General features: G+C 43.4%; 1 protein-coding gene across 5 annotated transcripts; it reads left to right on the top strand.

Moving 5' to 3' along the window:
* The first annotated feature begins 341 nt into the window (after positions 1–341).
* CENPC (centromere protein C) lies at positions 342–69,176 on the top strand. 5 transcript variants are annotated; one of them, XR_012668006.1, is made up of 20 exons: positions 345–639; positions 1,939–2,018; positions 7,340–7,386; positions 9,579–9,643; positions 9,975–10,072; positions 13,742–13,832; positions 13,942–14,224; positions 14,656–14,859; positions 22,570–22,979; positions 24,735–25,623; positions 27,114–27,152; positions 29,326–29,408; positions 29,778–29,846; positions 31,927–32,031; positions 40,897–40,983; positions 45,026–45,121; positions 45,504–45,658; positions 46,314–46,404; positions 47,264–47,368; positions 53,486–53,558. XR_012668006.1 is itself a non-coding variant. In XM_075127426.1 (20 exons), the coding sequence occupies exons 1-20, from the start codon at positions 459–461 to the stop codon at positions 68,952–68,954; spliced, it is 3,186 nt and encodes a 1,061-aa protein (XP_074983527.1). In that variant the 5' UTR covers positions 345–458; the 3' UTR covers positions 68,955–69,176. The 5 variants fall into 5 exon arrangements, 4 of the variants coding, with proteins under 4 accessions (XP_074983528.1, XP_074983527.1, XP_048703026.2 ...); XM_075127426.1 differs by lacking the exon at positions 47,264–47,368 and adding an exon at positions 68,912–69,176 and having other exon boundaries at positions 24,738–25,623; XM_048847069.2 differs by lacking the exon at positions 47,264–47,368 and adding an exon at positions 68,912–69,176 and having other exon boundaries at positions 346–639.
* The last annotated feature ends 52,720 nt before the right edge of the window (positions 69,177–121,896 follow it).

The following is a 121,896-nucleotide window of genomic DNA, read 5'->3' as shown; positions in this document are numbered from 1 at the left end:
CGGGTGTACGGGCGCGTGTGCCTGGGGGGCGGGTCCGGGGGTACGGGCGCGTGTGCCTGGGGGGCGGGGCGGGGGTACGGGCGCGTGTGCCGGGGGGGCGGGGCGGGGGTACGGGCGCGTGTGCCTGGGGGGGCGGGGCCGGGTGTACGGGCGCGTGTGCCTGGGGGGCGGGTCCGGGGGTACGGCCGCGTGTGCCTGGGGGGCGGGGCGGGGGTACGGGCGCGTGTGCCTGGGGGGCGGGGCGGGAGTACGGGCGCGTGTGCCTGGGGGGCGGGGCCGGGGTACAGGCGCGTGTGCCTGGGGGGCGGGTGTGCGAAGTAGCTCCCTGTCTCGACTCTGACCCCTCCCGCCTCGGGCCGCCGACTCTGTGGGAAAGAGAGGCTCGTGCGCAGGCGCAGCACCCACCGGCAGGCGGCGAAGAGGGAACGGCTGTCTCTGACGCACGCCCCCGTTAACCAATGAGCGTTTCTCACCCCCTCCCTCAGCGGGAGCGCCTGCGCAGTGGAGGCGCCCCCGAGTTTTCAAATCGCCGGAGCGGCGACGGGCGGCGCGCGCGGGCGCGCACGGGCGCGGTCTGGTCCGGGAACGGCCGCGGCGCAGGCCTGGGGGAGCGCTGGAGCCGCCATGGCGGAGCCGCTGGTGAGAGAGCCGGGTCCTGCCCCCGCGCCCGCATCGTGGCTGCTCGCGCCGCCGCTCCCGCCTTGGCTGCGGGCTGAGGCTGCTGCGGGGTGGTGGTTCCCAGGGCAGGGTGCTGGGCGGGGCTCGGGAGGGTGAATGTGGGGCTCCTACCGGGGCCTGGTGACTTCTTGGGTGTGTTACGGTGGCGCCCAGGAACCCCCCCCCCCCCCGGGGGTAGTCCGCGGTGGCAGGTGACGGAGCGAGGAGCGATGGTCGCAGTGGGGGAGGGTGTAGGTTGCCTGTCAGGAAACACGGTTTCACCGGGAGGGCGCGGAAGCCCTGGAATGGGTTCCCCGGGGCGGTGGCGGAATCTCCCTCCTTCGGGGTGTTTCAGGTCCGGCTTGACAGAGCCCTGGCTGGGGTGATTTAGTGGGGGGTCGGTCCTGCTTTGAGCGGGGGGTGGGACTAGATGCCCTCCTGAGGGCCCTTCCAACCCGGATCTTCTGTGATTAGGTGTATTATGGTAGCGCATAGGAGCCCCACAGGGGGTAGTTATTTCTTAGCTGTGTTATGGTAGCGCCCAGGAGCCTCCTGGGGGGGGGGTAGTTATTGCTTAGGTGTGTTATGGTAGTGACCTGGAGTCCCACTGGGGGTAATTATTCATTAGTTATTTTATAGTAGCGTCCAGGAGCCCCCCCCCCCCGGGGGTGGTTAGTTCTTAGATGTGTTGCGCTAGTGACCAGGAACCCCACCGGGGGGTAGCTATTTATTAGGTGTGTTACGGTAGTGCCCAGGAGCCCCCTCCTCTGGGGGTAGTTATTTCTTAGGTGTAGCCCCACAGAGGGTAATCATTTATTAGGTGTATTACGGTAGCACCCAGGAGCCCCTCAGGGGGTAGTTATTTCTCAGGTGTGTTATAGTAGTGCCCAGGAGCCCTCTCTGCATGCAGGTATTTACGTGTATTACAGCAGTGCCCAAGAGCCCTGGTCATAGGCCAGGGCCCCATTGTGCTCTGCATTGCACATCCTTCCCTGTGGAGCTGGCTGACTGCCTAAGCGTACAACAGTGGGTAGAGCCAGTCATATATGGGTCGGCTGTCCACTCTACCTGTGACACAGGCCAGCCCATCTCCCCTGGAGTCTCCTTCTTGTTGCAAGTGGGGTGATGCTGCCCTGTGTGATGGCAGCTGCCTGTTGCAAGCCAGGTGGATTTTCCTGGCTTCTTAGGGCTTGTCTACGCTACCTGCCAGTTTGGCAGGCAGCGGGTAGTCGATTTATAGACACGATAAATAGACCGCTGAGCGCTCTCCTGTCAGCTCAGGTACTCCACCAGAACAAGAAGCACAAGTGGAGTCGATGGGAGAGTGTCAGCTGTCGACTTACTGTCGTGAAGACACCATGGTAAGTAGATCTAAGTATGTCGACTTCAGCTATGTTATTCACGTAGCTAAAGTTGCGTATCTTAGACCTTCCCCAAGTGGTAGTGTAGACAAGCCCTCAGTCTCCTGTGCTGGGGCTCTTTGTCTCACCCAAGAGGATGTTTAGGAAGTGCCTATCATCCAGACATTTAATGTGCTCGATAATCTGTTTTCTAGTACTCCCTGCTCCAGCAGGGTCCTCATTAAACTCAACAATTCCCAGCAGTTACTGCACACTGGGGTTGTTGGAGAAGTTTCTCTATGTGGTTAGAATAGGAAATAACTATGGTAACTGGTATATAATGGCAAACATTGACTTGTTAATGGTGACCTGCAAAGGGTGGAAGGAAGTCTGTGTTCTTTATGATGCTTCTTTATGATGTACTTAGTTCCAGACCTGAATTTCTAATATTTAAAATATGTAGAAGAACCATGGGATTATGACATCACAAAAGACTGGAACCTCAGCAGTTTAAATTGAATGGATTTTTAATGGTGACTTAAAAAAAAAAGAAATTGTTCAAAACATTTATGAGAAAGAAAGTCTTTGTTGAAGTTCCAGAATTCCCAATTCTTTAGTTAAGGTGTGAGAGGTTTTCATACACATTTGAGATTACCAACGAGTTCTCCAGCAATTTCAGGGCAGGTCAGGCTTGACATTCTTAATATTTCTTGGGCTAAATAAAGAAAACATAAGCAGACTTTTTTTGCTAAACTAATTTTTAGTCCTTTTTTAAGCAATTGATTCATGAAGAAGCAAAAAAGGGCTCAATTAAAAAAAATTTAATTAAAAAATCATTTGCAGTTCATTTTTTATGGTGACTTCTGTAGGTCAGTCTAAGTAATCATTCTGAGATGCAGACAAATGCTTTTTACTGGAAGAGTTTGTAGATTAATTACCAATAGCTTGTTCTACCATGTGTATTACATATGTGTTTTAAACTTGATCTCTCATCACAACACTGTTGTTAAGCAGGCTTCCACAATGTAATACATGATTTCCTATCAAACTTAGTTTTACAGTAGTTGGATTTTGTGTGAACTTTGTGCTATTGTGTTTAAAGTTCCTCAGGTTGTTTTCCTCAGCTGTTAGAGAGTCTCATAAATGTTAAATATTCCTGTCTCCATTTTCTGGTAGCAGGTCCTGGACATGGCCTTCTAAGGACTATGAGAAACAGAATTAGCAACAAGTAAAATTTTCTCAAGCAATACCATATCCATAGGATTCTAACTCTTCAGTCTTCTGCTTCTCATGTGATACAGGTGGGATCTGCTCCATATCTTAATGATGGCTTTGAGTTACAAGTAGCTGTACACTCAGATTCACAGGTCACATTTTGACCATTGTATCTCGGCTCCCTCTACATCCTTCCCGACTGGTATCTTTCTAACCACGTTCAAGCAATGGAACTCCCTGTTGGATCTGCACCTCTGCTGCTGGTTCTTGCTCTCTGATTTTTCCAGACTTTGTTCCATGCATTAGACTAATAGCATTCTAGTCACTCATTCTTATTTAAGAAATAACTTGTAACTTGTTCTTGATCCATCTGTATATTGGATTACATGATCTGGACCTCCATGACTTCTCTGCTACTGCTTTTCTTGACAGTATAGTCTTGGGGGTTCATTGTTGCCTGGTGTCATAGTCAACGAATAGGTTTGTGGTCAAGGCTCTGGTCCTGCAGATGTTTCTCCATTAACATGATCACTGTTTGCTTTGAATCAGCTCTTGTACTGTCATTGGGTTTTGATGCTTGAGGAAGATTGCTTCATGTTAAGTGGCTTTGATGTATATGGGATACTGCTTTGTTCTATTCTTCACCTCAGAGCCCTTTGGATTTATCTTGATGCGCGGCTGCTCTGGTTATTTCTTCACAGGATGTCATCCTTGTCCCTGTCTAGCTGGTGGAAGAATGGAAGTTCAGAGGCATTAAAGTGTCCACTGAGTGCAGTTTTGCATTCAGTCATCCCTAGGCCTGAGAGCTGTATTCATTGCCTGGGAGTCTAGTACAGTGTGATGCTGAGTGTTGGATGTGCCAGAAGATGTTATCAAGGACCCCATTAGGTTGAGACAGAAATTCCTGAAATTCTGTCTTAGGTCCCCCGAGAGACACTCTGCTAAAAGCTGTCCTAAGGCTGATCTAAACTGTTTTCAAAGTTGTCTACCTCAAAGCACAAGCCTGTAATTTCTCTGCTGAGTGCTTGGATACTCTGCAGTAGCATTACTCAGGTTGGCATAATCCCAGCAGTGCCATTTTGAAGCTTGTCTTGAAACAGTTTGTATCTTCATACAAGCTAAAAATCTCTCGTTTGAATAGTTTTTTGTGCATTATTATTGGGGCTTTGTTCCTGTGACAGTTTGCGGGAGCAGTATGTGCAATCTATTCATTCTTTTTGATATTGGGGTCTTTTTATATGTATCTATGTCAGTCTGCAGACTCCATTTGTAATGTGTTTTTTTACCTTGTCTGTTGTCCTGTTACCTCCATGCTGGACTTAAATTCCAAAGGTTGATGGCAAAGGGCTAACAGGTTCTTGATTTAAGTGCTCTCCCATTGACATGAATCATTCTAAACAATTGGCTGACTACTGTCCAGGAGAACTGGCTTGTCAGAGGAGAGAGCGCCTATCAGTAAAGTGACCTGGTAAGTGTGTTGGATCACCTGAAGAGGCTGATCCAGGGGAAGGGACTTGTGTTAATTTAGATGGAATCAAGGTGTTAACATGACTCTGTAACTGTTGAACATTAAACATTGAGGGGCCCTCCTGGTTCTAGGGAACGGGCAATGGGTAACATTGTTGCAGCTCTTAGAAGGGGGGGGCTAGATACAAGATTTATCGACAGTCTGGTGTGTGACCAAGAAGAGGCGCTCTCCTGAAGCTGTGACAGCTCCAACCTAAGTGCTCTGAGGTAGTGAAATATCCAGTCGCTCTCTTAATATACCATTGTTGCTACCTTTGATGAAGTAGCTTGTCATCTCAACCAGCCTCTGACTACTCTGCCTTAAAATCTAATGGCAATGACTGAATACAAATAGTGCCGAAGACAACGCAGAAGAACTGCAGGACCAGAGTCATGACAATATACCTATGTGGTGTTAATTATAGGAATATTCTGGCAATTTTCTTCAGTCGCCTGCATGCCCATCCTAGCAATGTTACAAGCTCAAGGTTAAAAACCCCAAGGACTTATTAGTGGAACAAAGCCATCAGCCCCCTTTTTTGGGGGGTGGGTTACCTCTCTGACAGGAAGAACCATATTGAAATACTGTTTGTAGCCATTGATTCTTGCTTAAAAAGGATCTAGGTAGGAAGGTTCCAGAGCAGGGTGCCAGATTCACTTGGAGGAGAGGGCTGAATTCTGTTTAATTATGGTATAAATTCAGGACTCTCCAGTCTCCACAGTAGAATTCACAGTGGAATACACAGTAGAATTCACTGATGCCAGCAGGAGATTTATACAGCTTGAGAAAAGAATAATTGTATTTGTTCAGTGCTTTATTGTTGCATTAATCGTCAGTGAGAAAATAAGCTCCCCTTTAAACCCACTGCTATTTCTGCCTTTTGTTTCTGTTTCTGTTCCCCATCCTCATTTCCCTGTTTCTCTCTTCCTTCCCAGTTTGTGAGTCTTAGTTCCCAGCCTAATGAGCATCCTCTCCCCTTCTCCATTCCATCCACTAAATACTGCTGGGGGAATTCTGCACCAAAAAATTAAAACTTCTCCACACACTATTTTAAAATTCTGCAAAATTCTGCTTATTTTATTTGTCAAAATAATACAATATAATCACACCAATTTCAATTATTTTGGTAATTTATTTCAAAATACTTGTCAGCAAGAATGTAACAATACAGACAAAAAAAAGATTCAGGAAATGTTTTTTGACAAATAGATTCCTCACTGGGCATATTAATACAGAACTCTGAGTAATAATTCATTTAAACTACAGTATAAAACTGTATTTCCTGCACCCCTCAGAAGAAGTGCAAAGGCTTGGAGGAGTCAGGGGTAACGGAGGAGCGGAGGGAGGGAGAAATAATTGCTGGGAAGGAGCCTGGGTATGAACTTGAAGTGTTGTTGGGTATGGGTGGGAAAAGTATGGAACAGGTTTTTGAGGAGGGCAGGGAGGGATTATTGGGGAGTATCCCAGGCAGATCCTGGCTGACTCCTAGTCTCTCCCTTCAGTCAGGCACATCTGCCCCTGTCCCCATGTGTCTCTGCCATCCTCCTTCCCCCCGTATCTCTGTACCCCCTCTGCCCATGTGTCCCTGCACCCCCTCAGCCAGTCCCCTCCCCATATCTCCATGTGTCCCTGCATCCCCTGTCCTCATGTGTATCTGTGCCCCCGCAAAGCCATCCCCCTGTAGCACTGAACCCCCTACCACTCTGCCCATGTGGCCCTGCACCTCCCCCCCCATGGCCCTGCGCCTCCACTCCCATTCATCCCCCTTCCCCAGTCTGCTCTCCCCCACTAGCCCTTATGAGCCCCTGTTTGTGACTCCCCCTAGTAGTCCCATGTTGTCTGTTTCCCTATTTCCCCTGTCTCCTGACCTGGCCCGATAGGCGTTGTGAAGAAGCCAGGCTCTTTCTCTTCCCTATCCTGGCTGGGAATGCAGCTGTGGCCCGAGGTGGGGAGCAGGACTGGGTGCAGGGCCGGGAGCTGGGGCTGGCCTGCTGCGCTCCTCCGAATGTTCTTTTTGCCTCCCTAGGGAGATGCACCCCACACTTTTGGGACCTTCTGGATTAAACTATTTAAATGACACTTCAGTGCCAACATTAAGGTGATGCTCCAGTCAGATCGATAGAAGACATGGGAGTTCATCCATTTATCATTGTTTCATGTGGTCTACAGACTCAGGGAGACATTGTTCATTTAGAAAACATTCATTGTTCATTTAGAAAAATTATCTCTGCAGTCATGATGACTAGAAAGTTTTTTTTAAAATGAAAGCTTAGATTCTGGAGAACCTGAATGTCATGTGTGCCATGTAATTAAATCATGCTGTCTGGATGCTTTACCCTCCTATTTTAGAGGTAAGCTGAGTTACTGGCTGTTGGTATACATGTATCCCCATGTGTGGGTACAGCTACATGTGTTGGTACAGCTACCAGTACTGTAGAGGGCCAAAAAGCATCAGCTAAGGGAGTTCCTACTTGTTTCACACCAGCACAAAATCAAAGCCTGGGAATCCTCTGGACTGATGTACTCAGGGAACAAGAATTAGTTAAATAATTTCAGTTTCTTTTCTTTTTCGAGCAGTATCATGTTTGATAATAAGAAATTGACTTTTGTTTTTTAACAGAATCATTTAAAAAATGACTACAGAGCAAGATTCTGCAACGGAGAAGGGTAATTAATTTGTGCTTGCATTTTAAATTTTAATTCTTAGATACTGACCACTTGTGAAAGTTATGTTGGTTTATATCAGTAGGTTAATATCATAACTGCAGTCTATCAGCTATATCCCTCTAAATTGGTTTTCAAATTTGCTTTGTGTTTTGCTTTTATTTTTGTGATGTGGCTATGTGGAAGTTAAGATTTTAAATACTAAAGTAGTGATACTGAAAGCATCTAATTTTTCCCCCCTCTTGGATGTCATGGACAGTTGAGCAATCCTCAGTTAAACAGAGTATTCGAAGGTGGACATGGACAAGTGAGTGCATGGTTGGTCACTCAGAAGTCAGTTAATGCCAGTGTTTAGGTTGTGTACGTAACCTTAATCTTGCTTTTTGCTTCTTAGCTACTACGTTACCCCATCCAGAAACCTTTTGATTTGCCTCTGGGTAAGACGGTGAGTGAAGGTAGGGCCTGTTGATACTCCCTTCTCTGGCCCCAGGATCTTTTCAGAGCATTGATTTCAGCCACCCCAGGTTGGATAGAGGTCTTGGTGGTGAGGGTGGAGGACTTGCAGGCCTCTCTTACCAAGCTATTTGTCAAAGTGCTATTGGAAGGGGGTGGATGCTGGCAGTTCTGGAGCCGGAAGCTCAGTGCTCACTTCAGGGACAAACCTGCTGTGCTTTCACTGATTTTTACTTGATGGGGGGAAATTTCTGTTTCCGTTCCCCTGTCTATCCTAGCTTCCAATGCGGATGGGGTTACAATTGTGCAGTCTCATCTGCGCCCCCACCAACTGACCCTCCAATTTTTTTCTGAAAGTTGCATGTTTTTCTCCTAATTCCCTCATCTGACTCCTACTTCCTATGGTTCAGGGGGAAAAATCCTTCTGTTAATCCCTGCTGTTTTCCCTCTGAGGGAAAAGGCAATGTTCCATCCTGAAGTTAAATTAGACTTATGTGTGTATGAGGAAGAAGTGGGAGGTAGCTGGAAGTGCTCCTTTTTTCCTTTCCTTCCCACACCTTAGGGCTGCTACCCCGGGTTCAGTTAGTTGTTGTGCGATCCCTGATGACTCCTTCCTAGCTGATGCAGGACTCATGGGGTGGGCAGGTTGGCTTTTGCCTGCAGAAAGGAAAAAGACAATAGGGGATGCCTAAAAATTAATTAAAGTTATTTTAATTTAGTTTTTAACAGTGACAAATGTCAGTGAGTAGAACTGCACTATGAGGTTGTTCTTGCGATCTTAACTTTGGCTTTTCCAACTTCTGAGTGTTTACACCAAGCAACTAGAGTGTTTCCAACCTAGCTTTTTCAGTTTCACAACTGGAAATATTTGGCTAGGCACCACAGAAATGACCTGTCTAATGCACTGTAGGCAGTAGGAACCCCTCTCTTGCTCTCACCATAGCTAGTCTACTGGGTAAAGCCCCTTTCAGAATTTTCAGGTATGCTTCATTGGCCTTTGTGCACCTTAACAGTCTTCAGGAGTTGTTCCTCAATCTATTCCTCCACTGCAAGTTCCACTGGGGACCTTATTCAGCCCCTTCACACTTTAGTTTCAGCAGGAGCCATTTCCCTCTTTGTAGTTGTCCCTGCCAATTCTCAGTAATACATTTTGTTATTGTACTATGCATTTAAGTCCCACATGCATATGCTGGGAGTCCGCTTTTAGGTGCACACTTTATTAGCTTAGTGAAAAAATCTACCCTACTTGCCTAATATCTGATTTTTAAAAACTTGTGACATATTCATTTGAAAAAAACAGTTTGTTCCTATCCTCTAGGTAGTGATACCCAATGAGGGCTGCTCTCATGCCAGATTTCACCTCTCATTTTCAAACTGTTTTACCTGTATGGCAGTTTAGGAAAAAAGTTGTAAATTTTGTTCTATGGGCAGAAGACATTCCTTCACTCCCCTCGCACTCAACATTGGTTGAGCTGTTTTCCATTGAATTTAAAAAAAAAACAACCCAAGACAAAAAGCCAACCAAAACACTCCATACAGAAGGTTAAGCATGGTAAATGAAAAGTTTATAGGAAGTTATGAACTAATGGAAATAGCAATGACACTGTCAACCATTATGTAATGTTGAGCATAGTGCTTGCTGCTGCATATGCTGAGATAAACAGGCTACGTGCAAATTTTAAGTGGGTAACTTTTTACTGCAAATGATTCTTTCAATGTATTTTTTTCCTTCTTCCCTCTAGAAAACAACAGATTAATGTACAGCCAGGCCAAAATGTACTGAAAATTATACGAGATTGTTTTGAAAGTAAGCTTCTAACTTTTGTCTGTAATTTTTATCTTTGATTTATCTTTTTATGAGCGAGTTGTAACACTCTCCTTAATCTCACGTAGTGGAAAAGGAGTAGTTGTATAAGCGGTTTGATTTTTCATGTAGCATGTTTATAGCGTAATGCAAAAAAATGCAATGATCTTTCTAAAAATACATGGAAACTGCACTATAACCTGTTACATAAACTATATCTTTCCTTGTTGACTGGATTTTTTTCCTCTCAAATTCTGAGTAAATCATATTTTTTAAAACATGCAAGCTATGTACTATTCCATTCATCTTGTTACATTTAGTTTTTTCTTTTTAGATTGTGTTAGTGATTCTTCAATAAATTCTCCAAGCATAACACATTGCTCAACCCCTGTCATTTCTAAGCAAAAGGAGGATTTATTACTGAGCAAAGAGGTAAGTTAGTTATATTAACAATGTAACTGTTTGGTGTGGGGAACAGTTTCCCTTCAGTGTGTATTTGTTCCACATTGGACAGTTTTATACATGCACCTCTTGATGTATACAGTCTGTACATTTTCTTTACATTTGTGGCATATTTTAGCTCTCTATTGCAGGGGTTCTCAAACTTCATTGCACCGTGACCCTCTTCTGACAACAAAAATTACTACATGACTCCAGGAGGGGGGACCGAAGCCTAAGCCAGCCCAAGCTCTACTGCCCTGGGTGTGTGTGTGGGGTGGGGGACGGCAAAGCCCGAGGGCTTTGGCTTTGCCCCTGGGCAGTAGGGCTCGGGATTCAACCCCGGGCCCCAGCAAGTCTAAGCTAGCCCTGGCGACCACATTCAAAGGGGGTCCCAACCCACAGTTTGAGAACCGCTGCTCTGCTGTAATGGTTGATAACATTATTTCCCTCAGTTGTCATCGTAAAACAATTTGGGCATATTCTCTATCTCCCTGCTCCATCCTTTTTCTCATAATAGTTTACCCAGCTTTCATTCCTGATAACTTTCTCTAGTAGTCTCTCAGGTTCAGACTTCCCTTGAACTTCTGCTTCTCTTGTCACCCTTCCAGCTTCAGCCGTTGGTCCCACTAAACTTTTTACAATTAAACTCCCACTGCTGGAAAAAGCAATGAATGATTCCTTGGTTACCCACTGCTGGTTGGTAGGGCTAGCTTGCACCCTAATGCAAAAGAATACAATTGTGTTTATTAGATCTTTCTTTGTGTTCTTCCCAGCAACCAAATGGAAGTAGTATAATTGAGCCATTGAAGGATGATGCTTGTATAAAAGGCGCTTGTTAGCTCATAATCTTCAGTTGTTTGTAAGAGGTAGAGTAGTTCACTTTCTAGCTGGCTTCGTAGAAACAAAGTCTTGGCCCTGTGATTGCACCTGTCTGAGTAGTCTCTGCTACCAAAGAGGTCAAGCTGCAGTCTCTTGGGGTACGTCTATACTGCAATAAAAGTCCCTCAGCTAGCTCGCATCAGGTGACACGGGCTCATGGAGCTTGGTCTGTAGGCAATAAAATTGCAGTCTAGATGTTCAGGCTCAAGTCTAGGCTCTGAAACCCTGCGAGGAGGGTGGGTCTCGGAGCCTGGGCTCTAGCCTGAGCCTGAATGTCTACACTGCAGATTTTAGCCCTGCAGCCCAAGCATCGCAAGCCTAAGTCAATTGACCTGACTGTGAGACTCAGTGCCCTGGGTTTTTTTATTCCAGTGTAGGCATACCCATCGTTTTACCAATATTGTGCGTATTTCAGGTTTTCAACGGAGACAGCTCATTGTAGGGGTCCTATATTTATCAGAACAAGTGCTTCTGTATGTGTGTGGTCTGCTAAGATGTTTATATGGCCCCTATCAGCATCCTATCCAGTTGCTTTATTTATCAGTTTATCCTCACAACACCACTGATTAAGGAGGTGTCATAAATATAAAGAGAAGGGTAGCCACCTTTCTGTGTACAGTGCTATAAAATCCCTCCTGGCCAGAGGCAAAATCCTTTCACCTGTAAAGGGTTAAGAAGCTAAGGTAACCTTGCTGGCACCTGACCCAAAATGACCAATGAGGGGACAAGATACTTTCAAATCTGGAGGGGAGGAAAGGCTTTTGTCTGTGTGATAGCTTTGCCGGGAACAGATCAAGGATGCAAGCCCTCCAACTCCTGTAAAGTTAGTAAGTAATCTAGCTAGAAAATGCATTAGGTTTTCTTGGGTTTGGCTTGTAAATTTGCTGTGCTGTAGGGAATGTGTATTCCTGTTTTTGTGTCTTTTTGTAATTTAAGATTTTGCTTAGAGGGATTCTCTATGTTTTGAATCTGACTGTCTGTGAGATTATCTTCCATTCTAATCTTAGAGTGTTTCTTTTATCTTCGTTTTGGTCTTCTAATAAAGTTCTGTTTTTTTAAGAATCTGATTGGGTTTTTAGGGTCCTAAGAAACCCAAGCTGGTCTGTGCTCAACTTGTTGATTCTCAAGCCTCCCCAGGAAAGGGGGTGTAAGGGCTGGGGGGGGGGGGGGGGGGATAGCTGGGGGAACAGGAACTCCAAGTGGTCCTTTTCCCTGGTTCTTTGTTAAAGCGCTTGGTGGTGGCAGCATACCCTAGTCCAAGGGCAAAGATTTTGTGCCTTGGGGAAGTTTTTAACCTAAGCTGGTAGAAATAAGCTTAGGGGGTCTTTCATGCGGGTCCCCACATCTGTACCCCAGAGTTCAGAGTGGGGAAGAAACTGTGACAGGAGGTATCCCTTATTTTACTCCTGAAGACCTGGGGTGCATAGCAGGGTTGGTGGTAATCATGACTTTAAAAAAACTCAGTGATAAAATTTTGTTTAAATCATGATCTTTAATTACATTTTTTCAAATTTAAGACATTTTATTTATATGTTAGCACTTCCCTTTTTATAGACTTACTAAATTACTAAAGTAGATGTTACACTTTAATTAGCTTCTTGCTCCTTAGGGGAGTTTCAAATTTTATACGGGTTTTTTTTTGTACTAAGAAATTTCATACTTAACAAGCTTATCTATGCTGAAAAAGACAAGTCAGTTCCACTTAACATTTTGACTGTGAGAATAATACAAACTCAAGAAAAAAATTGATAAGCGAATGGCCCGTGCTATATTTGCACCCAATAACACCTTCTGATACATTTAACTTCCACAAATCAATAAAACTGAAATGCTTTGACCAGGCAGTAACAGTCCATCATGATTTGTATTTTGAAGTCATTGGGACTTTTGCTTTTAAGGTACCCAGGTGCTTTTGAAAAATCCCACCCTTAGGAACTTAACTTTAGACTCCAATTTTTAAAAATTTTGGCCTGTATTTTAAAAAGTTCACAATAACTTTGTTAATGTATTGAAATTTATTTAATGTATTGTATTTTCATTGTGAAGCAGTTTTGTTTTAAACCAACAAAGATTTTATGGCACTTAATTTTTTTATTAAAAACAATCTAATTTTAATTTCTGATTTTGCAATCATTTATGCATATTGTCTAATTTTGCACACCTGATTAGTTCCACTGAAGTCAATGGAATGATTCAAGTAAAGTTACAAACCTGCTTAAGAATTTGCAGGGTCAGGGCCTTAATTTTCAGTATTTTGAATTGGTTATAGCAGTTTTGTAAAAATCAAAAGATTCTCCATCCGCAGTGGTATTAACACCTCTCTTCCTCAGCATTTATAATTTAGTTTATTATTAATATTATTATAATATTAAACTAAAGTTTCAATAGCACAGATTTTCAAATTAGTTTTTACAAAGCCTCAATGTGATTCATGTGAGTGATTTTTTTAAAAAAGTGATTTAAATCCATTACTTACATCGGCCTACATGCATGCAGAGGATAAATAACTTGCTCAGCATCTTATAGAACTAAGAATTGAACCGTGGTGAGAGGCTTGAAGTGGTTTAATTACTTGAATGTTTTATCATTTTACTGGCATTTTTAAAGGACTGGAAATGTAAGTATTAAATTGTGATGAGAATCTGCTTTTAAATAAGATTATGATCAGAAAATAGGTATGTAATGTGAGGATTTATATTTGTTAATATTTTTACTATTGCTGTATCATAACAAACTTTTTTCTTTTCTACCTCTCCTGCTGTTCACTGTCAAACATTACAGTTAAATTCAGGTTTATTTAACTCTGTGAAGAAGACGTTTAAGTCTACATCCTCTGTAGATGCATCACCAGTAAAATCAATCAGCTGTTCAGGTTGGTGCTGCTATCATTTAATTGTTAAATTTTGGGGGTAATTATTTCTTGGAATTTTTATACTGTTTTTTGAGGTGAAAACACTAATGCTGTTTAATATCTATAACAGGACAATCAGCTGAAGAACATCAGAAAGCTATAGCACTTGAGAACATAGTTGGCTCTAACAAAAAAGAGGGGTGTGTTTTAAAAGAAGGTACAAGCTCAAGTGAAGATGATCTTTTTGATGCCGGTAATCCTGTTGGTTCTAACAAGAAAGCAAGTAGTATATTAAAAGATGTTGAAAGATCAAGCCAAAGCCCTGCTGGCATCTTTGATACTGATGAGGATAATTATGAGGTCATTGGATCACCTGTTCTCCTTGTTGAGGAAGCAGAAACATCTGTACACCTGTAAGTTGCTTCGTTTGCTAAATCTACAGAAGAAATGTTTGAAAATTCTACTGTATAGCAATCTTCAGTGCTCACAGTAAAATTTAAGTCAAGAGGTAGTGATTCAAATGAGACTTGTGTGCGTATTGGATAGCCCTGGTTCCTTCCAAATTTGTTTTTGCAAACCCACTTCAAGTTATCAGACATGGTAGAAGAAGTTAATGTTAGACTCTACATCACAGTGTCACAGAAATAGAAATGTAGAGCTGCTAAAATAGTCACCTGCAAAACTATATTTTAAGTTGCTTGACAGAATGTTTGCTCTTAGCACAATATATTTTCATAACTTTTTAAAGAAACATCATGTAAACTGAGGAGGATCCAGGAAGAAACTTAAAGTACATTTAGAGATTAACAGTATCAGATCTAAATACTATTTTTTTTACATATAGATTAAGTCTTGATGAAAAAGCAACTCTAGCAGTGATGAGGAGACAGACAGAAGTTCGAAGGTCAGAAGGTCCTCAGGCAAGGACAGAAGAGCAGATAGTTCCAGTGGAAAGAGCAAAATGTGTTACTGGACCTTCTGAACAGGAAAAGAAGTCGCTTTCTTCAGCATTCTTAGGGGCTGTGACAACAGGAACTGTTGAAAAAAGGTGCATTGAAGTAAAACTTAATTGTTAGCAAGTAATCAACACAATCTCAAATATTGTAGCAACAAATTTATCTAATACTGAATGATGTATTAGAGCAGTCCATCTGATTACTAAAAATAATCAGAAAAATGATCATTGGAAATAATGGCAGTTAGTGTTTTTAAAGTGCCCCAAAAGCCACAATTGAGGAAAAAGGCCATAGTGGTTTAAAAATGGACAACATTTAGAGGGGAAGTGAAGGCAGCTATAAAAAGTGTGATATATAACAAATGGAAGGAAGGGGAAGTTGATAGTAGTGAATATAAATCAGAAGGTAGGAATGGTATAAAATTGATAAGGGGAGCAAAGGGGCACAAAGCAGAAATCTATGGCCAGTGGAGTTAGGGACAATAAGAAGGAGTTTAAGTATATTGGGAACAAAGAGTCCAAACAATGGTATTGGTCCATTACTAGATGGAAATGGTAGAATTATCAACAGTAATGCAAAAAAGGCAGAAGTGTTAAATATTTCTGTGCTGTATTTGGGAAAAAGCAGTTGCTCTCCATAAATAACACTCTTTCCATTCCATTAGTATCTCAGAAGAGTGTTAAACAGCAGCTACTAAAGTTAGACGCATTTTTAAATCAGCAGGTCCAGATAACTTTCATCCAAGAGTTTTAAAAGCTGACTGAGGGGATTACTGGACCATTAATGCTGATTTTTCAGTAATTCTTGGAGCACTGGCAAGTTCCAGAAGACTGGAAGAAAGCTATTGTGCCAACATTTAAAAAAGGGCAAATAGGATGACCTGGGTTATGATAGATCTGTCAGTCTGCCATTGATCCTGGGAAAGATAATGGAGCAGCTGATACGGGACTTGATTAATAAAGAGTAAAAGGAGGGTAATGTAATTAATTCCAATCAACATGTGCTTATGGAAAATAGATCTCATCAAACTAACTTGATATCTTTTTTCATGAGATTACAAGTTTCGTTGATAAAGGTAACTGTGTTGATGTAATATACTTGGACTTCAGTGAAGTGTTTGATTTAGTACCGCATGGCACTTTGATTAAAAAACTAGGACAATATAAAATTAACATGGCACCCATTAAATGTATTAAAAGGTATCTAGCTGATAGGTCACAAAATGTATTTGTAAATAGGGAATCATCACTGAACAGGTGTGTTTCCATCTTTAGTCCTATGTTGTTTTACATCTTTATTAATGACCTGGAGAAAACATAAAATCATTACTGATAAAGTTTGAGATGACACAGATTGGGGGAGTGATAAATAATGAAGAGGACAGGTCTTTGAGAGAGAGCGATCCAGATCTGTTCGTAAGCAGGGTGCAAGCAAACAATATGTGTTTTGATGTGGCTAAATGTAAATATGTACATTTAGGAACAAAGAACTTATGTAGGCCATACTTACAGGATGTAGGACTCTGTTCATCATTCATCAGTGATTCTGGAAAAGATTTGGGGGTAATGATAGCTAATCAGCTGAACATGACCTCCCAAACTAAATCAAAGTTGTCCTTTTTGGCCTCCGAAGCTATGAATCTAAGTCGTAATTCTGACATTACACATAGACTCCTCCTGAGGGTTAAAATGACATAGAATGCTTCCGCCGACGTGCACAGGCAGAAATTGTGGAAAAACAACCTCACTTGCCTCATAACCTAAGTCGTGCAGAACGCAATGCCATCCACAGCCTCAGAAACAACCCTGACTTTATAATCAAAGAGGCTGATAAAGGAGGTGCTGTTGTCATCATGAAGAGGTCTGACTACCAAAAGGAGGCTGTCAGACAACTCTCCAATACCAAATTCTACAGACCACTTTCCTCAGATCCCACTGAGGAATACACTAAGAAACTGCACCATCTACTCAGGACACTCCCTACACTAACACAGGAACAAACCAACATACCCTTAGAGCCCCGACCGGGGTTATTCTGTCTACTACCCAAGATCCACAAACCTGGAAATCCTGGATGCTCCGTCATCTCGCGCATTGGCACTCTCACTGAAGGACTGTCCGGATATGTGGACTCTCTACTCAGACCCTACACCACCAGCACTTCTAGCTATCTCCGTGACACCACTGATTTCCTGAGAAAACTACAATGCATTGGTGATCTTCCAGAAAACACCATCCTAGCCACTATGGATGTAGAGGCTCTGTACACAAACATCCCACACACAGATGGAATACAAGCTGTCGGGAACAGTATCCCTGATGCCACAGCACAACTGGTTACTGAGCTCTGTGACTTTATCCTCACACAATTATTTCAAATTTGGTGACAATATATACTTCCAGACCAGTGGCACCGCTATGGGCACCCGCATGACCCCACAATATGTCAACATTTTTATGGCTGACCTGGAACAATGCTTCCACAGCTCTTGTCCACTTTACACCCCTTCTCTACCTATGCTACATTGATGACATCTTCATCAGCTGGACCCATGGGAAGGAAACCTGGGCAACGATCCATCACTTTCACAGGCCTTGGGAGGCAGGCCAGTCTTAGCCCACAGACAGCCCGCCAACCCGAATTATATTCTCACCAGCAACTACACACCGCACCATAGTAACTCTAGCTCAGGAACCAATCCATGCAACAAACCTCGATGCCAACTCTGTGCACATATCTACACCAGCAACACCATCACAGGACCTAACCAGATCAACCACTCCATCACTGGTTCATTCACCTGCACGTCCACCAATGTAATCTACGCCATCATGTGCCAGCGATGCCCGTCTGCTATGTACATCGGCCAAACTGGACAGTCCCTACGTAAAAGGATAAATGGACACAAATCAGATATTAGGAATGGCAATATACAAAAACCTGTAGGAGAAGACTTCACCCTCCCTGGACACACAATAGCAGATTTAAAGGTAGCCATCCTGCAGCAAAATAACTTCAGGACCAGACTTCAACAAGAAACTGCTGACAAGGACAAAAGGAGTTTCTCCTTCCTTGGTGTTCACACCTCAACTGCTAGAAGAGGGCCTCATTCTCCCTGATTGAACTAACCTCGTTATCCCTAGCCTGATTCTTGCTTGCATATTTATACCTGCCTCTGGAAATTTCCACTACATGCATGCGACGAAGTGGGTATTCACCCACGAAAGCTTATGCTCCAATACCTCTGTTAGTCTATAAGGTGCCACAGGACTTTGTTGCTTTTACCGATCCAGACTAACATGGCTACCCCTCTGATACTTGATTTTAGTAATTGTTTTGTACATTTATTTCCATCTATGATTCTTGGGTTACCAAAATTTGAGTTATCTAACATAAAAATCGGTAGCATTTGAAACTGCTGTGCAGTTGAAATCTTGAACAGGTTTGAGACTGTGGCAGAGAATACTGATGCTGAATTGATGTCACTGTGACTGTCATTGGTCTCAGAAAAAGAGCCAGCAAGCCCTAGGTCTGTTATACTTTAACCATCTGTAACGATGCTGGTTCTGGTGGGACCCTACTGAGTGTGCCAATTCAGGACAAATTGCTTAAAGCAGGGCAGTTACAGCCCAAGGATGGGGTTTCTGTGCACACCAAGGCAAACCAAACCAGCCAGACAGAGAAGACTTTGGTTTTACCCCTCTGGCTAACCACAAGTCACACAAGCAATTCCCCTAGATACTCCAGTTTCCCAGTATCACCACCAGTGCCACTCATTATGGGGACAAATGGTTATGAAAACCAATATCCCAGTAAAAGAAAAAGTTTCTTTTGATCCCGAAGGACCAAGCCCCCAGACCCAGGTCAATCAGATTTTACCCACAAATCACGCTGTTGCCAATCCTTTAGAATCAAAATCTGAAGGTTTATTCATAAAAGGAAAAAGATATAGATGAGAGCTAGAATTGGTTAAATGGAATCAATTACTTACAGTAATGGCAAAGTTCTTGGTTCAGGCTTGTAGCAGTGATGGAATAAACTGCAGGTTCAAATCAAGTCTCTGGAGTACATCCACTGCTGGGATGGGTCATCAGTCCTTTATTTAGAGTTTCCAGTTGTAGCAAAGTCCTTCCACAGGCAAGAAGCAGGATTGAAGACAAGATGGAGATGAGGCATCAGCCTTTTATAGTTTTTTCCAGGTGTAAGAACACCTCTTTGTTCTTACTGTGGAAAATTACAGCAAAATGAAGTTTGGAGTCACATGGGGAAGTCCCTGCATACTTTGCTGAGTCGCAAGGTGTATCTGCCTTCTCTGAATGGGTCCGTTGTATAGCTGATGGTCCTTAATGGCCATCACGCAGGCTAGGCAGAGCTGACACCAACTTGTTTGGGGTGTCACCCAGAAGCACAGCATAAGTTTGAAATACAGACAGTATAGAGCCAATATTCATAACTTTAAAGACAAAAATGATACACACATATAGACAGCATAATCATAACCAGCAAACCGTAATCTTGTCTTAGACACCTTATTTGACCCACTTTATAGAAGATTTGGTGCTGCTACAGGACCTTGGTTGCAACAATGATCTGTATGGTCCCAGATTATGTCAATAACGTCACACCATCATTGACCAGTGTCACACGGGTCATTTGAGAGATGATATGGTTATGTATTGTAAGCGAAGTGGCACTTTTAAAAAAAAAAAAAAAAAAAAAGGCAGCAATACATGCTAACTGCAAAACTTTTATGGAAGCCAAAGCCATCGCACTGGAGAAAGCTACCAGGAGCAACATTGTCTCTGTGTTTAAATGCTTGAGTGACCTCGCTGACAAAAAGGGTCATTCACTTAGTGAGGTCAACTCCAGTTCTTGTCAGCTAATCAGTACAGAGGCAGAGTGTGTGACATTTCAGCTAGCTGCTAAATGCACCCACAATTTCTTTGGACCCTGACAGAAGAACATAAGAACGGCCATACTGGGTCAGACCAATGGTCCATCCAGCCCCGAATCCTGTCTTCCGACAGTAGCCAATGCCAGGTGCTTCAGAGGGAATGAACAGAACAGGTAATCATCAAGTGATTCATCCTCTGTTGCCCATTCCCAGCTTCTGGCAAACAGAGATTAGGGACACTTCAGAGCATGGTTTTGGATTTGTGCCATCCTTGCTCATAGCCATTGATGGACCTATCCTCCATGAACTTACCTAGTTCTTTTTTGAACCATATTATAATCTTGGCCTTCACAACATCCTCTGGCAAGGAGTTCCACAAGTTGACTGTGTGTTATGTGAAGAAATACTTTATTTTAAAAAACCTGCTGCCTATTAAAATGACACGAAGGCTGCTGCTCAGTTGACGCATTCTGCACAATTTGATCCTAGCAAATTCACTAATAATGAAATCCAAAGAGATGTAAAGAAGGTTAAGGAGAAATAAGGTGGCAGAGACCTGGAATTCCTGCAGAACTGTTAAAAATGTCCTGGCTTCAAACGCTGTTCAGTATCATCTGGAGAACAGAATCTGTCCTATCCGACAGGCAAAAAGGCATTATTTTACTGCTTTGGAAATGTAAAAGCAGCAAATGAGACTATTGTAACTATTGTGGCATTACTCTTCTGTCTGTCCTGGGGAAAAATTTTGTTTCTGTTTTGTTTCTTTAGTCCTGGCAGTTTCATGATGGAGCAAATCTTCATGCTGTGCCATCTTATTGTGAAGATATGAGAATCCAGGTGCCTCATTCACACTGTTTGTGGATATTAAAGTCACCTTGGACTCTGTTGACAAAGTATTGCTTTGGCTGAACTTGAAAACTTGCAGTCCTTTCTTAAAAGCTCTGTAGAATGTTCCATCTGCTAGATGACTCCTCAAGCTGCATTCTTGTAAATGAGGAAAAAAAACACCTTTTGCATTAGGTCAGGTATTTGATAGGGATACATTGCTGCCCAGAACTCTCCAGTGCCGTTACAGGCTCTGTGCTTGACCAGAAACTAAGTAAATGCATTTTAGGCATATGCCTTGATGACAAGAACCTCACTGACCTTGATTTTGTCAACGACATAGCACTAGTCATCAAATCAACGGACAAGCTAGTTGAGGCACTTAAAGCCTTGGAAAGCTCAGTGGCAAATGTCAGCCTGAAAATTAGTTGGCGGTAAAACCAAGATTCTAGTAGTCAGCAGTTTCAAACACACTGCGGGCTCCAGCATCTTGGTGGGTGAACACCCAGTTGATATAGTCTGTGATTTCACCTACCTCAGCTCTGTTGCTGATAACATGAGTGGTATCAAGAAAACTTGAAACCTGCACTGCAAAAGTATTGTTAGTAAGGGGCACCTTATCAAGAATGTCTTTTGCAAACTGAATAGTGTTTTTAAGTAGAGAGGCGAAGCTGGTGGTCCGTATTCTGACCTGTCTTACTGAAATATGGTCCTTCCCTGTCAAGATTGAAAAGAAGTTGGACACAGTTCAGATAAGCATCTCCGAACGATCGAAAACATCAAAGGGTATGAATTCAAGTCGAATGAAGAGATCCATTTTCTAACTAAACAGGTTCCGCTCACTCAAACGGTTGCCCAGTGCTCTTTAAGGTAGTATTGTTATCTGCTCTGAATCTGTTGAATTGTTATCTGCCTACTGACTTCCCTGAGAATAATCTTCAACTTTGTCCCAATGAAAGCTGGGACAAAAAGACCCCTGGGAAAACCTAGAACGTGATGGCTGGTGGGTGTCAACAGACATCTGTTCCTCATTGGCATCTTACATGGTAACATGCCAGATTTGGCTCAGGTTAGGATATCATAGAGGTGCACAACGCATTCAGTGGCCTCTGTGCTGTCCAAGTGATAGCATTAGAACTAACCAACCAACCTAACCAATTTTGTAGCTTTATGATTTGACATTTATTGTTCTTGCTTGTATGTGCCAAAGTAGTGTATCACTCCTAGTTTTTTGTGGATTCAATACAAAAACAGTAGTGTCTGAGTGGGGTGGAGGTGGATTTATGCTGGGTCAAGGCTGTGTGGGAGTGACTTTTAAGAGCAATGGTGGAGCTGAGCTCTCTGGAAGTTGGGTGTATGGTACTTAGCCTGAGGTAGAATATTGCTTTCTAGGGAGTTTAACTTAATGGGAGAGGAAGTTAGCTGGGATGGGGGTCAGGTGGGAGCAGTGTTATGGCTCTCCAAAATGTCTGAGTTAATGATGAGGTACAAACCGGTGGCCACAGATAGGAAAAAAGTGGCTGTGTCCCCCTTTGGTCAAGTGGCAGGGAGAAAACAGGATAGAATGATGAATGAAAGTCGTTTGAGCAGTACCTTGTAACGTGCTCAGATGTTGTGAAGTCACTGTTAGATTTGCAGGATTAAACTCTGAGGGTTTTTAAATTGAAGCATTTGAATGCTGCTCAGAGATGAAAGCTCAAATTGAATTAAATCATCTTCCTTTCAGTTGGAATGAAAAACAGAAGCCTATTAGTCCCAGTTGGTATAAGACAATTTCCGAAAATGTTTACTGATGCTTAAAATCTTGTACATACAAGTGTAAAATATGGAAGAATGTTCCAGGAAAAACAAGTTACATTTTTAATTATTTTGCTATATGGATTGTTATTCTGTCCATAGTAGTACAATGCTCAAATTACTGGTGATTTTTTTCCCCCAGATATTATATAGTTGGTAAATAACCCAAAACATTCTAAGCATTTCTCCTTTAATATTTTATCTCATTTGTTTACAAAACTGTTTCTAAATTTGCTGAACCAAATTACATGAAAAAACAACCCTTTTTTTGTATTTTTATCCTTAGGTATTCAGCCTCAATACCACCACCACCTTCTCCCATAAAAGATTTAGGAACGGAAAATGAGTGTGAGTTTTTAATTGACGAATCGGATGGTTTTTCTTTTACATCCTGGTTTTCAATTCCCCAAAAGAACAAAAAAATAGAGAAACAGGCCTTATCAAAGCCTGTGCCAAAATCTCAGCCTTCCAAAAGGAAAAAGGCAGTTGTACGAGAAAGCAAGAAACGTAAGGATAGGAAGGCACAGAATGAAGTACCTGTTAAAGTGACTCGTATGGAACAGTCGAAAATGAAAACATGTGACGTTGCTGAAGGGATACAAGACGAGTTACAAAATGCTTCGGATACAAATCTAGGTTTATCTGACAAAAAGAAAGATGCTCTTAAATCTGTAAGGCAAAGCAGCCCTCACATGGGTAAGTCATGTTTAGAAAAACAGATCAAGATGTAAAGACTCTTTGGATTTTTATACTTGCAAATGTTGAAAATTGAATTGTTACGATAAAAGAAAACTAGTAGTCTTTCACATTCCTTATTAATGGGAGATCCTTCTGCCCTTGATTTGCCTGTTCTTAATTGAATCCGTCAACAACCAAAGACGTTTTCCTTTGGTTTAGAATGGTGGTACTCCTCCTGGGAGCTGATCTCCTTGGGGATGTTTTGATTGATTACAGGGGATGTTAAATCAGGGAATGGGGAATATAAGAAAATATTTTGTTGGTCCCCTTATTCCTGAGTGTGTCTGGTTATTCAGCAGTTGATAAGCAGGTTGGGAGAGTCCTGAATGGGATGGAAGGATCAACTGAGAAAGTATGGGTGGGTGTGTGTGTGTGTGTGTGTGTGTGTATATGGCAGTAAGGGAGGCAACAGTAACTCATTTCCCCCTTGCCCACATGTGGAGATATCAGGGAAGGTAGCAGTGATTACTTGCTTTGCTGTTGTCGTGGGGACCAAGGAAGGTGGTACCACCTGTGTTCCACTCCCATCTTTGTGGAAAGGAGCTAGAGATATGTGGTGTGTCTGCAGGGAATCAGCATTTGAGGAATAATGCGGGGGAGAGCTATTTAACAGGAAGAGTATAAAATTGACTTGGAAGCAGCTGTGTGAGAACAAAAGGTGCTTCAAATCTTTCTAGATTAGGGATTAACACCCAGTAGATGAACGGAATGTGGTACAGTAACTCCTCACTTAACATAGTTATGTTCCTGAAAAATGCAACTTTAAGTGAAATGCTGTTTAACGAATCCAATTTTCCCATAAGATTTAATGTAAATGTGGGGGCTCAGGTTCCAAGGAAATTTTTTGGGGGCAGACAAAAGTCTGTACAGTAGTGTACTGTACTGTGGTTGGGAGGTGCCCCTGGAGTACCCCACAAAGGCACAGCCCGCTGCAGACAATGAGGCAGGCAAGGACGCTAAGAAGCACCTTGTGCAGCAGCAGCTTCCCACCAGAAGAACAGGCGCCGACTTTGCCGGGGGATGCTCCAGGCCTGCCTCTTCCCATCCCCGCTCTGCTCCAGGCCCACCTCTTTCTGTCCCCACTCCACCTCCTCCCCCGGAGCACACCACGTTCCCGCTCCTCCCCCTTCCTCCCAGTGCTTCCCTGCCGCCAAACAGCTGTTTGGCAGCGCTTAGGACTTTCTGGAAGGGAGAGGGAGGAGCGAAGACATGGCCCTTCCCCACTTCCTCCCTCCCTCCCTCCCAGAAAGTCCTAAGCACCGCCATACAACTGTTTGGTGGCGGGGGAAGCGCTGGGAGGGAGGGGGAGGTGGTGGAGAAGAGGAACTTGTGTAATGCTCCCTTGTAAAGTTACTGCTCTTCCACAGAATCCTACAAGCAGTGGACAGAGCAAGCAGCTAAACGACGTTATAGGGGAGCATTGCACAACTTTAAATGAGCATGTTCCCTAATGGAGCAGCGACATAACTTCGAAACAACGTTAAGCGGGAGAACATTAAGTGAGGAGTTACTGTACACTGAATATTTACCACTGTACACAGAGTATTCACTAGATAGTGCTGCTTTGAGAACTTTAAGTGAAAATCACCCACCAGAGAAAAATTTATGTTCATGATATTTCAGTTAATAATCATATAATATTGTTTTATGTATAAAGGTATTCCTGTGGTGTTAAAAAAGGAAATTAATGTGTGCATTTTTGTATGTTGGCAGAAGAAAGTAAAAAACATACAGATAGACAAAGATCCACAAGAACCCCAAACAAGGAAAAGTCCACGGCCCTGAAACAGATACAGCCCAAAAAATTCACTTTTTCAATTTCCAGATCAGACCCAGATACTTCTGATACAGAACAACCTAAACCAACAGAAATACCTAATGAAGATTCCTTTGGATCTTGTAGTATGACTGAGGAGCCTCAAGAGAAGGTTGTGTCTTCAAAAGAGGATCATAATTTTCCAAAACCTCCCCAGTCCATTTTAAAAACTGCTCTACATTCATCCCACAAGAAACAAACTGCTAAACAGAAACTTTCAAAAGTTGCATCATCTAAAAAACTGGTAGAAAACCGAAGAAACAAACTTAGAAAATCTGCCCTTAAATCCAGTAGTAGAAAATCCAGGGTACAAATCTCAGAGGAGAGTTCTGAAAGTGAGCCCATAGAGGAGGTGGATGAAAGAGAGATATTAAAGTCAAACAAAGTGTTTGCTCCTTCATTGCAACAGGAATCACCGACTTCTGCATTACAGAAGTCCCGTAAATCTCCCAAACCTAAAAACGTCATACATTCACTAGAATCATCTGGTAATGTACATATCAAAACTCCTGCAAAATCTAAAAAACCTTCACAGATTTTCATAGGCAATACAGAAGACTCTGATGAGGGGAAAAGAGCATCAGCGAAATCTCTACGGAGGACAGCTGCTCAGATTAATCAAAGAACAAATATGATTGGTTATTCAAACCCTGAAAATGCTGAACCTGGGAATGCAACAGATCGCAAGGGTTCCTCTGGCCAGGACATGGCAAAACAGAACCACAAGATGTCAAATGCGTCTATGAAAACAAAATATAAAAAAAAGAGTAATGTCCACCAATCACAGTAAGTGGTTTTGTGTACTTTTTTAAATGATTGAGTGCAACTTAATTGTTCATAAAACATTTTCTGCCAAGTTTGAGGCATTATTAAGCAATTAAAATATACAATAGAGTTTATAACTCCATAAGTCAGTAATAAGCAGGTAAATTAAGTGACATTATTAAAAAGCTGTTACTAAACATGGGCTGACAAATCCAGGGTTTTCTTGCAATAGGGACCTAATGCTCTGTCTTGTGAAGAGTCCTCTTATGATGTTACAGTACCAGATTCAGTATAAAGGTTCACATGGGGGAATTTTATATCGAGTCGTTTCTGTGAAATCAATTTTGAAGGGATATATATTTAGAATATTTACTATTACAAGGTATAGAATAATTCAGTAAAATTTCTGAAAAGCCTTAAGAGGAAACTCGGACTTGAATTTATATTCATGGCTGTTAATTTAAAAAAGTAATCAGTTGCAATTTAAAGGATGCAATCAGCTTGAGTTGGGACCTCACTTTTTTTTTGTAAAATTCTTTTGTAAAACATAGGAATCTAGGAATCCTTATACCAAATAGGACCAGTGGGCCTATCTAACCCGGTATCCTGTCTCACAGTGCCCAGTGCTAAGATGAAAGAAACCCTATAGTGAACAAATATGGAACAACCTGTTCATAAAGGGGTGCTTCCTCCTAACCCTATTAGTTAGTGTTTGACTTATGCCCTGATCCAAGAGAGTTTTTCCTCTTTCTTGATTTCTAAATGTTTTATTCTGTCTAATGTAACTGTTCTTATCATATAAATGTCTAGACCTGTAAAATACCAAATTCTCCAAACCCAAGACTGATAGAAATAGTTCTTTGGAAACTGCTTATGCATAGGGTTTTTTGTTGAATAATATAGTTAAGCCAACCAGAATTGTAGCATTCTACGAGTCTGACATCCAGATAATGGGGGAGGGAAATGTTAGAAATACATAGACACAAATTAAACTGTGTGGAAACTGTTCGTAAACAAATCAAATTGGTTAGTCTGATATTTTTCAAGGTGAGTGAATTTATATAGTAAACAGAAGAGACCATGAAAAGTAAATTCCATTAATAGTCATTTTTACAGTCCAAAAATTACCACTCACCTTAGTCCTAAGTACCAAGAATAATGTCTAAAATATGAGTGACAAGCATCAAGAGAAGTGACCAAACTATTCCCCTTAGCCTTGGGCTTGAAAAAGCAATCTTATGACTTCCTGATATTATTTTAAAAAAGAAACTTGTTACTTTGATCAATTACTTTTAACAAACATTTACTTTTGCACAATATTTACTTGTAGTGAAGTTAGTACTCGATTTATGATTGGTCATTACAGCTGACGAAGCCTGTCTCTGCTTCTGCCAAACTAACTTCTGTACTCTTATTTTGTATCAGTACTTTTCTAAAACTCCTTCCATATGCCCCTCTTTACTATAAAGAATTACTTTCAGTAAGATTACTAACAATTGCATCTCTTCTAGAGTCTCTCCTGCGCCTGAGAAAAACAAGAATCATAGCAGGTAATCTCCTCTGTTGTGTGTCGAATTTTCATTTTAATATTTCTCAGCACTAAGAGACGGTAGCAGCGCTGCAAAGCCTTCTCTATAGGATAAATGAGCCATCACCAGGATTTTGCTTTTTTTCCTGAGACTTGTTGCCTTGATCCCAAATCAGATTGGGATTTTTAAATCTTGCTTGGTAAATAGCTGTTAACAGTAGTATCAGTAATACTAATTGTAGTATCAGTAGCATTACTATTGATGTAGGAGTATATTATTATTAGTAATAGGAGTCCCACTGAGACTGGGATTGTGCTAGGCATCGTATATATGCATACATCCCCAGTCAGGGAATTTAATATAAAAATAAATAATACAGGAACTCATCTGCTGATGGGATTATTAATTTTAATATCTTAATTCAATGATACTCAATATTTTAATTTAAATGAAGCTGCTGCAGAATTTCTGGTTTGCCACACCAGTGTCTCAGAGTTCAGTGGGTGGAGTTGCAGATTTTATGTTCAGCTTGCTGTGGAGTGTTTTGGTTATAATTCAGCACAGACTGTTGAGTCCTAACTGCCCTAATGCAGGTAGTGTAACCAACAATATGCAGGAAGGGAGGACGAGTGTATCAATGATGACTGCTCCCTGAAGCACTGTTGTTGGAATTTGATCTGTGGAGAACTCCTCCGACTTCACTGGGACTTTGGGTAGGCAGGCTATTGGGCCAATGAGGATCAAGTTTCAGGACTGGGCTTAACTTAGTCCAAGTTCTAAACCATTGTCTCTATTTTCTGTCCCCTCCCTACTCCTTTTAAAACATTTTTTAAAGCACTTATAGATACCTGTGGAACATTATGGAGAAGGGAGGGAAAGTTGAGGAGGCATAATGATGAGGAGCAAAGAGTGTTGGCATAGAGAAGGGAGTGGGGAGAGGTTCTTCGTATCTGTCAGGAGGAGGAGAAGAGGAAGTATGGTGATGGAGATGGAGTAAATGCCACTGAAAGTCTGTCTGCAGGAAGTGAAGGAGTCAAAGAATGAAGTGCTGATTTGAAGAAATGCAGCTCTGACATCGGGAGAAGCTGACTGCTTTAAGGCTTCCAGAAGAGCTGGGGGATTTCCAGATTCAACTCCTGTCCGCTGGCAGCCATGTGGTGGTGGGACTTGGATGGGTCTCCCTGTTTCTGGTATAAATGGGGGCAATGAGAGGTCATGGAAGCTTGGCTATCCCACCCTTTCCCAGCTGCTGCTGACCTTAAACACAGCACTTAACCTTTGTACCTCCATTTCCTTGCAATAAAATGGGGGCAATACTTACACACCTTTGTAATGTGCTTTGAAATCTACCAATAGAAAGGGCATATAAATGCTAAGTATAGAACTGTTTACTAGAGTAAACTGGTTCCTCACTATAATTGTCTACATGGATCCACACGCTTGAATGATGTGCTCCCTGGCTCACAAGCTCACGCATTCTGCTGGTAGCTAGCATGTCTGATGGGCAGTTTGCGCTTGCTCTCTAGTTTTGTACCCATATCTGAGGGAGCATGGACCCAACTGCCCTTCAATTTCTTCCCCTAAATCAAGGATCTATCTGTAAGACTCCAGAGTAGTGTCTCAGTGGTTTCAATGGGCTATGCATCTGTTTAACTAGAAAGGGTTGTGTGGAGACTATTGTTTCTAGGTTAGGAGTCTCCTGTGGGCAAGTGCAAAACTTTCTCTTTACAGCTGCTCTGGGCTTCTAATCTGTCCCAGCTGTCTGTCAGTCAAGCATTTCTGTTGTTTGGGCAAAACAGTCTACCAAGTTCATTGCATTACTTACAGTGTTCCAGGGCGCATATAGATACCATGTCCTCTATCTTCCAAGCCCCTTAAGTACAGATGTTCTGCCACTCCAATTCTACAAATATTGTCACAAATTTAATTTTTAAATACCAGATGTGGTTTTGTTCCCATTTCCCCATACTAGGCTGCAAATGTACAATGGAATGTCTACATCCATTTCCACAGCCTTTTTTCCTCTTCCCTCAGTTATGTTTTTTTATTATATTGAAAAATATTTGGCATATTCAGAAGGAGAAATTGTTAATGCATTATGGAAAAAAAACTTTGAAATTTGATACTATTGGTTTTGTAATGTTTTTATTGTTCATAATTAACATTTTCACACAGATGCTATTTTTTTTTTAAGTGGGCCTGTACTGAAACGTTATGTAAAATTTACTTCAAAAAATGATGAGCCTATTGCATGTGAGTGGGAGGATTCATCTTCAGGTAAGGTTTAAAGGTGGCATTTTCTTTGAGTTCCTTTTTTATGTACATGAGAATATTGCAAATTTAATTTAAAGTATTTAAAACACTACTCATCGTAATTTAAAATTGCATGCAGAATCATGAAAGGTTTCAGAAGAACCAAGAGGTTCTTTAGTCTACTGGGATCATCCATGAATGCGCTAACCTATGTATATATTGCTTTTTCCTTCAGAAATTGGGTTTTACCTACATTTTGGAAATATCTTTGGGTTTTAATTATATGTAAATGTAATGAGGTTGAATGAGGCCGAATGAGGCCAGAGTCCGTGGAAAAACATAGCATGTGATCATGGTAATCCCTGTTGTGGTGATTTATATTGCATTTTTCAGATAAATCTATAGCCTTGAAGGGCGATGCAAGTGAATTTTTTTCAAACACACCACTAAAGCATAAACTAGGTAAGGTTATTTTTAAGTTCCTTTATGTAAGTGCATGAAATACAACTAGGCTTTCAATTTTGCAATAAATTATTAAGTGCAATAAAGACTCACAAAACTTGTGGGGGAAAAAATGTTAATTTTCTCTTTTATATTATGGTAGTGTGATAATCCCAATCAGATTATGGTCCCATTGTGCAAACATAGAAAGGTGCAATCCCCAAGAGCATATCATTAAGATGAAAAACATGCCAAGGGTGGTAGAATAGAATACAATAAGCAGAAGTGGTCATGATGGTGATTGGCAGGACTTGTTAGTTCCATCTTTTAAAAACAGAATTAACCCGTGTCTAATTTTAAAATGAATTTAAACTCTGGCCTTAAATATAAAAATATGTTGAATAAATTCTGAGCTTTCTCTTTTTTGGTTATAGTCAACAATTTTCTTTTTAGCCTCACCATGCTAATATTACTGATTGTTTAATTATCAGTATTTTTCTCTTATTTTGCCCCTCTCATTTTTATTTCATTGTTTAAAACTCTGTTTGTCTTAAAAATTATTTTAAACATGTGGATTTTGGTATTTAACATTTGCCACTTTGTTATAAATATTATAAATTGTGTTGTCTAACTCTAACTTCTCTGTATATTTTAAAGATCTTACCCTCTTTTCTTTAAATTAAGCCTTGGCCATTTATTCTTTTCTTTTAACCAATACCTTATGTTTCCGCTCCGTGAGGTGCTTTCGGATGCAGCGAGAGCTCTTATTCCTCTTGTATAGTTCAAGGTTTATAGTAGTCCACGCTGACTGTTACTTATCTCCTTAGTTTCTTCTAGATGCTTACAAACTCATTTATTTGTTCCATTATCTTTCTGGGTACCAAAATTAAGCTGACTGGTCTATAATTCCCTTAGTTGTCCTTATTCCTCTTTTTATAGGTAGGTACTATATTTGCCCTTTTCCAGTTCTGTAGGATCTCTCCTGTCTGAGTTTTCAAAGATAATTGCTAATGGCTCAGAGATCTCTTCAGCCCGTTTCTTAAGTATTCTAGGATGTTTTTTGTCAGGCCCTGCTGATTTGAAGACACTAACTTGTCTAAGTCAGTCTTAACTTGTTCTTTCCCTATTTTAGCCTCAGGTCCTACAAATTTACGCTGATGTTCACTGTGTTAGTCATCTGATCATTGTTACCTTTTTGCAACAAAAAAGGCATTTAACACTTTGGCGATTGGTGCATTTTCTGTCGTCTTTCCTTCCTCATTGAATAATGGACCTACTCTGTCTTTGGTCTTCCTTTTGCTTCTAATGTATTATAGCCTCTTCATTGCTCTTACTATTTGAACCCATTTTGTGACATGCCTCAGGAGGTTGCTGAGATAAATGGAATGAAATGTAATGGAAACCCAGTATGGGGGCTATTGTTGGACAGATAGGGCAAAATATCTGTGTATTACAGTGCTACGTGCTCATGTGAAATATGATTGACAACGCTTGTTTTCTCGCGCAGTCATAAAAGCAATGTGTTATAGCCTAAGTGTTAAGGATGTGATGAATATTCTGTATTAGCCTAATACATAGTGCTATTGGTTTTATACAGGTATTCTGTTAAACACTATTCTGATAAAAACGTGACTAATAAATAGTTGCATGTTAATTAATGTCATAATCTCTGAGCTCCTGATGGTGAGAGCAGTAGTTGAACACTATTCAAATGTTGCCAGTCCTGGTGTGCTTGTCACTAGACCGCATTTTGAATATTACCCGGAAAGCTGGCTGTATTTTTTTTAAAAAAGGCCTGGTTGAAAGCTAAACAATGCAATAATTTTGCAAAAGAGTGCACATTTTGTAAAGCAACAGTCTCTCATGCTAGTGAAATTTCAGACTATGCTACAGTCACCAGATTGAAATATGCACAATTGAAAACAAATCCCTACAAAATTAGTAAGGTATCTTATGCTGTGGGAAGTGACAGCTTACTTTAGGACCTTCAATAGGGGTAATGATTCAGAGTAACTAATTAGAGCATGTTGGACTTCTACTGATAACATCTGGGTTTATTTTATCCAATATGAACTATTTTTTCTTTTAATCTGTTCATTAGTAATGCCATCCCAAACACCCAATGTTCGTCGGACAAAAAGAATACGACTAAAGCCTTTGGAGTATTGGCGAGGGGAGCGTGTGAACTATATGATGAGACCTTCAGGTATTGTTTCTAAATATATTTCTGCTTGTCTTTAATTTTAATTCACTGCACTATCAGAGTATATATCGGGACTTATTTTTTGTAATAAATTCTTTTGAGTCATATTCATTAGACCATACTTATGTACTAAAAACCAAAACAATAATCAGTGACATCTGTGGCCTCAAACTGTCTCAGTTGTTTTTCCCTCAGTTTCTTTCTCATTTGCTCCCCATAGCCATTAAGTATTCTCCTTAAAACATATATAACTAGAAATAATGTCATAAGAGATTGCTACACACCCTCAGAAAGTGAAGCTACTCATTCTGTACTTCAGTATGTTAATGTTATATTCCTAAAGGGCGGAATAAAGTGATTTTGCCAAATCTGTATTCTCCTACAATACAGAATCATGAAGGTAAGAGAAGGAAACCACCTGTTAGGCTGAGTCTGGTCCTTCTTCCAGTGCAGAATTATTTTTCTGTGTCTATTGTTCTAATTCATCCAGTCTGATTTTAAATGTCACAAGTAATGGAATACATCTCACTGTCAAGGATTTTTGCCTTGCATGTCAGCCTACATTTTTTCTTAGTTTAATTGCATTGTCTGTGATTGCATTAAATTTTCTCCATCCTTGTTTTTTAAATAGTTGACGCACCTTCCTTAAGTATTGCATACCTAGAAGTAGGGCCAGATTTTTGAAAGAACTCAGCTGCATTTGCTCTCAATGGGAGCTGCTCGATCCTGAGGTTTTTTTTTTGAATCTGGCTACTTGCTTTCGGTGTCCTGCATGAGTTCTAAGGAATTTTGAAAAACTGTGCTAAGCTCTTCTGAATGTCTGGCCCGTATATCTTAGTTTTTAGTCTTTCTAGATAGATCAGTCATCCATGCTGCTTGATTATTTTTCTTGCTTTTCGAATCATAGAAATGTAGGACTGTAAGGGACCTTGAGAAGTCATCTGGTTCAGTCATAGAATCATAGAATATCAGGTTTGGAAGGGACCTCAGGAGATCGTCTAGTCCAACCTCCTGCTCAAAGCAGGACCGATCCCTAAATGGCCCCCTCAAGGATTGAGCTCACAACCCTGGGTTTAGCAGGCCAATGCTCAAACTACTGAGCTGTCCCTCCCCCTGGCTGAGGCAGGACCTACCCGGACAGTCCCTGGTAGGTGTTTGTCTAACCTGTTCTTAAAACCTCCAGTGATGGGAATTCCAAACCTCTCTTGGAAGCCTGTTAGTGTACTTAATTATGCTTATATTGGGAAAACCTTTCTAAATAGCTAACCTATATCTCCCTTGCTACTGATTAAGCTGATTACTACTTGTCCTACCTTCAGTGGACTTGGAGAACAATTGATCACTCTCCCCTTTATAAAAGCCCATAACGTATTTGAACACTGTTATCAAGGTCACCCCTCAGTCTTCTTTTCTCAAGACTAAATGTACCCAATTTTTTAACGTTTCCTCATAGGTCAGGCTTTCTAAAACTTTTATCATTTTTATTGCTTTGCTCTGGAGTCTGTCAGGTTTGTCCATATCTTTCTGAGGGTGTCCAGAACTGGACACAGTACTCCAGCTGAGGTCTCACCAATGCTGAGTAGAGTGAGACAGTTACTTCTAGTGTGCTCCATATGACAATCCTGTTAAAACACCCAAAAGATATTTGCTTTTTTTACAGTTGCATCACAATGTTGGCTTATATTCAATTTGTGATCCACTGTACTCCCAGAGCCTTTTCAGCAGTGCCTTATTCCCCATTTTGTAGTTGTAGATTTGATTTTTTCCTTCCGAAGTGTAGTGTTTGGCATGTGTCTTTGTTGAATTTCATCCTCTTTATTTCAGATCCTTTCTCCTGTTTGTCAAGATCATTTTGAATTCTAATGCTGTCCTTCAAAGTACTTGCAACCTGTCCTAGCTTGATGGCATTTGCAAATTTAATAAGCATAGTCTCCACTTTATTATCCAAGTAATTCATAAAAATGATGGATAGTACCAGACCCAAAACAGACCACTGTGGGACCTCTACTAGATACATCCTCCCAGTTAGACAGAGAACCGTTGATAACTACTCTTTGACTATGGTCTTTCAATCAGTTGTGCACCACCTTATAGTAAATCATCTGACCACATTTCCCTAGTTTGCTTATGAGAATGTCATGAGGGACTGTGTCAAAAGCCTTACTTCGGTAGGCATCCTTCAGTCTCAAGAGACCATGGATATGCACCCCTGCGAGGTAAAGCCTTAGTAAAATCAAGATATATCAAATCTGCTGCTTCTCCCCCATCTGGTTGGCCAGTAACAATGTCCAAGAAGGAAACTAGTTTGGTTTGGCATGATTTTTTCTTGATAAATCCATGTTGTGTATTACTTACGACCCTATTATTCTTTAGGTGCTTACAAATTGATTAATAATTTTTTCCATTATTTTTCCAGGTATCAAAGTTAGGCTGACTGGTCTATAATTCCCCAGGTCCTCTTTGTTTCTCTTTTTAAAGATAGGTACTATGTTTTCCCTTCTCCAATCCAATGGGACCTCACCCATTCTCCATAAGTTGTCAAAGATAATTGTTAAATGTTCCAAGATTGCGTAAGCTAGTTACTTAAGTATCCTAGGGTGAACTTCATCAGGCCCTGCTGATGTGAATACATCTAACTTATCTAAATATTCTTTCACCTGTCTTTTTCCTATTTTGACTTTCTTCCTTCTCCCTAGATAATATTAATTGTGTTAAACATCTGGTCACAATGAGCTGTGGCTCACGAAAGCTCATGCTCAAATAAATTGGTTAGTCTCTAAGGTGCCACAAGTACTCCTTTTCTTTTTACAAACTTTTAAGTGAATACTGAAGCAAAATCAGCACTAAACACTTCAGCCTTCTTGGTGTCATCCATCATTAGCTCTCCTTCCCTGCTAAGTAGACGACCTATGCTTTCCTTCATCTTTCTCTTGCACCTAATGTATTTATAGAACCTCTTAATATTGCCGTTTGTGTCTCTTATTAGGTGTAACTTGTTTTGTGCTTTAGTCTTTCTGATTTTATCCCTGCATGGGACCTTGCCTACCAGTTCTGAGTTTGTAAAAGTCTGCCTTTTTGAAGTCCATTGTCCTTATTCTGCTGCTCTCTCTCCTTTCTTTCCTTAGAATCATGAAATCTGTCTATCATTTTATGATTGCTTTCACCCAGGTTGCTTTCTATCATCAGATCAGAACCAATTAATCCCTGTTAGAATTAACTCTAAAATGATTGTTTCCTGATTAACTCCTTCACCTTCTGAAACAAGTTGTCCCCGAGTACATTCCAAGAACTTATCAGAGAGTTTTTTTGGTTTTTTTTTGGTCCAAACTACCTTCAGTTTGTCTATCTTTCTGGTAATGTGATGTGATGCTCAGATCTGTAGGTGAGGTTCCTGATAGAAAAAGGTAGAAAATATTTGTTAGCAGTGTATGATAAAATACCTTTGTACGTGCTGGCCAAAATTGCACTGACCTTTTTGTATGAAGTTGCAAACTCATGTCAAAAGAGAGTCTCTTTCACCATCGGTACTGGCCAGATTTCTTTTATGCATTGGATGTGTGTGATTTTGCCCTCTATTATGTTTTGTTTACCAGCTTTTAGCCTTTTTTTAATATGTGTGAATTAATTAGAATGAAGTATATTTTAAGCGAGAATTAGAAAAATGGATACTAACATCTAAATATTACATCTCTTTAGTTCCTCTTGTCCAGTAATTTTGTAATTATTTTTTTACATTATATATATTAATTAAAGCAATCTTTACAATTACTAATTGCAAGAAAATTAACATCAACACAGTATTTATGGTGTTCCCTACGTTAAGTACGGGAAATACTCTGAATGCTGCAGTAACATTAATTAGACAAAAGTTAAATTAAAAGCTTTAAGTTTTTTAACTTTTACCTAATTAATGCCTAGAGCTCCTGGCTTTCTTTTTCTTGTAAAGTATTGTGAACCTTCCAGTTTGCCTTGAATGCAAAAAGATCCATTTCAGAACCCCAAAATTTTTGATGATCAGTTGGAAGGACTTGTAGTGAAGACTATTCTGCCTGATCAATTTTTCTTCTCTTCAGACAGCTGACCTTCATATTGGTGGTGCCCTTGATATGCAAGGCCCTGTTAGACAATAGATGGGTTTCCACCCACTGCATTAGTGATGCAACTTCCTTTTGTAAATCCCTTGACCTCGTACTTCCCTCTTGGTTGTGTCGTTACCAGAATATGACTGTTTGGCAACACTGGGGCCAGTTGTCAAAGAGCATACTTAATGCTCTAAGCTGTAGAAAATTTGTTGTTTTTTTGTTTCAAGGAAAGTGTCTTTTGAGCCACTGACTTAGAGGACATGCCACATCCTTCAAGACTGGTGTGTCTCTTGTTATGACAGACCTCTCTGGCTCTGCCATGACCAACCCTCCCTGGAACATCTCTGGACTCATCCACCAATGCAGGAATTTCAACACAAGTGATGGAATGTTTACTTTTTGAGATGGGAAAATCAGAAAATTTCAGGGAAGGGACAGCAGAAAATTCTACAGGGTCCTCATGCATTTTTTGCCTAGGGCATTATCCCTGTGCAGGATACAGTCATCCCTAGAAAGTTCAGGAGGGTGCCTACTCACATTCTCAGGAGGGTAATTGCTGATCTGATCTTGTTCCTCTTTCAGCTGACTGAAAGATTTTGTGTGTACCTCTTTCTTCAGCTACACTCCAAGATACGACTCTTTTTTGAAATTTACTATAAATATGTGCCGTTGCAACATTTGGGTTGTTGACTCAGTTGCTTGAGTGGACCCCTCCTTGGACGGGCTCTGATGAATGTTGTCCAGGAAACAGTTTACCTGTATCCCTTTCTGTCTGAGAAAAGCCACAGAACAACAAGGACTTTTGTGAACACTGAAGGCGTGGATGACCGTCTGAAAGGCAGTGGTTTGTATTGAAAGTGATGGGTCCCTTGAGTGAATTGCAGAAATCTCCTCTGCATTTGATGAATTGGAACATGAAAATAGGTTTATTTCAATTTGATTGGCACAAGATAGTCCCCTCGGCAGATTGCACCACTATGGACTTCAAGGTCTGCATCTTTTATTTGATTCTCCTTATGAACTTGTTCAGGTGGTTTAAGTCCAAGACAAGTCAGTCCTCCCTGGATCTTTTGGGTACCAGAAACAAGATTAAGTAGTGGCTGGAACAATCTCTGATTTGCAAAAGATGATCTATGGTCTTCAACATATTTGTCTTTTTTTGTGAATTTGAGGATACTGGAGAAGGAAGGAAATAGATCATTCAGGATCTTTGAGAATTCTATGATGTACTCTTCTCAAACCACATCCAGGACCCGTCTGTCTGATGCGCAGAGAGGCCATTGGTTCTTGAATTTTAATAGTCTCCCCCCAAGATGTTACTTGTCCAAATTCTCCTGACCATATTCAGGCATTGTTTCTGGTGTCTTCAGTTTCATTGCGGGAAGACTGGTCTCTCCACTGTCTGGGCTTAGACTTGTTCCATTTGCTTTGCTGTAGACCTAGGGGACAATCTCACGGACTTTGCCAGTGTTTCCCATTTGGCCTTAATTATTTTTTCCAAATAGAGATGAAGAGGAATGTGCGGTTCAGGGTTTAAACTGGTTGGAAAATACTTTTTTGTAATTTCTGTACCAATCCGCTCTTCTTCTCCTTGGAATCTTTTCTGATGGGCTCATCTGATGGAATACCCAAGCATCTAATCACCTTTTGTAACATTGTCTCAAATGATTCAGGTGGAAAAAAGATCGTTGTGCTTTTGTCAGCCTGTGATTCAGACTGAGAATTCACCTTCCTTCTGTGACGATCCTGACTTTCCTCTCTTGGACTTAGATTGAACAGATTTCCTAACCTTCTTTTTCTTTTGTGATGACCATGAAGAAGAGGCTGAAAGTGAATTAAATGATGATAAAGCTGAAGAACCACCAGAGAGAGACAATTCTATTCCTTTTATTATGCTTTTTCTTTGTATATGTGAAAATGTTCTGAACAGAGCCTTTAGCTCTGGTACCCGCTGGTGATGAGTCAGAGGAATTGCTGCTATCCCAGGAGAACAGGTCAGTTTTCTCCAAGGATAGGTCTACACATAAATATACATCCAGGCTTGAGCCCAGGCTCAAACCAAACCTCCTTTGTGTCCACACGCCAATTGTGTTAAGCTAGGGTTTGGACCCAGCATTCCAGGACCCTGCAGGGCTGGAAGGTCCAAGCCTGTGTTAAGCTGGGATCTCGGGTCCGAGCCCTATTGCTTTCCTGTGGGCACAAAGCTCTGGCTTGGCTTAGGTCCCAGAAGACCTCCGGATGTATCCCAGAGTTCCTGGCAGCAGCTGCCTGGTCAAGTGTGCTCCCCATTCCGGCTCATCTTCACTGCTGCATGGAGCTTGCCCAGAGCAGGGAGCAAAGCTGACAGCTGGGAGGCAGCTCCGGGATGTTGGGAATTATCCCTCCCCTGGTTGTGCTGACCTTGGAGCCTTGCCACTCCCCCTCCCTGCAGGGCAGCTGTTTGGTTCTTGCTCCACTCTCTGGCCCTTGCTCGTTGCCACTCCTGTCCTCCCTGGGGCTGCATGTGCAGGGGCACTCAGGCTGCATGCACTGTCGGGGCAGCGAGTGGGAGCCAGCCTCAAAACTTCCCTGCAGTCTCCAGGGAATCCTTTTATCCCTGCCTCCTGGAGTTTGGAGGCAGGGATAAAGGAATTTTCCTGCCAGTGCGACCCAGCCTAGAGATGGAGAGCCCAGTTCTCAGGTTAGATGGTACTTCAGTATAAGGCCTTCTCAAACTGCAGTCATTCTGCTGAGACAGCCACAAAAGGAGCTGCATATGCAATTTATGTACTCGTGTATTCCTTATGGGCACCTGAGTCCCACCAATAACACTATGACAGTTCGGAAACAGGGTGGGCAGTAGTTCTCCCACAGTGCACCACATTCTTAGGGCTGGAGTGTTGACGGGGTGGAGGTGCTAAGCACTTCGGGATATGTTTACTTTGACTCGGGTCTGTGCACTGCAGTGTGGACGCTAGAGCCCTTGGTTCAAGCGCAGGTTAGAAAATCCTCAACCTAGGATTAAAATGCAATGTAGATGCTCAAGCCCAAGGTTCCCTGACACGGGTCAGCTGACTTGAGTCCAACTAACCCTAGACATACCCTAAGTGTCTGAGGTAATTTCTTGAATCCTTTTAAAAAGTTTACTCCTTTGGGGAGGTGGGATTCGGAACCCGAGTCAGATGAGGAGTACTGTGAACCTGTTCTGCCAACAGGCATCTCTTTATGTTTGCCCCTTTAAGAGTGGATAAAAGATCTGTAAGGGGACAGTGCAGCTGCTGATTGAGGCTAACAAGATGGCAGGCATGTTTCATGCCAAATCTAAGAGCTCCCTAGCCAAAGAGGGTGTTTATTTCTTGCGGGGAGCGGGGAAGATTCTTTTCTTCTCCATGCAGAATTCCTGACTTCCCTTGGGGTTGCAGGAAGGAGACCAAATTGTCCAATGATGGAAGTGATGGGGGATGATGAAACCTGCGCTGTGAGGGGGGGCATGTCTGAACCAGTCTGCTCCTGGCTCTGTCTTTGGCAGATTCAACTGGTCCTGCTTATGGTTTCCCTGGGCCACTGTCCTTTGATGAAACCCACTTTGGTGGCTGAAGGGCTCTCATCGTTTTCTTGCCGTTTTTCAATACATTTGCTGCCTGGCTGTCTGACTCCCCACTGAGGGGGGTGTGCCTGGGGACTGGCTCCTGGGTCGGAGTAAGGTGGCCAAAGCAAAGCCTTTCCAACCCAGCGGATGAGGAAGCTGGAGTGCACATGAGACCTAAACCTCTCCACCTGCTCCGTGTTGCCGGAATACAGAGCAGGAGGAATGCAGCGTTGGGCTTCTGTTTGGACCTTTCTTTGCCATCCACTGAGCCTGTTACCTGGGCAGGCAGGGGGCTGGGTGGGTGGGTGAGCACTGTGGAAATTCCAGGTAGGAGACTGTTTCTTCAGGATTTTTGATTCTCTCACAGCAGGTGCTGAATTCCACTGCCCTGCAAGTACTTACAGGAGGCAGAACAAAACTCAGTGGGTCTCTGGAAGGTGGGAGCTAGTTCCCATCAGTAATCCAATCAGCTTTGATTCTGCCCACAGCTATAGACCCGATCTGTGGATCTAGCCTTGAGAGAGAATCTGAGTTTTTGGATTGGATTCCTGTCTGGGTCGCTTCACAAAAGGTGGTGATTAAAAAAACAAGTTAACCGAAAAATCAGTAACAAGGAGTCCGGTGGCACCTTAAAGACTAGTAGATTTATTTGGGCATAAGCTTTCGTGGGTAAAAAAATACTACTTCAGATCCATGGATGAAAATTACAGATGCAGGCGTTATATACTGACACATGAAGAGTGGGGAGTTACCTTACAAGTGGAGAACCAGTGTGGGCAGGGCCAATTCAATCAGGGTGAATGTAGTCCACTCCCAATACTTGATGAGGAGGTGTCAATTCCAGGAGAGGCAAAGCTGCTTTTGTAGTGAGCCAGTCACTCCCAGTCCCTATTCAAGCCCAAATTAATGGTGTTAAATTTGCAAACGAATTTTAGTTTTGCGGTTTGAAGTCTGTTTCTGAAGGTTTTTTGTTCAAGTATGGCTACTTTTAAATCTGTTATAGAATGTCCATGAAGGTCGAAGTGTTCTCCTACTGGCTTTTGCATGTTACCATTCCTGATGTCCGATTTGTGGCCAAAAAAAAGCAATGTGTCCAAACAGAGTAAATTCTGAACTGCACTGTTTTTTTAAAGAAAAAAAATGAATATTCTTTTTCATAAAAATAACTTTTAAAATGTCTACTATGCAGTAATGTTTGTTACTTTTCTTCTGTTTCAGGAGGGTTTGTGGTAGGTGGAATAGTGTCTCCTGAAAAGGATCCATGCAAGAAGGCTAGAGTAAAGAGAAAATATACACCAAAAACAAGTATAAACTTCCTTGAAACTTATTTTTGTTTTTTATTTCAATAGCAGTATAGAGCAATGGTTCAGATTATGCACAGTGCTAGCTCTTCACACCCCTTAGTACTCCTTTGGGGGAAGATTTCGTAAGAAGTGTAATTAATGTTAAAACATATTAGTATGAATTAAAACTAACATGTTAGTGTGGACAAGGACATTGGGCTTTAAAACACTGGTCATGGCTAACCCTTGATTAAGAAGAACTTCATGTGGCGAGAAAGGGGGAGCTACTTGAGGGAATCGGAGGTTGGTGGTAAACTCAGAGCAATGGGTAAAGAAGGTGAACTGCAGTTCTGTCATTGATCAGCCTATTGGTTAAATAGTGTAAGTTAATGCACGTACTCCTATTATGTGTGGGCAAGCTGCTGTAACTACCAAACGTTTCATGAACGCAAGCAACACCAATATCATCCCAAAAGACAATACACAAAGGTCTTACGTATATTGGGAAAACACATTGTGTTAGACAACATGTTGATGTTGAATGATTTTACCTTCAGTGTGGACGAGGACAGTTGTTTTAAAAATGTTAGCTGACTGTGCTGATGAGATAAGTACAGTTCTTGTTCATACTGCAGATGGTGGTGACTGATCTCATTTCCTATGATTGAGTTGTTCTGCAGATGATCACTTCGAACCAAAACACCATATTCCATCCCAGTAAAGAAGCTGGCTCCTTGTCAGTCTGTTATCTGGAAATGGGTATAATTCCAGAAGCCTGATATTTCTGAGCAGAGGTATTGAGACTTCCTACTTTCTAGAATGGAGTCTGAGAAAAAAATATAATTTTAACTTGGAAAAGATTTGTGGTGTAGGGCAGGTACGCCTCCCACTAAAACTGCTTTAACTACTTTAAAATGCACAAAACAAAAACTCTGAAGACTTTCGCTTGTGAATTTGGATTAGGGCTCTCAAGCAATTAAAAAAATTAATCACGATTAATTGCATTGTTGTTAATAGAATACCATTTATTTAAGTATTTTTGGATGTTTTCTACATTTTCAAATATATTGATTTCCATTACAACACAGAATACAAAAGGTACAATGCTCCCTTTATATTGATTTTTATTACAAATATTTGTACTGTAAAAAAACAAAAGAAATAGTATTTTTCAATTCACCTAATACAAGTACTGTAGTGCAGTCTCTTTATCATGAAAGTTGAACTTACAAATGTAGACTTATGTACAAAAAAAAACCTGCATTCAAAAATAGAACAATGTAAAATTTTAGACCCTGCAAATCCACTCAGTCCTACTTCTTGTTCAGCCAATTTCTCAGACAAACAAGTTTGGTTACAATTTTTAGAAGATAAAGCTGCCCGCTTCTTGTTTACAATGCCACCTGAAAGTGAGAACAGGCGTTCTCATGGAGCCATTGTAGCCGGCGTTGCAAGATATTTATGTGCCAGGTCCGCTAAAGATTCATATGTCCCTTCATGCTTCAACCACCATTCCAGGGGACAACAATCCCAAAGCAGTGCGGACCATCACATGTTCATTTTCATTTTCTGAGTCAGATGCCACCAGCAGAAGGTTGATTTTCTTTTTTGGTGGTTCGGGTTCTGTAGTTTCCACGTCGGAGTGTTGTTCTTTTAAGACTTCTGAAAGCATGCTCCACACCTCGGCTCTTTCAGATTTTGGAAGGCACTTAAATTTTGGAAGGATTCTTAAACCTTGGGTTGAGTGCTGCAGCTATTTTTACAAATCTCACATTGATATCTTCTTTGCATTTTGTGAAATCTGCTTTGAAAGTGTTCTTAAAATGAACAACATGTTCTGGATCATCATCTGAGACTGCTATAACATGAAATATATGGGAGAATGTGGGTAAAACAGAATAGGGGACATACAATTCTTCCTCAGGAATTCAGTCACAAATTTAACGCATTATTTTTTTAACGAGCGTCATCAGCATGGAAGCATGTCCTCTGGAATGGTGGCTGAAGCATGAAGGGGCACACGAATTTTTAGCATATCTGGCAAGTAAATATCTTGCAATGCCAGCTACAAAAGTGCCATGCAAATGCCTGTTCTAACTTTCTGGTGACGTAAAAAAGAAGAGGGCAATATTATGTCCTGTAAATGTAAACAAACTTGTTTGTCTTAGCAATTGGGTGAACAAGAAGTAGGACTGAGTGGACTTGTAGACTCTGAAGTTTTACATTGTTTTATTTTTGAGTGCAGTTATGTAACAAAAAAAATTCTACATTTGTAAGTTGCACTTTCATGACAGAGATTGCACTACAGTACTTGTATGAGGTGAATTGAAAAATACAATTTCTTTTATTATTTTTATAGTGCAGATATTTGTAATCAAAAATAATATACACTTTGATTTCAGTTACAACACAGAATACAATATATATGAAAATGTAGAAAAACATCCAAATACTTAATAGATTTCAGTTGATATTCTATTGTTTAAAGGTGCGATTAAAACTGTGATTAATCGTGATTACATTTTTTAATCACGATTAATTTGAGTTAATCATGTGAGTTAACTGCACTTAATCGACCACCCTAATTTGGATTGAAGACCCATTTACTAAATGTCCTTTTGGCAGCAGGTTTGACCTATCGTGAAATCACTGAAAGAAGATGAGTTTCTGCCATCATTTATCAGGTTCACTTTGAAACCCCCAGTAAAGAGCCCTCTGTCATGGGATATTAATATGTTCCTAATTATGCTAAATATTGCCTTTGAGGCACTTGGTACTTTTGGGGTCACGTTTCCTACCTGGTAAGTCATTTCTGACTTCAGCTGGTAGCAAAATAACTTTAGGTTCTAGTGACTAAACCTTTATACTTTATTTCTTAAAACTAGCTGGTACTTCAGACATCTCTGAATTTCCCCCTGAAGGGGGTGGTAATTTTCCAGTTTAATAAGCCAGTCATCCTCAGAGGCACTCCTTCATCAACACTTCACGAACATCACTGGGTTTTTAGCTGATGCAGACTAAAACCCTTAAATGAAAAAAGCTGAGTAAATTTTCTAACATAAATCCCCAAGTTCTACTGAAACCAAGAGAACTGTTGAAATGTCTGATTGCATCTGTCACTGCTACAGCACATGGAGGCCTGCAGTTGGGAGAGGGTTCATGTGAAAACGTATCTATCTGAGGCAGAGTGGCTTTGTTTCCAACCTTAGATTTGTCCCTGTGTAGGATATCTGCAAAGCTGCCATGTGGTATTCTCCATGTATTTATGAAGTGATATAGGTTGCATTTGACATTGAGAAAGAAATCGAGGTTCAGACTGCTTGTAGGAATTACTCCCCAGTTATAGGGTGCCCAAACCGTCCTGCCCCTTAGTTTGTGTGAGATGTAGGATATCTTACTTTGGTTTGATTACCTTCACTCGTCCTGAAGATTTTTCCTCAGAGGAGTCTTAATTTTCTGTACTTTGCAAGAAGTTACACTGTCTTCCTGACATTTGGCTGGAAGATTTACTTTTATTTTAGAAATATCCCTTGAGATTTTAATCTCCAAGTGAAGATCCTGTAAGCTTGTAAAGAAAAGGAAAACCTTCACTTCTAATAACTTTTCTTTGAAGGTTTCATCTTTCAGTATTCCCACTGTCACCTCCATCAGAATTTAGTAGGGGGAAGGCTTTTTTTGGATTTCATAAAATGTTTAAAATTCTAAGTGGCTTCAGGAACTCCAGTGTCTTTAAAGCAGCAAATGAACAACTTGGATATGTATTGTTGTTACTGTTGTGACAGGAGCAGTTACCACTGTTCTCAGGAGTCCCTGTTTGTCTTGCATAAGAGAGTGACTCCACTGAGAAATTATAGCTTCCAAAATTTAGTATTACAAGTAATTCCCATTTATTAAGGGAGTAGTCTTTCAACCTATTTGAATATTTAAAATTTGGGGAATTATTTAAATCCTTAACTATGCATTTGAATTCTAAAATATTTGGAAAATGGTGGTGGCATAACATCATCTCAGGTTGGTTTAAAAATGTACAGTGATTAGTTTTTTTTTACATTGTTCTTTTGCAGGGAGTCATGTTGCTGAACATTTGAATGTCTCCCTAGCAGATACTTCTAAGCCAACTGCTGTATGGGATCCAACCATTAATGAAGAGGTTTTGCTAGGTAAGTTGCTGAAGTGACTTGACCGGGTTCTGAGGAATTCTGTGACAATACGGCAGAATTTGGTCCTCCTTTGGGGTCATTCAGGGAAGTATGCTGATCAGGGCTTCCTCTGCACACCTAAACTCCTGAGGTGCTGAGATACCCCTCTTCCTTCCTCATGCAGAAAGTCAGGGGAGCCAGAGAAGGGGAAAAAGGGAGATAGCACACTACTCTAGAATTTTTCAGTCTGCTGCTGAACCTGGTACTTTGGAATCTTACAACAAAGTACTATGCTGAGTACTCAATATGATTAAGAAATTGGAGGATGTACTGTGCTAATGACAAAAATGTTTAATATACATATGGATATTATTCAGCTTCTGTCAATTTTGTTTTTCTGTAGAGTGTGTTAACACTGGAAGTAATCATTCTTGTTTCTTTAATGATGAGTCAGTGGAAATATATAAAAACCTGAACACATCTGTTTTTGCTGCTGGTAAATTGATCTTGAAACCACTTAAGGAAAAGGGGCACCAATTTGTTTACACAGATAATATAGTGAGTACATCGGTTTCCTTATATATTCTTGTATAGCAAAATACCATGTACTGAAAGGCTTTGATACTTTAAAGACCTATTTAGTATTGTTAGAAGTACTCTACTACTTGAAGTTAATGCTGTATTTGTAACTTTTATTACATGTTTTCTTAAAAAGGAATACGTGCAGAAAACATGTTAATGAAACATTTAAATTGTAGAATCAAACACTGAAAAATAAGGGAAATTCACCAAGTTAAATTTTGCTCTACAAAAGTAACTGAGACACCTGGTACACATTAGCCTTCCTGTGTTCTTCATTATATGGAAAAAATATCCATATATTGTTAATAAATACCATAAAATGTAGGTAGCAATGTAAAGTTTTCTTCTCTATTAAGACTTTTACATTTCAAATACCTGTCTTTATTAAATGCTTGATTTCACAACCATAAATTGTAGTGGGTTGGGGGGAGTGATGAGAGGAGTTGAGGGCTTATTGTTTTTTGAGAGTTTTTTGGAAGTTTTTAATTTGTATTTATACAAAAAACTTCGGTGTATATGAGTGGGGAAGTTTTAGCATAAAGGATTTTTTTCTTTGTTAGTACTACAATCATTTTGCAAAGAAAATATCTCACTAATGCTAGAATATTTGCTTTTGATTTAATTTCTGAAGGCTTTCCATGTTATCCGTGGCAAGATTATTGTTACCCTTCATAAGACGTCCTATTATCTGACTACAGGAGATTTTTTCTATGTTCCAGAAGGTAAGTACATTTTAAAAACAACTTGTTGCAAAGGGACCAGCTGAAGGGAAAGTATAAGTGGTGGAAACTAAGCTGAGGGGGTGCTAGGAGAAAGGGAATAATTGGATAACATTTGCTGAATTTGGGGATAAGAACCTCATTAAGAGATGAATAAGTCCCAAAGGCAGAGAGAAGTTAATGGTCAATCCTGTGTAAGCAGTAACACAAAACACTGTATGTTTATGTTGGTTATCTTCATGCTTCAAATGCACTATGAAGCCAAAAGCTATGCCCTTGTCTTCAATCACTCAATAAGGGCTAGTACAAAGTGTAGCAGTACTAGTTGAAGTGTTAACAGTTTCATAAAAGGTTTTGGAAAATCCCTACTATTTTAGCCCAAATAACAGCTATTATATCTTGCTACCAGCAGAAGGCAGGAAGAAGGAAATGGTGTTCATCTCCAGCCTGTGAAAGTTACTAGACTGCCAAACACTGTTCAGTTCTTTGATCTTTTCTAGTCCGCTAAACCAGCTTGCTTATTTTGGGATTGGTCTTCGGTTGTGTTTTACCAGTGTAACTTTATGGTTGGTTAGGGATATGATATATATTTTACTGAAAGCTATACCAGTGAAGCCTTATTGTGGATGCAGTTATACCAGCATAAAGGTGATTTAAACCTGTATAATTATTCCCCTACCTGTACAGGAATGGTTATACCAGTATAAAACACATTTATGCCGACATAACTGCATCCCAGCTAGGTGGCTTGTACGGGTATAATGAAAGTGGTGCAGCTCCACTGTAGGCAAGGTGTAAGTTATCTGGCTTTCAGTGTAATTAGTTTGCAGCTCCGTGTTTTAGCAGAATTTTCTGTCTTTAGGTTAGTAGTCCCAAGCAAAGGGTCAAAGACTTTTCAGGGGCTGGAGATGACATGGTTAGGATGGCTCCTGTCCTCTCTATTGCTCTGGATAATGCATCTTTAAAGGTATGTACTGAAACCCTGCAGGATTTAGTCTAGATTGCACCTGCCAGAACACCCTGTCGCTACAAATACTATTAGGTGCAGGTTTAATAAATGCAAGCATCAAAAGCCCCTGGTGAATTTCACTATATAATCTTACTACTGGCCCTCTATTGGCTACAGGTATCATGGATGATAATTTCTCATGCAGCTGTCTATCCACCCAATAACTACAGACATCTGACTTTCAAGGACTTACATGTTCTGTGTGAAAAATATGGTAAAACTACCGAAGCCAATTCCCCTTTGACTATTCTTTCCATGGTTCAGACAGGCACAATTATTTTTACCACCATGTTTAAATATGAGCCTTGTCTAAATTTAGAGCTTCCACCATTATTCCCATCAAGAGTTTGCCCCCTTTGGGAATGATAGGTTTGAAAAGTCCTGACGTGTGGACAGGGTTATTGAGTTAAACATACTAAATGCCTTGGAGCTCTATTCATCTGCAGAAGACTTTTAGTTCTAGCATTTGGATGTGGCCACTTTCAGCAGATGACTGGATCAAGAGTACTAAAATTGCCAGAGAATCCAATGTCCTGTGCCTGTAGAGATAGAAAAGGATTTGGTTGCTCTGGGATCCTGAAATCTGGTAGGAAAGACAAAACATTGACAGAGGAGTTGAGCTGAAAATCAGTTGTACTCAGGTAATGGTGAGTTTTGTGAGAGTTCTCTGTAATTTAAAAAACTGAGAAAAAAAAAATCATAATGAGAGAGTAAAAAAGATCTCTCACTCCAGAAGTAAAGAAACTTTGTGAATAAACTTGATACAAGAAAATAGGTGTGACTGAGCTATAAGGAATGACGGTAGCCGAAGCTGAAGAAAGCATTTGAAGTGTTGGATGTTAGAGGCACTGGAAAAAAGCAGTTTTTACTGACTGACTTTTCTCACAAATTTCACAATATTCCACTAGGATATTCCTATTGGTTTGCTGTAATGTTGGAGGGGATTAGAACATCCTTTGTTAGTTTCTAATCATATCTTTTGGGACTTTTTTTACAATGCATCACAATTTTGGGGGTGAAAATAGTTTTCTTTGTCACGATTGCTTTTACTATTTTTACTGCTCAGGAAGTTTTCTAAAGGAAGTTTTTTAAAGGAACATGTTAAGCTGGTAAATCTTCCTTTATTTGGGGTCTGACATCGCAAAAGTTGTTTCCTGTTTTCATCTGCTGGTAGGAGATTATAATTAAGGCTAAGATTTAGTCACAGATATTTTTAGTAAAAGTCATGGAGAAGTCACGGGCAATAAACAAAAATTCACTGCCCCTGACCTGTCTGACTTCTACTATAAATACCCATGACTAAACCTTAGCTACTCCTAGGGCACCGCTGCTCTGTGGGGTCCCTGGTGGCTGACGGCTGGCCCCTGCTCAGGTTGCGGCGGTTGACTGCCTATGTCCGCCCACTGTTCTGAGGCTCCTGGGGACAGCTCTCCGTCAGTCCCTGGGGCCACTGCTGCTCCAGCAGTCCCTGGGGCCAGCCACACCGGCCGCTACTCGGGCAGTCCCTGGGGCCAGCCACACCGGCCACTGCAGCTGTGGAAGTCAAACATGTTGTGGAATGTCACGGAATCTGTGACTTCCGTGAGAGATACACAGCCTTAGTTATAATATGGTCTGAGTTGGTGTATTATGGGACTGAAGGAAACCCAATTAGCTGCATGTTAAAAATGGTCTTTTCTATTATTTTCCTCTTTGTAATTATTCCTTGCTGTAATAATTTGAGGGAGGGATAATTGTTTCATTAGTTATGACCTGTTCAGTTAATCAGATACAGGAACAGTCTGAACTTTTTCCAGGCAATCATGTTCCTGTATAAAAAGTAAATGTTGGATTTTTTTCCCCAGTCCCTTTTGGGGGAAGAGATTTATTATTTTACTATTCTGTGATCAATTCCATTATACACAGTTTTTGGGAAATCTTTTGATCAGTTCATCTCTGTTCTGGTTCCAATTTAATACAGGTTCAGGAGGTTGTCGTTTCTCTAGTTGCTATCTTTCTCATTAGCCCAAAAGTGAAATCTTGTGATGAAGCAGGTTTACAAACTGTATTAACATAAAACAGGTTCTTCTTAAACCTCTTCACAGTAAAGGGCCGAAACTTTAAGTCCCTGACTTAGGAGGGTGACATGGATGCAAAGTTCATCTCAATAGTAATGAATTAATTCCAATCTGTGGTGGAAATAAGTAGTTCAGAATATTAGGATTGGAGGCAGAAAAAGGGATCAAGTTGTTGCCAGAAGCCCACATTAAGAACCTCTTTCACTGAAAGGAATAAGTCTTGGTGAAAGACTTTGGGCATTGTATGAACATCTATTTGATCTCCCTTGAGCATTCAGTTCCCTTAGATCCTTGACATCTCTCTGAAAGCAGGGCCTCAGACCCAAAATTGAAGGGTAAGAGGTCCACACGGGCTATCCGGAGCTTAGGGAAGACCTACCACTTACTGTAGAGAGTTCAGCAATGGAGGCTGCTTCTCAAGAACAGATTCTGGAACCAAAAATAGCAGTTTTCAGAGTAGCAGCCATGTTAGTCTGTATTCGCAAAAAGAAAAGGAGTACTTGTGGCACCTTAGAGACTAACCAATTTATCTGAGCATGAGTTTTCGTGAGCTACAGCTCACTTCATCCGATGAAGTGAGCTGTAGCTCACGAAAGCTTACGCTCAAATAAATTGGTTAGTCTCTAAGGTGCCAAAAATAGCAGTGAGATCCACAACCACGCCAGAGCCAAAATTATAGGTAGAGCGAGGGGAATTACTGTAGTTACTGTCAGATTTGAGGCACTTGAAACTGATTGGACCCACCTGAAGATAGCCTCTGTTACAATGCACTGACATCTGGTAAGAGTTTTGGATATTTTTGGGGTGGCTGAGTTTTTTACTCTGGTCTCAGAATCCCCATCTGGTTGTAAGATCACTAGATGGAGCTAGAACCAACCATTACTACGGTTGTGAGTGTTAGCCAGCAACTGAGCAAATCTGGATCTAGTGACTGGGGCTCTTCAGGTACCCAGAGTTTACTTTCAAAGCCTTCTTTAGAAAAGAAAAGCAGCAGGCACTGCTCCACCTCATTACAGGCATAAAGGGTAAAGCCTACTTAGCCACTCCCTTAGGGGCATCTTTTCCCTTATACCTTTCAGGCTGCAGTTGCGCTGATCCATTGGACGTTTGAGCATCACACAACACACATTATTTACAATCTAACTTCTTTTTACATTCAGCCACAGCCCTACTGCAGTGATGCATCCTGGCAAATGCCTGTCTGCAGTCTCCCAGGAGTAGAGTGATAGTTACACCCTGAGTCCTTGAAGTATTCCATTTATCTGAACCTGAATACTGTTCCTAGCTATAACATCTGCAAGGAAGACAGCAAGTTACCAACTTTGGCTGATTATTTATTGCATTAAGTTGGTCTTGCATCTGCACACTAATGTTCTGTTTAAAATTGTCATAAAATTCCACTTGAATCAGTTTGACACGTCTGGTTTGGTTTCTGAAACTACATAATGTACCTGTCAAGGCGAGGTTACACAAGTTGGATGTTAAGAGGGACAAACTTTTTGTTAATTACCCAGTTTTTTCCCTTCCAAGATAAATTTAAAATGGAATCTATTCCATATTAGTTTGCTGTAAATGGATCAGACAGTATTCAAGCTTGTTATGACTTTAATTAGTGATGATTCTGAAGTAGACAGTCAATTTCACTAGGCTGAAGGCAACTTTGATGGAACTTCATGTAATATTGTGATGGAATCCCTGGGTACAGCCTGGAACTGGGCTATCACTGGGTCCCCTTAATTCTCCAGCCTGCGTGGTCTCTCACAATGCTTTGCTAGTGACCAGCAGCAAACCCCTCCATGTGCTGTTATCTCTCAGTACAACAGCATGTGACGCCCTACGCCCAGCTAGATTGCATGTATGCTCCCTGAACCACTCACAAATCACACAGAGATAGGCACCAGCAAATCTCCCAACCCCCAATCTTGCATCCAAGGAATATACCGTCTTGCCCTGATCAGAAACCTGACTAGTGTACGTTTTTTACTGAGTCCACCCCTCCCTTGATGTGGAGAGTGGACACATTAGCCTTTGTAAACTGAACTGAGATTTCCCAGCCACTTCAAGCAAAACACACTGTTTTAGGTAACATATAAAACAGATTTATTACCTACAGAAAGATAGATTTTAAGTGATTATAAGTGGTAGGCACAAAAGGTCAGATATAGTTACCAAAGAAAATAAAGGGTAAGTGCACAGTCTAAATCTTAAACCTTATTAGACTAGGCAATATTTAGATCAAGCGGTTTTTCTCACCCCACTGGATGTTGCAGGTAGGATACAGTTCTTAATACACAGGCTTCCGCTTTATGCCTGGGACCAGTCTTCTCAGTTCAAGTCTTTGTCTTCCCAGGGTTCTTCTTGCTTCCAGTGTAGGTGAGGGAGGAGAAAGTTAAAAGCACAATGCCCCTGTCCCTTATACTCGTAATTCTTGTGTATGGACAGAATCTAGCCCAGGCATACCTGATGGGACTTGCTGAGTCACAGGGTTGAGCAGTCCCCATTGTGTGGTGCTTCTCTTACAGAATTGTCAATCCTTTACAACTCCACTACTGAACTCAAAATCGCTTAACTTCATACACATTAATGATATACGTATTTTGATAGAACAGTGAGTTTCAGCAGATCGTGACCTTTCATATGATATCTTACATGACATACTTTGAATGAAATATAATTATATGACAGATGAATATGGGGGTTCAGGGTGCTGCTTTGAGGTACAGAGTGCCACAAATATCTATCAGAGAAGTGCAAAGTTGCCACTGGATCTCTGTTTATAATTTCTTGTAGCAATAATTCAGGGGTGGCCAACCTGTGGCTCTGGAGCCACATGTGGCTCTTCAGAAGTTAATGTGTGGTATAGGCACCGACTCTGGGGCTGGAGCTACAGGTGCCAACTTTTCAGGGTGCCGAGGGGTGCTCACGGCTCAACCCCTGGCTCTGCCACAGACCCTGCCCCCCCTCCCCTGAGCCTGCCATGCCCTCGCTTCTCCCACTTTCTCCCTTCTCCCCGCCCCCCCCCCCACCTCTTGCATGCCACAAAACAGCTGATGGGTAGGGAGGGAAAGGGAGGCAGTGATCGGCAGGGCCGCTGGTGGGCAGGAGGCTCTGGGAGTGGGGGTGGTGGGACTGATGGGGGGCTGCTGACATATTACGGTGGCTCTTTGGCAATGTACATTGGTAAATTCTGGTTCCTTCTCAGGCTCAGGTTGGCCACCCCTGCAATAATTTCTCAACCTGACATCCTATTCTGGCTGTCACTGTTCAATTAGTGCTCAGCCCTCCTTCAGGAGGTTGATCTGCAGTGGCAATTTCTGAAGGGAAAAAATTGACTAATTACCTGTGACTGGTAAGATCTCTGTGTATGGCCTCTACAGCTCTATGCTTAACTTCCATCCTTCTCCACTTCCCTAGGGTCCATCTCTTGGTATTCGGAATAAGTGGAGAGGCATTGAAGGTGGTAGGGACTGTAGACCTCATATCAAAAGCCTTACTCTACAGGAAGTATGTACTCTTTTAAATGGCTCTAAGTTTGTGGTGCTGTAAGCATACAAATTGCTAGTGACGATCTGCAGACATTACTCTTGAGAACTCTGATTACAAGTTTGAACCTCTTGATGGGATAGCCCTGTTTTTTTTTCTTGGTGTGAAAATCACGGCTTTTATTAAAGTTCTCATAACTGTTGATGGCCCAATCTTACACATTCCCTTCAAGACACTCCTCAATACACATCTTCTTAAAATTAGTCTAACTCTATATCAAAATAAGCAATTCTAGATGTAATTTTTTTCTTCCCGACTATTCATACATTTTAAATTAAATTCAGACTTTGGTGGCTTGCCCATTATCTTGCTTCGGAATTATGGATGAAATCCTGTTTAAGTTGCCGACCTATCCTAACTGCCAAAGAGTTCAAAATGCCTATAGGACAAGTGTTCAAAGTTAAGTAATGCTACAGCAATGTGTGGTCATAATGCAATAAAACGTTCTGATGACTTTTTATTCTTTTACTCTTAGGAAATGGATACAATATACGCAATCTCCTGAATGAGGAAAGTATTCTTCTCTTCACACAGCTGAAAGGAGAAAGGTGGGGAAAATAACTTTGTACATAAAGGTTTTAACTAAAATATATTTCAGGTTTGTGTGCAGTGTGGTTTTCTATTATCCAATTACTCTTGAATATAAAAGGGCCTTTTATGTCCATCTGAACATTCTATTTCTTAAAAATTTGCATTTTTAAATGTTATAGCTGTGCGTATACAAAGTAATTTTTCCACTACCAAAAATAGGACACCTGAGCTCCTATGGAATTAAGAATCTTTTTTTTTTGTCAAAAGGAAGGTGATATGATTGAGCAGCTCATAAAAATGTTTTTTAAAACTTTTATTTCTAATTAGCAGTAAGTATTATGAAACCTATAACTTTTGAGCTGAGTAAAATGTCATCCCAAAATGGTTTTGTTAAAAATATATTACTCTAAATATACACTGATCTTTACAAATATAGATATTTGAAGAGCTTGAACTGTATGCAGTTTTTAGAGTAGGTACCTTAAGTTTCACTCTTAAGTAACTTGATTTTCAAAACTCCTGGGCACCCAACACCTCCCAGAGAGTTGTCATGCCCAAATTTAGAACTCAAAAATAAAACAGAGTGGTCCTGAAATTATACAGGTTATTGAGAAATGGTCTATGACTTCCATAGTCTAAGTAAGTACATGTACTGAGACTGAGCTTCAAATCCTAAAGCCAAAAAATTAAGACACTTAAAGAGTCCCTTGTACCAATTTACTCTGATCTCTTGTGTGTATACAGTATAAAGACTTGATTCTGTAACAGAGAGGTAGAGGTATTTAATTTTTTTAAAAATCATATCTTAATAAATGAATTGTTAAGTTTTGAACTATAGTGTATGGTTGAAAATTTATACCAGCTTGTCCTGTGCCCTCTCCTCAAGTCATCTATGGTGGATATTGTTAGAGGTTGCAGACAATTGTGAGATTTTTCACATGCCCTTTTCAAATGCAAAATGCCTCCCTTTTCGAAACTAGACCAATGGAAAGTTGGTATTTGGGTAAGTTTTGGACAGTATTTTTTTTATGGTAGATTTTCTATTTTGCTTGTCACAGCACATACCTCAGGCCTCTTTTTATCCTTGTGTCATTCATAATAGCAATTACAATTGTCCAGTTTGATGTCACTGCACTGTAATGTATCTCAGGGGACAAGACGTTAACCAGAGCTGACAACTTTTCTCTCTGCTATCTCTGAATGTCTCTTTGTAACAACTGTATTTTCTCCTGGCAGTTCAGTGCTTTCATCTTTCTTCCTTTTTTTTGAAAAAGAAAGATGAGATCTAAGTAATCTCTCTTGACACGTCCTATGTTGCTTGACAAATTACCTCTCATTGAAATTAATGAACCTTCATCTCATTGGTAACCCATTCCCCCCATTCAATAACAATCTGACTGAATGCTGGACTATTTCCAAGCTGTCTCTTGTATACATTGGAATACAGATTTTCATTTTAATCATTTAGAAGTCTTATCACGCTGCATGCTGAGTCTTCTTGTCCTTATCAATTTATTGTTTAATGCCTAACAAATATAGTTTCATTTGTCAAGTTTTAACAGAATAGATGGTCATAAATGAAAATAAAATACAGCTTTTATATTTAAATTTTTACTGATGAAAATATGAATGTTTAAGTCGAACATCCAGAAGGTTTATTATAATGCTTGAGGACCTGTTAGAATCCCTTCTCTGCAATCCCACCTAACATTGAAAGTTGAAATGGTCAGAGAGAGAGTACTATTCTCCTCAGGTTTTCATGGCCAGTGATCCCAGGAGGCTTCCGCAAACTTGTTGATTTTCAAGCCAAGAATGTTATTTAATTTTATTGGCCTGGGGTTAACATTCTAGACTAGGAAAATGCTGAGATCGAAGATCTCAAATGTGTGTATCAACATTAGGGACAGTTGTTTTTTGACAAAACAGAGAGATGTAAATGGGATCAAAGGGAGTCACTGAATTACTAGGCACACTCCTGCTTTGTATATTTATCAGATTGCCATGGTTTAAATAAGACATTTTAATTGTCTAGGCACATATTTAGAGTACTTCTGTATGAATTTGATCCATTTAGCGTTAAGACTGCTTCACTATCAATAAGCAGTTTAATTATCTTCACAAAATGTTTGTTCGTGCATTGTTAAAATATTACCAGAAGAGCTAGTGTTAATGCCAATAGTTGTTCTTCGAGTGTTTGCAGGTGTATGTTGGACTCAGGTGTGCACATGCTCAGTGTGTCATAGTTGGAGAACTTTGTGTAGTAGTACCTGTCGGGGTGGTGCATGTGCCCTGTGCCACCTCAGGCCCCCTCCTGAGGCTACGTAAAAGGGTTGCACTGCCCTTGTGCCCCCAGTTCCTTCTTACTACTTGCAGCCTGAGTCGGAGATCCCTGTGCAGTTTACTTTATAGGCACTGCATTACAGTGAGTTTTCTCTGTTGTTTTTGAAGATTGTTAGTATTAGTTTAGTACCCACTACTTAGTTTGTATTCATTTTAAGTAGTTAGTCTGAAATCTAGTGATATGACCTCACCAGGTTGAAGATCCCCCCCCCCCACACACACACACACTGATCGCACAGTGCTTGCTGTGTCTGGATGAGTGACACAACAGAAACGTGCAGTATCTGCTGGTCATTCAAGAGAATGCAAATTCCTGGAGAACTGTATCTCAAACAGCACCTCATGGAAAAGCCAGGAGGCCTGATTAAACACCAGGGCCTTTGACAGATCTGGCCCCTTACACTGCCTCAAAGGGGGTAGTGGTCTCATATAAACCTCTAGACCAGCTATATATGAAGACTACAGAATGAGTGGTTCGTTCTGAATATGTGGGTATTTTATTTTACCTTGCATCTTTTACCTTGATAGTATGGCAACTGCCAACCACATTAGAATTCTTAACGTTTACCTCTACTATGCTCCATGACTTCCTCGATAGTAATGAGGACCTCTGGGAAAATCATGAACGTACAGTGTACTCCTGAAGCCAAGTGTCTAGACAGCAGATGGTGTGGATAACGTTAGCCTCCCAGGCTAGTCAAGTTTCATTACGGCCTAAGATAAGGATAAACCACAGCTATTCAAATATTCTCCCTTTTCTGAATTACCTCTGCCATTGCACAGGAAAAGGAGGAAGTAGAAAAAGCTGAATAGGAGTTGAAAGCTGTTTGAGGACCCACTACCTGTGAATCACTTTGTTGAAAGTCTTGGTAGTGATTGTTATGCTAAACTTCTGGCACACATGAAAATAGTGAAGATGAATTGGCTTCACAGTACCTTGTATTTGGTTTGTCAGCTGCTAACTAACTTCAAAGCTATCTGCAAAAGTGCTTGGACATTCCAAGAACATTCCTTTGAAAGAGGGGGTTTGGAGTGGAGAAGTTGGTAGCTGCCTTCCAGTAGCTTCCTTAACAAGAAAGCCCAATGTGTTGTAAAGAACAAAGTCTGAGCTAAGTGAGGTCTCAGAAGGTCTGTTTTTTATTTATTTAAGTAGCAGTGCTCGCTTATGATCCTGGTGCTAGCTATTCTATTAAAATGCAGCCCCAGCCAAAGCTGCTATGTCTAGTGTGTAGAGTTTGGAGAAGGTGTGCAGATATCTCCAAATTAGGTGCCTTGACTCTTCAGTGGATATCTGTACCTTCTTGTTCTGCCCACAGACTTAGTTTAATCTTCCTTGGACAGACTTCATTTTGAGATAAATAATGGAATACATTATTAAACCAACTAGTGATAGTGGAGGAGTAGATGTTTCCTTGGTTCCACAGTATGCCATGAAAAGGGAGTCTGAGTTCCTAAAACAGGAATTGCAATGCAAATAAAACTGGCTTTAAGGACGTATAGTTTATGGAAAATTTTCTCTTTAGGGGAGAAGGAAAAGCAGAATTGGAAAACATACTGGTAGTTGTGAAAATCAAGCACTTTTTGAAAAATGTAGTCCTACATTTATAAATCTTGTCTAGTCTATTACTAGAAATAGTTGCACTGTATGTAAGGGAGCAGTATGACTGCTCAGAGCTCAAGTATGAAACTGCAGAAAAAACTGAGAGTCTCTGGATTAAGTTTAGAAGCCTGAGCAACAAGGGTGATGTCGTGATGGGAGTCTGCTATAGACCACCGGACCAGAGGGATGAGGTGGACGAGGTTTTCTTCCGGCAAGTTGCAGAAGCTACTAGATCGCACGCCCTGGTTCTCATGGGCGACTTCAATCATCCTGATATCTGCTGGGAGAGCAATACAGCGGTGCACAGACAATCCAGGAAGTTTTTGGAAAGTGGAGGGGACAATTTCCTGGTGCAAGTGCTGAAGGAACCAATTAGGGAAGAATTAGTAGGGGAAGCAAAAGTGGATGGGAACCTGGGAGGCAGTGACCATGAGATGGTCGAGTTCAGGATCCTGACACAAGGAAGAAAGGAAAGCAGCAGAATACGGACCCTGGACTTCAGAAAAGCAGACTTTGACAACCTCAGGGAACTGATGGGCAGGATCCCCTGGGAGAATAACATGAGGGGGAAAGGAGTCCAGGAGAGCTGGCTGTATTTTAAAGAATCCTTATTGAAGTTATGGGGACAAACCATCCAGATGTGTAGAAAGAATAGTAAATATGGCAGGCGACCAGCTTGGCTTAACAGTGAAATCCTTGCTGATCTTGAACATAAAAAAGAAGCTTACAAGAAGTGGAAGATTGGACAAATGACCAGGGATGAGTATATAAATATTGCTCGGGCATGTAGGAATGGAATCAGGAAGGCTAAATCACACCTGGAGTTGCAGCTAGCGAGGGATGTTAAGAGTAACAAGAAGGGTTTCTTCAGGTATGTTGGCAATAAGAAGAAATCAAAGGAAAGTGTGGGCCCCTTACTAAATGAGGGAGGCAACCTAGTGACAGAGGTTGTGGAAAAAGCTAACATACTCAATGCTTTTTTTGCCTCTGCCTTCATGAACAAGGTCAGCTCCCAGACTACTGCACTGGGCAGCACAGCATGGGGAGGAGGTGACCAGCCCCCTGTGAAGGAAGAAGTGGTTTGGGACTATTTAGAAAAACTGGACGTGCACAAGTCCATGGGGCTGGATGTGTTGCATCCGAGAGTGCTAAAGGAATTGGCGGATGTGATTGCAGAGCCATTGGCCATTATCTTTGAAAACTCATGGCGATTGGGGGAAGTCCCAGAAGATTGGAAAAAGGCTAATGTAGTGCCCATCTTTAAAAAAGGGAAGAAGGATGATCCTGGGAACTACAGGCCAGTCAGCCTCACCTCAGTCCCCGGAAAAATCATGGAGCATGTCCTCAAGGAATCAATTCTGAAGCACTTAGATGAGAGAAAGTGATCAGGAACAGTCAGCATGGATTCACCAAGGGCAAGTCATACCTGACTAATCTAATTGCCTTCTATGATGAGATAACTGGCTCTGAGGATGAGGGGAAAGCAGTGGACGTGTTATTCCTCGACTTTAGCAAAGTTTTTGACACGGTCTCCCACAGTATTCTTGCCAGCAAGTTAAAGTAGTATGGGCTGGATGGATGCACTACAAGGTGGGTAGAAAGTTGGCTAGATTGTCAGGCTCACCGGGTAGTGATCAATGGCTCCATGTCGAGTTGGCAGCTGGTATCTAGCGGAGTGCCCCAAAGGTCGGTCCTGGGGCCGGTTTTGTTCAATATCTTCATTAATGATCTGGAGGATGGTGTGGATTGCACCCTCAGCAAGTTTGCAGATGACACTAAACTGGGAGGAGAGGTAGATACGCTGGAGGGCAGGGATAGGATACAGAGGGACCTAGACAAATTGGAGGATTGGGCCAAAAGAAATCTGATGAGGTTCAACAAGGACAAGTGCAGAGTCCTGCACTTAGGGCGGAAGAATCCAAGGCACCGCTACAGACTAGGGACCGAATGGCTCGGCAGCAGTCCTGCAGAGAAGGACCTAGGGGTTACAGTGGACGAGAAGCTGGATATGAGTCAACAGTGTGCCCTTGTTGCCAAGAAGGCCAATGGCATTTTGGGATGTATAAGTAGGGGCATTGCCAACAGATCGAGGGACGTGATCGTTCCCCTCTATTCGACATTGGTGAGGCCTCATCTGGAGTACTGTGTCCGGTTTTGGGCCCCACACTACAAGGATATGGAGAAATTGGAGAGTCCAGCAAAGGGCAACAAAAATGATTAGGGGACTGGAACACATGACTTATGAGGAGAGGCTGAGGGAACTGGGATTGTTTAGTCTACGGAAGAAAAGAATGAGGGGGGATTTGATAGCTGCTTTTAACTACCTGAAAGGTGGATCCAAAGAGGATGGATCTAGACTATTCTTAGTGATAGCAGATGACAGGACAAGGAGTAATGGTCTAAAGTTGCAGTGGGGGAAGTTTAGGTTGGATATTAGGAAAAACTTTTTCACTAGGAGGGTGGTGAAACACTGGAATGCGTTACCTAGGGAGGTGGTGGAATCCCCTTCCTTAGAAGTTTTTAAGGTCAGGCTTGAGAAAGCCCTGGCTGGGATGATTTAGTTGGGGATTGGTCCTGCTCTGGGCAGGGGGTTGGACTAGATGGCCTCCAGAGGTCCCTTCCAACTCTGTTATTCTATGATTCTATGAAATGTTTCCGATATACTCCAGTAGGTGGACCTCTAAGCACAGTTATTTTTTAGTTCAGCATCTGTATTCGGCTATTTTGGGGGGTTTGTATAATGCACATCATTTACATGGTACAATAACTTTATCCAAGGAAATAGGACAACCTATCATTTTATTTACTTGATAGACCATAATGATGTCTATTGTATAATGCTATATAAAAGTGAGGTTGGATGACTCTAGTTAGGTAATAGAATACAGAGCATTTTATCTAGTAAGTTACTTGTTCAGATATGAGCCAGGTTATTATTGAACAAGATTGGTGTTCTCTGTTAGCTGTACTTTTTGAGGTATGAGATGAAATGGTGACATCAGTTTACTTTTTCTTGGGCACATCCATATCATAGTTTTGGTAGGCTTAGCAGAGAGATCAAGGATCGAAGGTACTGAACTTCTCTGTTATTGCGGGACGTGGTACATCCATATCATGGGCATGAAAAAGACACAATGGCATTACAGTGTGTTATTCCATTGATGCCTCCAGAGATGTGCCTGGTCTGCTGACAAACTGACAGCCCTGAAGCCTTAAATTTTTAACACATTTTACGAAAACTAATCAAGAGCTAAAGCCAAAAACATGTTATGCCCAAGTGTAGTTTCTAACATGATTGATTTATTTGCTTTGTGCTGAGTCTGGGTTCACATCAGCTGACTTGGACTTGCAAGATTCGGGCTGCGGGGCTAAAAGTAGCAGTGTAGACCTTCCCACTTGGACTGGAGCTCAGGCTCAGAGACCAGGCTCCAGCTATTTTTAGCTCTGCAGTTCAATTCCTGTGAACCCAAGTCACTTGACCTGGGCTCTGAGTCTCTATGCCACTGTAAAGACATACCCTTAGTCCCAGGTGGTACAAAACTGATTCAAGTGCATCATATAAACCTCTGGAACAAAGTGTCTTGTTTAAGTAAGGGTGTGGGTGTATTCTGTTGATTTTGTAGTTTGTTCACCTGAGAAAGAGGAACAGCTTACCAGTTTACCCTGAAGTAAAGGACGGCCCAGTTTACAGACTAGTGTGGCAACAGAGATTGATCCTTGTTGGTTCCTGATCTGTTGAACCAGACACTTGCCTGTGGACAAAGACATTTTTTGTTGGTTGGTTGTGAAAGAACACTGAGTAAAATCTCTTGTGTGTGTACGCTTCCTCTGGTGTCGTGGTCATTTCTTAGGTCTGGGGGCAGCCAACTGAAATGCTCTCTGCTTGAGCCTCATTTATTTGCCCAAATACCCCAAAACAAATTTTATACTATAAAGTTGAAGACTTTCTTCTCAGTAGGTTTTTGCAAGGCTAGATGAGACTTGTATCTTTTGAATAAAAACATCGACATTTCCTTTAAGACTCCAGGTTACTCTCATGACCTTGTGCAATGTTGGGTCTATACAGTTCTTCTTTGAGAGATGTCCCTGTGGGTGCTCCACTCCAGGTGTTGATGCATCCCTGCACCTTCGCTCACAGATTTTTACAGCAGTCCTCATACTGGTTGTGCATGTGGAGAGCCTGCCCCCCGCTCTGAGTGTACCTTAATAGTTCATGAGCGCGACTGGTCTCCTCAGTTCCTTCTCTACTGTCCCCGGCCTGAGACGGAGGTCAGCAGACTCATTAGAGACTTTCTCTCCCTTTGTTACAATTACCTTTCTAGTTAGTTAGTTAGTTACCAGGAGTATTTAGTTTCCATCTCTCTCTCTCTCTCTCAAAAAAAAACAAACAACTTTTTCTTTATTCCTGTCAGCGGCAGCCGCTTCCGACATGCCTGGCTCCCCAGGCTTTAAGTGCTGCTCTACCTGCAATGATGCCATCCCCCTGTCGGATGGCCATTCAAAATGCATAAAATGTTTGGGGGACTCCCACATTCCCTCCCAAAACGTGCCCACTGCAGCAAGCTTAAATCTAGGGCACGGAAGGACACGAAGCTGAGACTAAAACTGCTCCTCCTCCAGAAATCCTTAGGGTCAGCTTCAGACCCGGGTGCCGACTCTGGCTCCGCTGCACACCACAACCCCCCCGCCTCAAAGAAGGACAAAAAAAGTCCAAAAAATGGCACCTTCTCTCACCCGCGGGAAGAGAGTTCCCTGGGCGGGTCTACAGCCTCCCTCCCGGCGCTTCCCTGGCTGAGCACTTTTGACGTGCTGGGCTCCTCCGGCGCTGCGCGAAACCCGGCTGCAGCAGTACCGCAAAGCTTCAGGCTTCCAGTTGCCTGCCTCTCATATGGCACCATTCGGCACCGTTTCTGTCGCGGTGCCAACACAGGCTGATAGGCCTGACCCCCCGTGGGCTGTTCTTGCTCTCCCGGCACCGGCACCTGCTGGGCTGGCCAGCAGTGAAACAACGCTTAGGACACTGGTGCAGAGGAACTTTTCTTCATAGCAGATTCCTCTTGCACAGCCCTCACCTCACAGAGGGGCTCCAGCACTGCAGTTTACACAGTCAAGGGACCTGCTGGTGTCGCCCATCCTGCAGTCACCCATAATTAATGCCTGCTTCTCTCCAAATGCTCAGTCAGGGTCTGGACAGCCTTCATCCAGTGATGAGGAAGCTAGACTGCAGGGGAAATGCTCACCATATCAAATCTCCCATCCTCAGACCCCAATCAATAGAAGTCACAGAAAAATTACCTCATCCTACTCTCAGGATCCTGCCCCATGGTATGTAAACCCCTGGATGGAACCACCTATGCCCTTCCCACCACTGGCAATATTGGACCCTCCCCCCCCTCCCCCGGGGATACTGTTCCTGAAGGCTTGTAGTCCATCTTTGGGTGGAATGTTGGTGTAGAGGGCTTCTACATCCATAGTGGCTAGGATGGTGTTTTCAGGAAGATCACAGATGGATTGTAGTTTCCTCAGGAAGTCAGTGGTGTCTTGAAGATAGCTGGGAGAGCTGGTAGCATAGGGCCCACCTGAAGTGTACAGCCCCTCAACCTGAAGCACATACTCACCAGGAACCACACAACAGAACCACTAACCCAGGAGCCTATCCTTGCAACAAAGCCCGTTGCCAACTGTGTCCACATATCTATTCAGGGGACACCATCATAGGGCCTAATCACATCAGCCACACTATCAGAGGCTCCTTCACCTGCACATCTACCAATGTGATATATGCCATCATGTGCCAGCAATGCCCCTCTGCCACGTACATTGGCCAAACTGGACAGTCTCTACGTAAAAGAATAAATGGACACAAATCAGATGTCAAGAATTATAACATTCAAAAACCAGTCTGAGAACACTTCAATCTCTTTGGTCACTCGATTACAGACCTAAAAGTCACAATTCTTCAACAAAAAAACTTCAAAAACAGACTCCGAGAGACTGCTGAATTGGAATTAATTTGCAAACTGGATACAATTAACTTAGGCTTGAATAAAGACTGGGAGTGGATGTGTCATTACACAAAGTAAAACTATTTCCCCATGTTTATTCCGCCCCTCCCCCCCCCCGCTCTTCCTCACACGATCTTGTCAACTGCTGGAAATGGCCCGCCTTAATTATCACTACAAAAGGTTCCCCCCCCCCCCAGCTCTCCTGCTGGTAATAGCTCACCTTACCTGATCACTCTCCTTACAGTGTGTATGGTAACACCCATTGTTTCATGTTCTCTGTGTATATAAAATCTCCCCACTGTATTTTCCACTGAATGCATCCGATGAAGTGAGCTGTAGCTCACGAAAGCTTATGCTCAAATAAATTTTAGTCTTTAAGGTGCCACAAGTAGTCCTTTTCTTTTTGCGGATGCAGACTAACACGGCTGCTACTCTGAAACAGTATTTTCTGATAGTCTTAATACAGCCTCCTACTACAGCTACGCCCCATTTCCTTTTTTCATTTTGAACATGTTACTCTGAAATATTTACAGAAATATAACACATCCTAGAAACATTAGGCTTTAACTTCAAATGAAATGAAGACTTTAACTGTAAAAAAATTAAAATGGAGGTGATAACATGACGGTTCTTTCTGCCTAATAGGAGACAAGTTATAAAAGTATTTTTATGGCATTGGTTGTATGTCAGCTGAATGTTCTGTTGACTTCACAACAGTTCTTTTTAAGAAGGTGGTGTATGAATAAAGTAAGTTTGGGAATTCACTAGTTGGTGGTTTCTTGTTCTAACGGTAGTAAACATGAAAGCTCCTGTTCAATACTGCAGTTTTATGAAGAGAGTTTAGGGATTATCAACCATCAGTATATGAACGTACCTAAACCAACATGCCTAAAATCAAAGGGAGCGATAGGAAAGAAGCAGTTGAATGGGCCAAAGTCACAAATAGTTTTTTTTAAAGTAAAATATAAACATTGTCAAGAGTTAGGTAAGATGGTAAAGTTGTTATGGTAAGATTGCAGAAAACCAGTTTCTTTAGATTCTTCAAAGTCAAATATGCCATTGAATGGAACTTTGTTTATTGAAATGGAAGAGCAGAACACAGAGTTTGACTGTGTAAGTGAAATATTTCCATTGCCATTTTCAACAGAACATAGCCACCATGGTAACTTAGATCCCTGTCCTGGGTTTCTACTAGTTCTTACATTATTCATGTAGGAGCAATGAGTTTTTTCATCAACAACCCAAAAGGCAGTGTTCAACTGGTGATTATTCCATAAAGGCAACAGAAGACGATACCTGAACTTGATAAATTGTATCCTTCCTTTATGCTAACCTCACCTTCATTGTAGCACAAAATGGGCAATTTAAAGAAATTAAAGTTAATTAAATATAGAAAAGTTTTTCAAACATAATTTGTGAAATTTTATTACTGATGGGGGGACTCCCCTAGGGTGCAGTAGTCTGTACATTGAATAGACCAAGAACCCTCCCTTATGTCTCAATAAATGCCAAGTCAGCTCTGGGGCTAATTAACAAATTTACAATTAAGCTTATGAGGTAGGACTAATTATATAGCCTGGCAGGGAAAAAGTGCTGAAGGAAGGTCCTTGAGAGGAAAGTCTGAGGCTCCCAGTATTGGCCCATAAAGTACAATTACGTGATAATTGCAGAGGTCATGCTGCACCCAGCAAATGTACCCTCATTTATTATTGTAGCTGATTTTACTAATATTGGTAAATGCAAACACTTGCTTTTTGAGTAACTAGAATTTGTTGAACACTTTTATGAAAATTCATAGCTAAGGCGCCTTGGCAGTTGTGGGAATAAGTTAATACCCATGTGTCATAGCTGAACAAATATTTTAACTTATAAATAAGGCTCAGTGTATTTTAAGAGCTAAATAAGTTTTGATCATGTTGAATGTTTACTTTTATGTTTTACTACTTGTTTCTGTTTTGTTTTTGTATTTTTGGGTCAGGATCTCCTTAGAGCTCATAGATTCCAAGGCCAGGAAGGGACCATTGTGATCTAGTCTGATTCGTATTGGTTAAACTTTAAATAAACCAAATGAAAGTATAGGTGGATCAATCTCATCCAATCAGTCTAGGCTAGATGTCATTTTACTCTACTTCAGTCTTCTGCTTCAGTAAAATAACTTGGTCATTGAATGGCCAGACTAACCACACTCTCCAGATACAAAACGAAGAACCTGTTTTGCTTTCTGAACCTGACAGAAAATGAAAAAAAAAATGCAATTAGAGTTGTACGATAGCAATAATAGTTTGCCCCTCAGTTTTCCTCAAAATAATCCAATTCTGGTTTTGTAATTTATCCACTTGGGGGATCAGAATTATTGCCTCAATGTCCTTACCTTTCTGTATTCTAAATAAGTGTACGACAAAGTGCCAAGCTTGATTTTAAATTTCTTGGATTTACTTAGTCTAATTTGTGATTTATTATATTCTGTTTTACAACAAACTAGGGGGCCTGATCCTGCAAACACTTAAACATATTCTTAATATTACATACATAAATAGTTCCACTGATGGCATTACCTTTGCACAGGTGAAGAGGGTTAAGCTTGTGCAGAAATTTGTGGGATTTGGGCACAGGCCAGCTCCTAAATCATATATATATAAATAATCATATATAAATCATATAGGCATTTTGAAAAAATCTCTGACCCCTATGGTCCCTTCCCTGAGGTGTCCTTAGGAAGGTCACAGCATCTTATGTCTCCCTTAGCATTTTTTGTCCATTTGTGTGGTCTCTGCCAATAAGCAGCAAATACTTCTCAGATTGTTGATGCACAAAGCACTTTGAGGATCAATTGGACTATGAATAATTATCTTGGTTTGGGGTTGTGTGCAGGGACAGGAAAGTACTGTGACCTTCCCAATTTCTGTTTGTATTCCTATGGGTGAAGAGTTATGTGATTGTGTTGTGTGGGAAGTGTCACCTTAAGTCTGCATTTCCTGCAGCTTTTCTAGGTTGTTTTGGTTCTGGGATTCAAACTCTGACATTCTGGAAGAGCACAGGGCCCTGTTTTGTCCCTGCAATTGTAACTCCATGTCAACAAGCATTTTAGCAAGTGAATTTACATGCTCCCTCTTCCTCCCTCTGCCCCTTCAGAAAGTTGGGGTAGTGAGGGAGGGCATGACTGCTGGGGAGGAGGTGCTTCCCTAGTTCTCCTCATCTGTCAGCACCTCCTCTCCTGGCCTCTCCATGCCCACCCGGTGGGGTTGAGTGACCAATAGGAAAAAAGAAGCTAGTGGTGGAAGAGCTGCAAGGACATCAGTTACGAGCTGGCCACAACACTGGGAGGAAGAGGAGCTGGGCCGTGCCCACTTCACCTCAGAGTCACTCCCCTTTCCCCAGTAGTGGCAGAGAAGAGGAGCCCTGGAATCCCTTCTCATTGGGACCTGTGCAGCTGCATCCCTTAGGGGTTTCCTGGTAGAGGGAAAGGGTTGTATGGCTTCCCCCTTCCCTGTCCCTGGGGGAAATGGAAGTCCTGAGTCTCTTCTCCACCTGTCACAATTAGAGCAGGTCTGTTCCTGTTGGTAACCATAAACTTCAGGAGGGCATGTGAGGAGGCTATGTCTGGAGGGAGGAATTTGAGGGAAGGAGAATTGGAAGCGAAATGCATGACTGAAAGGGGACAGTTAGCCAGACTTCTATGGATTTTAGAGAGGCTGCAGAATAAGCTTTAAATGGCACTCATGCTGAGGAGAGCTTGCAAAGACAATGGCTCTTTAAGTGCCACCATTTCATCAAAAGACAGCCTAATAACCACTGCTAATCTAAAAATGTTACACCAAGCACAGCACTGGCCCCTAGACCTGCAGAGTCCGTCCTGTGTCTTCCTGGTGCCCTCCAGGACCTCTAAAGAGTGCTCCTCACTTAGAGCAGGGGGTGATTCCCAATGTAGAATCTCTGTACAGCTTTGGAAGGCTCCTTGCACCAAACCCAGCCAAAATGCTCAGTCCCCTGAAGAGCCAAAATAGCCTTCTGGTTCTAAACTGAGGCATTGAGATTGTGAATTGACTAAAGCTAAGCCAGGAACTGAACTGAGAAGTCCTAAGTCCCCGTCCAGTGTGTTAAACACAAGACCATCTTTCCTACCTCTCATGGGGTTGTGGAGTGGTGTTTTTCATACAGACCCCAGAAGGCGATTTCCACCACCTCTAAAAATTCTGGTTCAGGTGACTTCCTAACATCAGAAAGGAAGTCTGGAGTAGACTTCTGAACACAATCCTCTGTGCCTTGCTCACTCCATTGTCTCAGCCACAGGGACATGGGCCATATTTAATTTCTTGAACATCCTGAATCCTTTAATACACAGAATCACATCCTCTGAGTATTGCTGTAGGGTACTTCAGCTCTGGCACAGTCAGCCATAATTTTTTAAATTGTCTTTCATATCAGAGTCTTGGGTTCTAATCCCAGCAGCTTTACAAGTGATTCTGCAACTTCCATTTGCAAAGCAAGCTAAATGTAAGTTGCCTCCCGCTCCAGTAGGCATATGAAACAGTGGTGGTTAACGGAGCTCATATGTATCCCAGAGCAACCCAGTGAAACTTTACAGAACTAAAAAGAAAATCTAATACATTTTAGGTTGTTATATTTTGGTGCTGGTTCTTGGTCCTGGACTCTAGATCTCAGCAGGGAAAGTCCAGTGAAATGTTTTGTGGGTAATGCCTTTAAATCCCTCCCCTGATCTCTATGCAAAAAAAGCACTAGAAGAAAGTTAAAACGTTAAATAAGTCATTTTATGTTAGGAACGCTTTGATCAAATGCCTCCAAACTTGCGCCACAAACTCTACCCCAGGCCTAGAACTAGTATAGCAGTTTTCAGTCTGATTATATATGGGGATTTTAGAGCAGTTTGAAAATTCAGCATCCCGTTGAAACTCCTCCACATAACATAGTGCATCTAGAGTGAGCACTGTGCATTAAAATGTGTACTAAAAGTTCTAACAGTAATTTCTGCTCTTCAAATAATTTTTGCTGTGACTACACAATATACATAAAGTCACAATAATCAACCAAATAAAGCAGCAGATGAATAACATTTACAGATAAAATGCAGTGTCACAGCAAGGAGTGATTTTGTAATGACAACTGACGTAGTGGTTGAGGGAACCATAAGATCTTGGAGATGTCAAATGAATAGGTTTAACAGATTTCATTAATCTGGTAGAGGCTAATCTGCCTGTTTTTAGTGTAAATGGGGTGTGTGTGTGTGTGTGTGAAAATCACCTTTGTATCTGGACAGTGTTTCCGTGCTGTTATGAATAAAAATTGCCTTGCTGTCCACTGGCTTTTTTTAGGTTATGATATGGGCAAGTGGGGGAACAGTAAATTTTTGCTGAAAGATTGATCTGTTAATTTGAATAAACTAACTTCCATGCTTTTTGTATTTCAGGCCAATTATAGAACATTCATTAAATGAGTCCTCCTCCTCATAGCCTGTCCAGCAAATTGGAGATCATCTTACATTGGATATTGGGGGATTCTAAAGAAGTCTGTAATTACTTTTCAGCTGGAATTCTCTTCAGGTCTGGGAATATATTGTTTCGTGGACATTGACACAGATCTCTTTGTCAGCTGTATGTTGTAAATTTATGTAACCATTTGTGGTCACACGAGTCATTTCTGGTTTTGTATCAATAAAGAGTAAATAAGGTAAATCAGAGCCTTAAATTCTTCACTTTTATAGCACATTTAAGAATGTATTTTCTGGCACTGTATGGGGTTTCTTCAGAAAAATCCAGATGTTTGTATGATAACAGGCAGTGTCTCACTTGTAACATTCATTAAAATATGAGCTACACGGGTGAAACTTTTCAGGGGTTTCATCGAAAGTGCTTCTCGCTGCTCTAACTGCTCCCATTGAAGCCAAAGGGAGTTTGATTGTTGACTTCAGTGGGAGTGGAGTTAGGCCAGTGCAGAGCACTTTTGCATATCCTGCCTGTAAATGTTGTGATTTTAGTTTTGCTGAATTGCTGTTGAAATCTAGGTGGTCTTATGTCTATGGGTCAAGCAGCCCGGAGTCCCACACCGAAAGGTGAGCTTCATAGGATTCTTCTTATTGTTGAGCTGGGTTACAGATTTAGTTAGAGCCTGCTGCATAATCCTGTGCATTTGCTACTCTCATCTTGAAATACCTGACGGGTCACTTGCATCTCCTTCAGCATCTTTTGTTTTCAAGACGTTCTCTGTTAGCTGCAGACAGTGATCTCTGAGCATTACCCACTATGGCAGGTCTCAGACACTTATCAGAGTGAAATAAAATGAAAGCACCTCCCCTCCCCTCAGGAAAATATGATCCATTAGTTTTTTCATTTGCCAGAAGCATCAGTTTTTAATATTTTTCCTCTCCTTTTATCTCCCAGGAATATCAATCTGCATAGATCTATTATTAATACCACAGCAAGAAGCTCAGCTTCTCAGAAATCTTTACTATAGGTCATAAAAGTAGGTCTCCCCAGAGCAGTTTAAAATCTGAATTGGATTCAGGTAAGCTGTGAATACTGCTGTGTTTTTGAAACAAAACATCTTTACGGTGCTTAGTTTATAAGAAGATGGTGCTCTTTTCTGAGGCAGTGTTGGCTAGGGATTAGAGCTGGGAGTTTGGACCAGCACTGACAAACTAGGATTATGTACGCTGCAGTCAGGAACGTGATTGCAGCTCATATGGATATACCTGGGTTAGCTTTTATTGAGCGAGCTCAGGTACCACGGCAGCAGGAGCTTCAATGCCTGCTAGCTACCCAAGTAATTACATAGGGTTCTGGGTGGGCTTGTACAGCCTGTGCTGAAGCCCATACTGTCACAGCTTCACTGCTTTGGTACTCACTCTAGCTTAATCAAAGTTAGCGTTGGTATGTCTGTGTGAGCTGCAGTCGCACCCCAGCATTGCAGTGTAGATGTACCATAGTGTGGGGGGAGAGAGAGAAACCTTAAAGCTTTTGGAATGGGGGGAAAAGAGAGGAAAGTTACCCTGAACAGGGTGACCTTTGCTAGACAGAGATGTAGAGAAGCGTGTGGGAATCTGGCCTTCGGCAAGGTTTTCTAAACTAATTTAGTACCCAGATCACCCCCATTCACACTGCACAGGAAAATCTCTGTTGGCTTCCTGCCAGCTAGAATCTTTCAATGCATAATTCTGGCGAAGGTCGTTCCAGTGCTGTTAGAACCTGATCTCACTCCCACTGAAGTAATTGCCAAAACTCCCATTGACTTCAGTGGTGAGGAATCATGCCTCCTTGAGGATGTGCTTTATTTCTTAAAGCCTAGCTTTGTGAGATGGATCTCTCACACAGGTGGAGAATTGGCTTCTTGCTTAAAATAAAGTATATACATTATAAAAAATTGGAGAAAGAGCTGGGGTGACTTCCTCGTGTGAAAATATACAGCACCCATGAGCTGAAGTAATTTTAATAGACCTATTACAAGTACTGTTCTGATGAATTAGCTGAATTTTGGGTTGCTTATCCAATGTACAGAATCAAGAATTCCGATGTTTTTTGATCAAAATAAAATTTAAAAATAAGAAATTATGGAAAGTAAACTAAGGATAGGTGATAGTGTTTTCAAATCTGACTAAATCAAATCAGAATAAATCAGTCTGTTCACTAAGGGGTTAACTTACTCCCATAGGGTAGCATTTTCCGAAGCGTTCAATTCCCAGTTCCAAAATTAGCCTAAGTCCCATTGTATGCAATGCTGTTGTAGCCCTATTAGTCCCAGGATATTAGAGAGACAAGGTGGGTGAGGTCATATCTTTTATTGGCTCAGCTTCCGTTGGTGAGAGAGACAAACTTTCACGCTTACACAGAGATCTTTTTCAGGTTTGGGAAACCAATAAAAGATATGACCTCACCCACCTTGTCTCCCTAAATCACATTGCAATTCACCGCGACAGTTCAGTTAGTACACTCGAGTTACTCCACTGGATCTAGCCAAGCTCAAGGGAGAGCAGAGTCGGTAGCCACACTGCAAAACAACAGTGGAGCTACGCAGTGATTGGATTAGCAGCTGGTGAGTAAGATCCACACTGCATTACTAGCTCAAGCTTCAGCAGCATTGGAGCTCCACCCAATCCCCGCTGAATCCCCTTGGATGGGCTAGCTAGCTCGAGCTTAAAGCACCACTTAACTTGAGCTAGAGACTTGTACGTGTGAACGGGAGTCAGGTTAAGGGCAAAATTTGAATTATAGCTCCAGCTGACACTGCAGTAAAGACAACCCCTTAGGTTCCAAAGTGCCTAAATCCTATCTGAAAAAGGAATGTCATGTAGGCATGTTTGAAAATTTTGTCCATTATCTAGTGTCTAATTATCAAGGCGTGGTCAAAGCAGTGGGGAATATACTCCAGGGAACAGTCCTGCACTGTAGGGGGATGGACTATCAGATCTCATATGAGGGTCTCCTCTCTACTATGAGCTGAAAAATCTGAACGTGCATTTCCTATGCTGATTAGATCCAGTCATAAATCTCATAGTAGGACTGCAGTCCAATAAAATTGATCTTGTGATCCAGTATCGTGCATATTGATCTCCTGTACTTGTCACATTTTTTTCAGACATCCATCTCAGATGTGGATCAGCTGCCTTAACAGAATATTATAGCCTTATAACCTTGGTATGACTCTTCCCCTGTCTAGCATCGTTCTGCATTTGGTTTCATTTTCCTCTCCCTCCCTTTTAGATACCATTAAGAATTAACCTTTGCAAAGACGGATGTTCTCACAACTCTAATGCTGTAATGCAGTGCATTTTATGATCCTCCTACATTAGTGCTGTGTGTGCTTTGTTACTGGAAAGAGATATTCTTGTCATAATACAGTGGACATAAAAGCAGATGCAACTTTCCTAAACAGCATTTTATTAAAAACAATAAATAACTAAAATAGCACTGATCACTGAGCAAAATCAAGGCACTTACAATGTTCTGCTAACATAGAACTTAACTGCTTAATTTGTCCCTTTCAGATCTGCACAATAGCCCCTTTGTGTAGTGGTTTCTAATTAGAGAGCAGAGTTAATCAGGTTTTCTAAAAGCTACCTGGGATCTAGATGCATAGATTCTTCTTTGAGTGGTTGCACATGTCCATTCCACTGTAGATGCGTGTGCTCCAGTACCAGTTGGAGAGTTTTTCCCTTCGCAGTACTTGTCGTGGTGGCACAAGCACCCTCTGCTGCCTTGTACACCGCGTGCAGGCACAAAGGGTCAAGCTGCTTCTGACCCCCTTTAGTTCCTTTCTGTCTCCTGGGACGGAGCTCCCATTCTTGCCTCTGCAGTTCTCTTCTCGTGCTGTAAAAGAATCTGTGTAGTTAGAGTAGTTAGTACAGCTTAGATTTAAAAAAAAATTGTACATCTCTGGCACCTAGTTTGAGTACCAGTCTTGGTACCGGAGATATGCCATGTTTCCAGGCTTCAAGCCCTGCCACTCTTGTGTTAAGGCAATGCCTATTAGTAACCCTCATTCCAGTTGCCTTAAGTGCTTGTGGGAGGCTCAGGTAAATGACAGATGCAGCGTCTGTAAGGGCTTTAAGTCCCATTCAAAGGAGGACAGGGCAGCCAAGTTTACGTATCTGTGTCTGGAATCAGCACTCCAGCATCCATCAAAACTGTCCACCTTGGCCCGGGTCCTGAGTGCTGCAGCATCAGTTAGCAGAGCGTCTCTGGCCGTGCTGTACCAAGAGGCAGCTCAGTGTCACTGGTGCCAAAGAGGCAGCACCACAAGTCATGCTCGGTACCAGGTACTCAAAGAGACTGAGCTCAAATAAGGATTAAAAATCGTGTGCTCAAAAAGGAGGCAGTCTCGGGAGTGCAGGGGAGTTAATTGACTCCAGAGCCCAGTACGGGCCTGTTTAGATGACTTCTGAAGTTCCATTGTCAGCGTTGCCTCAGACTCTGGTATCACAGGACTATAACACTTTCCTGGTTCCATGTAAGCCTAAGGCCTCTGAGGCTGCGAGAGAGAGAGTGACTCTCAGTACCACCTTCACCAACAGTCCTGGGGTCTTGCGTGGCACTGACGCCAGCAAATTCACATCCTCATCACCAGGGACCAGCGGATAGCCGTTAGCCTACCAGTTAAGATGGTACCATTTAAGGGAAAGCCGCAAATGATCTTGCCAGCACCCCCTTCTGATTCCTAGCCTGCATCTCCGGTACCGATGAGTACGGCTCGTCAGAGTCAGAAGTGAGCTCCTATGCGTCTCCGCCTCACTACTCCCACCAATCGGCATACAGTACCTCCCCGCCTTGGTTTCAGCCTCAGTTCCAGCATGGGGCATGTTGAATACACCGTTGGGCTGCACATAGTTGGAGATCGGGGCTGTATCAGGCCATTTAGGAACCCGTGGGTGTTTCCCCCTCAATAGTTTCCTTGCATCCGGTAGAAGTGGGATACGCCCTTCAAATTCTACCCCTCCTCCCATCCCCTTCCCCATCCTCCTTCAGGGACCCCTCTCATGAAACTCTTGTTGTGAGAAATACAATTGCTGCTTCTTGTGGGATCTATAAATCAGGTTCCTCTATTGCTCATGGGAAAGGGTTTTTATTCCTTATGCTTCCTGATCCCGAAAGCAAAGGGGGTGTCAGGCCTATTTTAGATGTAAGAGAGTTAAAGAAGTTCCTAAAGAAATCAAAATTCTGGATGGTCACTCCAGCTTCTATTATTCTTTTCCTGGAGCTGGGGGACTGGTCTGCTGCTCTTAAATTAAAGGACACAGGAAATTTCTATGATTTGCTATTAGTGGGTTCCCGCTATCAGTTCACAATGCTGCCCTTCATGTATTCACAAAGTGTATGGCGGTGCCAGCAGCATTCCTTCAGCGGTCAGAAGTCCACGTCTTTCCTTATCTGTATGACTGGCTAATAAAAGGTCGATCCAGGTCACAGGTGTTGTCCAGCGTAGACATAATCTGTTCCACATTGGATGGGCCTGGCCTGTTGATCAACTCAGGAGTCAGTCCTGTCTTCTCTACAGAAAATAGAATTTACTGGAGTGGTCCTGGATTTCACGACAGCCAATGCCTTACTACCAGAGGCAAGGTTTCAAACTATGCAAATCATCATTCTAGACTTAAGAGCTTACCCACGCCCCCACAGTCAGAAACTGCCTCAGGCTGCTGGGGCATGTGGCAGCGTGCACTGCTGCAGTATGCCAGGCTGTGTTTGGCGGCTGAGGCGTACGCTCCAAGGAAGCACCACATAGACATAATAGTCCATATTCTAATTCAAATGTTATCGTCCCTAGACTGGTGGACAGATCCGGGAATGTCTGCAAAGAAGTTCCCTTGCACAAGCTCTTACCTTAGCTGTGGCTGCCTTGGGTCTCCTGCAGAAGCAAGGTCTCTGTTCTCCCCAAGATCTCAGTCTGCCTATATATATCAGGGAATTGCGAGCTATCTGATCAGCTTGCGTGGCATTCCTTCCCCACATCAAGAGAAGGGACTTGTGAGTTCTGATTGACAATACAACAGTCTTGTTGTATGCCACACAAGGCAGTGCCTGGTCTTGGTTGCTTTGCCGGGAAGCCATTCTACTTTGGAACTGCTGCATTGCCACCTTTATACTTCAGGAAGCGGCTTTCCTTTTCAAGGGCCCAGGATAAACTGGCAGATCATCTGAGTAGTTGTTTATCAAGCACCACGAATGATCTCTGTGCCCAGACATAAGATCTGTTTTTCCAACTCTGGGGAGCTCTCTGAGTGGACGTGTTTGCAACAGAAGTCAACAGAAAATGTCACCAGCTTTTCTCCCGAACAGGCCACAGCCCGGGTTCATTGACGGATGCTTTTCTACTGCCCTGGTCAGAGGAAATCCTGTATGCTTCTCCCCACCCCCACCCCCTGAATCCCTCTTCTGCCCAAAGTTCTGTGCAAGGTCAAGCAGGACAAGGCTCATCCTATACTGATCGCCCCACCATGGCCCTGTCTGCATTGATTTTCAGAGCTCTTAGACCTTTCAGCTAGTCCTCCACTGCCACTTCCACTTCATGCAGACTTGATTTCACAGAATCGTGGCCACCTCCTACATCCCAGTCTCCAGACCCTTCACCTGACAGCCTAGAGGTTTCATGATTAACATGGGTGGAGGAATACTACTTTAGGGAAGTTCAGGAGGTGTTGCTAAATAGTAGAAAACCATCAACTAGGAGTACTTACCTGGCTAAATGGAAGAGGTTCTGTGTCTGGTCAAGACTGAAAGAGGCTTTCCCAGTCCTCACTTCAATTCAGCACACACTGGACTATCTTTGGTCCCTAAACCATCAAGGATTGGTTATCGGCTCAATCAGAGTGCACCCAGCAGGTGTCTTGGCCTTCCACCCACCCGTTGATAACCCCTTTCTGTTTTCCAATCTGATGTCTGTAAGATTTTTAAAAGGCCTGGACAATTTCCACAGGTGCAGAATCCTATTCCCCCATGAAGCCTGAATGACACTGATGGGTCCCCCCCGCTACCTCCTAGCCTCTAGTGACCTGCTCTCTGGTGCACCTTTCTGTGAAGATGGCATTTTAGTGGCCAGTATGTTGGCCAGGAGAGTGGGGGAATTGAAGTCATTAGTATCAAATCCTCCATACACCGTTTTCTACACAGACCAAGTTTACCTTAGACATCACGCAAAGTTTCTTACCAAGGTGATTTCCAGTTTTCATATTAGCCAAACAATCTTCTTGCTGATCTTCTTCCCAAAGCCTCATGGTCATCAAGGTGAGGAGAGGCTGCATACGCAAGATGTTAGAAAACTTTAGCTTTTATTTAGATCGTATTATACCTTTCAGATCTTTAACTCAATTGTTCATTGCATTTGCAGACAGAATGAACAGCTGTTCTGTATCCACTCAAAGGAGTTTGTCTTGGATATCCAGTTGTATTCAGCTATGTTACCAATTGGCTAATGTGAAGTCTCTGGATAGAGCATTGGATTATTTGACTGGGTCCCAAGCAGCCTCTGTGTCCTGTATGGGTCATGCTCCCATATTAAATGTTTGCAAAGTGGCAACCTGGTCATCAGGTCATACATTTACTTTTCTCTGCTCCATCTCCTAATAATCTAGAGACCATGCTAAATTTGGACTAATGGACTTCTAGTCCCTGTTCAATTAGATTCCGAGCCCCCCACATCCCGCTTCCAGTTGGGACTGTTTGTGAGTCACTTGTAGTGGAAAGGACATGTGCAATCACTTGAAACTATTATTAACCTTTCCATAACTGTTGTTCTTCGAGGTGTGTTGTGCATGCCCATTCCACGATCCACCCTTCTTCCCCTGTCTATCGGGGTCTTGCTGGTTGGAAGGAACAGAGAGGGGTCAGGAGCAGCTCTACCCTTTAAGCCTGTGCACGGTGTGTGAGGCAGCAGAGGGTGCTTGTGATGCCCTGATGGGTACCCCGAAGGGAAAAACTCTCCAACAACTGTGCACTGAAGCACACACACACCTACAGTGGAATGGACATGTACAACACAACTTGAAGGACAAAAGTTATGGAAAGGTTAGTAACTATTTCTTTTTTTAAAGCTTACGATTAGCTAGTAGAGGGGTTTTCAAACTTTGGCTGTCTCACTATGGACATTTTCTTGTGGGACCCCCTCCAACTTAGCAGTATGAGAAGGGCAGAGTGGTTGCCTCTTTTGACTCCTGTTTAGTCCCAACCCCCTGGTGGAGAACACTTGATCTAATCTGACTTCCTGCATAATATAGGCTATGGATTTTCACTCAGTAATTCTTGTGTGGAGCTCATAACTTGTGGTTGAACTAGAGCATATTTTTGAGAGAGACATCTGGTTTTGATTTAAAGATTCCAAATGATGAAGAACCTGTCCCATCCCTTGGTAATCTGTTCCAGTGTTTAATTACCCTCACTGATAAAAGTGTTCCTCTTAATGCCATTTTGTGGAGAAGTGAGTGCTGTGTTCCCTTTGTTTTATTCTGAAGCAATTAATCATGAAATATTTTAATGCTGTATGTTAGGATATATTTTTTTAAATGTCATATGTAATTGCTTTTCTTTTCCTTGGTGGAGGCTGTGAGGTTTGTCTGTTTGTTTGCCAGCCACACCAGCACTACACTCAGCCTCCCACTTTTGTTTAATGCCCATCAAACGTCTACGGATTTAATGAGCTGGAGGAGGTTCAGTGGAATTTTCCCCCCGCATTGCATGTTTATTAATGAGCTTTGCTGTTCATTGCAATGTGATATTGTTAGTCCTGTTGCAGTGCAGAAAGCAATTAAGTTTTTCTTTTTTTTTGGCTGAAAAGGAACTACCAGTTGAGCAGGGGCATGGACACAGCCCTGCGCCTTTTCCTTGGAAGCTGACTAGAGAGCTCAGAACTGTTGCAGAATACGCACTTAATTGCCAATAGAATGAGGGGTTGCCCTGGCCACTCTTCTCTGATTCAGAGGAGCCAAGCAGCAGGAATGCCTGCCTGCTGTTTGCCCTCGTCACAACTACGCTAGCACTAAGTAACTGCAAACGCCAATATCTAAACTAAGTGCAATAGACAAGGGTTTTCTGCATTTCTGTACATTTTAGGGGGAGATTTTCCAAAGAGCGTAAGGCTCTTTCACTGGTATTTATGGGCCTAAATCCCTTAAACACGGAAAATCAATGGGACTTGCGCTTCTAAATCCCTTAGGCACCTTTGAAAATCTCTTCCATGGATAGCAACTCTTAAAAGAGAAAACAGATTCTCTATTACTTGGGTCAGATCAATGCATTGAACTAAAAGCAGAAGGTATGGCTGCTTCATTAGGAAGCAGGGAGCCCGTCTTGGCCCTTCCTCCAGTATGTGGTTCCAGAGTTGTTCAAGGGATCACAATCCTGTTGCTTCATGTTTTTCTTGTCACCCATTGAAAGGTCAGAAACCACTAGACAGGATGGGGATTGAGAAGTGGCAAGGAGCCCAAAGGAATGCTTTTCACAGGGCTCAAAAGGGCAGGAGGCTGAACTGGTTTCAAATTCAGAGTGAGGGAAATTCTTCCACTTGTTAAAAGCACTGCATATTTTCTTGAGTAATATTACACAGAAAACAAGACTATGGGCCTGATTCTGATTCACACAAATGCCCTTTTACACTGGCAGAGAAGAGTAAAAGGGCCTTAGTTTAAACAAGAATCTGACCAATGCTTTACCCTGCTCTGTACAACATGTGCACACAGGAGACTTAATTATAGTACAGGGTTATAATGGCCATTGGCCATCCCTAGGGGAGCCATCAGAACATGTTTGTTGGAGGAGCTGCACTTCTCTGAGGCATGCTGCTGTATGATAGAGATAAACACCTCACTCCTTTTAGCACACCAGGCAAGACTTCGGGACTGCTCAGTTGTCTGATAGAGAAGGAAGAGATTTATTACTTGAGATCACATTTACCCATACACCTTGCAAGATTGGCCCTTACAGTATGTTTTCCCAGTGCTGTTGTCTAATCCGGTTTTAAATCAGATCTGCCCACTCCTGTAGGCCACTATATCGTTTGCATTGGATTGAAGTACACTGGAGTGCTATGGTCTGATTGCTTTCTCTTGGGACTCAGCTCTCGCAAAAACAAGATTCGTGTTTCATGGGTAATAAGCAGTTGTAACGAAATAATTATTGGGTATCATATGAAAGATATTCCTTCGCTAACTATTCTGAATTGGATTTTGTACACTGTCTGTGTGAGAGAGACCTAGCTAGAATGCACAGGACACCAGGACCACAGGCTTGGTAATGTGAGGAATTGAGAGGATGGGGGAGCTTTTTTATTATGCGAAAGCAGAGTGATAAGACTAGGTGGACACAATTACAGTTTGATGGCTGTCTCCTTTGGTATTGCATCAGGCTTTCCCTTATCCTCCATTCTGACTCCAGGGCTCCACCAGCCTGTGGTGTTGGTAATGAGGCATGTGCTGGACTACACACACCTCTGTATTTGAGGGCCACTCTCCCCTCTAGTCTTCCTCTTTAATAACGTAACAATCTGCAGCTGACAGTGGGACGGAAGAGCCGTGCCAAAACCAGCAGGCAGGGAGTATGGGCCAGACTTTGCCTTATACTCAAGAGCTGAGAGCATCACCCTCTGACAGCTAAGATCCTTACAGGGGCCCAGATAGAGTCCGGCTCTGGTTCGACAACGTGACCAGGGAGACAGCTTATAATATTGTCTGAGGAGCATTCCATTTATACTGTCTTGGAGGAGAGCTGCCCCTGCTCAGAGTGGTGATCTCAGATTCTGGTCCTTCTTGCTATCTTTCTCGCTTGCCCTGTATGAGAGAAACAAACATACCATAACTTAGTGCCTAAGATCTGCAGGGGCAGTATGGCAAGCGCTTAGTAACAACAGGTCAGGAGCTCCCGTGGTTGACTATTGCCAAACATAAGACATGAAAATAAGGCTCTTTTAGCCTCTTCTCAGCACATTTAACATTTATTCCAGTAGAAGCAGGTCTTGGACCAATTCAGAGCCTAAGGAAATCAAGTTGTGAGAGACAGCCAGCTTGGTATTTATAATGCAGACTCAGGGCTCTTAATTGCAGGTTTGAGAGACTCCCCCACACTTCACTACCCCCAAAAGAGGACGGAGAACGAACACAGGTAAGACCCAGAGAGCATGAGCTCACAGAGGGCTCCTGGATCTATCAGCTGGGCTTTGATCAGACCATTGCTCCAACACTTTCCTCACCAGGGAGAGCAAAGAGGAGCAATAGAGCCACTGTCCAGCAATCTCTCTCCAGGGAAAAGGAAGAGAGCAGGGCTGCTGTTCCCAGGTGTCTGCCCTTGGCTGGCTTAAAAGTGAGGAGCTGATTTCCATGAGGAACTTGAGAGCCCTGGTGTGAGGGCAGTTACCTGCAGCCTCGAGTGCTCTGTAAGCTGACTTGTGTTCTAGCTGCTGGAACCTCTGCCTGTCCCACCAGCAATGAGGAAGACACCAGGCGAGGACACCCACTGCCAGATTGCTGCGTTCAGGAGTTCATGGCAACTTAGGTTAGGTTAGTAGGTAGTTCGTTACGCCAGGAAAATGAGCTCTAGAAGGTAGGAATCTGCTTGCTAAGGGCTTTGGTGAAGAGCCTGGGGCCTGCGGCCATTGTCTTGATTTGGTGATCAGTCTGAGTCTTTACAAGGTCCTCTAGGATTCCCACTTGTGAGGCACCCCTGGTGTTAAGCTCATGAAAACGCTCTTTAAAGCCATGTCCAGTGGGGTGGAACAAACATCTCCTCGCCCTGTTGTATGTTTGGTGCTGCAGGGTATGGAAGTTCCACACCCCCGCCTCAGTGCTTTCTCCACTGCTGCAGACAGCACCCGATACCCATGCTGTGTCTGGTCCATCTCAGGCAGACTTTACTTTTGTGCCCGGTCTTGTCTGGTAAATATTTCTGTTACTGTCACGGCAGCTGCGTTTCTGGTTATGGCACCATCCAAGGCCAGAGATTTTCACAGGGAATGCCTAAAATTGCTAGCTATGTATGCATTTAGCTCAAACTCTGGTGTCCTGCTTTGAGGCCTCAGGGTCACTGGGAAGGCTGGGCAGAATTGTGAGAGGTACCAGGAAACGGATCGTCTTGCTTGCTGGGAAATGTGGATGGAGATTGATTGGCCTTATTGGTTATTCCTTTTGCTGTTGTTCCCTCCCCTCAATACAGTTCAAAATGCTTTCTTGCTGCTCTAGGAACTCTCTCATTTTCCTTTTCAATCGGCTTCTCTCACCAGAGAGGACGGTTTGTGCCAAACATTCCTCCATATTATCCTTTCCATTCCTTACCTTCTATGGCCTGAAAATCTCCAGGCTCAGGACCGAGGAAAGGGGCAGAAACTAAAAAGTAAATAGAGAGTTTGGGGGCCAGGTTTTCAAAACAGCTCTGCTCCTATTTGGGCAACTAACAGATTTTGGAAAGTTCCCTGCACCTGCCAGCTCCCATTGCGAACACAACCAGCTGGCAGGGAATATGTTTGAAAACAAGGGGAGCTGCTGAGTGCTTCAGAAAATCTGGCTACAAATATTCCTAATGAATCCTAACAGCATCCCTGTGAAATAAGTACGCAAGTACTGAAATCCCCATGGAGCAGAGGGGGGAAGATAAGTGATTTGACCAAGATCACGGCAAATAAGTCAGATCCAACGCTTGATGCCAGGTCACCTGGCACCCAGACCTAAGCCTAACCCCCTAGATCTCAGTGCCTGGCAGGCAAGTCCGTTAACCTGATGTGTAATTAATTAGTAGCCGTGTATTATGTTGGTAACTATTATTCTTCAGCTCTTCACAGGCTTGTATTGACAGGTCCCTACTCCCAGGGCTAAATCAACAAAACACAGACAATTGGGGGTGGGGGGGGAAGAGATGCAACATAACAAAGTAACAGTCAGGAAATAGCTTGCTGGTTCCACAATGTGTATTGCCATTTTGTGATGCTTCGCATTGCTTTTTTGTTTTCTCGGTGTTCATGCAAACTATGTACCTTCTGCCATTTCCTTCTTGTTCAGGTCTGAGTCCACCCCGTGAGATGTTTCTACGGATGGCGTAGGGTATGACATCCTTCCTTGCAGCTCTTTCTGTGGCCTGGGGAAGTTGAGTTGCACAGAACAAGGCCAGAATCTGCAGAGCACATGTCCTGCCTTTCACCATTTGGGGTTATAAGTGATGATTACTTTGCTACCCACCTTACGGGTGGTAAGCAAGGCAAAAACCTCAGCATGGCTAGAGACAACGTGCTTTAACTCTGGTACACCAGGATTTACAGGAGCCAATAAAACCAAACTTTGTTCTAGATCAGCTGGCAATACACAAACTAAAGTGCAGACAATTTTAAGAAATCTGCACTACCCACTTAGAGAGGCCCCAAGTAATCCCTGCTATATTTGCTGACAACCTGTCAGAGACTGGCTGAGTTCTGCTGGATAGGGTCTTTACTTGAACCAATTCCATTCGAGAGAGAGCTTTTCTATCCAAAACGCCATGCTTGGTCTGCTCATTTGATTTTTACCTGACATCTCTCAAACCCCTTGTAAGCCTTGGACTGACTTCCTCAGGTTGACTTCGTTGTTCTCGTGTTGGGGGGGTCACTTCCTTAGTTCCTGTTAAGGTGCTGTTTTGTTCTCCCTTATTTCCAGTAGTTAATCAATTGGGTCTGCATCTTTTCAGGAGTAATTGCATTGAAGTGAGTGGTGCTATACTATGTAAAACTGGCCTTACACGAGCATCAGCCCCTAAATGCAGTGTTTGAAAACTATATTTATAGCCCATCCGTTTGCTAATTCTAAATACTAGGTGAGCGTCAATACCAGATAGACGCTAACGTCTTTATTTGGGTGTCCTCTCAGGGCTTGTCAACGCAGCAATTAGTGCACAGAAAACCAGGGTGAATCTACAGTGCACTGGGTGGCCGCACCCTGACTTGCTGTGTTGACCCTGCTACCGGGCGCTAAAAGTCCTGTAGTGCTTTTTGACGTACTGCTGTTTGAAACCGGGGTGCGTCAAAGTACACTGCAGAACTTTTAATGCACGGTAGCAGGGTCCCCATGTCAAGTTGATGCACAGCAGACATTAATGTGCTGTAGATTCACACTGCTGTGCGAGTAGCCAAGCCGCTGGGACCCAAGCAGTGAAGGCATTAACATTTAGAGCACGCTATGCAGTCAGCAATACAAATATAATCAAACCCGGGGGTCGCCTTACAGGGAAAGTTTCTCTCTCTCCTCTGTGGAGAGCCGTTAGCAAAAAAACTGTGTATGGGAACAAAGGGATATGTGGATAGAGAAGAGCATTTTACTGAAAGGCGGCTCTGAATGTCAGCTGCAAACTCCTTCCCAGACTAGATTGCAGTTTTGGTTTTTGGAAGAACGTGTTGGCTTTTTATATTGTTCGCACCCCTCATGAGTGCATCTGAATGTCAAGGGTACAGACAAAGCGATGGTGCTGTTTCTTCTCTTACCAGGAAGGGCAAAAATCTCCCCTTAGCTATAAGTGGCAAGTCCCCACCCTGCCTACAAGCGTGGTCTGTCCATTGACAGTAGTGGATAAACTCCTCACGTTTCTAATACAGAATATGGGACCAGTGATGAGCTGCCAAACTCTTAATGGGTTCCCTCCTCACCCCACAAGGGGGTCGTTTCCCACCCCCGCCCCCTGGGGCCTCCTGCCCCATCCATCCCCCCCGCGTTCCTTGATGCTCCCCCCAGGACCCCTGCCGCTTCCACCCCCTCCCCTGTCTGCTGACTGCCCCCAGAACCGGGCAGGAGGGTCTCGTGGGCCACCGTAGTGGGTGCCCGCCCCTAAGAGCCAGAGGGACCTGCCGGGGGACGAGGTGGGGAGTCCCGGTGGTGCTTACCTGGGGCAGCTCCCAGGAAGCATCCGGCAGGTCCCTCTGGCTCCTAGGGGCGGGGGAGCATAGCTAGGGGGGGAGCAGCAGGAGCAGCCGCTCCCCCCACTGATCACACGGGGAAAATTTGGTGGGTGCAGAGCCCCCACCGGCAGCTCTCTACCCCGCGCCCGGCCTCAGCTCACCTTACCTCCACACCTCCTCCTCCCCTGAACGCACAGCCCTGCTCTGCTTCTCCGCCCCAGCCCTTCTCTCCCCCCCCCGCCCCGGCTTCCCACGAATCAGCTGTTTGGCGGGAAGCCGGGGAGGGCTGAGAAGCAGGCGGCGGCTTCAAACTCAGGCCGAGGGTGGCGGAGGTGAGCTGGGGGGGGGAGCGGTTCCCCTGTGCGCCCCGCCCCGGTTACCTGCTCGCACCCCAGCTGATTCACGGGAAGCCGGGCGGGGGGGGGGGGGGGGCTGGGGCGGAGAAACAGAGTGGGGCGGCGCGTTTAGGGGAGGAGGTGAAGCAGAGGTGAGGTGGGGCAGGGAGCTGCTGGTGGGTGCTCTGTATCCACCAAATTTTCCCCTTGGGTGCTCCAGGGCTGGAGCACCCATGGAGTCGGCGCCTAAGGTGCCACTTTTGGCCGGTTAAATTTAGAAGCCCTTTTAGAACCAGTTCACCCTCGCGGAACAACCAGTTCTAAAAGTTTGTGTGTGTATGGGGGTGGGGGGGTGAGAAAACCTGGATTTGTGCTGGAAATGGCCCACCTTGATTATCATGCACGTTGTAGGGAGAGTGGTCACTTTGGATGAGCTGTTACCAGCAGGATAGTGAGTTTGTGTGTGTGGTTTTTGGGAGGGGGGTGAGGGGGTGAGAGAACCTGGATTTGTGCAGGAAATGGCCCAACTTGATTATCATGCACATTGTGTAGAGAGTTGTCACTTTGGATGGGCTATCACCAGCAGGAGAGTGAATTTGTGTGGGGGGGTGAAGGGTGAGAAAACCTGGATTTCTGCTGGAAATGGCCCAACTTGATGATCACTTTAGATAAGCTATTACCAGCAGGACAGTGGGGTGGGAGGAGGTATTGTTTCATATTCTCTGTGTGTATATAAAGTCTGCTGCAGTTTCCACGGTATGCATCCGATGAAGTGAGCTGTAGCTCACGAAAGCTCATGCTCAAATAAATTGGTTAGTCTCTAAGGTGCCACAAGTACTCCTTTTCTTTTTGCGAATACAGACTAACACGGCTGTTACTCTGAAAACGGTTCTAAAAGGGCTTCTAAATTTAACAACCGGTTCTAGCGAACTGGTGCAAACCGGCTCCAGCTCACCACTGTATGGGACCCATATTCCTTGTGTGCGTACACTCATGCATATTCTGTATACATAGAAGTATATTTTCCACTCTGCTAAATCACCACTAGAGGTCAGTAAAATGTAAGGGAACTGATGAGGTCTTTCTGCAGAAAAGTCCTTTCTTTCCTCCTAGACCTGTTGCTTACATGTTCAATTTCCACCTTGGGAGTGAAAGAGTTTCTTTATTCCTTTGGAAATGGCTCACGCTTCAATGAAGTGGAATTCAATTGTCAATGCTCCCATTCAGGTTTTCCTAGGGCAAAAAGTTCAGATGAACTAAAGACTCTCTTCCCCAGTTGCTCAGGGGGTGATCCATTGTTTCCTCTCAAATTCCCTTTGTTTGTAATAACTAGATATAAATGCCATCTTAGAATAATCTCCGTACTTTCAGGAGAATGTTATAAGCTTAATGTAAGCAGAGCTGCGGTTGCTTGGGTGTAACTTTTTCTGACTTTACACTCTCTGTTCACAGTTGTGCATCTCGATACGCACAATGGTCAAGCGTTATGAAGAAAGGGGGCGTTGATTTCAGGGTGTGAGGGCAATCCCCAGGTTCTCCTTTGTCAGCCTGATTTTAGTCTTTTGGCAAAATGGTGTGGGAATTTAGGGCTCAGGAAAGAAAAGCGATAATGCTGCCTTCAGCTCGGTGCTGGCCAAGCTTCCCTGGGGATGACTCACCCTGCATCGTTGCTGCTGTGTCGGGTCCCAGCTGCATCCCGCAGCAGCCAAACTGTCTGGATTTCTTCAGATGAAAATGGTTTGGGTGGTGAAAAGGTGGGATTGTGTGTGTAAATCTTGATTGTTGTTCAATAATAATAGTTAGTACTTAATGGCCCTTTATAGGTCTCAGCGGGCAGACGTTACCACCCCCACTCACAGAGGCCTATCCGGAAAGTAAGGATGGTCGCCTGGCCCTTGGGAAACCAGGGTTCAATTCCCTGCTGTGCCACAGGCTTTTTGTGGGGGGCCTGGGCAAGTCACTTAGTCTCTCTATGCCTCAGTTCCCTATCTGTACATTGGGGTAATAGCACTGCCCTCCCTCACCGGGATGTTATGAAGAGAAATGAATTGCTCAGATACTATGGTGATAGGGGCCATGTAAGTATCATATCTAGAAGAGGAAACTGAGGCACAGAAAGGTTCTAAACAACTGGGAATTCCTGTCACCAATCAGCAAAGGACACAATATGGTTGATGAGAAGGTTTTGAAAGTTGAAAGGTATTTTGTAGCTTGTCAGACCCATTCCTTAGTGCCTCCGTGTAAGAGAAACACAGAACATTATCTGAACTGTTAGTTCCTACCCACCAAGCCTCTCTGGCGAGATGAACCGCTGTGCGAGCGTGTAAACTCTCCCCTTATTTTACCTGAGCTGCTTCCAAGTTTTGGCCACCCAACTGACATAGCAGGAGACTGGCCTTAACAAGAGCTTGGAAAGTCCCCTCTCTCCCTCGAATACACGGCAACGGTTAGGTTACACGTGACTCACAGAAATGTGTGGGGCTGACTATTTAAGTCATTCTCAGGAGTGCCACCTGGAAATGATATCATCACCTCAGCAACCGGCACGACATGATGCTCTGAATCTTTAAGGCAAGAACATGTAAATTGCTGGACTGAACATTCACCAGCTGGGGGTGGGGCAAATGGCTCCCTGGAAACCTTTCCTTAGCTGTCTCGAACTGCAGTGAAAGTTGAATGTTTTGTTGTAATTAGAAGAAAATAAAGATCACATTTACACCAGTATAAATTTGGAGTATACTGACAGCAGAATCTGGCTCTGTGTATATGAAACCATAACCGCTCTCAAGCACTTTTATAACACTATCAATAGCTGATATGTATGTAATATAATAATGTTACATTTATTGAGCCCTTTAAGTGCAGGTGTCTGATGCTTGAGACTGAAGAAAATAGAGAGGATGGAGAGGGAATCTTAAGAGTGTTTTTAGAAATAATGAATCTTTAATCTTAATGTAGAAAATGAAATAAAAGGGAAATAATGCAAAAAGTAAATAAAATATTTGTTTTTGTTTGATATAATACCTGAGTACCCCTTTGTATAGGCGGAGGATTGATATTGTAATTTTGTATTTTCCGTTTCTTTTAATGCAGGTTGTTCTATTTAATTCTTTCTCTCTCTCTCGTAAAGTGCAAATTCTGCTAGTTCTGAGACTCGCCTTACTCTTTCCTATTTTTATTATTGTTTGTATTCCAGCTGCATGTAGAGGCCCCAGCTAAGATCAGGAAGTCATGGGGCAAGGTACTGTACAAACATGGTGAGAAATACTCCCTCCCTGAAGTGCTTTCAGTCTAAATGGGTAGGGGCAGTAAAGTATTGTTGTCTTTTTGTTATGCGTTTATACAGCACCTGGCACAATAGGGCACTATTGCAAAATAACCATATAACCCTCATTGTGCAGATGGGTATGTGCGGAACAGAGAGGTTAAGTGACTTGCCCAAGGTGTCTCAGACAGCCTGAGGCAGAGGAGGGGCTGATGTGTCAGGTCTCCTGAGAATCATAGAATACCAGGGTTAGAAGGGACCTCAGGAGGTCATCTAGTCCAATCCCCTGCTCAAAGCAGGACCAATCCCCAATTTTTGCCCCAGATCCCTAAATGGCCCCCTCAAGGATTGAACTCACAACCCTGGGTTTAGCAGGCCGATGCTCAAACCACTGACCTATCCCTCCTCCCAATGTCTTAGCCTAGTGCCTTAACAACAAGAGCATCGTTCTTCTGATATTGATCGCCATATCGGAAATATTAAATTGAGATGGTGAGTTAGACAGAAGGGAAGGGAGTGGCCCATTTTCAGTGTTTGAGACAAGTTGAGTTACAGATGTTTCCCCCAAGACAGCTTTTTAAAAGTATATAATGTACGTTCCAGTTGTTCCTAGTGCCGACTACCTGCATCCACGATCTCACTAGACTAGGAATGGAAACCAGGCCTCAGTTCTAGTCCCAGCTCTGCCAGGGACCTGCTGTGTCACCTAGAAGACCATCCCTGACAAGGTTACGTTCTTATTATGGGATGGCTCATCTGTGTTTAAGTACCAGTTAGTCTGGACATTTTTAATGTCTTGGATTTAGAAAATATTCATGTTGGAAATGTATTGATCTTATCAGGGTCCCCTTCTATTTTATGCGTAAGGGACTCCTGTATGACAGTTGGGTGAGCTTGGACCTGTCGCTTGGACAGTTGGGTGAGCTTGGGGAAACCTCTCTTTCCCCCTTTGTGAAATGCAGATGATAGCTAATTATGAGGCATAATTGACACAGATAAAAAGTGTTGAGATACTCAGAGGACGTGCTGAAGAAGTGCAAATAACATTTTAAATAGCTGTCAGTAAGTCTACAAGCCATCCACTGGTAAGGAACAGGAGCCCATGAGTCCACCTCTGGTCTATGGTAGAGTAAAACATCTATTATGCTGCCTGTCAGTATGCTTGTCTGCCCGCTAAGGAACCCCTCCCATCGCAAACCTCAAGCAGGAAACTACTGGTACCCTGGAGGTAATGTCCAATTAGTACAGAGTTGGCATTACCCCAAGTCCTAACATCCTATTCATCTTAATTTGGAAAACGGGGGTGGGGAAGTATAGAACATGGTGCAAACCACATGTGAACACTCAATCTTAGCTGGGAGATTGAGAGTGTTGCATCATACTCCCTAACTCCTGTTTTACTAACTAAGTGAACAAGTGCATCTGGGTTCATTTCAAGCTACTATGACCAGGGGAAAAATACGAGCTTGAATGCATGTTGTGTTTTATTCTGAGCATTTTATGCTGTACTTAATATCACAAGTCAGCAGGACACTGCAAACGATCAGCAATGTTTGATCTCATCCCTTGATTTTGTTAACTCTTTCTTTTTATATTAATTTACATTTTGGTGGTCCTGTAAGAAATTATTGCAGAATCTAAGAACACTATAATATTAAAGAGCCAATATCAGGTCTGCATATTCCCACCTAATTAGTGGCTTTCTCTTGATTAAATTATGCATTTTTAATACAAGTCCTTCTTGTCCCTGCAGTGTCTCTCTCTGTGCAACTAGGACATTTCAGTTTCCCCCTTTGCTGTTGATGGCATGTTCCTTGTGGTACAATAACACTTCCCCATTTTTAGCATGCCGTTTGCCTTCACTGGCCTGTAATAAAGGAAGGTCGTTACAAACCTTGCGTACTTTTGGAAGTTGGCTTCCTATCCTTTTCATAGACATGACCCTCTTCACCCTAGAGCTGTGTGAAAAAATGGGTTTAATCAAAAATGAGAATGTCTCACAGGAAAAACATCATTTTTGATTCCATTTTTCTGTAGGAAATTTTAAAACAAAAGAAGAATTTTTGAATTGATTTGCATTTTGAAAACTGACACAGAAGAAATTTTCACTTAATTTCACTTTGAGATTCTTCATGTCAGGTTTTTCACAGGGAAAACTGACAATTTTTTGACCAGCTGTACTTAATTCCAGACTGGATTTCAAGTTCAAAGTCCTGATGCAAAGAACATAAGAACATCAGAATGGCCATACTGGGTCAGACCAAAGGTCCATCAAGCCCAGTATCCTGTCCTCTGACAGTGGCCAATGGCAGCTGCCCCAAAGGGAATGAACGGACAGGTTATCAAGTGATCAATGCCCTGTCACCCAATCCCAGCTTCTGGTAAACAGAGGCTAGGGACACCATTTCTGCCCATCCTGGCTAATAGCCATTGATGGACCTATCTTCCATAATCTATCTAGCTACCTTTTGAACCCTGTTACAGTATTGGCCTTCACAACATCCTCTGGCAAGGCGTTCCAGAGGTTAACAGTGTGTTGTGTGAAAAAATATTCTCTTGTGTTTGTTTTAAACCTGCTACATATTAATTTCATTTGGTGGCCCCTTGTTCTTGTATTATGAGAAGGAGTAAATAACACTTCCTTATTTACTTTCTCTATATCACTCATGGTTTTATAGACCTCTATCACATCCCGCCTTAGCTGCCTCTTTTGCAAGCTGAAAAGTCCCAGTCTTATTAATCTCTCCTCATACGGAAGCCGTTCTACACTCCTAATAATTTTTGTTGGCCTTTTCTGAACCTTTTCCAATTCCAGTATGTTTTTTTGAGATGGGGCGACCAGATCTGCACTCAGTGTTCAAGGTGTGGGACTAGGAAGGCATCAGGGCTAGTTTCTAGTACGGACTGGGTTGCAGGTGACGTATACTGTCAAAATGTCTTGAGGTGAAATCCTAGCCCCACTGATTTCAACGGAGCCAGGATTTCATCCTTGGTGGTTTAATTTTCCCAGGGCCCCTGTTTGAGAAGCCCTTAGGCTTATAACTTGCATGAGTTTTGTGTGAGGTTCATTATGTAGTTTGGCTTTTCTGTAATCCACTATTAGCATGTTAAATGGCAGAGGGGGACATTTTCATCCCATTCACTGCCCCTATCTTTCTCCTGAAAGAGTCACGTTAGACACTGGAAAGATGGGGAAGTAGGCCACTATACTGAAAGGCGAAAATCCATGGAGTAGAGCTCTCTAGTTATGCTATCTTTAGTCATATATTTCATTAGGATGCGTGCACTGCCTCTACCAGTCAGCTCATAGGCACGCATACAATAAAAACATCTCCAAAAGATCTGAGACTTACTGGTATTATAGTAAGGTGCAGAGGCCGCACCTGAGATCAGGGCCCAGTTGCGCTAGGTACGGTACATATGCCTAGTAGGAGACAATTCCCATCCTCGCTTGTCTACACTAGAGATTTTTAACTTGAGTTAGTTGATTGCTAATACATTGGTACAAGCTCTCCAGACACTCCAGAAATGTTTGTTCCAGGGCACACACTTGTGTGGTTTACCATAGAGTTCGTGCTGAGATCTAGGCAGGTTCGATGACTTCCCCAGTGTCGTCTTGGGTATCTGTGGCAGAGTCAGGAATAGAAGGCAGGTTTCTCCCTGTGCCTTAAGCACAAAACCACCATCACGTTGAGATCCTAAGTATCTGCCACAAGAATGCGAACTCTAAATTGCAGTTTGGCCAGTTACACTCTGAGCAGAACCAGTCTGACGCTTTGTGTCCCAGATGTTTGGGTTTTTTTTTAAAATGAAAAATGGCTTTTTGACTAAATGGAAATTTTCACATTCTGATTGCAATAGATTTTGACCACCACCAACAAACATCCCCTCCCCCACCAAAAAAAAAATCAATTTGGAGGTTTTTTTTTTCAAAGAAAAATAGTCAACGCAATGAAGAAGAAAAAATTTCCAGATAAATTTTTCACAAAGGAAAAAAATCACTTTCTGACCATCTCTGAGTACCTAAAACTCTTCGGTTTCAAAAGGATACACTATCCTTCACTTCCTATCCTAAAGTGCTATGGAGAGATGCTGATCTCTCCTAGAAGCTCCTGCATTCCACACCCCAGAGGTGGAAGTGTTTGAGTGGTGGATTGGGTGGTTCCTGAGTTTGCTAAATTCTTTGGGATTCTGGGATGCAAATTGAATTGGCCTGGCTATTTCACCATTTAGGGTGGGCTGGCATGCCTTCTACGTCCTCTCCTTTCCTCTTGCATGTGTCAGACACTGCGACCAATTTCAAACCCTGGTCCGGTTTCTCGGGAGCACACCGGTGAATAATGTGGTTTAAAATTTTTTCCAGGTTCATGGACCAAACCGAAGCTCCCAGCTCAAACTTCTGTTGCCTAATGTGACAACCTGCCTTTTCTGCCCAGATCTGATTTGAGTGGGTTTTGGCAGCTCTGTGTTCTTGTGCTATTTTTGGCTTTGGAGCATGGCTTTTTCTGTTCATGAACTCTGTACAGATTCTGCAGAAGTACACAGTCAGTTTTTGTGCCTTTGGCATATAAAGCTCTAATTTATACCTGTTGTTTAACAACTAGGTAGCTTTTTCCTCCACATCAATCCCACTGTTAGGCCACTAATGCACATCATTTGGAAGAGGATTAAGGATGTTGGTTCGTTTCTCCTTCTCTGCTGGCTCTAATCTGACAACGAAACCAGGCAGGATTACATTCTGTAACCTTGATTTAAAAAGAAATAAATCAAAAGCTGGGCTCTATTCCTATTCTACCACTGACCTGCTCTGTGCTCTTGAGCAAGTAACTTCCCTTCTCTCTGCCTCTACTTCCCCTCCCACACTTTGTGTGTTTTGTCTATTTAGATTGTCCGGTGTTCAGGGCAGAGATGCTCTTACTACATACAGCACCTAGCACAATAGGGGCTCCGACCTCAGTTGGCACCTCTAGGTGCTACCATAATTTGAATAATATAGCTTTAGCATCGTTAGTTATTTTTCTTTTAAAAAAAAATAACAAGAAGCGAATCAGCCACCAGCATTTTCTAATCAGAAATGTTTTTCGAAACTACTGCTGGGCACCTACATAGCCCCTCTGTCAGAAGATCTCAGAGCAGTTTATACATGCTGCAAGCCTCGCGCCTAACTGGTCTGGAAACACAAGCATGAAGGCAGCTAAATATTGGTACAGTCATTCTACAGATGAACTGCACAGTGGGTGAGACACTTCCCAAAGTCGCAAGAGCCAAGGGCAGAGGCAAGAAAGGAATGGACAGATCTCGATTCCCAGTCCCCTGACCGAAACACGGGACTGCAACCTCTTCCCAAACCTTCGAACCCAGAACATGTTTAGTGGGAATAAGGAAGAGTGAATCTCCTTACTAAACACAGGTGCTAGGTTAAAAGAAAGATTCACTCAAAATCTTAACTTTGTTGCTATCTTCGTACATCTCTCCTTTGGGTAACCGTTGAGCTTGTGGTTACCCTGGAACATCCAAGCGCTTCTGATTCCTAGATTCCATGATTAATTTCAGCCAGCAAGCACCATCCAAGTTTGTTCTGTGTTGTTTTTGTCAGTAGTTTGAAAAATTCACCTGGGTAGCACTTACAATTAATTAGCCAGTGCTAATGGTTTTTAGATCAAGGATAGTTTTGTTTTGTGTCGTCCTAGGTATTATGTGCCCCTAGCTGGCAATGATCTCCTCTGTTTTTCATGTACGAAACAGCAGCCACGGGAGGCGCGCAGCTTGGTTATGGAACATGAAATGGAGCAGATGATGATACTCATTTGGAAAATAATCTCCAGGCTTCAACCTTAGTGAAAGGGAGGGGCCTGGTGAGACTAGAAATCATACCTGTTCCTATAGCACCGTAAGAAGGATTTAAATTAACTTTTCTTTCACCACTGCTCTTGCTTTGTTTCCTTTTGGCATGTTATCACTGGGGCAGTGGAAAGCCACTCTTCTGTTTTGAGGACTGCATGCGGTCAGTGAGTGTGTTGTACTTACCAGCGTCGTTATATATACAGGTGTCAGAGGAGCAGCCGTGTTAGTCTGTATTCGCAAAAAGAACAGGAGGACTTGTGGCACCTTAGAGACTAACCAATTTATTTGAGCATGAGCTTTCGTGAGCTACAGCTCACTTCATCGGATACAGTGCACCCCCGCTATAATGAATTCCTGGGGAGCCAAGCCATTTGTTCAGTATTGCCGTGGGATGAGGGGGGCAGAGAGCTCCTCCAGCCCCGGGGCTGTAGCCGGGCCGAAGTACTCCTCTGGCATGATTCTCAGTCCACGTAAGGCACTCTTGGCCCTCCTAGGCCTTGCTCTTCATGCCAGGCAGCTGCAGCGTGGTGACATACCAGTAGTGCTCTTCAAACCAGATCAAGTTTCCTGGAGCTCCCTGCTCATCCTTCTCTTCCTAGCATTTATAAGCTCAGCACTTCCAGCCTGCACTTGGCAGGTCCAGCCATTGATATGATCATGTTGGAAAGACCATGGTTGGAGTCATTGTACCCTAGAACAATATGCTTGCTGCTTGTTTTGCTTTAGATGCACAAGTGTTCTATTCTGGCTGCTTGTTTCTGTTAAGACTATAACAGGGTTCAAAAAAGAACTAGATAAGTTCACGGAGGATAGGTCCATCAATGGCTATTAGCCAGGATGGGCAGGGATGGTGGCCCTAACCTCTGTTTGCCAGAAGCTGGGAATGGATCACTTGATGATGACCTGTTCTGTTCATTCCTTTTGGGGCACCTGCCATTGGCCGCTATCAGAAGACAGAAGGTTGGCTTTCTAGTGCTAGTGTGTATTCCTATCATCTGATATCACAGACCAGATTTTCAAAAGTGCTCAGCATGCACAATTGGGGCAAGATTTTCAACGGAGCTTCGCTCCCATTTAAGCAGCTAAATCAAGTGCTCAGCACCTGTTTTGAAAATCCATCACTTTAGAGAAGCTGGATGTTGAGCCGTTTTGAAATTCTGGCTGAAAACTATTAAACTATATTGCAGGTTCTCCTTTGCATTTCCTGAGAAGGAGCAGTTGTATGATCTAGGAGTGGCAGCTTGAAACAAGTATAAGGGAATGAGGTGCCCAAAATCCTTGGGCAAATCCCAGCCTAAAGATCCAAACAGAGAGAGCCCTGATTTTGACTCTTACAGGCCTGTGTCACAAGATGCTGCCTGTCACAACTGATCAATAATAAAAAAACAGCAGTTACAATCTTAAGCCATTGCCCTGAAATTCTATTGTCAGTACTTTGAGCCACAGAGGGCCCCCAGGAAGGGTGATGCTACCTTGCTCTCTTGTAGAGATGGGTGAAAAACTGGATCCTTTTCATGAAAAAATTTGAAATTTCAAAATTTTGTTTTCATTCTAGGAAGTCGGCTAGTTCGGGAGGTGGGCCACCCACCAGAGGATGGGTTGGCAGGCTGGACGCTGTCTCACCTGCTTGGTTTCCGTTAAACGTTTTGACTAAATCAATCATTCCTGCAGAAAGCGTCAATTCCATGGAATCAGCATTTTCCGATGGACACCGGTTCCATCAGAAAATCTTTGACCAACTCTACTGTCTTGTCCTGATTTGGGAACGCTCCCACAGCAGACACTCCCTCGCAGTTGTTTGCTTCCTATGCCTGCCAGGTAGGGAAATGCTACTGTGACTCACCCTGTACTGCAGGACTTGGCCTGCATTATATTGCAAAAGAATCACACCCCATGTGGTCATAGTTACATGATCTTTAATACTGGTGAAACGCACTCCCTCCCTCTAAGGAGGTCTTTGATATAAGGCATCTGTATGGTCTCCCAGTGGTGCTTAACCCCCAGTATCAGCTCCTTGTAGTTCTTCCTCCTAACACTCAGAACACTTCATGAGGTGCTTAATGCTGATGGAATGTATTTACAGCCCCCGAAAAAGCATGAAGTGGAGATGAATCAAAACAATTCTAAACGGTTTAGCAAGTGGAGGCCTCGCTCAGAATTATGTATCCATCTTCTCAGTGTTTGCTGTACTTATGTACTCAATAAAATAATGTGTTGGGAAAAATAGAGGTGAAACAACAGACACAGGGCCCGATCCTCAGTGGGTGTATGCCATCCTAGCTGCTGCAGAGACTGCAAAGGAGCTACGTTGAGGCTCTGACCCATAACAGTTAATCAGGCTAGGGAGAACCCTACCTGGGTGAATGTATAGAGAGTGATATGTTATATTTTGTATTACAGTGGCACCTCCAGGCGCCCTACCCAAGATCAGGGCCCCAGTGTGCTAGGTGCTGTACATGTACATAACGTAAGACAGCTGCTGCCCCAAAGAGCCCATACTTCTGAATAGCCAGAGTAGGAGGGGAAACAAAGGCACAAAGAGGGGAAGGCCAAGGCCTCACATAGATGAGTGGAAGAGCTGGGAACAGAACTCGGGTCTCCAGACTCCTGTACACCACCCACTGGGTCATGGCGCCTCTTGTGTGCAAGGTCCAGTAGCACTTGGATTCTAAGCTTGAATTAGACCTCAGTTAAAAGTCCTTGGTTCTCCAGCAAAGAACCAGTTAGGCTGAAGCTTTAACACAGCATGGTGCTGAAGTGGGGCACACTCCGATTGCTAGCACTTCTTTCCCTCCCCCTCCAAAAAAAAAAAAAGCATAAATAAAGCTTTAAAACCTTACAGTAGCTGACATTAAAATACAAATGTGGGCACACTAATCCCACAGTCAGTAATAATTTCACTGATTTTTTGTATTAGAAAGTAGATATATGGGAGCAGCAGTGCATGATAAATCAACATATCTGCCTCCTTACCGGCTTTTATGATAGGCATTAATGGTAGCAACTGTCACAGAGATTATAGCTGCTTTATTTCAACTGACTCTAAAAGACATAGTGTAATACAAGCAGGTTTTTTAAAGGATTATAAACGCCCCTTTTCTGTACTGAACTGACGACACAATTTCTGGTAAGGTTTGAAATTGGGGAAAAAAATAAAATGTATCGTTTATTCGTTTTTGTAGCTTTCCCCCCCCTTTGAAACACTCATTTATATTCTTCACACCTGCTCACAATCCTATTCCAGCAAAGCCAATGCTGACCCTCCCACCAGTGTAATGCTCAGTGTCTGGAGACCTGATTCCTTTCTCAATCACAAGTCTCCTTTGGCAATTAGTCTCTTGTTTGTGTTGAACAATGCAAGGTTGAGGGAGGAATGTATGTTTGGTGTCTGTTCATGGAATAAGCTCAGCTAATGTGTTGTCCTTCAAATCCTTCCTTAAAACTCTCCTGTGGCATGATGCCTACAAAAAACTTGACAGTGATTAGGCTGCTAGTGTGCTGAGACGGCGGCCTACTATGCTGAGCAATATTGTCTCATTGTTTTCTTGTGTTGTATTGTCTCTTGTCTTAACTTACAATTTAAGTATCTTCGGGTCAGAGACCATCTTTTTGTTCTGTGTTTGTACAGCACCTAGCGCCAGAGGTCCTGGTCTGTGACTAGGGCTCCTAGTTGCTCCTGCAATGCAAATAATTAATATGAGTGTGCAGGAAATGGAGAGAGCTCTTATTGAGCAGCACATCCAGAGAATTCCTGTGCCACGGAACCCGACGTTACAATGAGAGCTGCTGTAATGCACAGAGTAAGGGCTCTGTGTTCAATATGTGAAGGTTTTGCAACCCGCTCTGGGGCAGGGGGCATGTGAGAATAAATGTGTGCCAGTTTTTAAAATCTTTTTGACAGTTCTGAAATGTTTCTGTTTAATGCTGGGTATATGTTGTTGGAACACTGAGATCACAGGCAGACCAATATTGCTAAATCATGTTCGGTTATATGCTATCATAAATCAGCTTGACATCAACTAAAGATCACACTGTTCTTTGTGGACTAATAATAAGAGAGGCTGAAAGATTGAAATCGTGGTAATAATGCAGTTATATGGAGAACGTATGTTTAGATTGTAAACTCCTAGAGGCAGAGACTATCTCTGTAATTACGTGTGTGCAGCACCTAACACAATGGGGCCCTTATCTTTGTGGGTGAGGCCCCTTAGGTGCTACAGCAATACAAATAACTGCTACTAATTAATGTTAATGAGGCAAAAAGTATGCTTCTGAGGGTTTATTGGTCCATCTGTGTTTCTCAGTATAGAAAGTGAAAGATACAAACATTTTTAGGATCAGATTTTCCTAAGAAACCTAAGGGAGTTAGGCACTACCAAGTCTGAATTTCAATTGGACTTGGGTACCTGCCTCCCTTAGGCACCTTTGAAAACCTTAGCCTGAATTGTTAGAGGGGAGACATGCTCAGTATGCACTGCATGATGCAAAACCTGTTGAGGACGTTTTCTGGTTGATTTGCTTCTGGGACCAAGATTACCAAGGGGTGTTTGAAACCAGTGCCGTAGAACATCTAGTGTTATAGCAGATGAGATGCTGGCTCAACGTATGCAGACAATAAAGGTGTAGTGGATAGGAAGACTAAGTGAGAGATGGTACATTGGAAACACATAAAGATTTCTGTGGCCCAAATTCTGTCATTGGAAGCTGGGCAAGCAGATTTTATGGAACAGCCAGTCATGTACGTCAGCCCTATCTACAGCATTTATGCAAAACCAGAGCTGGACAGAAAACATTTTTCTCCACAGAAAATTTCCAGGAAAACCCCCTTTTTACCTCCCCCTGCCCAATGCAGGTTTTCCACAGGAATTTTCATTTTGAAACAAAACAAAAATATTAATTTCCAATTAAAATTTTGAAAACTAAATGAATATGTTTTGTTTTGTTTTGACTTAAATGCTGTTTTGTTCTAGTTTTTGGAAACAGAAACGTTTCAGTTTTCCATTTTTGATTTTTGGGGCTTCTCTCCCTTTTCCTCTCCCATTTTTACTCCACCCCCCTTTTTTTCCCTCTGAAAAATAGTGAAATGGTAAGACTGCATGTGAAAATGTGGGAAAAAATCACTTTCCTTCAAATGGAAAAAGTGGGAAAACGGTACAAAATGGAAAATCAAACCACGCAAAATTTTAAGCTCAAACTAAATGAAATTTGGTTTAGAAATTTATTTCAAATTTTCTGATCAGAAAACTGAAAAAGTTAGTCAAAACCAATGGTTTCCCCTGGGAAATTCCAATTTAGATGAAACCACATTTTTGGATGGGAAATTTTTGCAGCCAAAAACTTTCAACCTGCTATACACACAGTAAACAATATGGACCTTCATGAACAGTGCCGTACCCTGATTGGCACTAACTTGTCTCTTTAAATTTTTGGCAAGTAACTCCCTTGAATATATGGATCCTTTGAAGGGCATGTTATTGTTCTAAGCATAGGAATAGTCAGTGACTGACCTGCTGTAATCCATCTAGGGGTCTACATGAAGAGAGTCTTCATGTAAATGATCCGTAAGAGGAAGGACTGGTGCAATATGAACATATTGAACATGATCAATCTCCAGCTGTCCTGACAAATAGAATGAAGCCACAGGCTGACATTGTTATTAAAAATGAGCAAACAGCAGCCATAAGTTGATGCATAAGCAGCTGATGCTCTTGTATAAAACACATAAGCGTCAAGTCCGATAACAGGATATAATAAAAGCAAGAGGGGAGATATTTCATGCTGTTTTGCCTTCTTGGGGGGGGGGGGGGGAATTGTCACCAGCTGTTGTCCAAGGATATTTGGAATGTTTGCTATGATTGCATCATGGTTTTGCACACAATTTATTATAGGGGAAAACAGATCGCTGGTGTTTCCTTATACTATGCAAGCTTTGGATGGTTTGATAATGGAATGGTTTTCACCTGGGATGTGCTCTGCTGACAGTGCAATCTCTCCCCCCCCCCCCCCGCCTCCATTCTTTTTAGTTGACTGCAGGTCCAGGGACATATTATCGCCCACTGCTTTAGCTGAGTTGAATCCCACCCTGGGAAGCATTGTAGGTGAGTGATGGCCTAACAAAATACAGCAACAATGGAAGCAGGCTCTTGGATAATTTGTTTAAGCCAACATTTCGGTCCTATTCCTCCCATCCCCTTTCCCTCTTCTAGCGCTGTTCTCCAGGACACTAGCTCAGCCGCATGATATGGGCTTGATGCAGACATTGCTAGGTGAAATTCTTCTGACCTCAAAATCTCTGAATGCTCCTGTTCCTCAGGAGCGTGTGTTAAATACATTTCTCTCTGCTCATAGAGCTGGGTTTACACAGCACAGTGTGGACTTGTGTTGACAGGTACGTTTAAAACAGTGGGAGGCTACAGTGTGTTTTATTATTATAATTTGTATAACAATGGTACTTCGGGGCCGGAGCCCAAGATTGCAGCTCCATTGTGCTATGTGCTGAATGTGCACATAGGAATAAAAGACAACACCTGCCTTGCAAAGCTTAAAACCTAGCTAGACAAGACAGGCAAAAGGGAAGGGAAAGGAAGTGATGTTACCCCGGGCGGCAGAAGGGTAACTGAGATGTAAGCAGTTAAGGGCTAGCTCCCCAAGCTGGTGTAAATCTGCATAGTTCCACTGATTTAAGGAACTTGCCCAAGGTCGCACAGGAAGTCTGTAGCAAAGTCAGGAACTTAATTCAGTTCTCTTGAATCTCCTGCCTGTGCCTTTAACTTTGGGACCATCCTTCCTCTGTAAAGGGCTTCAGACTGCAGCAATGCAATATTCTCACAAGTGAAGGCTTCCTACAGCCGGCACATTGGTACAGATTGATCAGGGCAGCAGTTGGGGTACCCTGCTGGGGGATTGTAGCTATTGTATTTTGACGACAAAAAACTAGACATGCACCTTTGCTTGGAAACTTCATGTGGCTAGACCCAAGCCACTTGAAGAACCTTCCCTGCTCCCAGAATCCTTTGATAAAATAATGTGTGACCCAAGGGAATAATCAGGCCCAGAATTGCGATCTCCCTGGAGTCCTCATTGCTCTATGGTTAGTCCTTCAGAATGTTCCTTGGTCCATATGGTGCTGCCGACGCGCCTGCCTCACATCATGGATTAAGTACAGCTGGGCACATTAATAAAAAGGCATCGCTCACACACGAGGCGCACAGTTGCGAAGAAACCTGACACATCTGCCAGTGCTGTCTAAAGAAACTATTAGCCAGTTGCTGCCTCCCGTGCTCGAGAGCTCGAGGCAATTTCACAGTAATAGTTTCTAGGTTTCTTTCACACAGGCAGCCCCGGCGCTGGGGAGCAACTTAAATACGTATCACAGAGGTGCATCCTTAAGAGAGCCGTTTCGAGAACACACTGTGTCTTGGTAATCCACGAAGAGGGGTTGCAGCTGACATTGTCTTTATTTCTCTGGCTGCGTGGCGCGAAAGGAGAATGGAACAGGAATGGGAGCATTTGAATAGACTGCTCCAGGTCGCCCTCACCTGCACGTGTCCAGGGAATAAGGCCAAAGGAAGGGATTAGGGAGGAGAGGCTGCCGGGTTTGATATTATCCCAATTGGGGAGCGGTGCTGGTGATCTCCTTGGCGACTCTAGAGTCCAATCCACATGAGTGCTGCACAGCTTCCAGAAGCAGTGAGCTTTCATGTCCCAAGCTGGCTCTTTCCTACAGACCCAATGACGGCCTTGCATGCATGGGGTTTGTACCTACCAGAGTCAATGGGAGTCTGCAAGGGTTTCATTGGGAGGGTTTACGAGTCTTCTGGGGATGGCGTACCAGGGAAAAGGCAGAGTAGTCTGGCAGCTGGGAAGCGAAGCAAGTGAGGACTCTTGTCTGGAGCAAGCGCTGGCTCTTTCCACTTCTCAGCTGTCCCAGGTCCAATCTCACCCCTGGCCTACGCTGCTGATGGTTATGCACCCTCTGCTTCTGGTTCTCCATCCAACTCTTAGGCCAGAAATCTACCGGGGGAGGGAACCACAGATTAGGGGTCTGAGGAAGGAGGTGGCCAGGGAACAGCAGAGATTTATCAGCTGGGCGATAGTTGAAGGACGTTCTGGGAAGTGGAAGGAGACTCTTGTTTGGGAAGGAGCTGGAGGAGAACGTTGTCATCAAGGCACCTGCTGATAAAGGGTCTGAAAGCAAATTAATCTGTCAGCAGTGTTCAAAGAGTTAAAACAGCTAAGCAAGTTCTGGTTTTAACACGCCTACCTCTGTATGGCCCATGACCAGACAGCTGTGCTGGGTTCACTGACGACTAGAGGCGGAAAGCACTTGTGCGAGGGTTATGTGATGGCGGTCACAAGCAAGATGCACCAACTAGATCTCCTCATTTATCCCTCCCCTGTTTACATGGATTCCCATTAGCTGTATATTTACATTCTCTGTAAATAGAGTGACAGGGAATGGAGAGGAAGCTGAGACAGGGTTCAGGGCTGAGAGAAATACCTTGGCACTGTTTTCTTGGTTGTCAAGTTTCACTGATTCAGAACAACCAGTGATCTTTCTCTCTCTAGCTTTAATTATGTCTGCTGCCATTGGAAAGGACAGAATTGCAACTTCATTTTAAGATGTATGGAGAGTGGCTAAATCTCCTGAATTCCTTTCAGCTTCTGAAATGTTCTTCTTCTATCTCAGTACTCTCCCTGGGTTCTTTACCTTGTTTGAGCTAAAAGGAAATAGTACTTTTAATCTCAAAATTAAAGCCTTGGAGCCTTTAAAGCCTTGGAGTAGAACATTTTAAAGTCAACCTTGTTGAAAGCACACGAAGGACGCATTAACTGTGAAAATGATATTTTTGTTCAGAAGCAATAAACGTGGACATCCGAGAATATAAGGGGAAAGATGTGAGACAACAATCCTGCTTGAAAAAGCAAACAAACAGCCAGTCCAGAAATGAGTGGCCAACATTTATGTAGCACAAGAGCTGTCAGAAATTTTCCAATGCAACGTTTTTCCATTGGAAATGTCGATTTGTGAAAACCAAAACATTCCGCGGGAAAATCTTGATTTCAAGAAAATGTTGATGGAAACTAGGCAGGTTTTCAGTGGAGCTCTGCCCGGTTCCCTCCCAGCTCCTTCGAAGGCCCCGTGGGACTGGGGATCCCAAGAGTCCAGGCTCCCAGCTACTTGGCAGACTGACAGGGAGCCAAGAGCCTCAAAGCAATGAGAGCCGGGGCTCCACGGCAGCCTGCCAGGGGGACTGCCTCAGCACTAGGGCTTCCAGAGTCCCCAGCTCGGGGAGCCTCAGAAATGTTTCAAAAAAGGTCACAATGAAACTTTGAAATTCTCCGTGTGCAGGAAATTCTGAAATTTCTGTTTTCACTCTGTGTCGAATTGAATATTTTTTTTAAATTTCAGAACTTATCACGGAACAGACTGTCCAATATTAGGGCAGCTCTTCATTCTAAAAGGTCCCCAAGTGCTTTGCAGACTTAGATTGTTTGCATTAAAAAAATCCATTGGTCTACACAGGACTTGCCAGTCTGGATCAGACCCAAGATTCACCTACTCTGGTATCCTGTCTCTGACAGTAGCCAGTACCAGCTGTTTATGGGAAGGTGCAAGAAATCCTGCCATAGGGATTTACAGGATAACCTGTCCAAGGAAGTTGCCTCCTGACCCCCATTAGTTAGAAGTTGGCTCATGCCCTGAAGCATGAGGAGTTAGATCCCTTCCAAAGCTGGTGTTTAATTTTTGTAGTATTTATTATTATAACACTGGATATTCTTGCTAGCCATATAAATGTCTAATCCCTTTTTTTAAATGTTGCTATGCTCTTGGCCTCAATTATATCTTGTGGCAATCAGTCTGACCAGCTAATTGTGCACTGTCGGAACATTTCCTTTTCTCTGTTCTGAATTTTCTACTTTTGATTTCACTGTATGTTCCCCTTGTTCTTGTCTTATGAGTATCAATCGATGCTGCTAACCCAGTTGATCTAACTCTGACTGAGTGACTTTACAGTGTTAATGCTGCACTGGTGTGAAGTTTTTGGCTTGTGTGTCCATACTGGTCCTGTGAGGCCATGGGTTTAGTGCATTGCTTTCTGGGTAGGTATCCCAGAATTCTTGGGGTATTGTATTCTGGCAGTTTGTCTATGGTGACTAGTGCACCCTAGGAGAGCAGTAGGACTAATTGCTCATGTCGTGTTACCACGGCAGCAGAATGCATCCATACTGTCACTGCATTGCAATACCTGACATTGGGTAATGTTGATTACTTAGATTTGTCCAGCGCCTAGCCCAGCTGGGTCCTAGTTCATGGATGGGTAATACAAGTAAACAATAATAATTGGTGCTTATTACTGCATGGAGACAAGGTAACTGCAAAACACTTGATAGTGGATAGGCAGCTGGTGAGTGGTGACTGCTCCTTATTTTGCTAATTATAATCATCACAGTGTTACCTTGTGTTCCCCCATCTCTCTGTTGTATTGACCTATCACTGCTTATCCAACACTTTAGACTGTAAACTCTTTAGCGCAAGGACTGTCTTTTCATTATTAGCTGCTGCAATACAGATTAATAATAATAGTAAATTGCACCATCAACCAAAAAAACAAATTTCTCCCACAGCTCCAGCTGGCCTAGCAGATGCTCAGATCAGGTCCTACATGGCAAGATGGGCACTCAAAATTGGTGAATGCTTTTGAAAACGTGGACTTTAACTTCTCTGCTTTGCTTCATCTCTCTGTAGAATGCAGTGAGTTAAAGCATGACATCGCCTTACGCCAGGGCTCTGTTTGACCCAGGAAGTTTCACTGAGTGCAAAGTATCATGATAGCAGAAGAGTTAGTCCCAGCTGTGTTAAGGCTGCTGTGACAAAGTTCCTGTTCTACCTTGGTGGGTCTTGCGCTTATTGGCGAATTTGCTCGCCTTGGAGTTTCATGGCAGCCCTCAGCTTGGCCGTTTTCCTGAACCCACAGTCCAGGTCGACTCCTCCTGTGTCTGACCAGGAGTTGGGAGGATTTGGGGGCAACCCGGGCCCTCCCTCTACTCCAGGTTCCAGGCCAGGGCCCTGTGGAATGCAGCTGTCTAGAGTGCCTCCTGGAACAGCTGTGTGACAGCTACAAGTCCCTGGGCTACTTCCCCATGGCCTCCTCCCAACACCTTCTTTATCCTCACCATAGGACCTTCCTCCTGGTGTCTGATAATGCTTGTACACCTCAGTCCTCCAACAGTCCGCGTTCTCATTCACAGCTCCTAGTGCCTCTTGCTCCCAGCTCCTCACACGCACACCACAAACTGAAGTGAGCTCCTTTTTAAACCCAGGTGCCCTGATTAGCCTTACTTAATTGATTCTAGCAGTTTCTTGATTGGCTGCAGGTGTTCTAATCAGCCTGTCTTAATTGTCTCCAGAAGGTTCCTGATTGTTCTGGAACCTTCCTTGTTACCTTACCCAGGGAAAAGGGACCTACTTAGCCTGGGGCTAATATATCTGCCTTTTATTACTCTCCTATGGCCATCTGGCCCGACCCTGTCACACTGCCTAAGCATTTCAGTTCTGAGCTGCTGTTTTGGAACTTTCTGGAACTCTCTCTAAAGAGGCTGAACTGAACCTGGCCTCTGGGCAGACTTCCCAAACAAAAACTCAATCACCGCCATTTTTAAGAATAAGGAGAATGGAAAACACTAATTTTCTCCATTATGAAATAACTCTTTTGATGGGAGCTAGAACACTGAAATTTGGCGGGAAACTGCCTTTGAGTCTTCTGGTGAAAATTTCACTTCTGGGGGCGAGGGGCTGAGAACTTTCTCAACAATGTCAGTGGCATTTTTAAGAATCATCTAGTGCCGTTTTGCTGCCCTTTATTTGCGCACCTGTGCCTGGCTAATTTAGGTGTCCAATGGTTGTGCAGCTGCTTCCCTTCATTCTACAGATGTGTCTAAAATTAATGTTTGCTAATGAGCAATTACTAAAACTGGCCATCCCCAGCTTTTTAATGTCTGTAACACAAACACCTGCTGGAGAATGGCAGAGAGCTGTCCAGAGTGTAACCCTCCAGGCAATCTGTGTCGGTCAAACTGGTGATTGATAATGCCACAGTCTGAGAATGTATTTCTGGAACTACCCTCATCTCTTTAAAAAACAAGGAAAAAGGACAGTCAGCAATAACTGAATGTAGTGTGGCCCCCACATGACAAATTTACAGCTCACAGGCCTGAAATTTAGGATGCTCACTATAAACGACAACCGTGACTGACTTAAAAGGCTAAAGATGGGATTTCCAAAAGCCTTCAGCATTGGCCTAACTCTGCTCTCACTGGGCACATCTGTACTGCACTTGGAAGTGAGCTCCCAGCTCAGGCAAACAGACTAGCATAAGTTTGGCTTGAGCTAGAGCACTAAAAATAGTGGTGTGGACATTGCGGGACAGGCAGAAGCTTAGGCTAGCGGCTTGAGCTCAGAGCCATCAAACCCCCTGAGTCCAAGGTCTCCTGTGGCCCTCTTGGGTGCATGTGATGGGAGCAGCATTGCTGTTACTCTCAAGTTGGTCTTGTGTTTCCTGCTTCCCCAGGACCCAAGACCACATGTCCCCTCCCTCCAATTTTCCACGGACGTCTCCTCCCAATCTTGTTTGTGCTCTCGAGGGAGGGAGGGAAGGGCAGCATTTCAAATTAGAAAGATGAAGCTTACAAAATTTGGCCCATCTGCGTTTTGAACCTACATTAATAGCAATGCCTGGTTCATGGCACTGGCAGACAAGTGCATTCTCCCACATGTCCTTCAACCAGATGGATGAATGACCGAATGTTCTGGATGGATCGCCTCAGCACCACGGCTTTTGTAGCCCTGCCAGCTTTCCGTATATGCATGGATCGGCTGTGGTGGCAGTGGGGAGCAACGGCTGTCACAATAGGGACCCTGGATATAAAAGCTTTCCATTTAAAAATAACTTGGAGCCTAATGGCTCCTGGAGCAGCTACTTGAGGACTATTTAGGAGCCAGGTGATGATCCTACTGCCTAGTTCTGAGCGATGCAAACCTTAGACCTAAAGGCCTTTGCTAGAGCTTTCGGTGAAACCTGGTGATTTGTTTGTACAGCTCCATGTAAACTAGTTTGTGGTTTAGATTCCTAGGGGCTTGTACCCCTGGGCCAAATGCAGCTGAGCACTGTCCTAAGCAACCGCTAAGCCCATTTACACCAGGGCTGAGTTTGTCCCCCTGAATGTCGGTTTTAAATCTAACCTAAAATCTCCAAGCACATCTCTGGTTTGAAACTTCTGTGTTCCCCCTGCCTTCGCTCTGAGCCAATAAGAAATGCCGGACTGAAATTATTTCAAAGGAAGCCAGGAATTGGCTCCAAAGGTCCATGATGGTTAGTGACTTTCGGAGAGTGCTGAGGGCTGTGAACGGAGCTAGTAATGAAAGCAGGGGAGTTTTGCATGAAGTTAGGTTTCCTGGCAAATGTTTCATACAGCTTCCCCTAGACCTAAGCCGTGGGCTTCTCGGATTGACTCACAGCGAAGGGGTGGAGTGGGGTGTGAGCAAGTTGCTCAGGCCAAGATTATAAAAAATAGACGTCTAAAATTAAGGCATGTCTGGGTTACTTCTGCAGTGAAGAGCCTTACATGGGTGTTGCTCATAACACCCTTTTGTCAACACACACAACCCTCTTCCCTGAGTTTGGGGGACCTTCCCCCCTGGAGAGCAGGCCCAGCCAGGGTAATAGTCTCGAGCCTGAGCTCCACTTTCACTTGGGCTGGTAACCTGTCCACTTTGCAGTGAGGACACAGGGTAAATCTTTCAAGTGCTGCCAGTCCTCCAAAGCTTTCCCACAGTTCCCCCCGTGTGCCCAGAAGGACAGACAAGTTCTCCCACCATTCACTGGGAAAGAGTCATAGAGCAGTTCCTGCAGCACAAAGAACCGGGGGCTGTGCCTCCAGACGACCTAGTGACACACACAGGGGAGCGTAGCACCCGTAAGGACACAGTAACCTGGGTTGAGCTTTGCTGGGTGGCTGCTCACACCCCCGCTAGGCCATCCCGGTGCTCGGACCTGTGTGCCAACCCCCTTGGCTAAGTCTGCAATAGAGACACACACCCAGGCTCCTAAAGGCATATTTGGGACCTTCAGATGGATCTTCTGAGTGCTCAGCACTTTTGAAGATCATTAGTGGGATTTTTCAAGCACACCTAAGGGAATTAGGCACCCAACTCCCAGAGCCCCTCACTACCTCAGATGCTTCTAAAAATCCCACCCCAGGCTACTTGTTCATCTGAATGTAGGAGTCCAATGTTGGGCCCCTATTTTTAAAAACATGACCCATCTGTAAAATGAGGCTAATACTGCACTGGGGTGTTGGGAGGGCAATTTCTGTATGGGATGTGCGGTGTTCAGCTGCTACACTGAAGGGGCCATTGCAGTTCTGTACCTAGACCCAGAGGCCCAGATTTGGTACTCTGGTGTTCCACTCAACATTGCAAGGCCTAAGTGAGTTAGATGGCTAAGCCCCATTTTCCAATGTGACTTAGGAGGCTGTATTAGAATTACTCTGGCTGTAATTCAGATGTAGGCTCCTAGGTGCTTAAATCATGTCTGAAAATGGGATTTGCCTATCCAAGTCACGTAGACCTTGCAACGCCTAGTAGAGAAACTCGTAAAAACATTTACAACCATCAGGGTTTCAGCCGGTCACCTGTAGGGGTCAGTAACGGATTTTTTTTCTCCTGATATATTCTGGTGTTTTTTTGTCTCCTTTCTCTGAAGCACCAGGGCTGGCCACGGCTGGAGATGGGACCCTGGACAGGGTGGGCTGGTGATCTGGCTGGTGCAGAACATTCTGTTTCTCCGGGGCTTGGCAGGCTGGTTCTTGCACACATGCTCAGGGTCTACCTGATCGCCATGTGTGGGGTTGTGAAGGAATTTCCCCCCAGGTCAGATTGCTGGGGACCTTGGGGGGCGGGGGTGTTTCAACTTTCTCTGAAGTATGGGACATGAGCAACTTGCTGGGATCATCTGGTTATATGCCATTTAATCAGTTCACTGCCATAGCAGGGACCTCGGGCATTGGTGCACGTTGCTCCCACATTTTCTCTGCCTGTGGCACACAATAGTTTAGCCTCCTGAGGGCTGTAGGACTTTGGTGTAATTCTGGCTGTTGGCTTGGTGTGGGGTGGTGGTGCTGGCCTGTGATATACAGGTCAGACGAGAGAATGCGGTGGTCCTTTTGGCCTTAGCCGCTATGAGTCTGTAACTAACAATCTGGGCCATAGATCCCTCTCTCACCCATCCCAAACCACATCCCTACTTCAGTACCTTTCCTTGGACACGTGCCAGTTCCCCTGGCCGTTCAGTGCGGTAACTGGATCCCTGAAGTATCCATTTGTCAGTCGCATTCACTGATTCCCATTCCTCACGGTTTCCTCCGTGTGTGAACAAATGTCCATGAAGATCCTCTTGGCACACCGGTGCTGTACAGGCAGAATACGGCAGTACACAGTTCACCTTCGACTGACTCCTGTTTCCAAGGGTTCCAAAGTGTAATTTGCAGCATATTTGATCCTGCTCTACCCTGTAATAAAGATGATGCACCCTCCCTTGTAGACTAAACCTTTGCAAGCAGGGCTGTAATCACGTCTGACTGGTGGGCAGGGCAGCTCTCCTTGCCTTCAGTCTCTGCCATTGTACCGCTGCGATCTGCTGTCAGGCTGACTGATAGAGATGCCAGGACGGTAATGTCAACAAACGTGTTAAGCCAGACATGAAGAGAAATGGATTATTCTGCTTGGCACGGCAAGCAGTGGTGACAGGCAGCTGGGAGAATCAGGTGCTGCATCAGCTTTGTTTCTCTTTCATGCTTTGAAGAGCTTTGGTTTCTTGGGGTCACAAACCGCTGTTTCGGTCAGGAGTGAATGTTAAAATCACCATCTTCTCCCAAAGCATCTCATGGGATGGCTAATGAACAAATGACAAAAACAATCCCGCCCCTATTATCTCTTCAATCGGAGTGGCTAGAATCCCTCCTGAGCCAGAGCTCTGGTTAGCACAGGAGAGGGAGAATGTCAGGGAGCCAGTTCCATCTCCAGCCCTGAGGCCAGGTAGCCCTAAATTAAACCATGGATGTAGGCTCTGCACAACAGTGGAGGAATGGCTCAGCATTGCACATTCCCTTCCCCAGCCCCCTGCTCTCCTCCAGCGCGCTTCTTGTCAGAGCCGGCGCTAGGCATAAGCAGACGAAGTAATTGCTTAGGGCCCCGAGCAGCTCAAGGGGCGGGGGGGCTCTATTCTCTTTTTATGATCAGAATGTGCCTGTTTTAGCATGGCGGGGCCCCCAGTGGGTGGGAGTCTAGCGGCACAGTCAGGGTGGGACTGTGGGAAGGCCTTGGAGGACTGGCAGCACTCAAAGGATTTACCCTGTATCCTCACTGCAAAGTGGACAGGTTACCAGCCCAAGTGAAAGTGGAACTCAGGCTCGAGACTATTACCCCGGCTGTGCCTGATCGCCAGGGGGGAAGTTCCCCCAAGCTCAGGGAAGAGGGTTGTGTGTGTTGATAAAAGGCTGTTATGAGCAACACCCATGTAAGGCTCTTCACTGCAGCGGTAACCCAGACATGCCTTAATTTTAGACGTCTATTTTTTATAATCTTGGCCTGAGCAACTTGCCCCCTGTCAGGGTGGGAGTCTAGTGGCACAGGTCTGACACAGCTGCCCCCTGCAGGGAGTCTCCCTACTCCTGTGGAATTCTCTGCTGAGAATCTGCATCCAGATTACAGCCCCTTTGTGCGGCCTGAGTGGTGCGAAGGGGCCGTATGCACTGGGAATCTGGCCCCATATCTGTCCGTGTTTGTAAACACACCCTGAACTAAACTGGATTTTAAAACTTCGAGCTGATCATTTCAATTTGTGCACTTGTTTGGTGTCTAACGATGTACGATCTGGTTATAACCTAAAGTCTGTCCTTCTGAATGTCATTGCAAATGATTAGATTACACCCTGATTGGTCTAAATTCTCCTGGCAGTGACTCCACTGAAGCCAATAGTGTTATGCCATGGCTGGATTTGGCCCAGCGTGTTCAGAAATCAGACCTTCACTCTCAGAGTTTTCCATTTCTTCCATTCAAAGGACAGTTAATTAGTGAGAGAGGGACGAGAAAAAGAATATGGATAAAACTTATGGATCCCACTAGGGGTTTGATGGACACAATGTCAGAAAAATAGATCTCCCAGCTCGGGGAGAAATCGGTGAGTGTTACGATTTGTAAGAGTTGCTAGATGCCAATAACACAAATATATTTTAATGTTTCCTGGAGTCTCAAATACATTTTACAAAGTGATTAACCATAGGTGCTGGAATTAGGGGTGCTGGGGGTGCTTCTGCCCCCCTGGCTTGTAGTGGTTTCCATTATATACAGCAGAGGTTCTCAAACTGGTCCGTGGACCACCCGTGGTCCACGAGCTCCATTCAGGTGGTCCGTGGATAGTTCTCTCTAAGGTGCGAGCCTGGGTGGCTGCACAGGAGAGAATTAAGAGCCACCCACCTAATTAGTGGAGCCGCACAGGCGTGGCTCTACTAATTAAGTGCCTGGACCCTGGAGAATATGCACGTGGAAGGTGAGGTGGTAGGTGGGAGGGGCAGTGGGGTGAGAAGAGGGGTTGGGGGGAATTTGGGATGTGCAGGGCTGCGGCGGCCAGAGAAGGAGGTGACTTTTCCCAGCTCCAGGGCTGCGGCTGCTGGGGAGAGATCCCCCCCCTTCCCAGCCCCAGCTTGGGGGCTGCCGCGGCGGGGGAGAGAGAGAGGGTACATCCATCGCATTAGAAAGGTAAGACTACTAATATTAAATTATGAGCTGGGTGCTTTTATTTGTAAAACAAAGAAAGTTGTTTATTATTACTTTTTTTTTTAATATTGCGCTTTTATCCAACGCGCTTTACAATAGTTAGCTAATGGTGCAAACAACATTTGGAAAGATCACGAAGTGGTCCACCGAGACCCTCAGCAATTTTCAAGTGGTCTGCCAAAAAAAAAAAAGTTTGAGAATCACTGATCTACAGGGTTTCCAGTTTGGTTCAATGGCTCTCAGCACTCCCGTGATTAACTATCCTATTTGTACAGTTGTGGTTGTTCCTATAGGATTTGTGCCCCTAGCTCCCTTAGAAAATCCCATCCTTCACCTAGAGGGCACGGCACAGGGAGAGACGGGCTTGCATCCAGCAACCGCTCTCTCCTGCATTCTCATCCCCTCAGTCTTCACATCCAAATGCAATCAAATCATCATGAGCGAAGTCAAGGGATAGCTTATTACGTCTGCAACACATTTTTAAAGGGGCTCCGGGCTTACCATTGGGGCTGGGTTTTCAAAAGAGTTCAGCTCCCGTTTAAGCACCTAAATAAAGTGGCCAGATTTTTCGAAGGAGTCCACACCCAGGAAGTCCCACGGAGAACAGTGGGAGCTAGTGGGTGTCGTGAATGTCTGAAAATCTGGCCCTTAGCACCTGGTTCCCCACTGCCTTATGCGCTGTGTCAGGTGGAAAAATATAGCAATGTTCTTGTTGAAATAGTGTGTGTGTGTTATGGGCCCCTCTTGGGGCTTGATCCACAAAGAATATGAGTTTGTCCCAGTACCAGCTAGAGAGCTTTAGCTGTGGTTCAGTCCCCAGTGTATCTGCCAAGGTGGCAGTCATGACACTAGAATCATGAGGTGTGGTGACATGCTGTGGATAGAAGAACTCCCAGATTTGATCTTTCCATCAGACGACAGCAAAAGATCAGTTTAAAAACCAGATTTCAACCCTTTTGGCTGCCCCATGAATGTATTTACTTGACTGTGAATGTGGACCAATTAGCTAAATTGAGGATGAGGTGGAGATTAAAGATTATCTAGGCATGGCCCAACAAATTTTGAAAGAGAGCGTAGTTAAGAACTTCGAGGTAAATGGTAATTGAGATAAAATACAGCATGGGTTTACCAAAGGTAGATCATACCTAACCAACCTGATCTCTTACTTTGAGAAGATAACTGATTTTTTAGAAAATGGAAATGCAGTAATTTAGTCTACCTGGATTTCAGTAAATCATCTGATACAGTTCCACATGGGAAATTATTAGTTAAATTGGAGAAGATGGGGATTAATGTGAGAACTGAGAGGTGGATAAGAAACTGGTTAAAAGGGAGACAAAATGATATGAAATTTAATAGTGCAAAATGCAAGGTAATGCACTTAGGAACTAACAACAAGACTTTTTGCTATAAAATGGGGACTTATTAGTTGGAAGTGACGGGAGGAGAAAGACCTGGGTGTATTGGTTGATCACAGGATGACTATGAGCTGCCAAAGTGAAGCAGCTGTGAAAAAGGCTGATGCCTCAGGTGAGGTATTTCCAGTAGAGTCAAGGAAGTGTTAGTACCATTATACAAGCCAACGGTGAGACCTCCTCCGGAATACTGTGTGCAATTCTGGTCTCCCATGTTTGAAAAAGATTAATTCAAACTGGAACATGCAGAGAAGGGCTATTAAGATGATCAGGGGAATGGAAAACCTGCCTTATAAGAGGAGACTCAAAGAGTTTGGCTTGTTTAGCCTAACCAAAGCAGGCTGAGGGGAGATATGACTGCTCTCTATAAATACATCAGAGGGATAAATACCAGGGAGGGAGAGGAGTTATTTAAGTGAAGCGCCAATGTGGACTCAAGAACAAATGGATATAAACTGGCCATTAGATGAAGGTTTCTAACCATCAGAGGAGTGAAGTTCTGGAATAGCCTCCCAAGGGGAGCAGTGGGGGCAAAAAACCTAACTGGCTCGAAGACTGAGCTGGATACATTTATGGAGGGGATGGTATGAAGAGACTGCCTGTGATGGCATGTGGCCCATTGGTGACTGCCAGTGGAAACAATCCCCAACAGCAGGAGATGACTCTAGAGGGGGAGGGCTCTGAGTTACTACAGAGAATTCTTTCCCAGGTGTCTGGCTGGTGGGTCTGGACGACATGCTCAGGATCCAAATGATCACCATATTTGGAGTCTGGAAGGAATTTTCCCCCAGGTCAGATTGGCAGAGACCCTGCAGGTTTTTCACCTTCCTCTGCGGCATGGGTCACTTGCAGGTTTACACTAGAGCAAATGGTGGATTCTCTGTAACTTGAAATCTTTAAATCATGATTTGAGGACTCCAGTCACTCAGCCAGAGGTGCTGGGTCTGTTCCATGAGTGGGTGGGTGAGGTTCTGTGGCCTGCGATGTGCAGGAGGTCAGACTAGATGATCATGCTGGTCCCTTCTGGCCTTAAAGTCTATGAGTCTATTAATTATTTCCTGTGAGGCAGCTGTGTTGGATAGCGGTCCTCCAGTTCAGAGAAACAAAGGTCCCCAAGGTCACCTGATTGGATCAGATTTTAGCCAAGGACGGAGCAGTGGATAGCGGGATTGCATTGTTTTCCACATGATAGGCTATATAGAGGAGGATGCATCTGCCCAGACTGTATGCCAGGCAATACAGCTGGTGGGAGATGTTTGCTCTGTCACCTGGGGGAGCTCTCTGATCTCACGGCAATGAGCACTGGTTAAGTATGCAGTTGGATAGAGCCCAGAATTATGCCACTTAGCAACAGGAGGAACTTGTTTTCATTGTTGGTAACCCTCCCTCCCCCTCCTCTTTTCCTCCACGCTGGAATGCTGGCGGGGAGGGCCCCACCCCTTTTTCCGCCAAGTACATCTCTGTCAGGTCTCCCTACACCTTTTTCCATCCATCCCCTCGCCTACATGGACCATAAGGTGGATAGAAAGTTGGCTAGATTGTTGGCTAGATTGGCTAGATTGCCGGGTAGTGATCAATGGCTCCATGTCTAGTTGGCAGCTGGTATCAAGTGGAGTGCCCCAAGGGCATATCATCATAAATGATCTGGAGGATGGTGTGGATTGCACCCTCAGCAAGTTTGCAGATGACACTAAACTGGGAGGAGAGGTAGATACGCTGGAGGGTAGGGATAGGATACAGAGAGCCCTAGACAAATTAGAGGATTGGGCCAAAAGAAATCTGATGAGGTTCAACAAGGACAAGTGCAGAGTCCTGCACTTAGGATGGAAGAATCCCATGCACCGCTACAGACTAGGGACTGAATGGCTAGGCTGCAGTTCTGCAGAAAAGGACCTAGGGGTTACAGTGGATGAGAAGCTGGATATGAGTCAACAGTGTGCCCTTGTTGCCGAGAAGGCCAATGGCATTTTGGGATGTATAAGTAGGGGCATTGCCAACAGATCGAGGGACGTGATCGTTCCCCTCTATTCGACATTGGTGAGGCCTCATCTGGAGTACTGTGTCCAGTTTTGGGCCCCACACTACAAGAAGGATGTGGGAAAAATTGGAAAATGTCCAGCGGAGGGCAACAAAAATGATTAGGGGACTGGAACACATGACTTATGAGGAGAGGCTGAGGGAACTGGGATTGTTTAGTCTACGGAAGAGAAGAATGAGGGGGGATTTGATAGCTGCTTTCAACTACCTGAGAGGTGGTTCCAGAGAGGATGGTTCTAGACTATTCTCAGTGGTAGAAGAGGACAGGACAAGGAGTAATGGTCTAAAGTTGCAGTGGGGGAGGTTTAGGTTGGATATTAGGAAAAACTTTTTCACTAGGAGGGTGGTGAAACACTGGAATGCGTTACCTAGGGAGGTGGTGGAATCTCCTTCCTTAGAAGTTTTTAAGGTCAGGCTTGACAAAGCCCTGGCTGGGATGATTTAGTCGGGGATTGGCCCTGCTTTGAGCAGGGGGTTGGACTAGATGACCTCCTGAGGTCCCTTCCAACCGTGATGTTCTATGATTCTACAGCTCTTGTAGTTCAACCCTGCAGTGTTCACTCAGGCAAAACTCCCAATGAAGGGAAAGTTCTCCCGCTCCCACCTAGGGTTAGTAACATCTCCGCTCCCAGGCAGGCGGCTCTTTGAGTAGGGAATCTCTATTTCCTCTCTCAGCGCAAATGGAGCGGGTGGGGGTTGCTAGTTCCTGTCCTTCCTGGTTGCATACTAGAGGCTGAGATGCAGAGCAGTTAAGGGCTTGAAGTTCAGAAGCACCTAGCAGTTCAAATCACCCTCAGCGCTTGCTCCTTCAAGGTGTCTCAAGTTGGATGCCCCAAAACCATCTGCCATTTCTGAAAGCTGTAGCCTGAATGACCCCAGAATGGGCCAGATTCTCCCCTGCCCTGCGCCCTCGTGCTGTCATTTACTCCAATCCAAGTCAGGGAGGGAGCAGGTGGAAATGTCTGCACAAAGGACAATGCAAGGAGTGGCTCTCTCCTGGTTTAAATGAGGTGCTCACCCATTGTCAGGATATAGCTGCTGGCCGGAATGCAGTGATTCCTTCATCATGTGATTGTAAATATTAACAATTATCCGTGGAAGAAAAAACACTTTCTGTGCTGCAAGCAGGATGTACAGGGAAGATGGCAGCCAGGGGCTAACAAGGGGCCCAATGTAGCATTGAACAAGGAACTACTCAACTGGTTAACCTGGTTTTAGGCCAGTCTGGATGCTACATTTCCCATTTCAGATTGGGGACTAAATATATCCATTGTTGTACTAAACTGTAACGCGGACAAAGCCATTTTAGCAATGATAGGCCCAATTCCCTGCTAAATGTAACTCCAATGGTGGTGAATTGCTTTGAGATCTACTGATGAAAATCACTATACACGAGCTAGATATCATTATTAATTATTACTAAATATACAGAGCAAACCACAACACTGGCTTGACATGAAGAATTTTTAAACTCTCATTTAATGAGCATCACCTGTCTTTTATCAGGGCCAGCTTCTCAAAAGAGCTTGGCTCCGCTTAACTCAAGTGGTGGGATTTTCAGAAGGCTTAGTTCCCAGCAGTCCTCCTTGTCCTTAATAGGAGTGGCTGGGTGCTGAGTTTAATTGAAAACCTGAGCCTTGCTGTTTATTAATTCATTCTCGTAGCGGACGTGACAGGTAAGCGCCTAATAAATGTGCAATTGTATCCTCATTTGAAAAAGAAATCCTATTCACTGTCCTTTCCGTTGCATTAATCCATCCCTCCTGCCTGCTCTCGGTCACTTCAAGAAGATGAGACGAGGTTTTCTTTCTTTGCCTGCCCTTTGATAGGATTCTGAAATTGCCGGACTGTATCCACTTCACTCTTCATGGATCCTTTACTGAAGTGAGAGTTGCTCAGTTGTTTCAAGAAAGAGCGAGAAAAATTTGTTCCCTGGTAGAGAACTAAACCAGAAACCCTGACAATCAAGATACTGGAACCAGTTCCTCTTTTCGTTCACTGCAGGGACCAGTCTCTTCATCCCACCCCAGTTAATTGTTCTTTGTCTCTTAAAGATTCCTCTAACCGGGACCGATCGTTTGAATGACTCAGGGAAGTGATTCATTGCTAATAAGACATGGCAGGATAGTTGGTGCAAAGAGAAGGCTTGCACCTCAAGGTAAAACAGGTCTGAGCTAACTACATATTGATAAAGAAGGAAAGTAAAAATCTAACCAACAATGGGAGGGTCCAAGTTAACCCTCCATATTAAGGTCCCAATCCTGCAGCCTCTATAGAAAAGCAGTATTCCCATTGAAATGGGTAGTTTTGTTGAAACAAGGACTGCAGGTCTGGATCATAAATTGTTTTGTATTGTAAGGGAAGAGCAAGTTGAAGCTGTATTTCCTGTATCAGGGAAATTTCTTCCCCCCGCCCCCACCTCTTCTCCCATCTGTAAAAGCAGAGGGGCAGGGTTTCTTAGGCACAGAACTTGCTGGCGTGGCAGACTGGGGGATTTCTGACCAAGGAAATTGGCTGCTGCTGTTTGTTTCCACAGCGTTGAGGGAAACAGGACTTTCTGTACAGGTGCTCATGGTTTTCTTTTTAAAAATAGACAAGATTACACCAAGAAGCTCCCTGATAAATATAACTAATTTCTCATCCCAGCAGTGGCAATCTGCCACGCCCTGATTGTTGGCTAACCGCAAGGGCTAAAGAGACAACAATCGTTGAGGAATAAGCAGCCTTACCTGAGAATTTCCTAACATCATGGATCAATGCAGCTCTTTCCTCTGGGGCTGCAAAAGGTCCATTGGCAGCCCAGCCAGGGATGGGGGAAAAGGGACAGCTGAAGGCAGAGGGATCCATGCTGAGGGATCATAGAAAGAAATGTTCCCTAGAAACATGCAGTTTGATTCTCCCTTGCTACATACTACAGGTGTGAACAAATGCTCTAGGAGACAAAAATGGACAAAGAAAAGGATACACGAGAGCCTCATGGGGACAAATTCATTTAAGAACGTACACATGGTGCATCTATCCTTCATGTGACAGAGCTCTAGATTAAGGCAGTCAGAGAGCGTGCAAGCAACACCTCTGCAGATCAAAGCGGGCACTTCTCAAGAGCCAAATGGGATTGCAGAAGGGCCTTTTGAATCCTCATTCGAGATGGCGTTTAATTTAAGGGGAAAACCTCTCTGGTCTGAATTGGAGCTCTTTTTTTCTCCCATTGGGGCCAAGGCAGGCGGATGGTGTCAGATAACACTTAAGAGGTGTGGATGTAAAAGCCATCTGCTACCATGGATATATGACCCAGCAGTTAAGTAATGGACGGACATACCAGCAATGCCTGCTGCTCCCTAAATACGTGGGTGAAAAGTGTTGATTCCATTTCTGAACTGCTTTATGGTGCTAAGTGGAAGATGCTGCATTACTGAGAATTAGGAATTGCTTCCTCTACAGAGGCTGCTAACGCATTACCTTTGCTTAATATGTGCGAGATGCAGATGGAACAAGCCGGTGTCTCAGACACTGCTGCATAACAAAGGATCGGGGAAGGGGCTCTGTGACAATGGTGGAAAAAATTGCTTTCTTCCAACAGTGAACAAAAGGTGCTTTTTTGGAACAGGGAAAAGAGTGTTATGCCTTGAGTTACTCTGCCCTTAACTCAAGTAATTATGATGATGGTAAAGAGACACAACTAAGGGGCGAGACTGTGAATTTAGGCACAGTCTTGATCATAGGGGCCATGTAAGCTGACCTTGAGACAAGCCAAGGAGTCACCATTCCTCCTCAGTTCCTTCATTACTCTGGGGGTCGTAACTGATTGCTAGCCAATGTCAGGTCGGCTACCCTGTCCGTGGAATGTGTGCGTGGCGGGTGGGGATGAAGAGCTGAAGCTCTGCCCACCCCTCCCCATCCACCTACTCCAAGGAGGATATAACTGGGCAACTAGCCATGCTTGTTCCTAAGTGCCATTCCCAGACACGGTCATGGAGTCTAAGTCAGGATCTGCCTCTGAAGGCTGGAGCATGAGCTCAGCTATAATTGGCGCATGTTCTTGCTTTTGCAAATTTGTAATATCCCTGCAATATTATTTCTATTTTTATCCCCTATTATTTGCTCTCAGACTCACAGAAGGTAACAGTGTTAATGTTGGGCTCTCGGGTATGTATAGAATGAGGCTGGTTTTAATGTGCTTTACAGGGGGAGGGGGAGAAAGGGCTCAGTTTGAGCACCCTGAGTGTCAGCAACTTTTAAAAATGTGTCATAATGAATCTTTCCGGTCCACTTTTAAACCCTTCTGCAGCCAGTGGGCTGGAAGCAGGCAGGTCAATCATGCAGTATTTCTAACTGTGTATTATTTATTATTTATGGGATAGAAGGGGAACACCCAGGACTTCCCATTTCCAGCTGAACAAAATGCCAGCATGTGAAAATCGCTCCAGCTACTGCTGGTCTAAAAATGTCACCCTCCTGCTGGGAACAAAGCTACTCAAGGGTCTCTTTGTTCATTGTACCTACCAGGAACATCAACACAGACAGGGGTCTGCTCAGGGCAGGATACACCACCATGCAAAAGAGCGAAGAGCGGCGTGTTGCAGCTCCCTCTCCCACTTCTGAGCTGGGTGGGTGGAGCCACCATCCACCTGCCACCTTCCCTCCTCATGGAGAGAATTCCAGTGCAAAGTAATCACCTGTGGTCACACCCAGAAATCAGACTCAAGCAGCCCCAGCCTCTGTTGCAGACAAGCTGGTCACTGCGCGCACACCTTGGCTGCTCCAAGACCTGAATATTTTGGTTGTGATTCCAGAAAATCTTTGATATGCACGTGGATAAATAAACAGCCCGGCCTGTGATGTCCTGGGAGACACCCTCCCAACCCAGAGAAATCTACTGAATCAGAAAGAGAAGTATTTATACAGCAGAGTAGCAGCGGCAGAATGGTGCTTCACCCCCACACTTTGGCTCATCAGAGAAAACCTTGTGGTAAACAGAGGCTGAGATATGGAAGAGCTCACAACTCAGTTTAGGTTGTTTTCCAAGGCTGGTTTGAGAACTGATGGTGGTTAGTCACTGAGCTATCTGTAACTTACAAGAAACAATGACTATAAGATAAAGCCACATGGGACTATATCTAGAATTCGTCAGTCATGCATTTTTTAGAGAATAAATAATACTTGAATATTTACCTGCCTGTAAGACTTTCACTGGGACTCTTTGCTGTCCTTGTGCCAGCGTCATGGCGAGCAGCATAAGCTACCTTGGCCGCTGAGCTGTGTCGCACATTTGTCGACAATGGGTACAGCCCCCTGATTGCCGGCAGAGATCTGTGGGCATGCACTTGGGTACGTCTCCTTCTGGAAACATGGAACTGTGCTTTCCATCCAGCTGCATTCCCACTTGTGCCTGTGTCTCTGAATTTTTGGCAGGCAGTCAGCACACCACCAACTGAAAATCTGGCCTTTTCATCTCAGTGCTAAGAAACGCTGACACACAAAGGATCTTTGCTTTTTAATATGTCCCTTTGCTTGGATTCATTGGTTGATTTGTCCATAAAGTCTGCCAGACCTATCCTCTTGACCAGAGTCAACTGGCCTCTGTCCATGTTGGTGCTCTCTGGGATAACGAGGAATCCGAACGCTGCAGCATCGTGGCCTTTCTTTAGTTCCCTAGTGCTGGCAGTCAAGACTTCCAAGGCAATGTCTTTTGGCAGAAATGGACAGACAGGAAATCATTGGTGCCAAATTGTTAAATGCCAATAGCATTGCTGAGTGAACAGGTGGCCGATGTCAGTTATAGACAATTAACAGTGCATAATGAAAGATTTCAGGGTGGGTGGCAGGATGAGATTCCACTGCTGAGGGAAAACCACTCACGAACAAAGAGAAAACTTGTTCCCTGGGCCTGATGCAGCATTGAGATGCCTCAGTTGAGATCAAAGTCCCACTGTGTTGTATGCTGTACAGACACATAGTAAGAGACAGACCCTGCCCCTAATTGCTTACAGGCTAAAATAGGCAAAGGGTGAGAGAGGAAACAGAAGCACAGAGAGGTGAAGTGTGTTGACCAAGGTCATGCAACAGGTCAGTGTCAGAGCTAGGCCTCCTGACTGCCAGGGAGGACATTACTTCTGGAGCACACTACCTCTTCACACACATGTGAGGACCAGGAGATTCACAACAGTCAGTTCCTTCCCATAGCGCCAAGCTTCTAGGGACCAGTGGGAAGACCCTAACCAAGCACCCCCAACCCTATTTTGTCTGGTGAGAGGTTCTGGCTGTGCAGCAGCAACACTGGCTCCAGCTCTCAGTGACTTAAATGGCCCGTGTGGAAGCATGGTGCCACCTCTGGGTGTCCAGTATCCTGGGGGGACAGGAAGCTGAGGCCTGCTCCTCCTCCCCTGGTTGTCAAGAGCAACACTGTCATTGATTTCAGTGGGGGACAGGGACAAGTAGAACCGCAGAAAATCAAAGACAAAGCACTGACCCGAAAGTTCTGCCTGCCTAGGGACGTACGTGGCCCTCATCACTGTAGTATCTGAGCATGCCCATGAATGGGTTTAATCCCTGTTACATATTGTCTAGGGTACATTAAGTGACTTGCCCAGCATGGCACAGGAGGTCATGGCTATGATAGGAACTGAATCTAAATCTCTTGTGGCTTAGTTCTTTGCCCTAGCCACCTATCCACCCTACCCAATTCCAGGCTGTCCTGCTACTGACAGAAACTTGAAAGGTTTGGGAGCGTGTTCCCCATCCAGACAGTAACAAGGACTGAGGATTGTTCTGGGACAATACAGATTCATAGATTTTAATCTCTAATGGGGGACCCACTGGATCATCAAGTCTGACCTGCATGATGCAGGCCAGGGAACTTCACCCAACAATTTCCAAAAGACGCCCAGCCTTGACTTCAAGACTGCAAGTGATGGAGAAGCCGTGTGTGTTTGGTTTTCCCATAAAGGCTCTAAAAGAGTATATGAAACATGATAAACTTCATTTTCATTTCTTCAAAGGAACCCATCTCTCTACTCTTTGAGTTTCATGTGTTTGGGTTTTTACTAAAGAATTTATTGCTTCGGCTCCTCATTTTATGAACCACAGAGGGTTTGGAACAATTTGTTCCGTAGCTGAGGTCACATCTAGGCCTCTTTTAATCCAGCAGGGTTGTGTACAAGAGGCTGCACCCTGAGTATAAAGGTGACGAAATACATTTCAGTCTCCAAAAAATGCTCCACAACCACAAGCGGGCCCGGATTTTAAAAGTAAAAGCTCCCAGTTGGGTGCCTAATGAAGTAGCCAGATTTTGTTCTCCACAGGAGCAGCTTTTAAAACATCTGGTCCTTTAAATATATACGG

The sequence above is a fragment of the Caretta caretta genome, chromosome 4 (genome assembly GCF_965140235.1).
Source record: "Caretta caretta isolate rCarCar2 chromosome 4, rCarCar1.hap1, whole genome shotgun sequence".
Lineage (NCBI taxonomy): Eukaryota > Metazoa > Chordata > Testudines > Cheloniidae > Caretta > Caretta caretta.
This window is presented reverse-complemented; position numbering and strand designations above follow the sequence as displayed.

Excerpts from the sequence above, each read along its gene's own strand:
- CENPC (XM_048847069.2), top strand. The coding sequence starts at position 459 with ATGAGCGTTTCTCACCCCCTCCCTCAGCGGGAGCGCCTGCGCAGTGGA. Across the intron at positions 9,644-9,974 it reads TATACGAGATTGTTTTGAAA|ATTGTGTTAGTGATTCTTCA; the intron begins GTAAGCTTCTAA and ends TTTTCTTTTTAG. Across the intron at positions 14,860-22,569 it reads ACAGGAACTGTTGAAAAAAG|GTATTCAGCCTCAATACCAC; the intron begins GTGCATTGAAGT and ends TTTTATCCTTAG.